Source organism: Papio anubis, chromosome 12, assembly GCF_008728515.1.
Source record: "Papio anubis isolate 15944 chromosome 12, Panubis1.0, whole genome shotgun sequence".
NCBI classification, from domain to species: Eukaryota; Metazoa; Chordata; class Mammalia; order Primates; family Cercopithecidae; genus Papio; species Papio anubis.
Window position 1 is genome coordinate 110,529,791 of NC_044987.1, and position 140,136 is coordinate 110,669,926.

Genomic DNA, 140,136 nt, shown 5'->3' on the forward strand with positions numbered 1-140,136 from the left:
CTCAGCAGTAAAAAGGAACAAGCTATTGATGCTGTGGGGGAAGCAAAACTTTACCTCTACCTGTCTTCATTTTCTTTTTGTTGTTATTGATGTCTTTTTTTTTTCATTCATAATAATTTTCCTTTGGCTCTCGATATCTTTTAACCTGGCAAAGGGCAGGGTGCATTTTTGTTCCGTGCTTCCTGATGTGTGCTCACTGTTGAAAAACCAGTTCTAAACCAGTTCTAAATCAAGCTAAAATGGGTTTTCAGCTGCGACTGTTTAACAACAAGACAGGTTAACAAGAGAAACAAGTTTAATTAGCCCATGCAGCACACATCACCTGCGAAAAACCTCAAGGAAAAGTAACTCGGAGCGGTGACTTAGAATCTGCTTACATAGCATCTTCTCCAAAGAACAATGGATTTGTAGAGAAACGACAGGAAAAAGGAAAGCAGTTTTGGGCTTCCAAAGGCAGGAAATGGTGGGAAGTTAAATATATGGAAAGAAACTAAGGGAGTAAGGTTTGCTTACAGTCTCCTCTGGAGCCATTTCTGGGCTAATAAGAGTCTAGAGTCTTCTCCAGCAAAGGAGAATTTATATCCTGCCTTTAGGCAGAAAAGGAAGAGGATAGAGGGAACTTCTCCTGCATTTGCTTCTTCTTAATTGCCTTCAGCTTGAAATACTTTTTATGTCAAAGAGGCATATTTGGGGGTGACATAATCTGGTTTCCTTCAATACACACAACAATTTGGATTTCAAGGACATGACTGAAAACCCCAATCTCAAAGTATTGCATACTGCATGACTCCATGTATATAATATTCTCATAATGACAAAATTATAGCTTAAAAAGGAATGAATTAGAACATCAAGAATAATAGCAGTGGCCGGGCTCAGTGGTTCACGCTTGTAATCCCAGCACCTTGGGAGGCCAAGGGGGGTGGATCACCCGAGGTCAGGAGTTTGAAACCAGCCTGGCCAACGTGGTGAAACCTCGTCTCTACTAATAATACAAAAATTAGCTGGGTGTGGTGGCGTACGCCTGTAATCCCAGCTACTCGGAGGCTAAGGCAGAAAAATTGCTTGAACCCAGGAGGCGGCGGTTGCAGTGAACTGAGATAGCGCCATTGCACTCCAGCATGGGTGACAAGAGTAAAACTCTGTCTCAAAAAAAAAGAAGACGAAAAAGAATAGCAATCACAATAATATAGCAACAACATCTGCAATGGATTGAAACACATGGCTCATCAGTTAGAAAGAAAAAATCTGTGATCATCTTTGGAGATTACTAGGGTATTGTTCTAAAAACTTGTAAATAACAAGAAAGAATCGAGCATTCCAAAAAGCAAAAGCAAGGAAAGAATCACTCAGCCTATAGCAGCCAATCACCGGGGAAGATAAATAGGTTATCAGCTGGGATAGCACAGCAATGGACAAGAAGAGGGTAGGGCTTAGTGCTGGGCTTAGAGTCTGGACATTTCCATTTTATCCTGCTGCTCCTGTTCTTAAATTTCAGCATGCCTTGCTTCGTCTGGGCCTACAAGGGTTGCTGATGTGAGCAATGATCAAGCCACCATAAAGAAATGGACTGTTGCACTTAGCTATTGCCACAAAAGTTCTGTAAAACCTCAGTGGCATCCCACAAGAAGCATTTATTTTTGCTCACGAGTCTATTGGTTGACTGGGCAGCCTTCCTGATCTGATCTGGGCTTGGCAGGACTCATCCATGTGCTTGTGTTCAGCTGAGGGTCAGCTAGGTGGCCCTGCTGACCTTGACTGCATATGTGGGGCCTCAGCGGGGACAACTGGGCCAGCCTGGCTGCACTCCATGTGTCTCGTCCTGTAGCAGGCTGGTCCAGGAGTGGTCCATGGTGGTTGCAGAGCTCCAAGGGAGAACAGAAGCAGCTCAGACCTGACACATGGCCACTTCTGCCTCGTTCTATTGGCAAAGGAAGCCACAAGGCAGCTCAGTTTCAAGATTTAGCAAAAAAGACTCCACATCAGCTGCAAGAGGTGTGGTGCTGGTTCAGCTGAGAACTGGTCCAGTCATGGGCATCCAGACCATTCCCTGTGCCGTCCTGAGCCCTCAGGTCCCGTGTCATCTCCCTGACTGTATTGAGGCATGAGGGGCAATTTTGGTGAGAACTTGAACCCAGAAACTGATGAACAAATTGCTCCACCTGCATGTGCCACTCCAATATCACTCCATGTGTACACTCACACTAACGTGTGCACAAACACACATGCACACATTCACACACACGTATGCACACACTCATGTGTACCACAGGCACATGGGTGCATACAGACATACACGTGTGTGCACACTCACCCATACGTGTTCTCACACACGTGTGTGCACAATCACACTCACATGTGTGCACACACCTTACTCTCACATGCATGCACACACACCCACATGCTCATGTGCACACACACATGTGCACACACACTCACACCTACATGTGCACACACATTCACACTCACATCCTCACATGCATTTACACACACGTGTATGTGCACATCCATTCACGCCCACCCTCACACATTCACACACTGCCACACACATCCACACACTCACACACTCACATCCACACACATTCACACACATCCACACTCACATGCACACACTCACATGTGTTCACACACACATGTGTGCACATGCTCACACCCTCACACACACCGCTATGCTCCTGCCCTTGGGAAATTGTGGGCTCCCTGGCCTCCAATCTAACACTGGACAAGTCCAACTGAAGAAAGCCAGGTGGCCTCTGATTACTCAGTTTCCACCTCTCAGCGGCAGGAGGATGAAGGCCAGTGTGGATCCCCGTCCCAGCTCTGACGCTAACTGGGGGACCCCAGCAGGCAACTTGCCTCTCTTGGCCTCCGCTTCCCCTTCTGTAGATTGTAGGAAGGGATCCAGATGCTCTCCCTGGACCCTTGTGGCCTGGCGGCCGATGATTCCACAAGCGGCTTCCTCCGCTCCCTCAGTTGGGCCACAGGACAGAGGTCTCTGAGCCAGGAGGGACCTGAGAACTTCCCAGAGGTGGCAGCTCGCAAGCAGAGTGGATTTCCAAGCCCCATACACATAAAAGGATTTCACATGAATATGTGTGAACTCAGGAGAGTTGACTGCAGGAGAGCAGAGGCAGCCGGGAGCAAGCGGCGGCACAGCAGCGGTGGCAGCACGGTGAGTACCCTCCGCCCTTCTAGAGGGGCAGTCCAGGCTGCCCAGCCCCGAGGCGTAGCAGGGGAACTGGTGCAGGGGCACCTGGGATCCCCGGGAAAGGAAAGAAGTAGAGCTGCTCATCAGAGGAGGGTGCGGCCCTCCCCGTGCGTCTTATCCCCCACCTGGCACTAAGGGGCTGGAGGGCTTCCGGGGCCCTCTGAACTCCTGGCCTCCCACCGACAGGGAACCACCAGCCCAGAGCCCATGGGCCCCATTGCACAGGTGAGTGGGGTAGAGGAGGGGCCTCTGTCTTCTCTCCTCAAAGCCAGCGGCTGAGATGACTCAGGCATCCCCTAGAGACCCTCGGGCCCTAACCATTCTCCCAGGGAAATGGAGTGCACGGCCTGGGCAGAAAGGTGATGCCTGCTCAGATGCAGGCACCTTGCAAGAAAAAGAGAGGGACCCGGCAGAGCTTCTTAGCTGGAAAGGCGCCGAGGGGCAAATTGTTTCACCTCTCATTTATAGATGAGGAAATGGAAGGCTGTCCCTGCACCTGGCCCTTAGTGAGGATGGAGAGCATAGTGGCGTAGAGGAGAACCCGGCCAAGGGGCCAAGCTTGGGGAATGGGAAGGGAGGGGAGGCGTGCGTCCACCATCGTGTGTTTGCATCTGTTGGCATCCTTTCTAGGCCTGTGGGGCAGGTCTAGGCTGTCCTGGAAGGGCTGAGATGGGAGGAACTCGGGCCCAGCCTCCTGGCTCTGGCATCCAGATAGATGCCATGGGGTCAGACTTAGACAGAAGGGGTGAATTCCTGCCTGATCCACAAAGTGGTGGGGCCACAGCAACCAATGGGCAAAGTAGATGGAGCATCTTCAGGAGCCTGGAGCACTCACCACCCTCACAGCCACCCATCTGGCAGAGGGGGAAACTGAGGCCCAGAGAGGCTAGGCAATTTGCCCAAAGTCATGCAGCTGGTTAAGCTCATTGAATAGTAGGGTGGATTCTTACCAAGCCGATCCCAAGGCCTATAGCTTAACCACTAAGCAAAACTGCCTCTTCTCAGACGTGCAGATGTGCAGGTCCTCCGCACCCAGATGTGCTCCTGTGAATTTTGTACAAGACACCTTCTCTTCCAGCTGGTAATGCCCCATTCCAGGCAGCAGCTGCAGTCCAAGAGCAAAGCTGCTTCTGGCTCCTCGTGAATAAAGGTGATAAACAGAGATGCTTACAAGACAAGTCCTGGCTGCTCAGGGCGGCTCAGCCTAGGACTCTGGGGCAGCCTGTCGCTGAATATCCTGAGCTCAATTTCCTCATCCACCAAATGGGAATACTAATAGTACCAACCTCATAAGGTTGTTAACAATAATAGCAGCTAAAAGGCATGGCATGCCTCCTGTGTACCAGGCACTGCGCTAGGCGCAAGTTTGGGTGTTAACTCTTTTAAAACTCACAGCAACCATAGAAGGCTGAAATTGGGGCAGTCCAGTGGCTTTTCTGACTGCACTCAGACGAGACAAAGAGCTGTGATCTAGTAATTAAAGTGTTCAATCTTGTGTTATGTCACGACCTGATTTGGGGCCCCTCGGTTCTTAGCTCGGGCACATGGCAGGTGAGAAAGGGTGTCTGGTGGGCTTCCTCTCCCTTTTCCCACCGGATTTCCCTCCTCCTCCCCAGGAGCTAACTGTGGTTTCTGCCCTCTCCAAGGCTGAATAATGGGGAAAGGGGGGAACGGGGTAGGAATGCGTACTTGCCTGATACTGTTGGAAGCTAGCGTCACCTCCCTGAGGCTGGCAGAGGAAATGCTGACTTCTCTGCAGGAGTTTTCATGGGTTCTATGGAGATGCCCCTCACACATGGGATCCCTCTCCTGTGTACCCCCAAAAAAATTCCTCCCTCAACTCAGGAATCTGGCAGGTCCACAATATAGGCTGTACATTGAAATCTCTCCCAGGAGTCTCCTTAAAGCCAGACTCTCTGCCTTGTCTTAAGATGAAGAAGGACGCATTCCCCTCCCCAATATACAGTGCTCAAATGATTCTGTAAGTACTTTCCTAAAAGCCCCTCTCAATCCCCATTCCCAGCCCCATGGGGGAGGTGCAAAAGGCATCTAGCACGTTCTTAGCCACCTGCTTTCCGCACGTCCCACTGGTCCGTCTGCAGCACAGCTCACTTCATTACCTGGTCTCAGCTGAAACCTCCCTTTAATATCTCTGACAAATACATCAGCCTTCAAGGTCCACAGCCTGTCTCATCCTCCCACACTGCTATTTCTAGCCCTTGGTTTACTGGTCTGCAAAATGGGCTGAATAACACTTACCTTATAGGGCTACTGGATGGTTCTGTGGTCTCATACAGGTGACGGCTCTTTATAAACTGTGAGAGGACTGTGCATAGGAGGGGCTGTTACTACCACTGCTCCTTCATTCGGTGATGACATGCGTTTTGGTGATGTCTGCGTATTTTCTGTGTCTCTGCTACAGGCAGCTGGTCCTCTGGTGGGTACCTTGCAGATTCCTAGAGGCAGGGGACGGTGGCTTTCCCTCCTCCACCTGTCCGTCCCTGACACACATGCATTTGTGTTTTGGGGCATGCTGACTGATGGGTTAGTAAGAAAAAGAGAGTCCTCCTGGGTAGCACAGAGCCGGGGCATGGGCCAGGTAGCCTCTGGAATGTGGCGGATGGGTTAGTCCCTGGCCCCAGGGTGCAGAGGTGCTGGTGGTGGCTGCAGAGGGCTAGGAAGAGAGAGAAATTTGCAATCTCAGGAACTATGTGACACTTTCATGCTCATGATTTCACTTAACCTACCTGTTGACAGGGAGCCTATTTTTGTAGGTGTTTTCTCCTAAGGATCACAAGGTCTCCATTTTCTCAAATTTCTCACCACTTGCCCAGGAGAGATGTTGTTAATTACACGTGTGCTCCCTTCTGTGGCTGTGTAGGCCCCGTCTGATCTGAAAGCCCAGGAAGAGCCCAGCTGAACCACATGGGGCTGGTCCTTCCCCACCCCAGAAGGTCCACAAACCTGCCCACACACCACTGTGGGTCTCAGACGCAGTGTTCACCTGTCCCTAGTAAAATGACAGCTATACGGGCAGAGTGGTGAGGGGCTCACCAAGTTAAAATTGTTTCATTTAGATGTTAAGGTTTTGTGTTTGTATCTTTTTCTTTTTTTTCTTTTTTTTCTTTTTTTTTTTTTTGAGATGGAGTCTCGCTCTATCGCCCAGGCTGGAGTGCAGTGGCACGATCTTGGCTCACCTCTGCCTCCTGGGTTCAAGCGATTCTCCTGTCTCAGCCTCCTGAGTAGCTGGGATTACAGGCATGTGCCACCACGCCCAGCTAATTTTTGTATTTTTAGTGGATATGGGGTTTTACCATGTTGGCCAGGATGGTCTCAATCTCTTGACCTCATGATCCACCCACCTCGGCCTCCCGAAGTCCTGGGATTACAGGCATGAGCCACCGCACTCAGCCTGTATCTTAAAATTATGTCCTTTCTACTTCTTTGGTGTTAAATATCTTTTCTAGATGATGGTGAAAACATGGATGACTTTTTGCATGAACTTACTTGGGGAAGTGGAAAACTGGCAGACTCGTTTGGTCCCAATTTGTTTATCATTTGCTGATCTGTGAACAACAAGCTTTTCAGAACGATTACTCCAGGAGTGAAGTTCAAACATTTGTTCCCTCATCTGACAAAGCCAGGACTCAAACCCAAAAGTATAGGAATTCCATAACGTCAGCACTCTTCCTACTGAGAGATGGGAGTCTGGGTCCATTCCAGTTCTGCCACTGAGGTGCTGTGCAACTGGAAGGAAAATACTCGTCCTCCCTGAACTTCTGTTTTCTTATCTCTAAATCACACTTAATAATCCATGCCTGCCTCTCCCTTAGAGCGAGAAGTGGGCTGTAAATATTCATTATTACATCTGAGGAAGGGAAAGACCTGTGGGCGGGGTGGGCCCCCCTCACCCCAAATTCTTCATCGTTCTGCCGTCTGTCTCTCTTGTCCAGTGTTCATGGACTCCCAGCCAAGGCGGTCTTTAGCAATGTCCTCAGAAACTGTAGCGTCTCCTCAGATATGTCCATTCTGTGCTGCTATCACAGAATACCCGAGACTGGGTAATTTATAAAGATCAGAAATGTATGCCTCACAGTTCCGGAGGCTGAGACGTCCAAGATCAAGGTGCCAGCAGGTTTTGTGTCTGGTGAGAGCCCCATTGCTCACTTACTTCCTAGGTGGCGCCTTGTTGCGGCATCTTCCGTGGGGGACAAATGCTGTGTCTTCACATGGTGGAAGGTATAAGGGCAAAAAGACCTAAGCTAGTTCCCTCTCTCCCTTTTATAAAGCATGAATCTATTCATAAGGCAGAGCCCTCATGACTTAACCATTTTCCAGAAGGCCCCACCTCCTAATGCCATCATGATGGAGATTAAGTTTCAACATGAATTTTGGAGAGGACACATTCAAACCACAGAAGGTGGAGAAGGAGGAAGAGATTGAAGAAGAGAGAAAAAGGAAACAGAAGGAGTGTGGGGCAAGGGAGATGGGGACAGCAGGGGAGCAGGCTGAGGACCCTTGTTTCGGGTCCACGTTCTCCCTGATGACATCCCTGAGTTCCACAATCAGGAGCGCTTCTCCCTCCCCGCACCCAGACTCCTTTCCCTTGCTAGTCTCTGAGAGCAGGACATCTAGCCTTAATTCATCCTTGCATTCCCAGCCCCGGAACTTGGTGCTCATAGTAAACACTCAACAATTGTTTGTCGGACTGAATTGCAAACTTCTCTTGCTCCGCCTACTAAACTCTAAGTCCTTTGAGGGCATGAACTTTGTGTTTTACTCCTGTATGTGTTCATTCCGGGAAAATGTAACAATCAGGAGAAACAAAGCTATGCTGCTATAACAAACAGCTCAGTGGCTTAACACAACAAAGGTTTATTTCTTCCTTCTGTTCTATGTCTCCTGGGGGCTCTGCTCACGCAGGGACCCAGATGGATAAGGCAGCCTCTGCCTGGAACACTGATAGTCACTGTGACAAAGGGAAAAAGAGCCCTGCAGAGTCACACGCTGACACCTAAATGCTCCACCCAGAAGCTATGCGTTTACTTCCACTCCCATTGGTTTAACCAAAACAAGTCACGTGACCATGCCAAACTTGAAGGCACCTAGAATGTAATGGCTGGAACAATGGGGAGATAATAGTTGTGTCTGGCACTGGAGGTGGCAATAGGCAGCACAGGTGCAGACTTTGGGGATGGCCAAACTTGGACTTGAATCCCAGCCCAGCCATTTCATGGCCATGTCACCTTGAACAAGTCCTTTCACTGCCCTGAACTGAGGTGATCACATCTGTAAAACAAACTTACAGGAATTATCAAAGGACCATTGTGAGTATAAGAAATAACTTATTTGAAGTGCCTAGAAAAGAGTAAGTCCTCAAAAAATGTTTATGATAAGCTCTTATTAACCTGGCACCAGTACAGAAACAGTGTGGGGCTCTATCACTGTGAATTGGTTTAGAAAGTTACAGAGAGGGCCGGGCGTGGTGGCTTATACCTGTAATCCCAGCACTTTGGGAGGCCAAGGTGGGTAGATCACCTGAGGTCAGGAGTTCAAGACCAGCCTGGCCAACATGGCCAAATCCTGTCTCTACTAAAAATACAAAAATTAGCTAGGTGTGTTGGTGACGCCTATAGTCCCAGCTACTTGGGAAACTAAGGCAGGAGAATTGCTTGAACCTGGGAGGTGGTAGTTACAGTGAACCAAGATTGCGCCATTGTACTCCAGCCTGGGTGACAGAGCAAGACTCCGTCTCAAAAAAAAAAAAAAAAAAAGAACATTCCAGAGAGGTGAATGATGAGAAAGGATCATCAGCAACATCATCTTGAAACCCTCGCCCAAAAGTGAACCCCGACACATCCACAGCACCTCGTCAATTTCCAAGGACTTACTTATCCATTTTCAACCCTCGCAATAAACTGAGGCATAGTGAACAGCCTTCAGTATCTTTATTTTATGGAAATGTAGAGTACCTCAGTGCCATTTCACATTTTGCCCAAATTCACAGCAAATAATCAAAATAAACAACTAGGCTAGGCAATCTTTAGCAATGTCCTTAGAAGCTATATAGTCTTTCCAAATATGTCCATTTTGTGCTGCTATAAAAGAACACCTGAGACTGGGTAATTTATAAAGAAGAGAAATTTATGCCTCACAGTTCTGGAGGCTGAGACACACAGTTGAAGCAATAGCTAAAATTTACTGAGAGTTTACTATGTGCCAGGCAGTGTTCTAAGAATGGGGTTGGCAAACTACAGTCCGCAGTTCAGATCTGGCTCACCATCTGTTTCTTAAATAAGTTTTTGTTTTGTTTTGTTTGAGACAAGGTCTTGCTCTGTCACTCAAGCTGGAGTTCAGGGGCGCAGTCTCAGCTCACTGCAACCTTGATCTCTGGGGCTCAAGAGATCCTCCCACCTCAGCCTCACAAGTAGCTGGGACATGCATGCGCCACCACACTTGACTATTTTTTTTTTTTTTTTTGTAGGGATGAGGTTTCACCATGTTGCCCAAGCTGGTCTCAAACTCCTGAGCTCAAGCAATCTGCCCACCTCAGCCTGCCAAAGTGCTAGGATTACAGGCATGAGCCGCTGCACCCAGGCATAAATAAAGTTTTATTGGAACACAGTCACACCCGTTTGGGTATGTATTGCCTATGTCTGCTTTGCACTACAGTGGAAGAGTCACGTGGCTGCAACCAAAGTTATATGGTTCCCCAAAGCCCTAAATATTTACTATCTGATTCTTGACAGAAAAAGTTTGCCAACTTTGTTCTGAGTAGTTTTCGTGTCTACTAATAATCAGGTTAGTGTCAGATCCTGGAAATGCGAGACCCAATGGAGACGGTGCTATTTGGGAAGTCACAGCATAATCCCTCTGGAAATCTACTCTGACCTTCACGTGTTGGTCACACCTCCTAGGCTGAAGAGAGCCATGCTAGTAATCCCTGAAAAATGTCAAATGGCTTCCCCCACCCCTTAATGCCAGCAGATTTTTATCCTGTGTTTTCTCAACCACCTCCTTGGAGGTGCCTCCAGTCACTGAAAACCTTGCTCAAGAGCCTATGTGTCCTTTTCCCTCTGTTTCTCTGCGTTGGGACCAACGCTGTCCCTTGCCCACTTTGTCAACCAATATAGGTCAGACCTATCACAAAATAAATGGCACAGAGGCTTCCCGAAAGACACATATATTTTGAACACAGAACAGTGAGGCTGAGCCCTTATCAGCCAAGAGTGCTTGCAGAACCACAGAGAATCTGCTGCACAATCTGCAAGCTGGCGCTCTCCCGAACGTGCACAGTAGCTCTCAGAGCACTGGGAAGCAATGCACATCCACGGTCCATTGTAAGTCACTGGCTTAGATATGTTATATTTAACAAAACATCTCAGCCGCATCGTGTTAGAACAAGTCACGTTGTAAGGGATGGATTTTATCAAGTTGGTGTGTGTTCTTTCAGTCTAGTTCACACCAAATCTTGTGAGATTGGTGCCAGTGGTATTATCCCCATTTCACAGGTAAGGAAACTGAGGCAGAGGGGTGACCCTCTTGCTCCCGTGCCTCACAGTAACCAGAGGAGCCAAAATTCAAACCCTAGCTTCTATCTCAGACCCTTACACTGAATTGCTAAACTCCTCACCCACCCATGCCAACAAGAAGGATGACTGTTTTTGATTTCATTGTAAAGTCTGGCAGATTCACCACTCTGTTGTTTCCTGGTAAGCTCGTCTCCTGACACCTGGGTAATGGGTGTTTTTTCCCAAAGTGTTTGCCCAGGCCAGCCACACCTAAAGTGTTGGGGTGCATGGCAACACAGTCAAGCTTATGTACATGGCATTTGAGGTCGGGACATGAAAAAATACGAGGCGACTGTGTGCATGTTATTTGTGCATGAGAATGTAACTCCTTGGCCTTAAAAACAGGACAAGGAGTGAAGTGTGTAATAAGGAACGCTGAAAACGGCCTCCTAAGAATGCAGTTTGAGTGCTCTTACAAGGCCACAGGTGTCTCATGACTCCACCTCAAAAAGCCGTCTAGTGGATGTTTGTGTTTTAACAAGCCCTTTCAATAAACACTTGGCGGAGGGATCCTGGGGCGGACTCTCTCAGAAGAGCTGCCCCCACCCCGCCCCCAGCCCCGTTCAGCTGAAATTGTCTAAGAACCCATTCTTGGCGTTCACTGCAAGCTATAAGCTCTGAAAGTGCTGACCCCGACGTGGTCGCCTTGAAGTTACGCGTGAAGGAGGAAAACTCATCTATTTTCGGGGAATCCCGGTAAGGGACAGTCCCGACTCCCATCAGGAGGATGGGACCCAGGCGTGAAATATCAGGGGTTGGGTTATCATGGGTCAAGAAATGACCAAAGAACAGAAAGTATTTTTTAAAAACAGTGCAACAGCTACTTAAGGCTAACCAGTGCACTGTAGAGCCTGGAGCTCTACACACGCTTGTGATTTTAATTCGGCAGGAATGCCCTTGGTTTCCTGATCAAGGAACCTTAGAGAGTTATGGGAGCAGGTAGGTCACTGCCTGAAAAGAGGATAGGAGCAAGGTCATTTTACTAAGGTTACTCTTTTGACCACCTGGACCACCTGGTACACTGGATGTTGTATCCTCTTTATCTGCCAGATTGCGGTGGGTCAGACTGCCCATCTTCTCTGCCTGAAGGGAATTCAGGAGGTTTAAAGGAGAAGGAAGAACAGGAATCAGAACAGCGGGAGGCGGCCGAGGGCAGGGGGGATCCTCTCTCTACTTCATTCCCTTCCGTAGGGCACAAGGAGGATATTTTTTTCTAGTGATGAGCACGGACGGGAGCCTTTTCCTCCACCTATAGAAAAGCCATTGCCCTCCTTTCCTCCACCCTTAAAGGGACCTGCATTCATTGGCCCCGTTCAGGCAATGGTGCCTCCCATCCCCCTTGAGGAGACTGGAGGCCGCCCAAGAGATGGTTCTTGGATAAGACCTCCAGTCAGTGAATACCTATATGGTCGGGTGGCTGTGTCCTCAACGCCGACTCCTCCTCAAACTTCCTCAGTAGAGGGGTGCCTCCAAGAGGGACTTAGGACGGCAGACTCAGGCGCTTTTTGGCGCGTTCCCTGTTATTGTTCAAAACAAAAGGAGACGGCATGACAGTTTGCCTTTTACTATCTTTAAAGAGTTAAAGGAAAGTATCCATGAAAACAGTGTACTTGGCCGGGCACTGTGGCTCATGCCTGTAATCCCAGCACTTTGGGAGGCCGAGACGGGCGGATCACGAGGTCAGGAGATCGAGACCATCCTGGCTAACACGGTGAAACCCCGTCTCTACTAAAAAATACAAAAAACTAGCCGGGCGAGGTGGCGGGCGCCTGTAGTCCCAGCTACTCGGGAGGCTGAGGCAGGAGAATGGCGTGAACCCGGGAGGCGGAGCTTGCAGTGAGCTGAGATCCGGCCACTGCACTCCAGCCTGGGCGACAGAGCGAGACTCCGTCTCAAAAAATAAAAAAAAAAGAGTTAAAGGAAAGTATCCGTGAAAACAGTGTACATTCATCCTTTACACAGGGGATGATCGAGGCTCTGGGAAATGGCTATAAGATGACTCCACATGACTGGAAAACTTGGGTAAAAGTTTTGGTTTCAGCTGCAGAATATACCGCGTGGGGGAGCGAGGACAGTGATTTAGCCATGCAGCAGTCCTTGCAAAATCTGGATAATAATATCCCAATACAACTTGAGGTACTATTGGGGACAGGGCCTTTTGCTTCAGCCCAGGCTCAGGCTCAAGCAGATGGCCATCTATTTCCTCAATGCTCACAGCTAGCAATACAAACATTAAAAAAAAAAAAAAAAAAAAAAACCATAAGACAATCCCAGGGTTCCTTTTTAACAGTTAAACGGGGTGCCACAGAAACATACATTAAATTTATCAACCGATTGCAAGCAGCCATTGAAAACCAGGCACCCCATCCTAAAGCTACCAAAACTTCTTATGTTACAATTGGCTTTTGAAAATGCACATAAGGATTGTCAGACAGCAATAACTCCAGTCTAAGCCACTGCCACTGAAATCAGTGTGTTTATTAAAGTATACCAAAATATAGGTACTACAACTCATCTGACTCAAACTTTTGCTGCAGTGATGACCGGAGCCACATATTATAATTGTGGCCTAACCAGGCATATGGCAAAAATAACCCTGCTACTGTTTTCCTACCTCTAAGCAAAAAACAATTTCATACTCTTCTAGCTTGTGATCTTGACTGGCAAGTCGCCGTAGCTGGCTTTATTGGTAATATCAGCTTCCATTGACCAGCCTCTAAGCTCCTGAACTTCTTACAAACTGTGCCTGTTAAATTTGTATCTATTGTTGTTTCTGAGCCCTTGCTTCATGCCACTACTGTCTTAACAGATGGTTTAGGAAAAACTGGAAGAGCAGCTATAGTGTGGCAAGATGCCACACAGAAATGGCAGCACAAAATCCAGGAACATTTTAAAACTACGCAACAGGCAGAGTTAGGTGCCCTGATATTGGCCTTACAAACTTTTCCTTCCCAAGACATAAATATAGTTAGTGATTCCACTTATGCAGTCTGTAGTATTACTCATTTAGATCTTGCACATGTGAAGGGCATTACTAATGAACCCCTACTACCTTCATTTCTTGCAGCGTAAGAGCTCCTCTGTGCCCATCATTGTGGGAAAAAGAAAGATAGATCAGACTGTTACTGTGTCTACGTAGAAAAGGAAGACAAAAGAAACTCCATTTTGAGCTGTACAAAGAAAAACTGTTATGCTTTGAGATGCCATTAACCTGTAACTTTAGCCCCAACCCTGTGCTCACAGAAACGTGTGCTGTATTGAATCAAGGTTTAAGGGATTCAGGGCTGTGTAGGATGTGCCTTGTTAACAATGTGTTTGCAGACCGTATGCTGGGTAAAAGTCATCGCCATTCTCCATTCTCTATTAACCAGGGACACGATGCGCTGTGGAAAGCCTCAGGGACCTCTGCCCAAGAAAGCCTGGGTATTGCCCAAGGCTTCCCCCCACTGAGACAGCCTGAGATATGGCCTCATGGGAATGGAAAGACCTTACCGTCCCTTAGCTCGACACCCCTAAAGGGTCTGTGCTGAGGAGGATTAGTAAAAGAGGAAGGCCTCTTTGCGGTTGAGATTAAGAGGAAGGCCTCTGTTTCCCGCATGTCCCTGGGAATGGAATGTCTCGGTGTAAAGCCGACTATTCGTTCTATTCTGAGATAGGAGAAAACCGCCCTGTGGCTGGAGACGAGACACGCTGGCAGCAATACTGCTCTGTTACTCTTTACTAACTGAGATGTTTGGGTAAGGAGAAACGTAAATCTAGCCTACGTGCACATCCAGCCACGGTACCTTCCCTTGAACTTATTTATGATGCAGATTCCTTTACTCACATGTTTTCCTGTTGACCTTCTCCCCACCATCACCCTGTTCACCCTGTTCTCCCGCCACACTCCCCGTGCCGAGACAGTGAAAATAGTAATCAATAAATACTGAGGGAACTCAGAGACTGGTGCCGGTGCAGGTCCTTGCATGCTGAGTGTGCCGGTCCCCTGGGCCCACTGTTCTTTTTCTATACTTTGTGTCTTATTTCTTTTCTCAGTCTCTTGTCTCCACCTGACAAGAAATACCCACAGGAGTGGAGGGGCAGGCCCCCTTCAATCATCACCTTCTTTACATCACATATATTCACTCTCATCCTGGCCTACCTGGTCCCTTATCAGCTAATGCTCGAGCTAATGCTCTGGTACAAACACAGATGTGGTTTGCAAACTCTCTGCTTTTTTGCGAGTTCAGGCTGATCATGCTGGTTTTTTTCATCAGAATGCATGCAGTCTTAAACAACAGTTTCACTTAACACTTGCGCAAGCTCACATGATTATTAAAACTTATCCTGATTGCCAACGGCATTCTCTGTCCCCTTTTTCCTTAGGGCTTGGTGGCAACCCACGAGGTCTGGTGCCTAATGCTACCTGGCAAACTGATGTTACTCAGTATACACCCTTTGGACGTTTTAAACCTCTCCACGTTACTGTGGACACTTATATAGGCCTAACACGTGCTACCCCCTAGGCCGGAGGAAAAAACTAAAGATGCAATTGCTCATTTGTTTGAATCTATTATGACTCTAGGCCTTCCACAAACTCTAAAACTGATTATGGCCCCTGCTATCTTAGTGCTCACTTTGGCTATGCATTACAACTTTGGCAATAACATCAACATACAGTGCAAGACTGGGATTCTCTATAACTCAACTGGTCATCAAACTCTTAAAGTATGTCTTAATAAACAAAAAAGGGGGACTATGGGGCCCTCTTCTTGAGAACAGGACCTGTCGTTGGAGAATCAACCAACAATGATGATGATGACTCAGAAGGCACCTGACATTACCTGGGGACAGCTAAAGAATATGGATCAACAGGCAACTATCAGGCTTGCAGCCATAGAAGCCTCTGTAACTGCAGGGAATCAGTTTCTTATGTATCTGGCAGTAATTGGGAAAACTTCTGAGAAAGTAAGACAGACGTAGATGTTGGGGTGGCTGGTAATTCTTGTCCTTTGCCAAGTGGGATCAGCCCAAGAGCATGTTTACTGGAGTCATGTTCTAAGTCTCCCTATTTTTAATGTTATTTCATGGTGGGATGCTGACCCGCCTTTGTCATCTAATGATACTTCTTGGACAAGAGGTCAATGGATGCCCCTGTCTTACCCTTTAATGGAAAATTTGGGATGGATTAAACTTAATGACTCCTTGATTTTATTGTCTAGTAATCCCCCTCTTTGTTTTTCCACAATAGCACATGATAAGTGTGTTACTCTTATTCTTCAGGAGTATCTTTACTATCAGCCTAAAAGGGATGCTAAGCTTGCAAACTTGACCTTTATTTCTGCTATTACCACTGATTTTACTGAGGTCTCTAATGAAGCTACACAAGTGCCTGATCTTCCTATATGCCATCTGAGTAGGGACTGGTGATATAAGTTTGAGGCCATTCAGTGGCCTCTGTCCAGACAGCCTGCACTGTGTCAAGGGCCTCTGTTTGATAATGGCACCTTACTTGATTGGAGTCCCCATGGTTATCTTATGTCTGCAAATCAGACTCTTGGATCTGGGAGTCCCTCCAATAAGTCTATCACCTGATCAGAGGATGGGCTTTCAGGACCAATAGTACAACTAAAAGAAACAAGCTTTAAGCCCTGCTCATACCCACATTTGGAGATTAGGACTTCCTTTTTTTGAACGGGTTCTCTCACATGGTGAGTATATTACTAGCGGTGGCAACTATCCCCTCTCTTTCCATAATAATGTTACTGACACAGTTGTGACTTGTACTACGCACCCTTATACACTTTTGTTTGGGCGAGGTATTCCTAACATAGAGCAGAATCCATCCTTTTATAGTACCAAAGTCTCTTCCAGTAGTTGGTATGCTGCATGCCTGTCTCATCGAAATGTTACATCGTTAAATATAACCTATGTCATGATCTTAAAAGGCATGCAGAATTTTGGCTGCCCATAAATTTAACCTGGAGCTGGGAAGGAGATTTGACCCTGTAGCTATTTAGAAAAGCACTGTCTCATACTCAGAAAAAAAACACTTCTGGCCACTTTAATTGCTTTTTTTAGTCTCAGCTATTATTATATTAGCAACTGCTGCTACTGCAGCTGTTTTTCTAACAAAATCTATTCACACAGCTTCAGTGGTGAACCACATTTCAGAAACAGGTAAATATTCATAAAACTACTCGCCCGGAGGCTCTTAGAGCCGCTGTTGAATGGCTGGGAGATCAGCAGCAGGCATTCATTACCCATCAAAATTTATATTGTAACTGGCAATATAATTCTATCTATGTCATATCTCTGCCATATAATAGCTCCCAATATGCTTGGGAGAGAGTGAAAACACCCACAAGAGGCTTATCACAACCATTCGTCTTCTCAAATCTCCACTCTTAAGTGTAAATTTAAAAAGCAACTTAAAAAATGGCCGCAGCAATTATAAACAAATACCCTTCAACAATTACAAAAAGGCTTTCAATAGTTAAACCCAAACACTTAGTTATCTGGGTTAAACATACGCATTTGGGTAATGGCCACTATACTTATTCTTTCTTATATTTGTTTGCTAGGTATGTACAAATGGCTCTGTGCTGCCACTCAGCGCATCTGTAACCAAGAAAAAGCAGTAAAAGCTTACCTCTCGTTAAATAACCAACACACTCTAAAAATTAAAGACGGGGGAGATGTTGAGGGTGCACAGCAACATATCCAAGCTTATGTACATGGCATTTGAGGTCGGGGCACGGAAAAATATTGAGGTACTGTGTGTATGTTATTTGTGCATGAGAATGTAACTCCTTGACCCTAAAAACAGGACAAGGATTGAGGTGTGTAATAAGGAACGCTGAAAACAGCCTCCTAAGAAGGCAGTTTGAGTGCTTTTACAAGTCCACAGGTGTCTCATGACCCTCAAAAAGCCATCGAGTGGATGTTTGTGGTTTGACAAGCTCTTTCAGTAAATACTTGGCGGACAGATGCTGGGGTGGACTCTCTCAGACGAGCTGCGTCCCCACCAAGCCCCGCTCAGCTGGAACTGTCTAAGAACTCATTCTTGGCGTTCACTGCAAGCTATAAGCTCTGCATAAAGTTCTATTATCTACACATATCTTGGCTACATCAATGGTAATTGCTTGGGTGGCCAAATAGAAACCTTCCCACAGCAGGTGGGAAGTTCCCACACCCGGGGAAATTGTTGATACTAGCTCAATAGCCATGAGCTGAGAGGCAGGAAGTGGCGGTGAGTCCTGGTCTAGGGGTGAAGAAACCAGTGCTCTAGCTAAGCTCTACCTAGCACTAGCTGTGTGTCCTTAGGTAAGTCACTTGCCCTTTCTGGGAAAAGAAGGGCTTTTAAATATACACTCCTCCAAGAGGAGCTTTCCACATAACATAGCTCGGAGATTAAGAGCAGGGCCTGTGAAACCAGAGAGACTGGAATTCAAGTCTCAGTCTTACCCCACCTAGAGGCCGTTGACCTCAGACATCCTTCGCTTCTCTGAGTCTCAGCTTCCCCAGCTTTGATAAGAACATTTGGGGCCATCCTCACAGGGCTGCAGTAAGCAAGGGCAGGTGGGCATGCTGCTTATCAACTGAAAAGCTTTATGCACATGTGGAACAATCATTACTACCATTGTTATCTCCCCAGCCTCTGTTTTCCAGGCTCTCTGAGCACGATGTCTACAGCACCCACCAGCAATGGGGTGTTTGTCGTCATCCCGCCAAGCAATGCCAGTGGCCTCCGCCCACCTCCAGCCATTCTGCCCACGTCCATGTGCCAACCTCCAGGGATTATGCAGTTTGAGGAGCCACCGCCGGGGGCACAGACACCAAGGGCCACACAGCCACCTGACTTACAGCCAGAGGAGACATTCCTGACAGGAGAGCCCAAAGTTTTGGGGGTAAGAACAGCCTCTCTGCACAACCTGAGGCAGGTAGTGAGTATCCCAGCACCGGAACATTCATGCATGTTTTGGAGAGGGGAAAAGGCAGTTAGCAAATACTTAGTGACTCCAAGATTCAGCCATGCGCCAGGTAGACAAGCACCCTTCCCACATAAAGCCCGCAGAGAGTAAACCAGTAAAGAAATGACTCAGAAACCTCCAAAGAGAAAAGTAAGGTTGAAAAGGATGACTAGGACTAAGGGGAATACTAGCGAGGGTAGATGGAAACTTCTCTCTGGGAAGATGACATTTAAGCCAAAACTGGCTGTTAGATTGAAGCCAGCCAAGGGAATAGCTGGTGGAGGGGTTGGAGAGGGAGGGTTCACCAGGTAGAGAGAACAGCAGGTGCAAAGGCCTTGGGAATGAGTGTGGCTGTTAAAGGAAGAAGCGGAAGCTTGACATAGCTGGAACGTAATGAGCAAAGGAAAGGGGGAGATGAGATGGAGCGAACGTGGCAGATGAAAGTCAGCCCTGACAAAGCTGACAGTGCATGAAGGATTTCAATCTCAGATGGCCTTGAGCTATTGGTCTCGATAAAATACTGAAGGCATAGAATATCGGATAGAGATAGAAAGATACATACACACATTTGCACGTGTATATGTATACATGTACTGTTAAAAAGAAAAACTTTAGGCCAGGCGTGGTGGCTCACGCCTGTAATCCCAGCATTTTGGGAGGCTGAGGTGGGCAGATCACAAAGTCAGGAGATCAAGACCATCCTGGCCAACATGGTGAAACCCCGTCTCTACTAGAAATACAAAAGTGAGCCAGGCGTGGAGCCGCGTGCCTGTAATCCCAGCTACAGGCACTGTAGGCATAGGAGGCTGAGGCAGGAGAATTGCTTGAACCCGAGAGGCGGAGGTTGCAGTGAGCTGAGATCGTGCTACAACACACCAGCCTGGGTGACAGAGTGAGACTCCATCTCAAAAACAAAAGAAAAAAGAATAAGAAAAGCTTTAAACAAATTAAATTTAACAGAGTTTATGTGAACTAGGAATAATTCAGCAATCTGGCAGCACTCAAAACCAGAAGAGGTTCAGAGAGTTCCATCCAGCTGTGTGAGCAATAAGCTCTTATAGGCCAAACACAGAAGTGAAGTGGAGAAATCTCCCCATCGGCTACAGCTAGGTGTCTGCCTTATTTGGGCATGATGTCATGAGGCGTTTGCCTTATTTGGGCACGGTCTGATCAGTTGGCTGAAGCTGTTTGTCATTAGCTGAAACCCAGCTATTTGTTACAAAAATATACTCCTAAGTTAGGTTTCAGTGCATCTGGTTGGGTTGCAGTTCGTTATGTAGGAACTCAAATTATGGAGACAGGCTAATGGCCTCCTGCTATTTTAATTATACACACACATATGTAGATTCTTCAGTCTGTTCCTTGGCCTCAGTTTCTCCAGGTGGAAGATGAAAGCATAGATTAAGCAATGGTGGTGATAATGAAAGTGAAGATGATAACAGCTCTTGCTTATGAAGCATCTCTCAGAGGTGCACGTACTGTGCTGGGGACTTTGCATGCATCGTCTCGCCAGATTCTCAGCACCACCTTGTAAGAAGGGGATCATTGGTCCTATTGGACAGATTAGGAAACTGAGGTTTCTTAAGACTAAGTCATTTGCCCAAGGCCACATAGCTGATAAATGGCATCCTGCAAACTAAGGATGGCTGACCCTAAAGTTCTACTTTCAACCCCTCTGCTTTGTGGCATCCAGGACCTCTGGCTCAAATATGCTGGAATTCTACCCTAATAGCTGCACCACATCCATTGGTGCGGTGGAGGGGCGGTACTGGACTGGGGGCACAGACACCAAGGACCGCACAGCCCCTGACTTGTGGCCCATGGAGACAGTGGACAAAGAGGGGGTCAACAATTGCTGGAATTTCGAAACCTCAAAGCAGACCCTGGGGACCAGTGCTCTCCCCCTCCAAAAAAAAAAAAAAATTTATGAGACAAACAAACTGCTGAAAAGCACAAAAAAGTGGAAAATAGAAATAAGAGTTATGGAATGCCACCCACTGAGAATACCACTGCAGACTTAGCTGGCCTGCCGCCTCGTAGCTGGGACGCTTCGGGCAAGTTACTGAACATCTCTGAGCCTCAGTTTCCTCATCTCCAAAATTAGGATAATAATAACCTACCTCTGGCCGGGCACGGTGGCTCACGCCTGTAATCCCAGCACTTTGGGAGGCCGAAGTGGGTGAATCACCTGAGGTCAGGAGTTCGAGACCAGCCTGGCCAACATGGCGACATCCCGTTTCTACTAAAAATACAAAAATTAGCCAGGAGCAGTGGCAGGCGCCTGTCATCCCCACTACTCAAGAGGCTGGAGAATCACTTGAACCTGGGAGGCAGAGGTTGCGGTGAGCCGAGATCACTCCATTGCACTCCAGCCTGGGCAACAAGAGCGAAATGCCTCAAAAATAAAAATAATAATAGTAATAACCTACCTCTTCTCATTAGGATTAAGTGAGACCACATCTGTAAAACCCCCAGCACAGTGCTTAGCATAGACAGGCATTCAATAAGCGGCAGCGGGTGTTTCCCAAGGCATAATGGCAGTGACTGTGGTGGGCTACCCGCAGGGGAAAGGTCTACTACGAAGGGGAGCCACGCTGGCGCCTTGGACGCCATGCCATGCTGTGCCCTGTGAGGACACTGAAAAGATGAAAGACAGGTCGCTGAAGAGAAAAAGAAACTGAAGAATCAGGGGCTCGTGCCCATGGATATCCAAATTCTTGGCACTCATGTTAGAAAGAAATAAATATTCCACGTGACGCTGAGATGACAATTCTAGTTCTTCCCAGTCAGAACTGCCCATAAAAGGACCATGCTGGTTTGGGTAGTGGTGAGTACTGGTCACTGGAGTCCCCGTGGAAGCCCTGGAGCCGGATTCCAATGGTCTTCAACATCTCTTTCCACTCAGTTCCAGAAATCAATAGTTACCCAAAGCATTGCAATCTTTCTGCTATGTGGCAGACCTTACTAGAAGCTCACACTTGGGAAGACCATCCCACTTCTGAGCATAGACTAGTAGGATGCTGGTAAACCAACTCTTAGAGGGGAAAAAAAAAAAAAAATCCCAGTGGAGATTTCAGCAGGCTGAGAGGCAGGGTTGGGGCGATCAGTGATGGACACCGAAATAGAAAGATGCTGTTAGGAGAAGGTGCTCGCTGCAGGCTGACGGGGTGCTCGGGAATGAGGATGGGCAAGGTGAGGCATGCGGTGCAGGGAATGTTGGCTCATCGAATGGGGTCCTAAGAAAGCCAGGTATAGCGACAGGGCGATGTTTGAGATCCACGGATCAGAGCAGAAAGCAGGAGGCAGGCCGGCTGAGATCTGGGCTTTGTGGGTCCGGTAGGCTGCGGGGAACTAGCTTTCTCCTTAAAAGTGTCTTTATTGGTTGCTGTAATAATGTGGCCTCTAAAGAACAGGATCTGAGTTTCTTTCCCAGTCGCCAACAAGCTAGAGGAGGGCGGGGCCGGCAGGGGGCGGTGTGGAACAGGGCCCGCAGCACTGAGCCTGGGGCTTCCCGCAGACGGTGCAGATCCTCGTGGGCCTCATCTACCTGGGCTTCGGCAGCGTGCTGCTCATGGTTCGCCGCGGGCACGTGGGCATGTTCTTCATCGAGGGTGGTGTCCCCTTCTGGGGAGGAGCCTGCGTGAGTGCTGGGGCCATGGAGAGGGAGGGTAGGGGGGATGCTGCCTAGGCTCACCTCTCCCCCATGGGCCCACCCACACCATCCTCCTGGGCACAGCCTCTCCTAGGTGGGGGCCTGGAAGCACTTCCTAGAAGAACTAGTCTAAATCTAACTCCTTCCCCCAAACCCTCACCATAAACCTGAGCCTGACCCCACTCCTGCGGATGAAAAGCTGCCAGCAAACAGCCAGAGAAGCTGCCAAAAAGGACCGGAAAGGCCGGGGCACAGTGGCTTATGCCTGTAATCCCAGCACTTTGGGAGGTCCGCCAGGTCACTTGAGGTCAGGAGTTGGAGATCAGCCTGACTAACATGGTGAAACCCCGTCTCTACTAAAAATACAAAAATTAGCCGGGCATGGTGGTGCACGCCTGCAATCCCAGCTACTTGGGAGGCTGAGGCAGGAGAATCACTTTAACCCGGGAGGGGGAGGTTGCAGTGAACTGAGATCTTGCCACTGCACTCCAGCCTGGGCAACAGAGCAAGACTCCATCTCAAAAAGAAAAGAAAAAAAGGATGGAGGTCATCAGGGCTGGGTCCAAACCACCCGTTCTACCCAGATCCTAAGCCTCACCCCACATCCAAACCTCTCCTGCAGAAACCCTCTAGCTCCCTGAGCTGGGTCCCAGCCCTCCATGAGCCCCGCCATCCCCTGGGAGTCCAACCAGCACTGAAACCCCTGAGTCCATTCCTTTGACCTCCGTCTGGCCAAACTGGCCACTCACCCCTGCCGGACAGCAGGCAGTTGAGTCCTTGTCACTGCCAACATTAAAGGGCACTTGAGTGTTTGCAGTGAACCCTGGTGTTTGCACCCCCATCAACACATCACCAGAGCCTCCAGCCACCCCAAGGAAGGACAGGCCTCAGGGTCAGGCCAGCGGGGTCTGAGTCTCAGCTCCACCGCACGTTAAGGTGGAGTCCCTTGGGCATGTCGCTGAATCTCAAGATTCAACTTCCTCATCTAAAACTTGGGCTCATAGATCTGGCCCTGCCTACCCCATAGATTTGCAGAGGACATCAAGAGATAATGTGCATGGTGAGTGGATTACTAACCCTAAACTTCTGTACCAAATGGAGACTGTTGAGTGATCCCCTTTTTGGAGAGAAAGCCAGAGATTTGCATAAAGGGGGTCTCCATTGCATGAGTGTTGGTTCCAGAACCAAGGCACAGCGACTTTCTTCCCCTGCCCAGGCTGCCTCCAGCAAGAGCACAGAATCCACCAGAATGGGGTTCAGGGAGGACAAAGTGGCTGACACATCACAACCAGATCAGGATGGTCACCTGGCCATGCTTGGGGACAAGCTCTGGCCCTTTGAAAGGTCCATAGTGACCTGAAGGTGGAGGAAAATTTTGCAATCACGAGAGTCCACGGGGAGACATCACAACAGGAAGAAACAAATGGGTCACTTTCCCCTCTGAGCCCCATTCCACCGAACTTTATCACAAATATGCCCAGTAAAGCTTCAAAAATGGGGGAAGGAACAAAAGCAAAAACTTTATTACTATTACTCCTATCATCTCCTCATCTCAGCAAATGGCACCTCCAGCCATCCAACTGCCAAAGCAAATCCTAAGAGTCATCCTAGAGTCTTTTCTTTCCCTGCTGCACACCCACCCCGGCGGCAGGTCCCGCTGGCCCGCCCCCCAGAGCATAGCCTGAGTATGTCCCCTTCTTCCCACCCCCATAGCCAGCATGCGGGTCTACACCTACTGGAGACCTGTAGTGACTCCCTTCTGGTCCTCTGTCTCCATGTCCCCACAGGGCCTCCTCCACGCCCCACTGACCCTGTGGTCTCCCCAGCATGGCAGCCGAGTGCCACCTGCAAATTGCAGACCTGCTAAGTTGCAGGCCCAGAGTGAGGCGGCAGTGCTGAGCTCCACCCTCTCAGCTCAGCAGATGCAGGGCCAGCCCCATCTCAGTGTGGCAGGCGACTGCCAAGTACATAGGTGCCATGATGCAGGTTCCTGGGCTATCCTTATGGGCAGCTTCGTGCCCGGCTGTTGTCATCCCAGTTCACAGAGACAACCCTGATCCAACCTCAAGTAGCCCCAGTGACTGCTATGACTTCATCACAGCTCTTAACACCACTGTCTGTACTTTCTTCACTGTTTGCTAAGTGTCAGTCTTCCCCAGTTAGAATGTAAGCTCCGTAAGGGCAGAGATCTGGTCTGCCTTATTCAACTCTGTTATGTTCCTGGCACATAACTGCCACTCAGAAAATGTTTGGTTTTTTGTTTTTTGTTTTGAGACAGAGTCTCACTCTGCCCCCCAGGCGGGAGTGCAGTGGCACGATCTCAGCTCACTGCAACCTCTGCCTCCCAGGTTCAAGTGATTCTTGCTCCTCAGTCTCCTGAGTAGCTGGGATTACAGGTGCGCACCACCACACCCAGCTCATTTTTGTATTTTTAGTAGAGACTGGAGTTTCATCATGTTGGCCAGGCTGTTCTCAAACTCCTGACTTCAAGTGATCCTCCTACCTCGGCCTCCCAAACTGCTGGGATTACAGGCATGAGCCACCACATTCAACCTCACTCAGTAAATGTTTGATGAGTGAGTGTTTGAAGGAACAATGCCTTCTCCACAAGGCCCTGATGATATGGCGTCAATGAAAACACTCACCTTGTAAGCCACAGCCCCAGTTCCCTGGACAGGGGCCACCCCTACCGAGAGACCCCAAGGTGCCTGCCTGGCAGAGAAAGTGGCATCAGGAGGCTGCTCTCTCTCCCTGGCACCTCCCGACAGATCCCAAGCAGGGTGTGCCCTGCCCGGGGTCCTGGATGAGGCCTCACTGGGTCCCGTCTCCCCACACAGTTCATCATCTCCGGATCCCTCTCAGTGGCAGCCGAGAAGAACCACGCCAGCTGCCTGGTGAGTCTGAACAGGGGGACCCAGGGGCGGGGATGAGGCCACGGCTAAATCTCACTCTACCCTGCCCCTCCCATCCACTCACTCCTTCAGCTCATTCCCCAGCACTTCCGGGGAACCCGCTAAAGGCCAAGGGAGGAGCACCACCCAGGCAGACCAGACGCAGACCAGTCATGTACAGGAGAAGAAGACAGGGATACTCTCTCAATACACAAGCCGGAGTGGAAAGGGAGGTCCACGGATCACATGCTCATGGTCATTCCGAGAAAGGAAAGATGCTAGAAGATCTCCTGTAAGAGTCTTGCTGGGCCTTGGTGAGCAGAGAGGACTTAGAAATGCCACAGGGAAAGCTGGAGAATGCACGGAGGGGCGTGGGCAGCGTCGCCGCTGAAAACACGCATGGCTCCGTCCAATGAAAGCAAAGGTAGGGGAAGGAAAGTGGAAAGAAATTAGACGGAGAGATTTAATCCCATGGTGGGGCTGGATGGTAGAAGGCTTGGTGCCTCCTGCAGGCGCTGGGAGCTGACGGAGGCTTTGAACAGGAGGGCGTGAGCTTTATGTCAGGCTCAGAGAACACAGCAGTGAAGATCATGAACACCGCAGCGAAGGTCGTGGCACTTACCTTTTGGTGCCTGGTAAGACGCCCATAAAGCACACTAACAAAGAAGGCAGTTGCCAAGCATGGAAAGTGCTGAAAGGAAGCAGGCAGGATAATTCTAAGCTCAGCTGGGACAGTCTGGGGTCCCTGAGCAGAGGTCACGGAACAGTTCAGAGAAGGACAACCAGCTGGGAAATGCCATGGGCTCTGGACGGGGGACCGGAGTGCCAGACCATCACAGGCAAGGGGTGGGCTGAGAGGGAGAGGCTGGGGAGGTGACTCAGAGCCTAAATGCGAAGTCAGGATTTATTTGAAGGACACTGAGAGACCACGGAGGCTTCAGGAGGTGATTCCTTGCCCTGTTTCCTTACTTGAGGTATCCCAGGTGCAGGGCAGAGAATGGGTTGTGGAGGGGCGGGACTAGAAGGGAGGACTCTCCGGACCAAACTCAGGGTCCCCCAGGCCATAGAGCTTCAGGAGGACAAGACCTGACTTACTCTCTCCTGGACTCACAGCACTTTGCATAGTGCCTGGCATGCAGTAGGTGCTCAATAAAAGCGTTTGGCTTAATCAATGAATGGATTCCATGTGAGGCTGTTCTGATCTCAATGATCTCCTGATTGCCATTTGATAAGAAGAATCAGGAGTCTTTAAACCTGAAGAGGTCCTGGAGTCCCCAGTTCACCCACGAGTGTTTCCCCCTTTAATCCTGGGGCAGTTTAACCAGAACGCTTCAGCTCTGGGTCACGAGACCGTCGGGTTCTGGCTGCATGGGGATGCCTGGGTGACTGCCTGGACCACCCCGGGGGTCACTTTTCCTGCAAGCTCTTCAGACCCTGGAGTCCCAGGCCTCTCAGCCCACCCAGACTTCAGACCTTCAGCTCCTGCCTCTCCTGTCTCCCCTGCCTGGTGCCCCACCAGTGTCTGCAGTGCGTGCCTCACTCCGCCAGCCACTTCCTGGGACCTCATGGAAATGAACTCAGCCTCTCTCCCAACCAGGCCTCAGTGTCCACAGCAAAGGGCCTCACCCAACCCATGCCCCTGAACAGGCCTCAGCTGCAGCTGCTCCTGCAAGGCGCTGGGCCTGGGGGAGAGGGAGCCACAGTACAGGATAGGCCGAAGGCTGCAAACTCCACCCAGAGAGGTTGTAAAGGAGGTGGTGCCCTTCTCCCTAGCAGCTTCCAAGAAGACGAGAGAAGGAAAGAGAGACAAGACCTCCTTCCGAGGTCCCAGGGGAGGAGAATAGAAAAAGAGGGCCGTCAATGAGAACACAGCTGCGTGCAGGGAGGTGTGGCCAGTGCCTCCTTGGCTGTGGGAGGCGGCGTGCTGGGGGCTGGGCAGCGGAGCCAAGGCCCCTGCCTTTTCTCCTTCTCTTTGCCTCTTCCCTCTGCTCCTGTCTCTCTGCTCTCTGCAGGTGAGGAGCAGCCTGGGTGCCAACATCCTCAGCGCTATGGCGGCCTTTGCTGGGACAGCCATTCTGCTCATGGATTTTGGTGTTACTAACTGGGTGCGTTGTCAGATGGTCCCCGGGATAGGAAAACTTGGAAAATGATGCAGCCATGTCCAGGAGGGCAGGGGGGTGAGAATTTGCAGTGCCAGGACATTGGCAGGGCCTGCCAGTCCCTATAGACCCCACGAATCCATGGATCCTCTCAGCCTTCCCCAAGATGGGCATCAGAAGGAGCAAGGAGGCAGCCTGCAGGGTGGAGGGGAGGGTGCAGGACTGGCAGCAGGGGTACTGGCTCTAGGCACAGCTCTGCCCCCAACTAACTGTGTGACCTTGGGCAAGTGGTTCTCACTTGGGGGACCCCCTTACTCTAGAACTCTGGACTCACTTTTTTGTGGGTTTTGGTCCCCAGGATGTGGACAGGGGTTATCTGGCCGTGCTTGCTATCTTCACCATCCTGGAGTTCTTCATCGCAGTCATTGCCACTCACTTCGGGTGCCAAGCCACCTGCGCCCAGGCCAACGCGGTGAGTACCCCCACCCCCACGTCCACTAAACCTGAGCCTCCGTGGAACGCAGTTGGCTGGGAGCGCACTCTGCCTCCAGCCCCCTCCCTCTGCACTCTGGGAAGCAATATGAAGAGACAGCGCTAGCAGGGGTGTCCTATCCATGTCAGGCGGCCCAAAGAAGTATTTGGGCTGGGCATGGTGACGCATGCCCGTAACCCCAGCACTTTGAAAAATGAGATGTGAGGATCCCTTGAGCCCTGGAGTTTGAGACAAGCCTGGGCAACATAAAAAGATCCTATTGCTACAAAAAAAAAAAAAGTATTTTTAATTAGCCAGATGTGGTGGTATGCACCTGTACTCCTAGCTAGTTGGGAGGCTGAGACAGAAGGATCGCTTGAGCCCAGGAGGTTGAGGCTGCAGTGAGCTATGATCACACCACTGCCCTTCAGCCTGGGTGAGAGAGTGAGGCTGTCTCTAAAACCAAAACCAAACTAAAGATGTCTTCACAGGTCAGTGAAGACAAGACTGTTCTCCCAGTGGAACTGGGTGGCACCAGCACCCACAGGGCCACTGCTCTGTGCAGCCCTGCAGGGAGCCTTGCAGAACGGAAATCCTGGGCTGGTGGCATGGGGGCCGTGCTGCACCCAGAGGAGTGGGACTTTTTGGGGTTCCCAGGCCACATGGGAGACAGGGGCATCAGGGAGGGCAGCATGATGGAGATGGAAATTAAGCTTTGATTTCCAAAAAGAACGGAGGACAGTGATGACAGAAAGGGGCTGGAGTAAGTGTTCAAGGCAGGGAAACCAGTTGGAGCAAAGGCTGCCTCGGGCAGCCGAATGCAGGCCACAGGGTGGGGTGCTCTTTGCAGGTGCACAGTGGGGTGCACTGAGGGTGAGGGGATCGAAGGTCTGAGCAGGGGAGTGAGCTGGTTCAGGGGAATCAATCAAGAGGCTTTGTCCAGTGCCGGGAGGTGGAGAGGGTGGACAAGCAGGGGCTGGAGGCCAGGAAGCTGCAAGGAGGCTGGTGCCTTGGTGCAGGCAAGAGAGAGCGAAGTCCTGAACCAGGCCAGGGCAGTAGGGAGAGAAAGAACAGCAGAGCCGGGCGCGGTGGCTCACATCTGTAATCCCAGCACTTTGGGAGGCTGAGGTGAGTGGATCATCTGAGGTCAGGGGTTCAAGACCAGCCTGGCCAACATGGTGAAACCCCGTCTCTACTAAAAATACAAAAAATTACCTGGGCGTGGTGATGGGCGCCTGTAATCCCAACTACTCGGGAGGCCGAGGCAGGAGAATAGCTTTAACCCAGGAGGCGGAGGTTGCGGTGAGCCGCTATCGCGCCATTGCACTCCAGCCTGGGCAACCAGAGCGAAACTCTGTCTCAAAAGAAAGAAAAAAAAGAACAGCAGAACGTTAGCGCCTGGAGAAATGGGACTTTTGTCTGTTTTGTTCACTGCTGTACTCCCAATGCCTGGATCATAGTTGGCTCCAGTAAATGTTGGAAATATTTGTGGAATTCAGTACCAGGGCGCTGTTCTCAGATTACCCACAAGGGGGCACTATTGCGACACTACCCTGAAGCTCCAGCGTCCTCCGGGATGCTCAGTGCTGTTTTCTTTGCAGCCTGTGATCTTCCTGCCAAACGCCTTCAGCGCAGACTTCAACATCCCCAGCCCGGCAGCCTCTCCACCCCCTGCCTATGACAATGTGGCATATATGCCCAAGGAGTCGTCTGAGTAGCAGATGTGGCACCTGTGGGTGGAGTCCAGCCTTTTCCCTCTGGGCCCAGCCTCTCCCCACCCCCACGTTGTTCATCAGGGGCCAGCCCCATCCCAGCTGCCCTCCGTCACCACGTCCACACACACTCCGGCGTCTGAGTGAAGCATGCCTAGGGACGTCTCTCCCACACTTTCCCCAGTGGTTTCTTTCTAAAAGACACCAAGCTGACATCAGGGGTGTGCGTCCTTCAGCTCCCCGAGCCCCATCACCCTTCCAGGGACACCCGCCTTGTGCATCTAAGAATTTCTCTGCTCACTGGGGAAATCCTGGCCTCATTGGAGACTCAGGTTCAAGGCCTGCCTTGACCCTCAGGCCTCGGGGAGGTCATTAAATTCAGAGAGCCGGGAAACCTCCAGAATGGAAGAGTGTGACTCTGGCATTCCACAGAGGTGCAGATACCAGACCAAGGCCTCACAGCAGGGCAGTGGCCTGACCGCAGCTCTCCCGGCCCCAAAATCAGCTCTGTCCTTTGTCATCTGTTGCCACATCCGTGGACCTCAGGTTTCCCATTTGGAAACTAGAATGTTGAACCAGATAAGGTTCACCAGGCCCTTCCAGCTCCCCAGGCTCCCTGAGGTCTTGGGTCTAGGCCAGGCATTGTCCCCCCGCTTCCCGGAAACCCTCATCTTCCTTGTCTGTAATATGACGTCAGCATTGGCCCCGCCCCCACCACCATCTCCCAAGGTAGGGGAGGTTGCAGGGGAGAGCTGGCGCCAGCCCACTCCTGAGGCGCCACGACAGTCAGCATTGACAGGGGCACAGCAGTGGCAGTTCGGGACTTCCCTGTGCCTCTCAACACTCCCTTCCCCACCCCCACAGCCCAAGGACAAGGCTACCAGAGAAAGTTACCACGGGACCTGGGCTTCGTCTCCAAGGGACAAGGAGACACGTCAGCCTGGTGTTCACCAGCCCTGGTAGATGAGATGGCTTGTCTCATCCACACCACAGAAGGAAATAAACCACGTGGCTTAAATTTTGAGCTGGTCTTGTTGCAATGACTTTTTCTTTTTAACCTCAGGGGCTTCCAAGGGTCATCCACGTTTATCAGAGGAACTGGGTAACTGTCCCACTGTCACAAAAGGGCACCTCTGGGTGCCTCGCTCTGTGTAGTATAATCCTTACACTTACTCTGTCCCCATCTTAGTTCAGACAAACATGCATCCATATCCCTACTCCACAACTAAGGACACTGAAGCTTAAAGATGTTAATTTATATGCCCAAGGCCACGGAGCTAGTTAGGAGCAAAACTGGGATCCAAACCTAGTTCCATGTGACGTCACAGTCCGTGTTCTCACCACTTGGTCTCCCCTTAGTACAAACCTAAGTGCTTCCCACCAATCCCTTTTCCTCCTTCCTTCTGTTTCTTCATCCCAAAAACTAAGGCAGGGCTGCATTCCTCAACACACTCACTTCGTCTTCACCCAACAAACTCCCACTTCTCATTTAAGACCCTATTTAAATGTTGCCCCTTCTGTGAAGTCTTCCCAAAGGAAGGGTGATCCACGAGGTGGCTCAGTGCTATGACCACAACACTGGAGCGAGGGTGGGGCAAGGGCGGTGCCATTCAAGGGGGCATTCACTCAGGATCATGCCAGTGCAGAGTGGGGATAAGGGGTACAACAAGCTTTGGCTTTTACAATCAAGAAAGGAGAATCAAGGATTTAGAGCTTCGATTTGAAGATCATTAAGTACAGAGTTGGAGGAAATGTACTTGAAGATTTAGGACCAGTTTTCTTGCCATATACAGGAGACTAGAGACATTTCAGAACCGAGGGGAGGAGTTGTGGGAGAGACAGGGAGAAAAAGAGAGAGGTTAGCCCCAAGCTGGGGTTGCTGCCCTCCCTCCTCTGCTGACCAAATCCCTCAGGAAGTGTGTAGGCCAAAAACCACAGGTCCATTAAGAGGAATTAAAGACTACAAGGTCCCTAGAGATGTCCCATGTCCAGACAGCATGGAGCCGCACATAAAGATGGCCGGGGACTGTGCCTGATGACACAATAGTCCTGCATTCCCACGTAGTATATGAGTCCAAGCATGAGAAAGCTCCATGTGTTTCCTGAGCTGGCCAGTGGCCAGATGTGCAATGTGGATTATGTGAAACTATAGCTTTATAACAAATATGAGCAGCAGATAAGAGCGGGGACAGTGGCCACCACTGAGAGACCAGCAAGGACAAAATACACCTCAGCAGAGGCCAGCAAGGACAGATGAGGACTGAGGGCTTATGAACTGGAAGTCATTGGAAGTGACTGAGTTATCCTGAATTGGCAAAATTAAGTTTTCTACCACTACTGGGAGTAAATGGGAGGTAGAGATATAATTTCTGTGAAAAAGAACGCGGAGAACTACAAAACGTTACTAAGAGAAATTAGCAAAGATCTAAGTCAATGAAACTATATCCCATGTTCATGAACTGAGACGCTCAAGTTTGTTAAAATGGCATTGATCTCCAAAATTTATCTATAAATTCAATATGATTCTTCAAAATTTTAGCAGTTTCTTTTGGGGAAACTGACAATTTAATTATAAAATTCATATGGAAATTCAGAGGATCTTAAAAAATACAAGAAACCTTAAAGACAAAGTTGAAGGATTTAAACAATCTGATTTCAAGATTTACCACATAAGAATAATTAGGCAGCATAGTTTTAGCACAAAAATAGACAAAAGACCAGTGAAATAAAATAGAGAGCTCAGAAACAGACCCTCACATACAGTCCTTTTATCTATGACAAAGGCACTCATAATTAAGTGGATAAATGACATTCTTTTTAATCAGTAGTGCTGAAGCAATTAGAAATTGGCATAGAAAAAAATGGACCTTAATTCCTACCTCACATAAAAATTAATTCAGGCTGAGTCACAGACCTAAATTTTATAACAAAGCAAGCTTCTAAGAGAAAACATAGGAAAATATGATTTGGGGATAAGCAAAGATTTACTAAACCAGAAATGCAAAAAACACTAATCATAAAAGACATAAAAACCATAAAAGAAATTGGAGTTTATTAAAAATTAAGAGTCTGTTTATCAAAAATCACATTATAAGTGTGAAAATGCAAAACATATACTGGGAGAAAATTTTGAAATACATCATATCTGACATAGGTCTCATGTGCAGAACATATAAATAACTCCTAAAAATAATAAGTAGGCCAGACACAGTGGCTCATGCCTGTAATCCCAGCACTTTGGGAGGCCAAGGTGGCTGGATCACCTGAGGTCAGGAGTTCAAGACCAGCCTAGCCAACATGGTGAAACCTCGTCTCTATTAAAAATACAAAAATTAACTGAGTGTGGTGGCGTGCACCTGTAATCCCAGCTACTTGGGAGGCTGAGGCAAGAGAATCACTTGAACCTAGGGGGACAGAGGCTGTAGGGAGTTGAGATTGTGCAACTGTGCTCCAGCCTGGGCAACAGATTGAGCCTCTGTCTCAAAAAAAATAAATAAATAAAATTAAATAAATACATAAAAGATGGAGAGCTCAATTTAAAACGGGCAAAGAACTTGAGCAGACATTTCACAAAACAGGATATAGAAATGGCCAATAAATGGCTGGGCGCAGTGGCTCACACCTGTAATCCCAGCACTTTGGGAGGCCAAGATGGGCGGATCACAAGGTCAGGAGATTGAGACCATCCTGGCTAACGCAGTGAAACGCCGTCTCTACTAAAAATACAAAAAATTAGCCAGGCGTGGTGGTGGGCGCCTGTAGTCCCAGCTACCCGGGAGGCTGAGACAGGAGAATGGCGTGAACCCGGGAGGCAGAGCTTGCAATGAGCTGAGATCGAGCCACTGCACTCCAGCCTGGGTGACAGAGCAAGACAACGTCTCAAAAATAAATAAATTAAATTAAATAAGAAATGGCCAATAAATGTGCTCAACATCATTAGTCCTTAGAGAAATACAAATTAAAAATACAATGAGATATCACAATACACCAGAATGGCTAAAATTTAAAAGACTGACTATAGAAGTGTTGAGTAGCTTGGGAAGCTAATCTTCTTATACATTGCTGGTGGGAGTAAAAATTGACACAACCACTTTGGAAAAAAATGTTTGGCAATATCTACTAAAGCCAAACGTACACATTCAGTATAACCCAACAATTTTATTCCTGGATATAGACCCAACAGAAATGAGACATTTTTCATTATAAGACATGTACAGGAGATTTTGATGACAGCTTTATTCATCATAGGCAAAAACTTGAAACAGCTCAAATGTCCATCAACCATAGAGGTAAATAAACTGTTCTATATTCATTAAAAAGAAATAAATAAAAAGAACAAACTACCAATACATCTAACCCATGGATAAATGTTGATGTGAAAGAAGACAGATACAAAAGGGCACATCCTGCATTATTCCCCTGATAGGAATTTCAAGAACGTTTAGATAAACTAATGGTAGTAGAAGTCAGCACAGTTGTTGACCCTTGGGAGCAGCAGGGGAGGGGAGTGTGAGGTCATCTCCTGGGGCAGTACAGATCTCCATATCTTGATCTGAGTTATGGCTGCATGAATGTATACATAGATAAAAATTAACCAAATTGGACACACCTATGCACTTTACTGTATGTTATTGCCTCCATTTTTTTTAAGTGGAAAAAAATAAATTGAAAAGTTACTATATTAGCTATCTATTTCTGCACAATAAATGACCACACACTTAATGACTTAAAGCCACACACATATATATTACCTCACAGTGTCTGTGGTCAGATCCAGGTGCATCTTGGCCAGGTCCTCTGGTTAGGGCTTCACAAAGCTGCACTCAAGATGATGGCTGGGGCTGGGCGCGGTGGCTCAAGCCTGTAATCCCAGCACTTTGGGAGGCCGAGATGGGTGGATCACGAGGTCAGGAGATCGAGACCATCCTGGCCAACAGGTTGAAACCCTGTCTCTACTAAAAAAAATACAAAAAACTAGCCAGGCGACGTGGTGGGCGCCTGTAGTCCCAGCTACTCGGGAGGCTGAGGCAGGAGAATGGCGTAAACCCGGGAGGCGGAGCTTGCAGTGAGCTGAGATCCGGCCACTGCACTCCAGCCTGGGCGACAGAGCCGACTCCGTCTCAGAAAAAAAAAAAAAAAAAAGATGGTGGCTGGGCTGCACTCTTATCTGGAGACTCAACTGGTGAAGAATCCACTTCCAAGCTCACTTAGGTTGATGGCAGAATTCATTTCCTTGAAACTCTGGGACTGAGGGCCATAACTTCTTTCTGAGCGTCATTACCCTCAGCCCCTAGAGGCTGTGCTAAGCTCCTTGCCAAGGGAGCCTCATAACATGGACGTTTACTTCTTTGAAACCAGCTGGGGAGCAATCCCTATAGCAAGTTGGCTAGCAGGATGAAGACTTATATAACAACATAATTATGGAAGTGCCATCCCATCACCTTTGCAATAGGCTACTGGTTAGAAGCAAATCACAAGTGCTACCCACACTCAAAGGGAAGGGTTACTGGGACCGCCTTAGAATTTGTCTGCCTCAGTTACAGTTCTGCTTATTTAAATTTGTAATTTTGAAAATGCAAATTCAATGTATTTAATTCTCTTCCAGATTAAAAAGCCCTATCTATACCCCCTAAAACCCTTCAGCTGCAGGTTAATTCTTCTCCTCTCCTTTATTTTCCTCACTGCCATTCAACCCATTGAAATCACTCTCTCTAAGGTTATTGCATTGACCTCATCACCAAAATCAATGGACTTTTAAAAATCCTTGTTTTAATAATAGCTCTCTCCATTTCTTAAATATTGCCTACCCATAGACTTTCCTCCATGTACACTATGTACTATTTACATGATCTCATCCACCACTTCGGGTTCATTTAATCTTTTATTCAGCAAGTGCTGATTGGGTGTGTGCTGTGTAAGCTCTAGAGACACCAGACATTAACCAAGAGCCCCGTTTTCACAGAGCTCACATTTGCCATCTACCACCATCCTGACAGTTTTCAAATCACTATCTTCCACCCAGATCTCTTTTACTGAGACAGCCTTAGCATCTACTTCCTTGTCTCACCAAAAAGGAATTTACATCTTCTCTTCCAACTCAAGCCATTTCCCCTCCTGTGTTCCTGATGTCAATTGATGCCCGTATAGACTTTGGGCCACCCAAGACTGAACCCAAGCATCATTCTTGGTTTCCACCCTCTCTAAGTCACACAGAATCATCCTCCACTGATTCTCCTTGCTCTGGTTTCTCAACTGAGTCCACTGTCCTCATCCTCCTCCTTTGAACCACGCCACCCCTCACCTGCATCCGGCGTCAGCCTCCTGCCACGTCCCCAGCTCTGAGCCTGCCCCATGCATCTCTTGACTAGATGACAGCCAGAGGGATTTTCCTAAAGTACAAAGTCATCATGTTACTGTTCTGCCTAAACTTATTCAGGCTCTCCTTTACCCTTGGGCTAAAGTCCAAATGCTTTAGCAACGCTTACAAAGCCCTGGAGATGAGCAGCTCACCTCTCCCGCCCCATCCCTCCTCACCCTGCTCTTACACTTGATCCAGAGACATCCGGAGCCTCTGTGAGCTCCATCTGCCTGGAAGGCTGCTCTCTGCCTGCTTCCCACCCTCCTATTTGTCCTGTTTAGCTCCCAACCCCACTTCAGACCTTCATTTAGATACCACTTCCTCCAAGAAGCCTTATCTGGCCTCATCTCCCCAACCCCTTCTAGATTAGGGGACCTCCTCCAGGCTCTCACCACACCCACATCTCAGTATCACATCACTCACCCATCCACAGCACAGTTACGTGTCTCCCTGTTCATCTTATTCAATGGACTTCATATTCATTCCCTAGTGCTGTTGTAACAAATTACCATGAACTTAGTGGCTTAACGTAACACTGACTTATGATTAGACAGTTCTGAGGTCAGAGGTCCTAAAATCCAGGTGTCAGCAGGGCTGAGTTCCTTCTGGAGGCTCCAGGGAGATCCTATTTCCTTGCCTTTTCCAGCTTCTAGAGGCCACCTGCCTTGCTTGGCTTGGGACCTTGGCCTCCACCTGCCAAGCTCTCCCACTAACTCTGACCCTCTTGCTTCCCACTTGGGAATACATTGGGTGCACTGAGTAATCTCTCCCTACCAACAACTTTGACTTAATCACATCTGCAAGGTAACATATTCACAGATTCTAGGGATGTGGACATTGTTGAGGTGCCGTTGTTCTGACTACCACAAATCCAAGCTCCTCGAGGCCAGGGGCAGCCTTTTGCCCACTCCTGAATCCCCAGCATGTCGCACAGTGCCTGGCCCGAGTAAGTGCTCATTAGCTGTTCTATCAATTAATGGGTCAGTTAACGAACAAGGGTATCGGGGCTGTCTTCTTAAACTCAGCAAAAAAGCACTGGTCCTGGGAAAACACTCACCCCATGTCTGAGAAGCTAAAGTCGTGAGTGATGAATGGGTGCAAGGCAACCAATGACAGTGATTATTGGCCTCACGTGTCTCAACATTACAGTGGGCAGGTGAGTGCCTTCAGAAGAAACGGGTCTTTCTCAAAGCTACCAGCTGCTGCTCAGCCTGGCCCCTCACCCTCAGGGGATGTCTGCATAGTCCAGCAGGTCCGAGAGGGGCGAGTGGCCTCTCGCCTGATTGTGTGTGTGACATTGAAGTCTATACCACGTGGAACATGCATGACAGCTGAGCACGAGCGACCCTGAAAGCACACAGCAACTAAAATAATTAGGCACGGCCACTGACACATGTGAAGCACTGCTTTTAAGCATTTAACATATTCTAACTCATTTAACCCTCCAGTAAGTTTATGAGTATTATTATGCCCATTTCACAGAGGGGAAAAACTGAGCTCCACTGAGGTCAAATAACTTGCCCAAGGTCACACAACTATTAAGTGGCAGAATCAAGATTGGAACTCAGGCATCCCAGATGCAGAGTCAGCTCTGAAGTGCTATGCTGTGCTCAGCAAGTCCAAGTCAGTAAGTCCCAGCATCAGGGACGATCTGCATAGCCACTTGGCTCTGCCTCCCACTTTCCTGTCCACCCTCAGCATAGCAATGTGGAGAGAGAAGCCAGATGGAAAAGGAAGAGCCCAAGGATCTGGGGGTCACTGAATCTGGGGGTTGTTGGATCTGGGGGTCACTGGATCGGGGAGTTGTGGGATCTAGGGGTTGCTGGATCTGAGGGTCACTGGATCTGGGGGTCATGGGATCTGGGGGTCACTGGATATGGGTGTCACAGGATATGCTGGTCACTGGATCTGGGGGTCACTGGATCTGGGGGTCACTGGATCTGGGAGTAACTGGATCTGGGGGTCATGGGATCTGGGGGTCACTGGATCTGGGGGTCACTGGATCTGGGAGTAACTGGATCTGGGGGTTGTGGGATCTGGGGTCACGAGATCTGGGGGTCTCTGGATCTGGGGCTCACTGGAGCCCACTCCACACCTCCTCCACCAGAACAGGCTCATGGGAGACCTGCACACTTCCCAGAGCGGCACTGTGCTCACGGAAAGATCAGGGCACAAGATGTGGCAACTGGTTCTGCCCGATGCGATTTGTGGACCATGCCTGGATCCTGGATCCTGATTGGAACAAATCAAAAGTAACAAGACATTTGTGAGATGATCAGAAATTGGAGCTCTGACTAGTGATTTGATACTCAGTAAGTACAAAAACTAGATAAGAACAGGTTTTTCTGACTCCTACGGTTAAACTTGTGCCCCACAACAGAGGTCCCCAACCCCCAGGCCATGGACCTATACCAGTCTGTGGCCTGTTAGGAACCGGGCCTGACAGCAGAAGGTGAGGGGCAGCAGGTGAGCATTACCTGCCGCCTGAGCTCCGCCTCCTGTCAGATCAGCCGCAGCAGTGGATTCGCATAGCGGAGCGGACCCTATTGTGAATTGCACATGTGAGGGATCTAGGCGGTGCACTCATGAGAATTGAATGCCTGAGATCTGAGGTGAACTAATTTCATCCCAAAACCATCCCCCACCCCCATCCCGGCCCATGGACAAATTGTCTTGCACGAAACGGGTCCTTGGTGCCAGAAAGGTTGGGGGTCACTGCTCTACAAAAGTAGTTTCTTTTTTTCCTTTTTGAGACAGGGTCACACAGCATCACCCAGACTGAGGCGCAGTGGTGTGACCACAGCTCACTGGACTCAAGAGATGCTCCCACCTCAGCCTCCCAAGCAGCTGGGACTATAGACATGGACCGAGACACCTGGCTCATTTTCGAATTTTTTGATTTTTGTAGAGATGAGGTCTCGCTATGTTGCCCAGGCTGGTCTTGAGCTCCTGGGCTCAAGTGATCCTCCCACTTTGGTCTCCCAAAGAGCTGGGATTGCAGGCATGAGCCACAGCCCAGCCCTTTAAAAGACTAGTTTTCAAATGTTCAGCAGAGCTCTGTGGGGCTGCAGGGTTAAACTCTGAGCGTAAATAGGCCTCGGTGAGTACCAGGACTCAGTTTTAATTTTTTTGTTCTGATCATGTGGTCACAGTTTTTTTTTAAGGAGTCCGTATCTTTTAGAGATAAATATGAAAATGCTTATAAATAAAATGGGAAGATGTCTGAGTTTTGCTTACTTTTGGGGGAGAATAAGATTGGCCAAGAGCTGCTGATGGTGGCTCTAGATTGGGGATGGGCACCGGGGGTCACGGGACCATTCTCTCTACTTTTGTGAGTGCTTGAAATTTTCCAAAATTAAAAGAATTCTTTCAAAAGGTTCAACTTCTTACTCTACCCTCAGGATCTAAGGAGATTACAACCACCTTCACTCCGTCTGTCCTGCTCTGAAAACAGATGAAATCATCAACATTTCCCTTGCCAAAGGATATTTGCAACTGTCGAGGTGAGACACAAAGAACGGCACTAAGATTTTCACCCGCCGGGGCTTGGGGGAGGAGGAAAGACTTTGACAGCTGCCGTGCAACTGGGGCATGAAGCAGGGGGTGGGTCCAGGATGGAGAAGATCCAAAGTCTAATGTTGTAAAGATGTGCTGATTTCCCAGCGTTGTCTCTGGGGAGCTCCGGCAGCGCCAGAGGGCAAAGCACAGCTGAAAGCTCAGAGCTGCGGTCCCAGGCCCTGGGGTGAGTGGTCCCCCCCATGGCAGGAACAGAGGGGAGTGATTTTGTGTCTCCATGTGGAGTTGGGGGGTTGCTCAGGTGTACGGACCTGGTCCCACTTTAAAGCCAGGGGACCGGCCTCTTATACCCTTAGCCAGTCAGTTGTTGGCTGTCAGGTTGGGGCGGTGTAATTTAAACTCCCAGAAGAGAGCGGATGTGAGCCTTTAGCAACAAACAATTATAGCAGCTGGAGAATGGGTGGTCCTCCCAGCAGAGTGGATCTAGGAAGTAGCGGACACCATCGGCCTCTCCCCCGGGGAGCCCCATCCTGCTGCCAGTCACTGACCCTTAGAGCTAGAAGAGCCCCAGACACTTCTCTTGCAGTCTGGAAATGCATACACACAGAGGGACTAGTTCAAGAAAACAGAGGCCCAGAGAGGAGAAGGGACTTATCGAGGGCCACAAAGGGCCAGGACTAGAATCCAGATTCTTGACCCCCTCCTTGGACGGAGGCCTCTGTTTCCTGCAGGTCTTCCAGCTGCTTGGGGGTGAACTCTGTTTACACCAGGCACACTGTCTGGAAGCACCCGGAGGAGGCTGGTTCAGTACGGTCATAGGTGGTTTTCTAACTGGCATTCACTGAGGAGGCTGGTTCAGTACGGTCATAGGAGGTTTTCTAACTGGCATTCACTGAAATACTGATCCTCGAAGGGACCCCACTCCCCAACACCAGCCTGCCTGTCACTCAGCACCTCTCAGTTTCTGCCTTTCTGTCCTTAACATGCATGCACACACATGCACACACATGCACGCGCACACGCACGCACGCGCACACACACACACATATACACACCCTGAGAAGCTCTCTCTGTCCTCTAGGGCTCCACTGCACAGTCTGATGAGGGTCACATTATTCGTGCCACGTTTCCTCTGCCTGCTCACCTCCCATGGACACATCTAACTCCTGCCTCGGTCCCTGCGGCGTCCGGTGTAGAAACTCCATGAACAAATCCATGAATGACAGTGCTTGATCTCGGATCACCAGCTCAACACACTCAGCGCCTTTCTTCCCTCATGACCCCCTGCCCCCACCCCAGGGCCCCAGAGCTCTCATGGCTCTCTCCCTCTGTAAGCAGGATGGGGATGGAGGCAATAAACTCACCACCCCAGATGACAGGGACGGGGTGTATCGTGTCTTAACCGAGAACCCGACGAGGACAAGGTGGAGGCTTGCTGGTGGGATTCTAGACACACAACAGGCCAGTGGCGACCGTGGCTGACATTGATTGCTATATGCCAGGCCCTGTCTGTTGCAAGCACTGTTTCAGCTACTCCCTACCACCTACCCCACAGGGACTGGCAGTGGCCCTCCCCATGAGAAGGTGAGGTAAGACTCAGATGCTGAGATGTAAACAACCTGCCCATGGTCAAAGCTCCGGGGAGCAGAGCCAGGACTTTGCACAGGGCACCCGTTCTGGCCGACAATGTCCAGGGCTCATGGCCGGGCCCACTCTGCTGCTCTGCTGGGGGCTTCTGGAGGGCCCTACCCAGCTCTGTCCCTGTCCTACCTCCCCTCCCAGAACTGAAGGAACAACGAGAATACGTACGGGACCAAGGCATCGCGTGGCCCCGTGCAGAGCATGGTCCTGAGCTGGCTGAGGGCGCTGGAGGGGCAGGGCAAGGTTAAAAAAGTCCCTCCATGCCCCCAAGCAGCCTGCTGCCTGCCCCCATCTGTCAGCACACTGTCACCTCCTAGCAGCCCTGCACAGGTCCTGGAGGTGGGCCAGGACAGCAGGGAATAAGCGTTCTAAGGAATCAGAGTTCATGCTTTGTCTTGAAAAAGCGGACAAGAGAGTCAGAACAAACTTTTCCCCATGATGACTAAGGTCTGCCCTCTGCAACTCCTTCCTCTCCTGGTTGTATAAAATTCCTTGTAGCAGCTCCCTATTCCGTGAGACAAGCATTACATTAAAGTTGGAAGGGACCTTAGAGACCATCACTTAATTTCCATTCCCACTGTGATATGCACACGAGCAAATCACAAGCGGAGAAAAGGCCAAAAACCAGAGCCCAGGACCAGAAATTCAAACCTTCAAGGCCCCTTTGCCCAAAAGCAGACCCCATAGATACCAATTGCATAGAACCACCAGACTATGAGAAAAAAGATTCTATGGCCAGCCGAGTGCAGTGGCTCACGCCTGTAATCCCAGCACTTTGGGAGGCCGAGACAGGCAGATCACCTGCAGTCGGGAGTTTGAGACCAGCCTGACCAACGTGGAGAAACCCCATCTCTATTAAAAATACAAAATTAGCTGGATGTGGTGGCACACGCCTGTAATCCCAGTTACTCGGGAGGCTGAGGCAGGAGAATCACTTGAACCCAGGAGGCGGAGATTGCGGTGAGCCAAGATTACACCACTGCCCTCCAGCCTGGGTGAAACTCCATCTCAAAAATAAAAATAACAAATAACAAATAAATAAATAAATAGATAGATAATAAAGATTCTATGGCCAATTAAGTTTGGGAAATGCCCTTAATACTAAGACAGGGTGTGCCACTTGTAGAAAAGCTCAGCGCCTTTCATATGAGAAAAAGGGAGAAGAGGATATCCATGGTTTCCCAAACTTATTTGACCATGGAACCCTTGGACTGCAGATCCATCAGGACCAATGTTCCATGGAATATACTTTGAGAAAGCTTATTCTGGATTCTTGAATCCAACACCCTAGTGGATATTTGACCCATTCCTGCTGCCACAGGTCTCATAAGTGAATGTCTAGGTGGGGGTGCAGCTCCAGTGCCCAGGCACTCACTCTCCCCGTGGACAACCAGTTCCATCTGAGGCAGCCCTACTAAGGAGCCTCTCTTCTCCTGTTCTTTGCAGTGGAGTCCAGGCCTGGGTCCAGGGATTGTCCTCCCAGGTGTGCAGAGTCTAAGTGAAGCCGGTGGCTAATCTGGTTCAGGCCTCTGCCACCAGATACATCCCTTAGTCCAGCCAGCTGTGTCAGAAGGACTCCTGAAGGCTTGGGAGCTGAGAGAGGGACAGTTCCCAAGCATAGCCGGGCAGAGTCATGAAGAGAGTCATGCAGCACTGTGTCTATGAGCTCAGCTTCTGAAGCCCAGGAAAGAGGGAGACCCTCTGCCCACTCGCCCCACTAAATTAGGGGTTATCACTGCAGGCCCATGGAGATACTGATCGGGGGGTCCCACCCAGCAGCCCAGGCCCAGAGCACTGGTGATGGAGTAAGGCCACGCGTGGTTCCAATTCCAGGCACTTCCTCACTGGGTGACCATGGCCAAGGCAGGCAACCTCTCTGAACCTTGGTTTCCTCTTCTATGCAGTGGTGCTGACTTCCTGAGTATTAAGGGAGGTTGCCCGGCAAAACTGCCGCCTGGCACAGCGCCCGGCAAACAGTGCTCACCCAACTGTGAGGCCCCATCTGGCTCTTTGGCTCTTGGTGATGTCCTTTCCTTTCCCCTCTACCCAATCCAGGATATAGTCACCTGGGCTATTTGTCCCTCCAAACTTCCCGAGGTTCTTTCCCTGCACCCCTGTGGAAAATGTGGATACTCAACGGAACTTCCTGGATCCACAAGTCAGACTTAAAAGTGAGAGGAATGTCCCTCCCTTTTCATTCATCCAGGAGAGAGTCTGAGACCAGCCCACTCTCTCTCAAGGATTTGTTCACTAGCCCCATCCCCATGGAGAAACCATCTCTGACCTCAGTCCCCACAAGCCAGCTCCCTTTCTTCCCTGCCCAGCTCTCCACTTTCTGGGACAGAAAGGCTACACTGGATTTTCTCACCAAGTCCCCAGGCAGCCCCCAAGCCCTCGTGCATCCCACGGCATCAGTATACACAATACCAGGCTCTGTCTGCAGGTGGTGTGTCCAGCACCCTTCTAAGTTTTTTCCCAACTCCTTTCATGCCCATGAGAACATCCAGAACCTTCATTTTCAATTGTTGAGCCAACAGTGCACGAAGGACTTAAGCCCCAGGCTCTGGAGCCAGCCTGCCATGCTTCAAGTCCAAGTCACTTATTGGCTGTGTGACCATGGGCAAGTGGCTTAACCTTTCTGAGCCTCACCTGCAAAATGAGAGTGAGGACAGTATTTACCTCATAGGGTTGGAATGAGGACAAAATCAGGTAATGCATGTAGAAGGTTTATCTCAGTGCCTGGAGCAGGGAAAGTATTTGTAAATGCTAGCTTCGCTAATTATGGACTTCCTGGCTCAGTGTTGGCTCATAAAAAGTCCTCGGTGGAAGACATTTTCTTCCCTTCTCTCCAGGAGACATGGGTACTACCACAGGAGGTAGGACAATTATTTCCCACCTGCCTTCAGTCACTCATCTTGGACCAGTGGATGGAGACTGTTTACAAAGCCCCTCCACCGACCCGCACCTCCCGCACCTCCCAACTCTTCCAAACTGCAGTCTGGCCACTTTGGGTGAGCTGTGTCTTCCACTGGTTGTGAAGTTTGCCTGGTCCTTGTTTTTCTGCCCCAAAAGGAACTGTGTCTCTGCAACCCCAGAAAGGCTGTAAGCAGCAATTACTCCCATCCTCAGGGGCCAGATTATTCCAGGTCAAATCAAGACCAGGGATTGCTGGACAGGGCAATCACAGTTCTGGAAAGATCCAATCCTGTAAGCAGAGGTGATTGGCAGAGGCTCACCCAGCCACAAGCCTCAGAAATGAGACGGGTTCTGATGGCCTTTCTCCCTGTCCTGCAGCCAGGACCCCCAACCAGCGTCAATGAAAGCAGAAGCCACAGTTATTCCCAGCCGTTGTGCTAGGGGGCTCCCGTCACGGCAAGTCCTCAGCCCAGTCCAGCCCTGGCAGACAAGTCCACCCCAGAGCACGACCCAGCCCAAGCTCCTGGCTCGTCGGCACGAGAAGTCCCAGAAGAGGAGCAGCCTTCTCAAGGAGCTGGGGGTGAGCATCCACTTCCCAGGGTCCCAGCAGTGGGAGGAAGAGGAGAGGGGGATATGAGGAGGATGCTGGGGGACACCAAGAGGAGACATGGAAAAGAGAAAGGCTCCAGCTTTCCTGCTGAACATTCATCTGAGCTGGAAAAGGCCTTGAGGATTGGAGAGAATCTGCCCACACCTATACTGCCTTGTGAGGTTCGGACAGGGCCCCGTCCTGGGGAGAATGGCAGGAGAAGGCTGCCAGCTCCAGGATACACAGCTCCCACCCATGGGGCCCTTGGCAGCTTCAGCTCTTTCTGCAGGAAGTCCTGGGGAGTGGTCCTTCTTAGAGAGCCTGGGCTCTGGGATCCCTAAGAGGACGGAAGGGACTCAGCACAGCCAGTAGGTCCAGGGCACCAGTGGCCTCAATTAGAGCCAGCCACCGATGCCCTCACCCCAGCCATTCTTTCTTCCCTACCCAGGCCTTCCACATCACCATCGCTCTGCTGCACCTGGTCTTTGGGGGCTACCTGGCCTCTACAGTCAAGAGCCTTCACCTGGTGGTGCTGAAGTCTTGGTATCCATTCTGGGGGGCTGCCTCTGTGAGTAGAAGGCAAAACACAGACCGGGTATGGGAGTCTGCAAGGCAGGCCTGCAGGAGGCCCTGGCATTGGGGACAGGATGCAAGATGGGACAGAGACAGCTAACAGGAGTGCGGCAGAAGCCAGGCCCTTTCTCCAGTGTTCCTACCTCTGCTTCTCTTATCTCAGTCACCATGGAAATAGCTCCTTCCAGGAAGCCCCTGTCAATTCTGAGTCCCAAGAGAGCATTCGGAGGCTATCCACTCTCCCATAATTGAATATGTGCATTTGGCAAAGAGGAGGGTGAGCAGGACCCAGGGACAGCTTCATTCTTCCCCGGCGTTCTGAGCAGCCAGGCTGCCCCTGGATCCAGCTACAGGTGCCCTGTTGGGGTTGGGCTACAAAAACACACAGGGTGTAAGGTGTGGCTCCCGTCCTCCCAAGGCCATCAGCCAGAATGGGAGATGACACTGGACCAGTGCATGTACCATTTCCCAGAAGCTCTACATTCCTTCAGGTCTCCAGAGAGCCCACCCCATTCCTGACTCCCAGGTGGAGTCCTGCCTATGCACTAAGTCCAAGCTCCACGGCACTGTCTTGGGCAAGTATCCCAATCCACCTTTCACATCAGTCCCCTGTGCCCACTGCCCACAGGATGGGGCTTTCACTGCACAGGGATAGAACTTTCTACACATGCAGTGTTTATTCACCCTGTGCTCCCAGGGACTAGCCCATAGTAGGTGCTCAGTGAACATTGGAAAGAAAGATTGCAGAGGTGCTCCCAGAGACCTTGGAAGCAAGAACTGATATCCTCCAAACTGCAAGATTCAGGAAAAGAGAAAGGGTCGGGGTAGAGGGGATAGTGCCACTGATCCCAGAGGGATGGTTTGGGTTTGTAAAATGAGGGAAGCAGGAAGGGCTAAGAGGGAGTTCTAAGTGCAGGGCACAGCTTTGTCCAAGGTGTAGAGACAGGAGCAGGTATGGTGGTTTATGCACATGGGAAGACGTGAGGTGGGGCAGCGCCTGGGATGGGCCACATGGCAGGCAAGAGGAGCTCACTTTGCGGGAGGAATAGTATTCTCCACCCCACTGGCTGCCAAGGGTTGATTTTCTTGGAGAATAGGGGTAGGGTGGGAATGTGTGGGTTTTGAGGAACCCCGGCTTCTCTCCTTTGACTTTCAAATCTGTCCGGCAGTTTCTCATTTCAGGGATCTTGGCGATAACAATGAAGAACTTTTCTAAAACTTACCTGGTGAGTGGGTGCACTGAGATCATTCTCTTCCATCCGAGCATGGGGGAACTTTGTTAAGGGCATCTGTGTGTAGGGGTGATTGTGACGGTACTTTTCCAGGACTTGCTAAGAGCAGGCTCTTGCCTTCAGGACAACAGAGGATGTCCAAGCAGAAGGGTCCAGATGCAGACAGGCCAACAGATTTGGCTGTGGGAGGAAAGGAAGCACGATCTGAAGCTTCTCTCTTTCCAGTGCAGTGAGGCAGAGAAGGAAATGGCTCCCAGGCACCCTGACCCGTCCGTCTAGGACATAACTTTGCTTCCTCTCAAATCTCCTGAGTTTTAACATTAATCACCACATAGCCTGCAAGCCCTAGCCTCCAGCTGGATTTGCATCTACTTCTCCTCTCTAAGAGCCAGGCAGATGGAACTGTGGTTCTCCCTGTTCTGCCTGTGCTGGCCACTGCCCAAACACCTTGCCCTCTCCCCTGCACACATGACTCCCATGTTTGACTTACTCCGGACCACTCAAGACAACCTGTATGTCTTGTCCTGCCAGAGGTCTTCTCTGACCTCCATGGCTGCCTTCCGTGCTCCCACACTCTGTGGACTTACCTGTCTCTGCCATACACTAAGTTCTGTGTGGGGAGAATATGTCTGAGCATCTTGGTAGCCCAAGGTGGCCCAAGTAGGCACAGAGTAGACACCTAGCACAAGACTGGATGGGTGGAGGTGGATGGATGATGGAAGGAACATCCCTGCAAATCACAGCCCACACCCAGGTCTTCCCACCACCCCTCCTTCTGCCCCCGAAGCCCGAGCCAGGTCTTTCCCTATTTGTGTCCCTCGGCCTGGCTAGGCTGTGGTTGCTCCCTGCTTTCTCAGAGGGCACAGAGAATAGAACGATGGTTGTTCAGTTTACCCAGCAGAGGCAGGAGACGCTTGACAAAGACGTGCCCATTCCCCAGACCTCACCCTCCTGGGCTGAGCCCCTTTTAGAACCACAGGCCTCCTGCTTTGTATACCTGTGCATAAGGACACTCTTACTGTAAAGAAACCCATTCCAGTATGAAAGGCTACAGATTCCACACGTGCATAGTCTTTCCTCACTAGGAAGGTTTGCACTTGGCAAGAGGCTCTTGGAATGATGCTTAACTGGAGAGGACGATGAATACAGGCATTTCAGGGACCATGGCGGGTGGGCAGAGAAAAGGGGCTGGCACTGGGATATGTGAGGATAGAGCACTTTCAGAGGTCCTCCTGCCCTTTCTGGTGGGGAAGGGGCTGGATGAGGGGTCACTTGTTTGTCGAATCCCTGACACTTGGCACAGCTGATGTAGGATGGTTGGGGCTGGCTTTGAGCGGGAGAAGGCAATGGGGCATCCTTTATTGCAAAGCTCTTGGATCTGAAGGCAGCTTTCAGGTTCTCCCAATTTGTCCCACAGAAGACGAGGGCCAGCTGGGCCCTCCTCAGTGGTCAGTGGCTCAGCTCCTGTGTGAGGGGCTGAGGGGCCAGTGACAGGCAGAGTCTCTCCTGAGGCTACAGAGGAAGCTACTGGCAAGCATCAGGGGAGGACCTAGCCCCAGGTCTCCACCCTTTGGACAGCTGTTACCTTTATTTTTCACCTATAGAAGATGTTGTGCCTCATGGCAAACCTCGTCAGCCTCTTTTGTGTACTGTCTGGCCTCTTCGTCATCACCAAGGATCTCTTTCTGGAGAGCCCATTTGAGTCCCCGATCTGGAGAATGTACCCCAACTCCACGGTGAGTACCCAGGTCTAGAGCATCCTCTGACTTCAGTGAAGGTGCTGCCTTGGGTTTGGCCAACAGGAGGTTTCTAGCTCACAGAAAGCCTCTCCTGGAGCCCAGGTGCCCTTGGCCAACCCATCTCTGTCCCTCCCAAGGTGTGGTGGAAAGGGGGGTGCTGGGCTGCCCACTGATCAGCATCACTGAATCCAAGTCCACTTTTATAGATGGGGAAATGGGGCCAGAGACGGGGAGGAGCCTGCCTGAGGTCAAGCAGCAACTTGGCCGCAAATCCAGGACCACAGCCTGAAACTGCTGATTTCCCAGCCAGGGCTCTAAGCATGGTGTCCCTGGTGGCCCCTGTGATCCGGGAGCCTCCCAGCAGCCTTGCAAAGCTGGCCAAGACCACTTTGTTACCCTCAACTTCTGGGAGTGAACACTGAGGTCCAGAAAGGCTAGGTTAGTGGGTCTTGGACTCCAAGCCTGGTGCTCTTTTCACCATGCCACTGCCGCCTCTGAAGCAGAAGGCAGACCGCTGGGTGCCTCTGGGTCAGGAGCCAAGAATTCTTTAATTATTTATTTATTTATTTATTTATACAGAGTCTCACTCTTATCATACAGGGTGGAGAGCAGTGGTGCGATCTCAGCTCACTATAACCTCCATCTCCCTGATTCAAGCGATTCTTCTGCCTCAGCCTCCCGAGTAGCTGGGATTACAGGCGTCCACCACCACACCCAGCTAATTTTTGTATTTTTAGTAGAGATGGGGTTTCACTATGTTGGCCAGGCTGGTCTCGAACTCCTGACCTCAAGTGATCCTCCCACCTCAGCTTCCCAAAGTGCTGGGATTACAGGCGTGAGCCACCATCCACAAGTGTTCTGACCATAGTGGTTTGCTATTCCTTATCTCCTCCCAGCACATACACACACGTGCATACACATGCACATCCCACACAAGTGTGAGCATGCACGGACACACATGTGCATGCACACACACACACATACATATGCTTCCCCGTCAAATGCATGTGATACTAGGAGATGTCTCTCAGCTGCACAGCTCTTCCCCTCCCCTGCTGTAAAATATGCTCCCTCACTCTGGGACTAGGTATCCCCATCTGTCAAGTAGGCTTGGATCAGACGACCCTAAGGCTACTTTCAGTCTTACCAGGGACCCATGAGATTCTCTAGCCCTCAAACATTAGGGCAATGCTCACCAAAGACCTATAAGTGCCAGGCATTGAGTGTAGGGCAGTGACCAAGATAGACCCACTCCCCATCCCACAGAGACCCACCCCGCCCTCCCCACACACACCTGGGAGCTGAAGCCCCAACTGCCTTCTGCTGTGGATCTGACCCCTGCCTGGCTAAGCCCATGTAATGGGTGCAGACACCCAGAAAGGTCTCGCCCTGCCTTCCATCCCTCTCCCCTCTCAGGTCCACATCCAGAGGCTGGAGCTGGCCTTGCTCTGCTTCACGGTCCTGGAGCTCTTCCTGCCAGTGCCCGTAGCTGTCACAGCCTGGAGAGGGGACCATCCATCTGCAAAGGTAAGACAAGGGTTTGTCTTCCCAGGAAGACAAAAAAAAATGGGGGCATGAGGCAGCAGAGGGCTCAGAAAGGAAAGAAATGTGGGGGTTACAAGAGGAGCATGTTTCATTCATTCCTCACTTTGCTGAGCATTCATTAAGTGACAGCCCATCGTCCGGTAGGGGAGCCAAGGCATGGGGGTGAGAGAAGAGGCCAATCCAAGGAGAAGAAGGTGAGGCTGCCTGAGAGGAAACTCCATGGGTGCCCAGAACAACAGGATACTGTGCTACCAGCTCTGAAGGCCCTGGGGTAATTGCATCACAGAGGCCTGTGGTGACTGGGCAGGGTTCGGACCCACAGGCATAAATGGAAAAGGGACTTTCAGCAAAGCAACGACAGCACGAGCACTGGCTTGGAGACAGGACAGAGAAGGCCTGGGGAAGCTACAGTGTGTGTGCAGTTTGGCTGTGGTGGAAACAAGTGAGAAACAGAGTCATCAAAGATTGAGCATTTAAAGAATTCCAGGGACTCTGTTAAGCACTATATTGATGGATCAATCAATGCATCCATCGATGGATGGATGGATGGATGGATGGATGGATGATGGATGGATGGATGATGTATGGATGGATATAGACGTGCAGATATACAGATAAATATAGCTGTATTTAACTTTATCTTCTCAACAACCCTTTTTCTTTCGAGACTGAGTCTCACTCTGTCACCCAGGCTGGAGTACAGTGGCACAATCTCAGTCCACTGCAACCTCCCCCTCCCAGGTTCAAGCAATTCTCCCACCACAGCCTCCCAAGTAGCTGGGACTACAGGCACGTGCCACCACATCTGGCTAATTTTTGTAATTTTTTAAAGTATAGATGAGGTTTTGCCATGTTGGCCAGGCTGGTCTCAAACTCCTGACCTCAAGTGATCTGCCAGCCTTGGCCTCCCAAAGTTCTGGGATTACGGGCATGAGCCATCGTGCCCAGCCCTCAACAACCCTTTGAGGTACTTAAATTCCCATACTACAGACTAGCAAGCTGAGGTTCAGAGAGGTCACATCACTTCCCAAGGCGAAGCAGCCAATCAGGAAATCCAGGACTCAGCCTGAGCTATGTCTAACCCACAGTCTCGCCCTCGTCTACCCACGGGGCAGGCAGAATGGCTGACTGGGGCTAGATACATTTTCAAATAGAAGGCAAGTCTCTCCTCACCCCAAAGATCCTCAGCAGTTCAGGGTAAGGATATTTTATAAAAGAAATCAATAAATAAAAAATAAAGACCCTGACCAGAAGTGATCTCCAAGGCTTATTTCTTTAAAGAAAAAAAATCATATTACAATCTCAACTGTAGAACACTATTTTTGAAAGTGCCAAATCCCCCATAATTCTGCAAATTGGATGCTGATTTTCGTGTTAGTGACCTCATCACACACCGAGTGTTCACGTAACGCATATGTAAGTTGATGGCCTCTGAGTTTCATTTAACATCAAGCAGAGAAGTTGTCTTTGTGAATTCCTGGCTGCCTGACAGGAAGTCTTCTCATTAAGACATCAGAAAGCCGGATGGCGGCCTTGAGTCACTGAGGCCAACCCCACTTTTAAGGATAGGGAAAACTGAGGCCCCACACCTAGCTGTAGCTATGAGCAGTAATTGTTCCTATTTATTGAACTTTGCTGTGTTCCAGGCACCATGCTAGTGCTGCAGGTGGCTGTATTCATTTTCTATTGATGTTGTAGTAAATTGTCACAAATTTGGTGGCTTAAAATGACACCTATATTATCCTACAGTTCTGGAGGTCAGCAGTTTGAAATGAGTCTCAAGGGCTCAAATCAAGGTGTGTCGCCAGGACTGCATCCCTTCCGGGGCATCGAAAAGAATCTCTTTCCTTGACTTTTCCAGCTTCTAGAGGCTGCCTGCATTCCTTGGCTTGGGCCCCTTCTTCCACCTTCAAAGCCAGCATCCCAACATCCTCCAATAACCCTGTCTCCCTCTTCTACCTTTAAAGACCCTTGTCATCATACTGGGCCCAGACAGATAATCCAAGAGAATCTCCCCATCTCAAGGCCGACTGGAAACCTTAATTCCATCTGCAACCTTAATTCCTCTCCGCCATGTGACCAGAGGTTAGGACACGGACATCTTTTGCGGGCTGTGCTGCTGGCTGAGACCTCCTTGACTCTCACAGCCATTCTGGGAGGCAGGTTCTGCTTTTCCATTTTAAAGAGGAGAAGATGAAGCTTAAAGAGTTCAGTGACTTCCCATGGTCTCAAGCCAGTACGCAGCCATGCTAGTCTCCCAGTGGTCCCTGCGCCCTCCCCATCAGTAAGGACGGTGCGAGGGACAGGCTCTCCAACACTGAATTGGTGCCACCCTCATCACGAATCGGGGATGGAGGCGTGGCAGCAATCACTGGTGGACACTGTTGGCATCAGACCTGCCCCTAGAGTGTATCCTGGCTAGAAGGGACTTGGGTCATTACCTGGCCCCGCCCCCCTCAGGAAGCCCAACAGGGTGAGTGACTTGCCCCTTGTCACCAGGACACTGGTAGCGGGACAGGAACCAGGGCCCCATCCACTGACTCCCATGTGGGCCTCCCCTTCTCCCTTTTCAAGAACAAGGAGGGTGGAGGGAGTCACACGCTGGTCTCTGGAAGTCGCTTCCTCTCTCAAGCCTCAGTTTCCCCATGTTCATGGAGAACTTGAGTCTTCAGATGTGAACTAGCAGAGAAGTGTTTCGGAAGCAGCCAGTCGCTCCACAGCTGTGAGCAGCAGGGACGGTGACTTTTCTTTTGCAGAATGACGACGCATGCCTTGTTCCGAACACACCATTGCGTCTCACAGGCCTGCCGGTGGAGCCCCCGCCATCCTACCAGAGTGTGATTCAACAGGACACACAACACAAGCAGCATCAGAGGTGAAGAGGTTTGGCCCCGGCTCCCCAGACCTTCAGAACCCACGCATGGCCCCTTCTCCCTGGCATGGAGAGAAACCAGTTCCCAAGGGAGCTGTGATGGGCAAGGGGCTAACAGTGCTGCAGCTAGAACTGCCTGGCCTGGGAGTGGTAGCCGAGGCAGCAATGGTCCTATATACTCAGGCACTAGAGGAACTCCCAGGGGCCCCAGGAACATCTCAGCACCTGACTTGGTTGACCAGAGCTACCTCAGCTGAACCTGGGCACAACCAGGACCCATCACCCTCCCTGCCAGCCTCCAGAGCAAACTCCTGGGCCTGCAGACCCCAGGTGCCCCCCATGCCCTCTGACCTCCCTTGTCTGCCTTCTCTGATCAATGGTGGATGCACAGGAGGATATAAGGGGAGCCAGGAAGGAAGGTATCCAGAGCGGCACAGGCAGGGACTTCCCTTGCCTCAACCTACTAAGAGGTCTCTGGGGGAGCCTGTGTATCTGAATCCCTGGATTTAGGATGAGGGCAGCTGGGAGCTGAATCCCATAGAAACTGTATACAGTTCTTCCCTCTGAACAAGACCCTCTGCATGAATCTTTTTGCCTCCCTGGGCCTCAGTGTCTCCATCTGTAAAGTGGGGGTGGGAGGATGACATGATCCAGGAGTCTCCCGGCTTGAAAGCTCTGAGGTCAGGAGAATTCAAGATCCCAGTTGTGACATCGAGGTTGCCAGTAAAACTTCAGCCTCGGAATTTCAAACCTCCTTGTGCTAAGTAAATAATGTGAGAGGGAGGGACCTGCCTTCCTCATCTTCCAAATTTCGGTCATCTGAGGATAGTCTTCAGGAGTTTTGCTGATTTGTGAGCTGCAATGTATTCTGGGTTTTTTCCACACTGGTTCTTTTTTCTATATTATTTTAAAGGGGCACTTTGTAGCAGCAAAATACGGGAAATCAGTATCTTTCCATAAATAGAGGCGAACCCCAGAAATCACAAACACGTGAAATAAAACACAGTTTTCCCCTCCAACCCCATAGTCTCACCCACTGCTTCCCTTCCTCTTGCTAGCTCTGCCCCAGCCACCATGGCTTCCTTGAGGTTCCACAGGCACCCCAGGGACACCCCTCCCTCTGAGCCATCACCCTTGCCCTTCCTCCACCCGGACTCTCTTTCCCCACGTATTTGCAGAGCTCACTCTTTGAATCTTTACTGGGCCACCGACTCTGAGCCAAGTAAATGTTATTTAATCTCAATGTCATTTAATCCTCCCATCAATCTGTGACCTAGCTGCTGTTACTATTAACATCTCCATTTCATGCAGGATCAGAGAAGTTCAGCAAGTTTCCCCGGACATATGGGTAGTCACCGACGGAGCTGGGATCTGGACCCAGACTGCAAACTGAAGACCACTGCCTGACAATGCCCAAACTTGGTTGGAGCATAGCCTCTGCTCTCCTGAAGTTGCACTTTCACTGGGAAGATGAGATTTGTACATACAAAAGACTAGTGCGATGGTCTATACAGCAAAGTCAGCCCTCATAGCTCCTGGGAACCCTGTCCTCTCAGATAAGCAATTTCTTACCCAGTTGACAGCTCGATACATGTGGTAGCCCAGATTGTTTGGTTTTGTTTTGTTTTGTTGAGATGGAGTCTTGCTCTGTTATCCGGACTGGAGTGCAGTGGCACGATCTCAGCTCACTATACCCTCCGCCTCCCTGGTTCAAGTGATTCTCCTGTCTCAGCCTCCCAAGTAGCTGGGACTACAGGCACACCCCACCACGCCCAGCTAATTTTTATATTTTTAGTAGAGACAGGGTTGCACCATATTGGTCAGGCTGGTCCCAAACTCCTGACCTCAGGTGATCCACCTGCCTCGGCCTCTCAAAGTGCTGGGATTACAGGCGTGAGCCACCACGCCCGGCCTGGGACAGCTGTATCTTTAACACCTAATACTTGTTCTTCCTTCCTTTTACCAAGACAGCAAGCCCAGCGTGCAGCAGGCAATCATATAGAGCCAGAATTCCACAACACTGTTTTGTTCCCATTGGGTTTACTTTTATGTGTACCTTCCATTTATGGCAAGTGATACTGAATTTCTGTTTATGGTAGTGGTATCAAGTGCTCTAATATACATATGTAAGCTAAAACGGTGATAGTGGATATGGGGTTTTCTGAAGGAGTGACGAAAATGTTCTAATATTAATTGTAATGATGCTTGCATAAGTCTACCTATACTAAAAATCATTGATTTAAAAAAGAGGCCTTTTAAGGAAACATATTAAACAAATAATGACACAAAACACGAATGTTTTAGAGTCATGAACTTAGGTCAGGCGTGGTGGCTCACACCTGTAATCCCAGCACTTTGGGAGGCAGAGGTGCATGGATCACCTGAGGTCAGGAGTTCCAGACCAGCCTGGCCAACATGGTGAAACCCCGTCTCTACTAAAAATACAAAATAATTAGCCGGGCGTGGTGGCACATGCCTGTAATCCCAGCTACTCGGGAGGCCAAGACAGGAGAATCACTTGAACCCAGGAGACAGAGGTTGCAATGAGCCAAGATCTCGCCATTGTACTCCAGCCTGGGCAATAAGAGTGAAACTCTGTCTCTATAAAAATAAATAAATAAATAAAAATTTAAAAATTAAAAAATAAAGTCATAAAGTTAGATCTTGAAGGACTGAAGTCTAGAAAACAAAGAAAGTCGATCTCTTCACTGCACTCTACAGAAGGGAAGTGGAAGGGTTTGCATTCTGCAGTTGAGATTAAAAGTTTACCGTGGCCCTTGAATCTAGAATTCTACTTCCTAATCTCGTTGAACTCTGGTGTTGGAAGAATCTTTGAGGATCATCTCACCTAACCCATCATGGAACAGATGGAGAAACTTGGCCCAGAAGAAGCTTACTGAAGACACCGGCAGACCTTTCATGGACATGAGGCTAGAACCCAGTCTTGAGCTATCGCTGCACTGCCCATGACATCCTTCCCCAGCCTGCCCCACCTGCTTTCCTAGGAGCCTCAGAGCAGGAACAAGGGCAACTCCTATCTCATCTAGCACCCTGAGTTCCTGGCTCCCAAATTTATCATCTCCCCTAGCCTATGAGATCATTCTGCAAACTCTAATCCCAACCCCACCCCAGGAGCCTTAAAGAAACCCCAAAGTCACACCCTCTTCCTTCTCCATCTCCATGACCTTAAGGCAGGTCATGGAGGCAGGACGGCATTGCACTCATTTATTCCTTCATTCATTCCACAGGTAAAGACTGAGTCCCTACAATGCTACGTCCAGGGGCAAACCACCATGAGCAAACCCCAGCCTCTCAGAGCTCAGACTGTGGTGGCGGAGGAAGGCACTAATCCAACGATCGCATCTGAGAACGTATAACTACCATAAAGGGAAATTGAGGGGCATTATGAGAGAATGTGATGGGGGACCTAATCTGGAATACAGGGCATGGCCAAAAGGAGAAGCTGTGTGAGAGGAGGCCTGCGGGTGTCTGAGCTGCCCTGCCCCTGACATTTCTTCTGCACAGAGACTTAGCTCTTCCCAGGCCAAAACCCTTAGCCTGCCCCTCACCACCCGATGGCTGTGATCACTTCCTCCCCACCTCCTTACTTCCTTCCACACAGTCTGATGGCCTTGCATCCGTTCGGGAGCAGATTGCCCCCGCCGTGGGTCAGGCCCCTGCCAGGTGCTGGACGCTCTTATCAGTTAGTGTCCCCCAGAGAAACAGAATCAGTGGGACATATAGACTAAGACTCATTGCAAGGAATTGGCTTCTACGATTGGGGGGGCTGCAGGAGCAAGTGTACGATTGGCAGAGCAGGTGCTCGGGAAGGCAGAGAAGGAGGGACATCAGGAGAGGTGAAGACGTGTCCCGGCTGCTGGACAGAGAGCCCCCTGACCAGGTGAAGGCCGAGAGCTTCAGGCCTTAGGATCCCAGGGTCCTCCCAGCTCTCTATTCCTGAGTTCACTTGGAATTTGAGGCATGTTTTTGGTTTTTTGGTTTTGTGTTACTTTTTATTTTCCTTTTAATGTCTCTTACTTTTGCTTAGGGGAGGCAGCATGAGGCAGCGGGATGAACACTGGACAAGAGTCAGAAGCCATAGGTTCCAATACAATACAGGCCCAACTATTAATAGCCTCTCTGACCTGAGCCAACTGGAGGGTTGCTCTCGGGCCTCGTCACACAGGAGGCTTAGTAATTAAGCACAGGACCATGTGTGAAGACTCTAGGTAAGTGGTAACAAGCCAGACAGACAGGTGTAGGCTGTGGAGTTGGTGGTGTTATTAACTAGCCTGGCAGACTGGAAGGGAATGGCCTGGGAGACAAGGGGGAGATGCATCATAAAGCAGGAAAAACCCAGGTTTTCTAGTCAGCTGTCTTGGATTCAGATCCCAGCTCCACTATTTATTAACTGTGTGATCCAAGCAAGATACTTAACCTCTCTGGTCCTCAGTTTGCACAAGAGTGAAACGGAGATTGGGCATACCAAATTATAAATGCGTGCTGGTAAGCATGAGGTTGTAGTGGTTGTCACCAGGTCCAAACTTCTTCCCTTACCTCTGTCTCATTAACTCCCTTTTACTTCCATTCCCCACAGCCTTCCAGCCCCAGGTAAGAACTTCAGCGTGTTTTAATGCATGTCATGTTACAGGATGTTAGTGTGCACATATTTAACTTGTGTATATGGTATTGTTTTGTCTCATTTGGGTTCTGTTTTTCCCCCTCTCAGCCCTGTGTCTAAGATCCATCATGTTGCTCTCTGTGGACATCCTGACCTTTGCTTTTAGCTGCTAAGAATTACACACAATCCATGTTTTACCAGTCACTCCTCCTGGTGACGTAGCTTCACTTTTCAGATGGGAAAACTGAGACCCAGGAAATGGGGATCTGCCTGCGAATGTTCCTCCTCATCCTGGGATCCCGGTTGTGTGTGCTGCAGGTGTCTGAAATGTCAAAAGCAAGACTCAGGCTCCAGCTCCCTCCAGGAGACTTGAGGCAGCCCAGCCCACAGTTCACCTGCCTTCTGAAGCCAGCTCTGACAGGGCAGCAGCAATCAGTGAGGGTGCCTCCTTCCGAAACCCCAGGGGTGCCACGGCAGAGCCCAGAGGAGACACCCTGGCAGGCTGAGACCCTGAGCAATGCCCATCCAGCAGAGAGGGGCTCTTTTTCCGGGGACAGCCAACCATCTTGGGAGTAAGTGGACCACCCAGTCTCCACAGACCCACGCCTTTCCCAGGGCAGATCCCAAACAGCCACTCCCAATCCCAACAGTGATGCAGTCAGTAGAATTTACGGGGCCAAGGGTACATACCAGGGGAGGGATCGTGGAGCAGCAGGGAGGCCAGACAGTTCTGCTGGGGTTTTCCTCCCTGGCCTCCAACTCTGAAAATTAGCAGCAAAGGGCTGGAGCTGCCACTGCCCAGGAAAGCACTGCTTGAATCCAGGATACGGAAGCAAACCTACGTCCCCCTTGCTAGTGTCCAGGAGCTGGGTTCCATCCCTCTAAGGCCACTTGGGTGAACAGGGAGCTTTCCTTTTCTGATGCCCCACCCCTGCACCAAGGCTTTTCTCACCGTAGTTGAGCGGGTCTTGGTCAATGGTGAGACCAGCACGTGCGGGCAGAAGTCTGTGCCTGTCTCCCGCTGATGCCAATGTGGGCAGCTGAGCGGAGAGCGTGGGCCAAGCCAGGCACTGGAATCCTAGATCCTCTGCATGTGTGGCTCTGGGCCCCAGTTTCCAAAATGAGGTCTCATTTACCTTGCCATTGAGCACAAAGCAATGGGAGGAGCAGAGCCTGCTGGAAGACGCTACTCCCCTAGGGTGACAGTCAGAGAGGTGGAGTGTTGAGGGCGAGGTCAAAGTGCTGCTCTCAGGATCACAGAAGCCTTTTTGAAACAAATGACCGCAAACTTCTGGGCTTCAGCCTAGGCTGAGTCAACCCTGTGCCCTGGAGGGAGAGGCTTGCATGTGCAGTATGGAGGCGTAGGGAACGTGGGCAGAGGCAGCCTCCGATCCCACTCTGAGACCCCAGCTTCCTCCCTGGAATGCCACGAGCAGGGCGCCACTCCAGGCGTGGGTGTGGTGAGAGCTAAATGACTCAGTGCACACACTCGGGTGCACAGAGCAAGCTCAGTGCCCTCGGGGCCAGCACCTTGGAGATAACCAATGTGTTGGGCTGGATGCCTGAGATGGCCCTCACCCAAGCTTTCTAGCGTTCTGCAATCCTGCCATGCCCGGGGATGGGGAGACCTGGTTCCGCCCCTCCCTGGCTAGGGAAGTTGGCAAGGTTATCATTCTCTCCAGGCCTCTGTTTTCTTGGCTGCCAAGGAAGGAGGTGGATGGGGAGTTTGTCTAGCCCAGTCACTCAAGTCCCTGGGAGACACAGCCCCGCCCCAGAAGGCGCAAGGCTTTAGCTCTGCCTCCTCCCACCTCCACCCCCAGGCCCTGCAGATCATTATCAGCTGTGAGTGGAATGCGGGGGGATGGGGGACGTGCATCCTGGCTGCCTCCTCGAGCTCCACCAAGTTCCCCACCACTTACTTGTACCTGCTGGTAGGAGTGCTCCTGAGGACCCTGGAGATCCCACTTGGTGGTGGCCCAGAGACAGGGAGGGCTACAAAGACCGGGACTGCAGATCCTCCCTGCACCCTTGGGAGGGCGTTTGAGTCTGTGAAGCGGGAGTGAAGTGGCAGGGTGTGGAACTGTTCTGAGCTTGAGGGGGAAGCTCCAGGCCCACGCCGTGCAGGTGCCCACCCAGAATTGGATGGCCCAGGGGAGGCACGGGGCTGCTGAGGCGGCCAGCTAAAGAGCTGAAGCTGGTTCACAGCATGTGGTGGGGGGAGTCGTGGCAAAGGGCCTCTGCCCCATAGATGCAGCCACGGAAGGAGAAAGGTGGTGTCCCTGGGGGCTTCTCCTGAGGGTAACACTCAAGTCAAGGGCTCAGCCACTACAGTGAAACAAAAGCCCCCAGGACTTGATTTCTAGTTCCAGATCTATCACTTAGCAGCCCTGTGACTTAGGCAGGTTGCCTCCTTCTCTCAGCCTTAGTTTCTCCATCTTCAAAATAAGAGGCTGGCCCCTCCCACCTCCAAGCATGGGCCAGGGACCATCTTTGGCATCCACTGGGAGCTTATTAGAAATGCAGAGTCTCAGGCCAGGTCCAGTGGCTCAGGCCTGCAATCTCAGAGCTTTGGGAGGCTGACGTGAGGCTGTCTTGAGGCCAGGAGTTTGAGACCACCTGAGCAATATAGCACAACCTTGTCTCTACTAAAAATAAAAAATATTGATATGCAACAAGATATAAAAAAGGAAAAGAAATTAAAAATGAAAAACTAGATGGGTATGGTGGTGCATACCTGTAGTCCCAGCTACTCAGGAGGCTGAGGCAGAAGGTTCACTTGAGCCCAGGAGTTGGAGGCTGCAGTGAGCTATGATGGTGCCACTGCATTCCAGCCTGGGCCAGAGAACAAGATCCAGTCTCTTAAAAAAAAAAAAAAAATGCAGGCCAGGCACGGTGGCTCACGCCTGTAATCCCAGCACTTTGGGAGGCCGAGGTGGGTGGCATCACAAGGTCAAGAGATCAGGACCATCCCGGCCAACAATGGTGAAACCCCATCTCTACTAAAAATATAAACATTAGCTGGGTGTGGTGACACACGCCTGTAGTCCCAGCTACTCGGGAGGCTGAGGCAGGAGAATCGCTTGAACCTGGGGGGCAGAGGTTGCAGTGAGATGAGATTGCGCCACTGCACCCCAGCCTGGAGACAGAGCAAGAGCAAGACTCCATCTCAAAAAAAAAGAAATTAATTAATTGAAAATAAATAATTAAATAAATGTGGAATTGGAGCCCCGTGGCACACGGGCTGAGTCAGTCTGCAGCTGAACAAGATCCCTAGGCTGCCCATGTCCTCTGTCAAGTTTGAAAAGTACTGGACCGGGTACATAGGCATCTTTCGGGCATGCCCGGCTAATTTTTGTATTTTTAGTAGAGACAGGGTTTTGCCACGTTGGCCAGGCTGGTCTTAAACTCCTGACCTCAGGTGATCCGCCTGCCTTGGCCTCCCAGCGTGCTGGGATTGCAGGCATGAGCCACCACGCCCGACAGGTACCTAGGAATCTTTAGTGGTCCCCTTCCAAAATCCTATCTCACCAACCTATGCAGAGCCCAGTCGGGAGAGCTAGATGCCTTTCTCTGTTCCCATAAGCCCGTTACTCCCTGGTGCATGGCCCACTGTGCCAAGCCATAAATGCCCATAGCAAACCTCCCCTGTGTGAGGGTTTCCAGGAGGCAGGTGCCCCTGGGCTCCCTGAGACCATCATTCCTGCCTCTCTGTGCAGTTCTTCGTTGCAGGAGCAACCACCCTGGTCATCTCAGCAAACTGCACAGTTCCCCAGGTGAGTTTCACAGACATTGCTTCTACCTTTGGGCACAGCTTATCCTGGAAGACCTGATATGAAAGTGGATGCTTGTGGAGCCTCTCCATAGGATGGTGGGTGAGTGGGGAGTGGGACTTTGTCTGCAATCCTACCCACTGGTGGGTCTGAGCTCCTGACCATCCTCCTGTCCTCTAGGAGCCTCCTGTATCTAACTTGAGTCTGGTTCTAGTCTCCTCTCCTTTACCACAGCTCCTCCATGCCTCTAATACAGCCTGGACCTCAGCAAGTTGCCCCTAATCTGACAGGTTGGATGCAGACCCAAAATGGCATTAAATTTGCCGAACCTCCTGGTTAGGCCTTCAGAAATGGGACTCCGTCCCCACCAGAGCCATCTGTTTCGAGGAAACTAGAAACCTACGGCTGCTGTAACCAATTACCACACACTGGGTAGCTTAAAACAACAGAAACGTGGCTGGGCCTGGTGGCTCATGCCTGTAATCCCAGCACTTTGGGAGGCCAAGGCAGGTGGATCACTTGAGGTCAGGAGATAGAGACCAGCCTGGCCAACGTGGTGAAACCCCACCTCTACTAAAAATACAAAAATTAGCCAGGCGTGGTGGCAGGTGCCTGTAATCCCAGTTACTTGGGAGACTGAGGCAGGAGAATTGCTTAAGCCTGGGAGGTGGAGGTTGCAGTGAGCTTAGATTGTGCCACTGCACTCCAGCCTGGGCAACAGTGAGACTCCGTCTGAAGAAAAAAGAAAAAAGAGGAAACAGAAACATAGTCTATGATTCTGGAGGCTGGAAGCCCAAGGTCAAGGTGCTGGCAGGATCGAGTTCTCTCCGAAGGCTCTCGGGCAGAATCCTTTCTGGCCTCGTCCCAGCTTCCAGTGGTTGCTGGCAACTCTTGGTGTCCCTTGGCTCACAGACACATCCTGCCAGTCTCTGCCTCTGATATCAGCGGCTGTTCTCCCTGTGTCTCTTCCCTTATTCTAAGGACACCCAGTCATAATCCATGATGACCTCATCTTAACTCGATTACATCTGCAAAGACCCTATTTCCAAATAGATCCCATTCACAGATACCAGGGTTAAGACTTCAACATATCTTTTGGGGGGATACGGTTCAACCCACAAAAGATGGCAAATAGCTTTTCTATCGATGTGACCCTGGTGGGTTCTGAGGATTGATGGATGTTGTCTGCCATGGGCTCGGCAGGAAGAAGTGGCCACACATATTGCTGTCTGTGCACCTGCAACAAATCCATCTCCTGTCTATTAAGGCTGACGTAGCCTCTGTGGCCCATGGGCTCCAGCAGGTGGAGCAGAGATGCTCTCACCTTGGTCACTGGTTCCTGGCTCCTAGGGCAGGTCAGTGGTTCCTCCAGGATCAAAAGCCTGCGAAGGAAGCCCACGATACAGAGGGCATGTGAACCAGCACCCTCCCCTTCCAGCTGGGTAGTAACGCGGGCTCCGGTCTCCTTAGTAGATGAAAGTTGGCACAGTGCTGAACCTGGTCAGCTTATGTGTGCCGGCCTCTGTGCAGTGTGTGCCTTTGTGGTTGAGCTGGCTGCTGGCAGCAACTATACCCAGATGAGTGTCTCAGGCCCAGAGAACCAGCATCCACTCTTTGGGTACCATTTAATGCTAGAAACCACCACCAAGAGATGTCTTCTTATCTCTATTGTCAAAGTGAAAATGGGGAGTGGGATTTATTTATTTATTTTTTAATACAGACAGAGCCTTGCTAAGTTGTTCATGCTGTTCTCAAACTCCTGGGCTCCAGCGATCCTCCTGCCTCAGCCTCCTGAGTGGCTGGGACTCCAGGCAGGTACCATGACATCCAGTTTTTGGGAGTAGGGTTTAAGTGCTTTAGCAATTAGCTCCAGAGCCCCTGAGGCAGAACGCCACCAGGATCTGACAGTCCCAGGTGCTTCCCTCTGGACTAGTGTTTCCTATGTGAATGCTGATGTGGTGGCTCTTTAGGAGGCCAAGGCAGGAGGACCACTTGAACCCAGGAGTTTGAGACTAGCCTGGGCAACATGGTGAGGCTCAATCTCAACAAAAAATATATTTTTTAAAAAATTAGCTGGGCATGGTGGAGCACGCCTGTAGTCCCAGCTACTTGGGAGGCTGAAGGGGGAGGATTGCTTGAGCCCATGAGTTCGAGGCTGCAGTGAGCTATAATCATGCCACTGCACTCCAGGCTGGGCAACAGAGTGAGCCCCTGTTTTTAAAAAAATAACAATAGTTTGCATGGAGTAAGATATTCCAGCTCCTTGCCTCCTACCAAGGACGTTCCCCTCTAAGAGCATAGAGGTCAAGGGGACATTAGGAAGACTGCCAACATGATGGTACCTAAGATTTATCAGTGAGTCCTGCCTTCTGGCTGGGGCCATTGAGGTCAGATCTTTTCAAAGACATTTGATTATGTCATGAGGTTGCTACCAGGGACCTGGATTTGGCAAAAATGGGCTGGGAATACTTGGGGAGGAGTTTCCTCTGCTCATATCCTAGGGAAAGAGAGGAAAGGAGGAACACTCTCTTCAATTGGGTCTGACACACCATGCAGGGGCAAGGGACACACTCCCCACTGCTGCCCACACTCTGACCACTTCAGTGACCCAGCTGCCCCAGAATCCCTCACCCTCCCCTGTAGCCTGGGGTCCCTGAACGGCCCCAAGACTCAACTTCCTGTCCGTGACCTCACATGTAACTGACCTTCACCCAGCCCCTCTCCGCGCTTTCCTTATCGGTAGAGGATAAATCACTCCTCCTAGGCCCCCATGACCCTAGTCCACTGTGTTCACCTTCCCCGGCTGTTCTCTCCTCCATCCATGCCTCTCCCTCTCCTCTGGCTCCAGAAACTGAAGTCCTGGAAACCCTGTGTCCCTCTCTGACTGGGGTCTCCCCTCTCTGCCCTTTCACAGCAACGATCTCCTATGGACTCCATCTCCTGCTCTCCCATCTCCACAGACCTTAAGCCCTCCTGAGGCAGCCGCCAGTAGCTTACTGCCAAATACATGCTTTTCCATGTATTTTCTTACTTGACCTTTCTGTACTTTTTTGTCAGTCTGAATGGTTGACCGCATGGGTCTTGGAATTGGACGGGTCTGAATCCCAGCTCTCACTTACCAGCTGTGTGGCTTTGGACAAGTACCTCAATTTTTCTGAACCTCTGTTTCATCCTCTGTGAAATGAGGCTAATCAGAGTACCTATCTAATTAGGCAACTAAGATTAAAATAAGCACATAACAGGTGCTTACTAGATGACAGGACACTCCCCTTCTAGCAAGTTTCCCTTCTTTTATCCGTCTCCTTGGTCAGAGTCTGCAGACCGAGTCCAGGACTGGCTGGCCTATAAAACTGCCCAGTTTTTGCAGGTTTTGCACCCTGGTTTCGCAGGTACCCTGGAAGAGTCTCTCAGCGCTGCTGCTATTCTTCACCGTCCTGGAGCTAGGCATCACCTTCTTGTCTACCTTCCTGGGCTTCCATGCCACCTTCTGCTACACCGGCTGGTGAGTGGGTTGGCAAGGTCTCTGCAGGACGGGCAGGCCCCCACTCAACCCCCAGAGCCTGGACAGGGGAGCCGAGGGAGGAGGGACAACAAGAGGGCTGTGTGGGGAGTGGAAGACAGATCCCCTCCTGCCCTCCTAAACCGTCTGTACCGTGGCCGTGCTGAGTGAGCCTCACTTGGTCTACACTGGGGAGATGCTGTGCTGAGGGGCGTGTGAATACAGGGAGGTGGCTAGGGAAGAAGATGTTTACAAAAGCTTCTAGCTCAGAGCCAAGGTGCCACTGGCTGGGGACAAGTGCGGCATGGTGCCGCCCGATTCTGGTGGTGGCAGCCAATGCTGCAGGAAGGAAGGGCAGCAGTGAGGCTTCTAGATCCTGGCTGACAACTATAGCCTTACATGCGCTGGGACACGGTGGTTACAGCAGCTCCCTCCATCAAGGGGCTTCCACAAGCTCCTTCCCCTGACCCTCATGACAGGCCTGAGGGGGCAGGGAAGAGACTGACCCCATGTCACGGATGAGGAAACTAAGGCCCAGAGAACTAAGGTGACCTGGCTGAGATCACATTCATCCCCAGAATCCAGGTACGACTCCTGGGCAACCTTCTCCCCAGGGAAGACCACAGCTACGAGAAGGACTCAGCCCAAAGCACAAGGTCTGGGGGCTCAGGTCACCGCCGCCTGGTCTGTGGAGGACTGTGGGCAGAGAGGAAAGCCTGGATCACCAGAGAAAGCAGGGAAGGAAAAACCCAAAGGGATCGCGGGGTCACACGGGCTTCTTCTGGGTTGACTAAAGGCGAGTGGCCTTGGCCCTTCCTTCTCCTCCCGACTCCAGTACCTGAACCCAGCTCAGGAAGTTCCCACGGCCACAGCAGCCACTCCCAGGATCCACCCACGCAGGCACCACAGCCCCCAGCCACGGCCTGCCCTCGAGGCATCTGCTGCTCCTGGGAGCTGAGCTCCTCCCAGCATCTGACCTCTGGGGCTCTGCGATCTTCCCCTTCTGCTGGCTGCAGGGTTGGCCCTCCCTTTGTAACACCCAGCCCCAGAGATCACTATCCCCACCCCTCATACATGCCCCCGCATGGCCGCATGGAGAAGGGTCTGCTCTTTCTAAGAAACATTCCTCAATGTCGCTGTTTTGTTATCAATAAAAAGTTGACATGTGGCTCAGGTCACATCCACCTGGATTTAATGACTAAAGTTGCATAGCTTGTCCGTATGTGTGCACAGCAGGGACCCTAGGTGTCTCACATCCATATGTGTGGATGGACAAGTGGGCAGGAGTATCCCCCTGTTCCCAAACTTAACGGATTTGTTACTGGAAACCCTGCTGCTAAATGAGAAGCTATTAAATAAAAATATTTTCATGAATATGGCCGGGCACAGTGGCTCACCCTTATAATTCCAGCACTTTGGGAGACCGAGGCAGGCAGATCACTTAAAGTCAGGAGTTTGAGACCAACCTGGCCAACATGGTGAAACCTCGTCTCCACTAAAAATACACAAGTTAGTCAGGCATGGTGGCATGCGCCTGTGATTCTGGCTATTCAGAAGGCTGAGGCACATGAATTGCTTGAACCCAGGAGGCAGAGGTTGCAGTGAGCCAAGATCGCACCACTGCACTCCAGCCTGGGTGATAAAGTGAGACTCTGTCTAAAAAAGAAATATATTTTCATGACTGCAAATGGGAAACGTTATGTATTCCATCCCAACCCAAGGTACCCAAGCAATTCTCAGAAAAATGTTCAATGCAGACAAGTGTATAGATAGTAAGCAATCTGAATGTATTCAGAAGTCCCCTCTGACATGAGGTTCCACTTTCTGTGATTTCTGTTATCCGTGGTCCACCACAGCCCAAAAACAGCTGGCCGGGCGCAGTGACTCACTCCTGTAATCCCAGCACTTTGGGAGGCCAAAGCAGGTGGATGACCTGGGGTCAGGAATTCAAGACCAGCCTGGCTAACATGGCGAAACACCATCTTTACTAAAAATGTGAAAATTAGCCAGGCCTGGTGGCACGTGCCTGTAATCCCAGCTACTTGGGAGACTGAGGCATGAGAATCTCTTGAACCTGGGAGGCAGAGGCTGCAGTGAGCCAAGATCGTGCCACTTCACTCCAGCCTGGGCAACAGAGCGAGACTCTGTCTCAAAAAAAAAAAAAAAAGTTGAGTACGGTATATTTGGAAAGACCACATTCATATAACTTTTTTTTTTTTGAGATGGAGTGTCGCTCTGTCACCCAGGCTGGAGTGCAGTGGTGTGATCTCGGCTCACTGCAACCTCCACTTCCCAGAGTCAGGTGCTTCTCCTGACTCAGACTCCCAAGGAGCTGGGATTACAGGCTTGTGCCACCACGCCTGGCTATTTTTTTTATTTTTAGTAGAGACGGGGTTTTGCTATGTTGACCAGGTTGATCGCAAACTCCTGAACTCAAGTGATCCGCCCACCTCAGCCTCCCAAAGTGATATAACTTTTATTACAGTATATTTTAATTCTATTATTTCTCATCTCTTACTGAACCTAACTTATAAATTAAACTTTATCATAGGTATGTACACGTACATGTATAGATGAGAAAACTGAGTCCCAGAAGATATGATGGCTAAGAGTGCCAACTCGGGGCCAGACCGTCTGGGTTTGACTCTTGAGTCTTTCCTTCCCTAGCTGTGTGATCTTAGGCAAATTTCTTAACCTTTCTGGACCTCCACTTCCTCAAATGTAAAATGGGGCTAATGCTAATTCCCACCTCACAGGATTGTGGTGAAGACTCTCTGAGTTAATATATGTAAAGCTCTACCTTAGAATAGAGACTGCGTCTAGAAGACACTCTGAAAGCGCTGCCTTATTGAACACCTTGCCCACGGCCTCACATTAGCAAATTGTATATCACTGATTCAGAAAGAAATGACATAACCCAGACACCTCGTCCTGGAGGAGCAAGAGGATTATCCAGCCACTGACAAACATTCAGAGAGCAGCGCTTCCTGGTTCCCACCTCTGTCACATGACAGCCTATTGCAGAATGCATATCCCAGGAACTGGGAGACTCCAAAACAGTGACCATATGTCCCCGTGGCATAGACCTAGTTTGCACCTAGTTTTCACCCAGTTTCCCATCTAGACAGATGTTCCTGTTTGGAGGATAAACCCTGGGAGAGTGGCTCTCTACACACAGGCAGCTCCAGAGACTTGCAACATAAGGCCACCAGGTGGCAGTGAAGCATCGAGCATTGAACTTGAGCACCTGCTCTGGGCAAAGAATTCATGAATGCCCTGGCCAGGCAGATACCAGTCTCAGATATTTGCGGGCACCTGCTGAGGCTACTGGTACCAGCGGGGTCAGCGCCACTCAAGGCTGCATTCGGAAAGATATTTATCTGCAGAATGGAACAGAATTGGTCAAGGAGGGAACAGCCAGGAATGTCATGGTTCAGAGACACTAAGCTGGTACCTTTGGGCTTCCATTGACACCTGCTCCTCCAGTTGTGGTTACCCTGAGCTCTCCTCACTCCAGGTGCTAATCATGGCCTTTGGGGCATTTCGAGATTATTCCACATGAATTCTTAGTCTTATGTTACCAACAGGATTGTGTGGCCTGCCACAGGTCCTGCTTGGAGGACAGATCAGAAACACTCGGGCGCCTGGGGGCAGACTAAAAATTTGGCACCCTTCCAAACTGATAATCAAATATGTTTCATTTCAACTGAGTGAGGATAGCAAGAAGTCATTTTCACATTAATAAAAATCATAACCCCCTTTCTTCGTGTTCAAAGTGGAGATGTATTACACACACCAACAGGAATTGTCAACAGGAATTGATTTTGGAATTGTCTTTCCCAATTCTTCCCTGACTCACAACTGGAAAGCATTGCTCACCCACTCTCCCGCATTTGTAAATAGCAGAAATCACTGCAGAAGCAATAACAAGTCTTATTCTAGATACATTTATTGCTTGTTTTCAGGCGTTTGTGGTTACAGTGACGGTGTCTCACTTGGTTGCCCAGGCTGGTGTGCAGTGATGCAATCATAGCTCACCACAGCCTCAAACTTGTAGGCTCAAGCAATCCTCCAATCTCAGCCTCCCCAGTAGCTGGGACTACAGGTGGACAACTTTTTAGGAGATATTTTTTAAGGCTTGCAGATATCTTCTTGGTAAACAGTTATTTGCAGTGCATTAATTGGTTTCAGAATTCAGGCTGCCCAGCCATGTCCACTGCCGGGGCTGCCGGCTGGCTGATCTCACAGCCAGGCTGGCCAGTGGATGCAGCAACTTGGAATGCACATTGCAGAAATACCCCCACAGAGGTAGGCTGGTGCTGGGGAGGAGTAACTTTTCTTTCTACTTAGGGGCATCGTCTATTTTGGCAAAACGGACATCAGTTTCATTTCCACCAGCTACGTGAGAATTTGCAGGTGGAAACCTGAGTTAACAGGCAGCAGATTTCTGATGGATCCCTGTGGTTTCAGTGTTCCTCTGATTAGTGTATCAGGAAGCTGCCCACCTGCCCAACCCATTAATTCCCTTTAACTTGCCTCCTCCAGGAAGTCTTCTTTGACATTCTCTCACCCTTGGGGGCCTCAGCTGGTGAAACCCTATCAGTTTCACCACTGGACCTAGCTTGCCTTATTGGACTATCTGTATATAGATTCCAATCTTATCTCTCCCCAGCTGGACTCAACACAGTTTGAGGACAGCATCTACATCTTCCACTTTTTTGTGGTCCCTATGATAGCCAGCATATGCCAGGCAACAAAGGAAGGTTGACTCGAATCACTCCTTGAACAAACTCCTAAGTACGGACCTGACGTGCCCCTAATACTCATCATACCTTTGCTAATGATTATTTTGTGTTCTCTATTTTAAGAAAAAGTGGGAACGTTTAACTATTATTCTCCAGAAATTCCCACCACAATGTGAACTTGTCCTTATCCAGAAAGTAATTTCACATTATCATAACGACTAGAACATGGTAATGTTAGCAACATTCTCTCCAGGAATCATTCTCAAAACGTTTGCCCACTTGATGTTTGTTTTGTAACCATTCATCTGACAATTATTTATTGAGCGATTACCAAGCACAAATGGTCCTCAACTTAAGATGGTTCAACTTAGGATTTTTCAACTTTATGGTGGGTTTATTGGGAGGTAACCGCATCATAAGTTGAGGAGCACCTGTACTAGTTTGGGTTTTGGGGATATAGGAACAAACAAAATGGGGGAAAACCTATCACAGGGAACTGATATTCTAGTCGGTAGGAAATGGACTAGTAAAATATATTAACATATTGTGACTAAAGAACACGGAAGGGCTCACTGATCCAAACGGCCTCTGATGAAGCAATGGTGCTATGATGGGCATCGTCCCTACCAATCATATTTGCCCCAGTAAAGGGCGCAAAAATGACCATAAGACTTTCCCCCTTGAGAGAGATGCCTGCTTGTTAGCAAATAATTTCTGTACCAGTTGCTATGTCACAAACCACCCCCAAAACTTTCTGGCGTAAAACAATCATGTTATCATGCTCATAGATTTTACAGCCCATAACTTGGACAAAGCAGAGCAGGAAGAGGTGATCTCTGCTCTATGATTTCTGGAGCCTCTGCTGGGAAGAATCCAAGTTGAGAGTGATCTGATGAGCGGGAGCTAGAATCATCTGGAAGCATCTTCACTCATGCCTGGCAGCTGATGCAGGCTGTCAGCCAGGACCTCAGCTGGGCTGTGAGCTGGAGCACCTTCACACGCCTCTCCATGTGGGATGACTTGGACTTCCTCACAACATGGTGGCTGAGTTCCAAGAGTTAGCATCCTGTCCATGAAAGCCCGGTGGAAGCTCACAACATTCTTATAATCTAGCCTCAGATGTCACATGGCATGCTGGGTATGCAGTGGCTCATGCCTGTAATCTTGGCACTTTGGGAGGCTGAGGCAGGAGGATGGCTTGAGGCCAGGGGTTCAAGACCAGCTTAGGTAACATAGCAGGATCATAGCAGGACCTCTGCAAACAACAAACAACAAACAAACAAAAAACAAACAAAAACACAATAATAATAATTATCCAAGTGTGGCAGTGTCCACCTGTAGTCCCAGTTACTCAGGAGGCTAAGGCAGGAGGATCGCTTGAGCCCAGGATTTTGAGGCTACAGTGAGCTATGATCTAAGTAGGCTGGGCAACAGAGTAAGACTCTGTCTCTGCAAATAACATGAAGAAGTCACATGGCAACAGTCCTGCCATACTTGTCCAGGGCAATTACAAAGATCCGTGCAGGTTTGAAGTGTAGACCCCACTACTGGAGGGAAGGGGGTATCTAGGTCACACGGTAAGAGCACATGGATAGGAGATACTTTTGAGGCCAACTTGGGAAAACGCAATGTTCTACACGACCTGTGTCTAATTTCCGAACAAGTGGGATATCTTCATCTACCCAGAGTCATCTTGAAAGCAGAGAGCAAAAACCACTCAAGCAGAAGATAATATCTGAGTGTTGCATAATCCTTGGTTTGGAGCAGAGAATAAAACAGCAGCAGAACAACACTTCAGTTGATCAGCCCCTGCCCTGTAGAGCAGGTAGTCGTAATGATCTGAAATTTCTGCCTTATTTTCAAAGAATAGAAAAATTAGGCCTGGGCTAGAGAGGAGACTCATTCTTGATTTAGGTCAAGTGCCTAAAACACAGAGGCAAAGCAGTGTGGGTGAAACTGTACACACTTTGGAAGCACAGTGCTAGATTTAAACCCTCACTGTGCCACTTACCAGCTGCCCGTCCCTGGGCAATTTCTCCACCTCTGAGAAACAGTGCGGCAATATTAACTTCCTCGTGAGGTTGCTGTGAGGATTAAATGGGGTCATATCTGCCAAAGCCTTTGTAGCTACCCTGGAAAGAATCTCAGAGAATTACATGGGGTCATATCTGCCAAAGCCTTCGTAGCTACTCTGGAAAGAATCTCAATCATTTAAACTGCCAATGGAACTGATCCATTTTTATGGTGTTTAATTCACTGCAATAAAATGTGTTCTCATCAAGACTGCGGAGCATTCCTATGTCCGGAAAGCTTACCCTAAGTGACGTACTTTTCCATCGGTAAACGTGGAAAGAATGCGCCATGGCATCTGAGATCCAGAAGAACGAGCCTTGTTGATCCAGTGGGGTCCAGGAGTTGCTCCGTTCTTGGGGGGCTCACGTTCTGTTTGCTTCATGAGAACAGAGCAAGGAGACTGTTGACTCAGGGGAGGGCTTATCTCACCAACCTGGCATTGTATGAGCCCACTGAATCAGATTTGGGGCTGGTTTTGGTCACCACTAGAGTGTCAGAGAAACTCAGTGGTAGAGAAAGCAGAGATTTTCCCTATCACATGGTCAACAGGAACCAAGGAATCAAGAAAGCAGGAACCAAGCTGATCCATGCTTCTGGGAAGGTCTCATAATTTGCTCCCGGTATGCTCCTCGTTGGTCACCAAGGCAGGGTCTCCAGGGGTTACCACTGAGATGAAGCCATCATATTGATTGGAAGGGATGACCATTACTTAGGCAGATCTCCCACTGTGCAAGGTCACAGCTTTAGAGGAAATGAGAGAATAGGGAGGAGTGAACAGAGAGGAAGCCAAATATTAGAGGAAATGAGAGAATAGGGAGAAGTGAACAGAGAGGAAGGGAGGGGAAGTGACTCACTATGAAACTGTGATTTTTCAGGTCTTAGGAACTGAGAGTCCATATGTATGGGATGTAAACATGTGTGCCTACCCATCTGTCTGCCTAAGCTCTTCTTCCACACACGGGAAGGAAGCCCACAGCTTTCACCCACTGGCAACATAATCACAAGGTCTATAGCTCTCCCATCTAAATGCAGCCCCATGAAGCTGAGATGGCTCATAGCCAGGGAATAGGGGCCAGATTCTGAGTTGAGAAGTCCTGAGTTCAAGTCCTGTGACTTAACATTTGGGTAACTTTCAACAAGTCAGGTAACTTCTCTGAGATACCATCTCCTCACCTGTAAAATAGGGGAATTAATCCTTGCTCAGCCTTCCTCAAAGGATAATTTTCAGATTCCGGTGTTTGTTATCTGTGCCTCCAAGATCCCGTAAGATCCACTAAGGCAGGGACCATGATTGCCCTCTTCCCTGTTGTACCTCTTCGTGACACCTGTCATGAAGTAAACATTCAAAAAAGACTGGTGAATAAATGAACGATGGTATGATGAACTCAGCCCCTGCCCTAGACAGAAGGCAAAGAAAGCTCTTCTTGCATTGCTCATTCCTTCCCACCAGATACTGCTCCTTAAAGTGTGGTCTGTGGACCAGCAGCAGCAGCAGCAGCACCTGAGAGCTTGTTAGAAATGCAAATTCAGTCCGGGCATGGTGGCTCACACCTGTAATCCCAGCACTTTGGGAGGCCAAGGCGGGCGGATCACCTGAGGTCAGGAATTTGAACCCAGCTTGGCCAACATGGTAAAACCCCGTCCCTACCAAAATTACAAAAATTAGAATTAGCTGGCGTGGTGGTGCATGCCTGTAGTGCCAGCTACTTGGGAGGCTGAGGCAGAAGAATCGCTTAAACCCGGGAGGCAGAGGTTGCCGTGAGCCAAGATCACACCACTGCACTCCAGCCTGGGCGAGAGAGTGAGACTCCATCTCAAAAAAAAAAAAAAAGAAAGAAAGAAAGAAAGAAGAAATGCAAAATCATGAATCTTAATTTGGGGGTGTTGGAGCCCAGGAATCTGTGTTTTAACACACCCCCTCCATGATGCCAACATTCACTGAAGTTTGAAAAGCATTGCTGTTGGACACGCTGGGGTGAGGTTAGAATGGGGTATGAGATGCCACGCCCCCTTCTTGAGTTAACTACTTTCCCTCTGGTTCAGGTGTTCATTACCCAACCCACCCCACCTCTTCTTGGCCTGCCTTGGAAAGGCTGTGGAAGCTAGCAGGTGCCTGAGGAGGGAGAGGAGGTCTTGTCTCCTCTTCCCCCTCCCCATGGTGACCTGGGAGTAGCAGGTCTGGCCCCTTCCTGTTTCAGCAGAACCTGCATATACTGTGAGAGGATCAGGAGATAAGCTCTGCTCTCCTCAGCCCTGAGCAGCGGCAGATACATGAGAGCTTTGCAAAGTGGGCCTCTCCCAGGCCAGGCAGCTTCTCTGCACCCTGGCAATGCCCTGTAGGGGCAGCTGGGAGGTCTCAAGCTGGGGTCCCAAGTACCATTTCATCCTCCCCCATCTTTTGGCCCCTCTACTGAGGTCTCTTCTCACCTCCTCTCAAGGACCTGAAACTGATAGTGAGCTGTTGGAAGCGTGCAGCACAGATGAGCCTCTGAGATAAGCACACACGATAAGAACTCACACAATCACCCTGGTCCTGTTCCATGTTCTCAGTGGCACCTGATTCAAGGTACCTAGAAGCAGCTCTTCACACGTGCAAAAGAGAAAGTGGGGGTAACTACTGAAGGCGGCGAGCTGGACTCCCAGAGAGGTAAAAACAAAATGCAACAGGGACAGATGAAGAATCCTGCACTATCCAAGAAAGCCAACAGTTCATGTCCAAGATCAGAGCAAGGAGGTGCTGGGAGCAAGGGAGCCGGACAGCCATGGGAACCAGACTGAGGGTTTCAATCAGATGTTCATGGAGTGGCTTGAAAGCAATCTTGGCCACACTGATACAGATCATGGAGTAGGGAGGTGACAAATCCACTCAGCTGTCCATGGGGCAGTTAACCTTAGTGCCAGAAGGAGCTCTGGGCCCCACATTCTGGAAGCATTGTAGAGAACTGGTGTCTTTCCCAAAGACTTATGTTATGGGAGGAACAGGAGATGCTTAACCTGGATAAAAGACAATTCTAGAAAAGCTACAAGAAAACTGACTTCAAATATTTGAGAGCGCTCTGAGCGAAAGACAGAGCAGCTTGGATCCTTGCGGCACAATGAAGATTAGCTGAGGCCCAATTGCACCTCCGTGCATCTGGGTCCTGCCTTCACTCCTGCCATGCTCAGCAACATCCTGGTTGCCAATGACACCCCAGACTGAGTCAGCCCCATGTCCCAGTCCTGGGCCTGGTGGAGGTGGAGGTTTAGGGCCTAGAGTCAAGAAGCCCTGAGCTCCGGACTTCACCCTGAGCCCTCTCCTCGTGTCACCCTGGCCCTGAAGCGCAGCCTCTCTGGGAGTGGGATTTCCTGGTCAGTAAAATGAGGATGATCACCCCAGCCCTGTAAGGTCATAATGAGGATAGATTCATTCAACAAACACATATCGAGCACCGTGCTCCTGCTGAACATCACCCTCCCGAACCGGAGGCTGGTCAGTAAAATTAAAAAAACAAAATGTGTTTGTTGAATTGGCCAGGCTGGTCTTGAACTCCCGGCATCCAGTGATCCACCTGCCTCGACCTCCCAAAGTACTAGGATTACAGATGTGGGCCACCGCACCCAGCCTCTCAGTTTATCTGTAAAATGGGAGTAATACCAACTGCACCTGCCTCACAGGATTATTGGGAGAAGCATTAAGACATGGATTTGTACTTGCAGAGTGCTTGAAACAATGCATGGTAAGTGCTCAGTTAACGCTGCCGGTGACCGCCAGGGGCCCTTTCCCTGTCCTTCTCTCAGAGTTGGCTTCTGGAGAAACCCAGCCTGAAACACTGGGGCAAGCAGTGATTGGTCCAGGCATTGTTTCAAGCGCTCTGCAAGTACACCACCACAGCAGACTCTTCTGAAAATTTCAGGAGTCACCTCTGGGCCTCTGCATACCACGTATAATGCCGATGACAAACTGAGCTCAGGTGGGAGTAGGCGGTTCTGGGCCAGAGCCCACCTGATGCTGAGGCTGACAAAGTGCCTCCAAGAGTTTGGGGACCCACCCAAAGGCCTCCTCTAAAACACATCTCCCTCTGGCGAAAACGTGAGATCACCCTCTGAAGTGTCTCAGGCAAGGCTAGGTGTTGAACAGAGAGCCTCGGGGACCCAGGTCCCTGACATCTGGGAACTGTCGGACCCTCTCAACCGCAGCACCCCTTAGCTGAGGGGAGGTCAATGACTCAGAGGAGAACACCTGATCCCTATCTTCCGTCCATCTGCCAGCGCTTGGTTTCCGTCAGTCGGCAGATCTCAGGTTACATAAAAAAGCTGGTATTGCTGATTCGGCACATTCTGCACGATGGTGTGTGCCAGGTGGTACCCAGCACCTCCCAGCACACAGACCAGGATCAGGGTGAGGAATAGGTGAGCAGGGCCCACGTGGGGGCAGCTGCAAGGCAGCTAAGCATGCCACCTCTGGAACCACAATCCTGGCTCCTGAATGTGTCGCTGTCTGATTTGGGGCAAGCACCTTAGCCTTCCCATGCCTGTTTCCTTGCCTGGGTAATAGGCAGATTTACTGTTAAGAGTTGTGGCTCTGGAATCAGACAGTCTAGTATGGATTTTGCTTCCACCATTTATTTGTTGTGTGAACTTTACAAGTGTCTCAGCCTCTCTGTGCCTCAGTCTTTTCGTTTCTTTCTCTTTTTTTTTTTTTTTTTTTGAGACAGAGTCTTGCTCTGTCGCCCAGGTTGGAGTGCAGTGGCATGATCTCAGTTCACTGCAACCTCTACCTCCCAGGTTCAAGCAATTCTCCTGCCTCAGCCTCCTGAGTAGCTGGGACTAGAGGTGCCTGCCACCACGCCCAGCTAATTTTTGTACTTTCAGTAGAAATGGGGTTTTGGGATGTTGGCCAGGCTGGTCTTGAACTCCTGGCCGCCAGTGATCTGCCTGCCTCGGCCTCCCAAAGTACTGGGATTACAGATGTGAGCCACCACACTCAGCCTCTCAGTTTCTTTATCTGTGAAATGGGAGTAATAACAACTGTACCTGCCTCACAGGATTGTTGGGAGAAGCATTAAGAAATGGATTTGTACTTGCAGAGTGCTTGAAACAACGCCTGGACCAATCATGGCCGGCACCAGTGTTTCGGGCTAGCTTTCTCCAGAAGCCAACTCTGAGAAGAGGATTAAGTACAATATTTGACTCCTCTGAAAATGACCCCAGCAAGCATCTATAAGAAAATGGGGAAATGAGACAGGGATGAAGCCAAAAGAGGGTGCATGAGCAGGTTACCTTTGTGGGCAATACGAGTTCAATCCTGCTGGGGGACTCTGGGGGCTGCAGAGAAGCCCCTCAGTATCCTACCACCCAAAGGCAAGAAAGCTGGGATGTAGAAAGCTGCAATAAAAGCAAAGGAGCGGCCAGGCACAGTGGCTCATGCCTGTAATCCCAACACTTTGGGAGGCCGAGGCAGGAGGATCACTTGAGCCCAGGAGTTCAAGACCAGCCTGAGCAACACAGGGAGACCCCGTCTCTGCAAAATATAAAAATAGCCCGGCATGGTGGCATGAGCCTGTGGTGCCAGCTACTCAGGAGGCTCAGGAGGATTCCCTGGGGCCTCGGAGGTCAAGGCTGCAGTGAGCTGTGATTGTGCCACTGCACTCCAGCCTGGACAACAGAGCAAGACTCTGTCTCAAAAATAATAATTTTTAAAAGAAAGCAAAGGAATGTAAGGGGACAGGGTCCCAACAGCAACCACCACACCAGGCTCTTCTGAAAATTTCAGGAGTCTACTCAAGGCCTCTGCACACCAGGTATAATGACAATGACAAACTGAGCTCAGGTGGGAGTAGGGGGTTCTGGGCCAGAGCCCACCTGATGCTGAGGTTGACAAAGTGCCTCCAAATGTCAGGGGGACACCCAAAGGCCTCCTCTGAAAAACAGCTCCCTCTCTCTGGTGAAAACCTGAGATCACTCTCTGAAGTATTTCAGGTTAGACTAGGATATGATCCAGTCGGCACTGGAGAGTGATCCCTCCAGCTGGGGACAAGAGCTTAGGAGGCAGGGCAAGCCTAGGGGGACTGGAGCAGGGCAGAGGGGCATACAGTCTCCTCCAGCACCCTGGCAATGCCTGCCAGGCTTGGTTTTGAGTGTCGGATCATTGGGATCTCTAGGCAGGGGCAGGGCATTTAAGGAACTGAATGGAACTCACTCCTCTGACAGTTGGGGGGTGGAAGAGCTGGGCGAGGTCTCCCAGCTGCTTCTCCTGTGGACAGCTGCATGGCAGGGGAGGAGTAGCAAGGCAGGCGAAGTCCCCCTGCAGGGGTCTCCTTAGCTGGGGAACATGAGGAAGTTGAGGACACTCTGACTCCTGATATTCTTGGACAATTTCCCAGGCCCTCTCGCAAGCCCCCAGCTGGAGAAACAATGGAATGGTTTCAAAAGAAACCACTGGAATGTTGGACAGGGGCCCTGGGACCTCTAATAGCCAACCCCAGGCAGTCCCAATAATCACGCAACTGGGCCGCTTCCAAGATGTTCTTCCTAAGAAGCATGCTGTAAGAAAATCAAAGCCTCACTCCTAGGCCTCACAGGAAGGTCTACACAGCCCGACATTTCCCAATCCCATCTTCTCTAGGCCCTGGGAGGTCCAGAAGGCAACACCTGCTCACTGGTGAGGTCCCAAAGTGCTCAGTAAGCAAAGTACATTTACAGTTGAATAGCAAGGGAAGGGAGGGGAGGCGAGGCAGGTTGACACCCGGGCAAAAACCACTGTCTGGGCTGAAAGGAAGATCAGAGATGATCCAACCTGTTTCTAGAACTGGGGCAGAAGAAGAGGGACGTGGGAGCGTACGCAGCTGGTCGAGGGCCCAGGTGAGCCACAGGACAAAGGTGCTGCATCTTATTGGTACCTCAGCTTCACTCATAGACGTTGAAAAGGCTGAAAAGGGAGAGCCATGGATTATATACTGAAGCACAGGACGGAAGAAGCAAGAGTGTGAACAATTAACACAGAAAAGACCGATCTTCCACCTCCACGACCCCCAGGTAGCATTCCCTCAGGCTGCTGGGAGAAGGACTCCGACAGGGTCATTTGGGATGCACGAAGCTAGTGCAAAATGACCCATATTACAAATGAGAAAACAGGCCCAAGGAGGGCAGGACCCTGCCCAACTGCACCGGAGTTGGCCGCAAAACTTCCATCGGGCCTTGCCTAAGGCTCCTCGGACCTTTTTTCAACTCTGTTCTCTCCCTGAAATGGGTCCTCCCACTTTCCCTTTCCTACTTGCTCGCTCTTCTTTCCCCAGGAAACTTTGCAAGAAAGGCAAAAGCGAATCCTAGAAAAAAGACTGGCTCATCAATCACTTAGCGAAGCCCGCGCGAATTGCGCATGCGCATGCTGAGCCCCACCCCATCCCACTCCCAGTCCCGCCTCTGCATCCCTCACCAACACGGCCGCCTCAGCAACAGTCCCTCCTGCGCGTCACGGACGTGGCGACTCATGACGTCATAGGAAGGCGCCGGTTGTCGGCGGGGTCTGCACGTGTGCAGGGGTGTGGAAACTTACCCGCTGAGGCATGGATACACCGCTAAGGCGCAGCCGACGGCTGGGAGGCCTAAGGCCCGAATCCCCCGAGAGCCTCACCTCAGTTTCGCGGGTGAGACGGGCCCTTGTGGAGTTGCAGTCGAACCCAGAAGAAACGAGGGAGCCTGGGTCTCCTCCTAGTGTGCAGCAAGCTGGCCTGGGGTCCCCGGAAAGACCGCCGGAGACAAGCCCAGGATCACCCCGTCTGCAACAGGGTGCAGGCTTGGAGTCCCCCCAAGTGCAGCCAGAGCCAGGCCCAGGGTCCCCCCAGCGTCAGCAAGACCTACACCTGGAGTCGCCTCAAAGACAGCCGGAGTCCCGTCCTGAATCCCCACGATGTCAGCCGAAGTCAAGTGAGGAGGCATCAAAGTGTTCTCAGGACCAGGGAGTACTGGCCTCGGAGTTGGCCCAGAGTAAGGAGGAGCTGACCCCGGGGGCCCCCCAGCATCAGCTACCGCCGGGCCCAGGATCACCAGAGCCTTACCCCGGTCAGCAAGCTCCCGGTCCGGAGCCCTCTCAGCCACTACTGGAGCTGACACCCAAGGCACCTGGCTCCCCGCGGGGTCAGCATGAGCCGAGCAAGCCACCTCCAGCTGGGGAGACAGTGACAGGCGGCCTCGGGGCAAAGAAGCGAAAAGGTTCTTCATCCCAGGCCCCAGCGTCCAAGAAGTTGAACAAAGAGGAGCTTCCTGTAATCCCGAAGGGGAAGCCCAAATCGGGGCGAGTTTGGAAGGACCGCTCCAAGAAAAGGTGAAGTAGGGGACAGCTTGGACAGGGGTGGCGTTCTCTATGGTGTTGGGACCCCGCCTTTGCCCTGCTGCAGCCTGGAGAATAGCCCCAGGGTTAGAGAGAGCTCACGTTAGTGAGGGTGTCAGCAAACAGGTAATTACAATCAGGATGTGGTAAAATGACCTGGGATCCCGGAGGGGTGGGGCCAGGCCCTCAAAGATCAATTTCTCTGATGCCTTTCCTCTTCGGGGTCCCTATGGGCCTCTCCTGTAGCACCTCAGTTGTGTATTCGTTCAACAGACATTTACCGTTGTCTGCCCTCTCTAGTGAGTGAGGCAGAAGTAAGTAAACCAGCCATTTCTTGATCAAAGCAGTGAAGTCTTCATCCAATATAGTCTGTTACAGTTATTTGCCTTTAAGATGAAAAGTATTACTGAGCACTGATTATATACAGCCTTTCAAACATGGAACAGCACGTATCATCACACTTAATCTGCACATCAGCTCTGTGAAGCAGGTGGTGGTATTCCTGTTTTTTGTGTGAGGAAACCGAGGCTAAATGAGTGGCAGGCACAGGATCTGAGCACAGATCTGATTCCGAAGGCTGTGTGCAAAACTCCTTTACCCAATCCCTGTAGATCCACCTTGAATTGGATTGCAACCTTCTTAAGGGGCAGGCACGAGATCTTTCTTGTCTTTCTGGGCCAAGAGCATAGTAAATGCTCAATGAATGCTTATTTAAGGAAGGCACGAAGTGGCTCGTCTGAAGAAGGAAGAGTTTAGGCCGCCGTGAAGGAGAGGTGTGGGGTTCAGTTCCAATTCAAGCTAGTGGGAGCCAGGGGAGAGTCCGGGATGCATGCCTGTGAGGGGCCATGAGGAAGGGGGGTGTTTTTAGGGAAGAAGCTGACTCTGTGCCAGGCTTCGTGCTAGGCCCTTTTCTTGTACCCTTAAAACCCTAGGCTGTGGGTATTATCCCCCCACCCCTGATTCAACAGAAGAAACTGAGGCTTACAGAGTCATTTATTGCAAGTCTCCCAGGAGAGAGACTTTGAAGCTAGAGTGACTGTAGCTGTTGGAGAAGTGGATGATGGCACTACCCCTCTGCCCTGTCCCAGCGGGTCACAGGAGAACGGCCGGGCCATTGATGGCCATGTGGAACTGGAGGAGGCTGGTCCAGGTGGGAAGAGGGTGATGAGCAAGTTGAGCGAGTGAAGCTTGGGTCCTGGTACTCATGCTGCAGGTGAGATGGGCTTGCTGAGCTCAAGGGGGCCCATGCACAGGTGAGGAGAAGGGAGGGGCCCGCACAAGACACAGAATCAGCAGCTGGAGCAGAGTAGGAGGCCACAGATCACTTGACCAAGAAGTCTGGAGAGAGGGTTTGTGGTCTCAGCTCCCTGCCCAACTGCAGACCCTTCCTGACTCGCTGTTGCTCACTCAGAGCACGCACTCCAGCCTCCTTAATGAGGCCGGCAGGCCCACCCTCCTCTCCCCTCCATCACTAGAGCTTCCACACCGACGTCCCCTCCATGTTTCCCCCGTGTGTGACGCTGCCTCCTTCCTCAGCACCTTCACACGTGCTGTTCCCACTGTTTGAAAGGCTCTTCCCTTGGCCATTCCCCCACTCATGTTTCAGGGCTCAGCTCAAATGTCACCTTCTCTGAAAAGCCTCTCTGGCTTAGCCAGCGAGGGTTAAGTCCCCGTGCTTTATGTTCTCATCGTGTGCTGTCCTTCTCTTTTGTAACACCTCTGTTTGCACAAATGCTTATTTATTTCCGTGATTCTTATTGACTGCCTGTTATCCTTTAAACCAGAGGCTCCATGAGAGTGTGAGAGTGGGGACTTACCTCTCATGACTAGATCCCCCAGAGCCCAACGCCGGGCAGGCACTAAGCTGAACAAGTGGATGAATGAGGACAGAAGGTAGTTCGTTCATTCATCAACCAGTTGCTCAGATCTGGGGTAAACATGGCTGTGAACAAAAAGCCTCTGCTCTCCTGAAGCAAACGTTGTAATTGTGGGAAACAGATCAAGAATAAGTACACACATGATATGTCTGGAATAAAGACTTTCAAGAAAAATAAACCAGGATACGGACCAGAGAATAACAGGGAGGGCTGGGTATTGTCACAGTGGTCAGAGATGGCCTCGCAGATGAAGAGGCCTGAGCAGAGGAAGCCAGGCAGAGATCTGGGGAAACAGTATCCAGGCAAGAGGAAAGGGAAGTTCAGAGGCATTGGGGCGGGAGCAAGCTCCCCGTTTGAGAAGTATTCAGAGGTCTTGCTGCTGGAATGAGGGGGAGAAGGGGAAACAGTAGGAGATGAGGTCAGAGAGACAGCAGGGCCTGGTGACCCCTGCAGGGACTCCAGATTTCCTGAGTGAGCTTGGGAGCCATGGAAGGGTGTCAAGCAAAGGAATGAAATGACCTGACTTGTGAGATCAGCCTGGCTACTGGACACAGACATAGGCCGGCAGGGGTGAAGGCAGGGAAACCCACAAGGAGACTGTTGCAAGAGAACTAAAACAGCTTCAGAAGCTGCAGGCAGGTCTGTGGAGAGGGGCCCCGCAGGGCCACTAAATGGATGTTTAGGATCTTTGAGGGAGCAGCTTCAGTGGGTGGTGAGTGAACCGGGAGATGGATGGGAAGCAGCTCCTGCTGCAGGGAGGAAGACAGCCACAGCTGGGAAAGCGTGTGTGCTGAGGGAGACCTGGCTGCAGCCCTGCCTTCGTGCTCATGCCAAACGCCATCTTCTCCGTAGTGCCCCTCGGGCAAGCTGTCTGACTTCTCTGAGGAGTAGCGTTTATGGAGCACCTATTATGTGTGTGTGTGTGGATTAAACCTCCTACCACCCTTTGGGTTAGGAATGATTCTCATCTCCACTGGAGAGGATGCTGAGACTCAGACTACCTTGCTCAAGGTCACCCAGGTGGTAAGTGGTTGGACTTGGAACCCAGGCCTGAGTTCCTTCAATACACAGGTAGAACCGATGGTCTGGAACTGCCCTGCCTCAGTACCTTAGCTGCCAGCCACATGTGGCTATGTAAATTTAAATTAATTAAAATTAAATAAAATGTAAGATTCAGTTTCTCTATCAACACCAACCACATTTCTAGCGCTCAGCAGCCACCCATGACTAGTGGCTACCTTATTAGACGGTGTCAATGTGGAATGTTTGCACCATCACAGAAAGTTGTTTGACAGCCCTGCTGTACAGAGATGCAGCGCTGTGTCCTGTGGTTCTGTGTGTCTCTAGGCTCCCACCACCTTGTCCCTTCAGGGTTCTTGTACCCCAGCTTGGGAAGCCCAGCTTTACAGTTATGGGGGAGGTCCATGTGGCACCCCATTCTTAGTGCTTAGGAGGCCAGGCCTTCAGTGGCAGGGCCCTGGGAAGGGGAGAAGGAAATCAGGGAGCTGGTGGCAGGACTTTGAGAAGGGGAGAAGGAAATCAGGGAGCTGGGGCCAGAAGTCGGCAGGGCCGAGGGACACCAAAATGGGCCTTGAATCTAAAAGAGAAAGGCCTAACTTCAGTATGCGGAGGCCACCAGACACTTCTTTGCATTTTGTTTTTACTTTTTTTGAATGGAAATTTTCAAGCATACAAAGAGACAGCAAAGCTCTCAAGTCCCCATTATCAGCATCAACACAGTTCAGCATTTTACTAGTCTAGTTTCATCTTTGATCCTTGGGTTTTTTTTTTTTTTTTTTTTGAGACAGCGTTTCACTCTTGTTGCCCAGGCTGGAGTGCAATGGTGGATCTTGGCTCACCGCAACCTCCGCCTCCCGGGTTCAAGCGATTCTCCTACCTCAGCCTCCTGAGTAGCTGGGATTACAGGCACCTGCCACTGTGCCCAGCTAATTTTGTACTTTTAGTAGAGACAAGGTTTCTCCATGTTAGTCAAACTGGTCTCGAACTCCCGACCTTAGGTGATCCTCCCGCCTCAGCCTCCCAAAGTGCTGGTATTACAGGCGTGAGCCATCGCGCCCGGCCAATCCTTGGCATTTTTTTTTCCCTGAAATATTTTAAAGTACATCCTAGATATATCATCCCATTCATAAATCCTTATAGTATGCATTCTTATGGAGATGAGCTCAGTTCTCCTGTAACTCTAAAATCATCGTCGTTCTTTTCAGATTTCCCTGAGAGCCCTGATGCACACTCCGTCTCCAACTGGGGGAAGAGATTCTTGTTTTCCTTTTTCTTTTTTCTTTTTTTATTTTTGAGACAGAGTCTTGCTCTGTCACCCAGGCTGGAGTGCAGTGGCGCGCGCTCTGCTCACTGCAAGCTCCACCTCCCAGGCTCAAGCAATTGTTGTGCCTCAGCCTCCCAAGTAGCTGGGATTATAGGTGTACACCATCACATCCAGCTAATTTTTGTATCTTTAGTAGAAACTTTAGTAGGTTTTAGTAGGCTTGGTAGGTTTTGCCATGTTGGCCAGGCTGGTCTCCAACTCCTGGACTCATGTGATCTGCCCACCTTGGCCTCCCAAAGTGCTGGGATTACAAGCATGAGCCACCGCATCCAGTCTTGGCGGGGAAGATTCTGAATCATTACCCAGAACTCTAACCACTCACACTGCTCTGAAATGGAATGGGCCGCCTCCATAGGGGGTGAGCGCCCCACCTCCAGAGGCATTCACATCCGGGCCAAATGCGCTTGGCGGAAGCAGCAGAACTTTACAGCAGGGGGTGCGTAGCCTGGACTCTGCAGTCGCTGACAGGGTTCGAGTCCTGACTGCCACTTAGGAACAAGGTATCTTTAGTCAGCTATTTAACCTTTCCGCACCTTGGCCTGCTCTTCCGTAAGTGGAGAAGATAGGAGTACCCACGTCAGAGGCATGTAGCCAAGGCTTGAGAAATGGCAGCCAGCACAATCCGGGTTCCCTCCCACCCCGAGTTTCTGCAGACCTGGAGGGCCGCCTGTCGGGCCATCAAGGAGGTGGTTCTGCCTGGCCTCTGGGGAAGAAGGTCCAGAGCCTACGGCTGAGATGAGACAGGGCATGGGTGGCGCTCGCCCCACAGACCCTGTACGCACCCACTCTCCCCCTTTCAGATTCTCCCAGATGCTTCAGGACAAGCCCCTGCGCACATCGTGGCAGCGGAAGATGAAGGAACGGCAGGAGAGGAAGCTGGCCAAGGACTTTGCCCGTCACCTGGAGGAGGAGAAGGAGAGGCGCCGCCAGGTGAGGGGCCAGCCAGGCTGAGCTGGTGTCTGCTGGTACAACCTGAGGCGGGAGCTTCCACGGGTGCCTGGGGGAGGCCGGCTTGGTTAAGAAACGTTCTTGAATCTGAAGGCCCCAGGGAGGAAGGGCACCTGGCCCGAAGCAGAAGTGCAGTCTGGGACCACAGGGCAGGGAGGCCCAGGGCACCATCCAGTTTAGCCTGGGCTGCTGCAAGAGCCTCAGGGACAGGGATGGAGCGGGAGGACCAGCAGCAGGCCATGGGGAGAGGCCCAGGAGGAAGCCCTGGGGGGTAGGGCCATCAGTGAGATGGGGTCGAGGGCCCTTTGCTGGAACCTACTCAGTTGGGAAGGGCTTGCAGATTGGAAATCCATGTCCCCGGTATGGCTGCTGTCATTCTCCAAGCAGCAGCCCCCACACCTTTCCTCCACTTCTGTCCCCTGTCACCCATCCCGGAGCCAGGAAGCCCCTGTAAAGGGTCACAGCCTCACCCACATCTCCCAGGAACTTTTCAGCGGGGGGCGGGGGTGGGGGATGGGGGGCGGGGGTGGGGATGGGGGGAAGAGGCCATGCTTAGCAGGCAGCATGCAGAGAAAGCGGGGTGGCATTGGTCAGCACCTGCCCCCCAGGGCAGAGACATCAGTGGGAGGTTCTTCCTCCACTCCTCTAATGACCCCAGGGGTGTAGGAGGAGTGCTGAACGGGATTCAGACAACTCATCCCTAGCCCGTGGTCCCAGCCTGGCCATTGAGGAAAGCGGTGGGCCAGTCACTCAGTCTCTGTCCCCTGCTTTAAGTCACCCCAGCTCAGCTTACAGCTGACATCCGAGGAACGGTGTGTCTGCCACTGTATGCTGAGGCCTTATCTCTTTTCCTGTGTGGCCCTGGCTCCCTCTTGGGCAAGACAGAGCTGCCGTCTCACTTCTTACGGTCCTCTGCAAAGGTACTCCTGCCCAGCCCAGGCCTGCCTTGACCACAAGAGGCCACGGCTCACTTCTCCTTCCTCCCCCAGGGCCTAGGCCACCCCTGCTACCCCAAGTCACCAAAGCCAGCAGAGACCCCTAACCATGCAGCAGCCTTGGAGCCGACGTCCCCACCCTGGCCTTGCCGAGGGACACAGTCAGCATGGCCAGAGAGCACTGGGCTTCCCTTCCCAAGACAGACTCCATCAAGAGTCTCAGTGTGCCCAAGGAGCTAGGGGCTGCTCCAAGCCCTGCACGTGCATTCCCTCAATGATTTCTCAAAACTATCTTACAAGGTAGATACTGTGGTCACTGTCACTTTAAAGATGGAGAAGCTGAGGCACAGACTTTGCTAAGGTCATCTGTTTGGGAAATAACAGGATCAAGATTCAAACCCAGCCCAGATAGCTCCAGAGCCTTTTCTGTGCAGTGCAGCCCCTCCCCAGCCCCACACCTGCGAAAATCTCAGGGACCCAGCCCTCACCCCTAACCTGGCATTCTGCAGCAGCGGGACTGCAGGGGAAGAGGGGGAGACCGTCTAAGAGGGTGGGAATGGGGGAAGGGCCAGCACCCCTTTCTCCCTTGGCAGTTGATGAGAGTGGCCCAAGGGACCACTGTCTGCATGTGCGTGAATCTCTAGGTGGGCACCCCCCATGTCTCAGCTGCTGTTCTTAGTTGCCTGTCCCGTACCCACCTCCCAACGTGCTGTCAGGAGCTTCCACCACAGTGGGCCCCTGGCACTGGCCCCTGGCACTAGACCGTGGCACAGGATTGCTCCCGCTGGCCCTCCACCCACACATCACCAACCTGGAGCCTGGTTTAGAGGGCCTTTCCCCTTGTGGGAATTCTGCCGGCTCGCACTCTTCTGGGGTCTGGGAGACCAGGGCCGCCTCCGCTCCCCAACTCAAATCCCCTTCTCCTGCATGTTCCAGGAGAAGAAACAGCGCCGGGCTGAGAACCTGAAACGCCGCCTGGAGAATGAGCGGAAGGCAGAAGTCGTCCAAGTGGTGAGTGTCTCGTTTTCCCCCCTTGCCTTTCTGCCCCGCTTGGGGGTGCAAACCAGGGCCTCGACCCCTGCCTCATGTGCCCCCACTGTCATGCTGTGATCTCAGGCCCCTGTGGGGCAGCTTCCTCTCCCTTGGGAATTTGGACCAAGGCTGCAGCCACACTAATGCCCTCCCCTCATACCATCCCCAGATCCGAAACCCCGCCAAGCTCAAGCGGGCAAAGAAGAAGCAGCTGCGCTCCATTGAGAAGCGGGACACCCTGGCCCTGCTGCAGAAGCAGCCGCCCCAGCGGCCAGCAGCCAAGATCTGAGCTCAGGACAGCCCAAGGCCTTCCATGGCCAACAATCATGTCAGACACAGCACCTCAGGCCGCTGCTCAGAGGCCTCTGCTGGAGCCAGCACTCCAACCCCGTGGCTGCAGAACAGGGACCCCACCTCGACCGGGGCTCCTCGGCCTTTGAAGGCTTCCAGGCAGGTCTGTGTGGGACAGAAGCCCAGAGGGGACCTGGGACCTGGCAGAGATGGGGGGCAGGAAGAGATTCAGCCCCCATCCCTCCTTCCTCTCCTCCAAGTGCCTTCAAACCAAGAACAGCAATTCCTCTGGTTCCTCAGTGAGTTGGTGGCTGGCAGGTGACTCCCCCAGCGGTGTATGCCCTTTCTCAGCATGCTAGGTCCATCCCAGGCCTGGAGGCTGGCAGTTGGGAACCCAGCTTCCCCCCACACCTTCCCAAAAACTGCTCTGAGCACCTCCACACCCCACTGGCTCTGTCCCCAGCAAACTGAATCCGGCTCCTCTCCACTTTTCAACACTGAAAGATTAAAATGGGGAGGTTGCGGGGAGCAGAGTTTTTCCCCAGTACCTTCTTTTCCAAACCAGACTCTGCAGAAGCCCCAGAGAATCTGACTAACTCATGCCTGTCCAGTCTACAGCAAAAATGTTTATTGAGTGCCTATTGCATACAGGCACAATCCTAGGCACCAGCAAATACAGACAATAGACCAAAGTCCCTGCCCTCGAGGAGCTTTCATTCTAATGGAGAGGAAACATAATAAACAAACAAAATGCACCACGTGTCCAATGGGGGAAGTGCTATGAGTAAAGGGGGAAGGGATAGGAGGGAGCAGGGGTGAGGTGTCAATACAGGGTGTCAATACAGCTAGCTGGGCACCTCACTGTTCCCTTTGCTCAACGCCTGCTGTGGGCCAGGCCTTCAGTGACCCTGGCTTTGGTGGCAGAAAAAAATACAGGACCAAGATCTCAAGAGTTTATCTGCTTCTTCCACTGACGTTTCATCCACCAAGCAGAATTCACTGGCACCAGTTTTTCAGTCCCTGGGCCGCAGAGCTCAAACCCAGCAGTCTCTGACCCCAAGTCCATGGCAGATGGAGGAATGAGACGCGGTGCAGTGGAAGTGGTAGGTCAGAAATGCAAGTTACCCCTCCTACCCACAAATGGGAAATGGTAGCTGCCCAGCCCCATGCAGCCTGGAGGCGGGGGCTGCACAGATCTTGGGATTACCAGTGCCCAGAGGATACCCAGTGGTATCCCACAGAATACCAGGCCTGCAGGGAGGCTGATCAGCTCAGCTAAGAAATGACACGTGCTGTAGTCTCAGAGTTGCTGTGCCCATTCAAATTCTAAAGACCGAAGACTTAGTCATTTCCCCTGTTGGATTTGATTAGCCCCAGGTTTCCCGAGTGCTTGACCACGCCATCCCCTGCTGCTTCTGCCTTGGAAGCACTTTGGGCAGTGCTGGGTCACAGGGTAGCATCTTAAGTCCCTCCAGTAAGTCAGAGAATGTCCTCGCTCACCAGAGTCATTGAGCATGTGATGCCTAGGGTTACAGTGCAGACCCCTGTTGTCCTTAGTCCTGAAACTGGGCACGTCACTTAACCTCCCTGAGCCAGAATGTGCTCAGCTGTAAAGACTGGCTAATAGAAGCTGCTCCTTAAGATTGTGGGATAAAGCGTCTAGGGCAGTAAGCATTGGCTAAATAAAGAGGGCCGACTGGAACAGTGCTTCTCAAACCTTGCCTCTCTCTTCTCCAAAAATGCATAGCTGGTTTAACATAAGACTCCCTCTCCCATCATCTGGTAAAACTGAGCTCCAGGGAGACGCCTGTGTGCCCTTCCGACTCCACAGCCCTAGTGTGGGAAGTCTATTATGAGTTTCACTTTGTGTTACTCCAGGCCTCCTCTGTGAACCTGCCGCACTGGCTTCGCGGCCTGGGAGCTTGTTAAATGCAGACTCTCAGCACCGGGCCCGGCCTCCTGAATCAGCCTGCACTTAACAAGACCCCCGAGGTTTTTCACAGGCACATCAAAGTTTGAGAAGCACTGCTTTAACTCACTGTTTCTGAAAAAGATTCAGAGTCTCCCGGGGCGCTTTAAAATGCAGATGCCTGGGTCCCGCCCCCTCCAACTTTGATCACTGTGGCTGGAGTCCGGATATCAAGTTGAACCGCAGTGCCCTGGTGATGCTTTCACGTGTGAGCGCTGCCCTACCCGGGCCGGGTTCTAACTCGAGGTGCTGCTCAGCGCCGGGTTCAGAGGGCCCCTCTGCGGGGACGCTGCGCAGCCGCCCAGCAGCCAGCCGAGGAGGCGCGCGGGGCCCCGCCGTTCCTCGGGGCGGCTGCTGAGAGCTAAGGAGGAGGCCGAGCGGGCCGTGGAGGGGGTGCGGCGGCGGCGGCGGCTGCTTCCCGCGCCACCCAGCTCGCTGTCGTCCACCAGCACGCTCTCCAGCACCGTGCGCAGCGAGCGTCGCAGCTTGCGCAGCATGTCGGGGCAGGTGAGCACGTAGAGCACCGGGTTGGCCACGCTGTTGAAGAAGGCCAGGCTGGTGACGAAGGGCAGCCCGCGCCACACAAGCGGCCGCAACCCGCGGTTGGCGTGTGCCCGCGCCTCCAGCAGGCTGAACACGTGGTAGGGCCCCCAGCAGAGTGCGAAGGCCGCCACCACGGCCGCCACCAGGCGCACAAAGCGGCCGGGCCGCCGGCGTCCACGGTGCTGCAGTCGCAAGCTCACGGCCGCATGGCTCGAGGCGATGATCGCCAGCGGCACCAGGAAGGCCAGCAGGAACTTGCTGACTGCCAGGGCCGCCTGGCGGGAGTTGCACGTGGCGTCGCGGTCAGGCCCCGGGTTCAGGAGCAGCACGTTGTAGTAGCACATGATGCGCCCGTCCAGCCGTGAGATGGTGTCCCGGAACACGAAATAGGGCACCGTGTTGAGCACCGCTAGCACCCAGAGCACCAGGCAGACTTTGTGCGCTGCGGCCACGGTGCGGTGGTTCTGCGCCCACACCGGCCACACCACCTGCAGGCAGCGGTCCAGGCTGATGGCGCTGAGCAGGAAGCCGCTGGCAAACATGTTGAGAAAGAAGATGGAGGAATGCAGTTTGCAGAAGGTGGTGCCCAGCTCCCACGAGTGGCCCACGGCCAAGAAGTAGGTGAAGAAGGGCAGGGAAGCAGAGGCCAACAGGTCAGACAGTGCCAGGTGCAGCACCCAGGTGGTGACCACGGTCTGGCGCATGCGGCAGCCCACCACGAAGAGGATGACTCCGTTCTCTACCAGGCCCAGCAGCGAGGCCAGCCCGTGCAGCAGCACGGCCGCGTGGTCGATGTAGCGGATGCTGGTGTTGCTGTGGCTCGGGAGATGGCTCATCTCCTCTAGGATGGGGCAGAGCGGCTTCAGCGTGGCGTTGGCGGACATTGTGGGGTTCTGCAGTGGAGGGAAGGAGGTGCCTAGGTTGGCAGTGCAGAGGCCACGGGGGAACCAAGAGAGAGGCCTGGGGTGGGACCGTCCCCAGGAGATGCCAATGTGACCCATGAATATATTGGGCGGTGGGGGCGGGGGGAGTAACATCCCAGCATTGCTGTGCCTGGGCAAGTCATTTAACCTTCCTGAGCCTTTTTCTGAATCTGAAACTTGGATGTCAGTCATAACAGCACCTAGCTCATAGAGTTATTGGGAGCATTAAATGAGTTACTACATAAAAGCATTTAGAACATGGCCTGGCACACAGCAAGCGGTGTATCAGTGTCGTTGTGATGACTATGAAGCAAACGGTCTAGGATCACACAGAGAAATAGGAACAAGGTCAGGCCCACAGGACTTCTTTTTCCAATCCCCAGAGCACTGGCGGGTGAAGGAGTCCCCACAACTAGGGCAAGAGGGTCCTGCTGGCCTGGGGGATGGAGATGCTGCCCCTTCCCACCCACAGCACCCCTAGACCTTGCCTCTCTACAGATTCTCCGTGCAGCTCCCCGCACTCAGTGGTGGCTGGTTAGATGTGTTGACTGTGAACAGTGGAACCAGCCCCTCCTCTGATAGTTGGAGAGGAAATAAGATAAGAGCCAGGAGAGCTGGGTAGGAGGAACTCCCACATGGGGCTCTGCAGGCCCAATGGGGCCAAAAGATCTCTCCCCGCTCAGGAGTAGCCACAGCAGCTCTCTGTGCCCTGTTCATTCACTTACTCCCCCATGCACTCATCCAGAAATAGATGTGCATGCTCACATCCTCATTGAAAGCCTGAAGACCATCTGATGTGAGGCTGGTCAGGATCAGTGAGGGCTGAAGAAATTGCATGAGGCTCCATGCAGGAGGCAGGGGGCAAGTAGCCAGGGACAGGGACTCGGGTTGTCCTGGGCACCAGTGACACTCCAGGTACTATGGTAGGTCCTTCAATAGGTGCTGTCTTTCTGGCTCTAGAAGAATGGTGCTAGTACTCCATCCCATTTTACAGATGAGAAAACTGAGCCTCAAGTGGTTAAATAACTGGCCCAGAGCCACCCAGACAGCACAAACATGTGGAGGAGCAAGTTTCATGCTCAGCCTGTGCTCTCTCCTCTTCCCCTATTCCAAGGAAGAGAGGATGGAGGAGGAAGAAGGAAAGTGGGAGAGGGGAGCAATGGTCTTTAGTACTCATCTTTCTAGGGAAAACACTGTTGGCCAGGATGAGAAAACCCACTCCCTTCTAGAGACCACAGTCCTCTATAGGGTGGGGTCCTGGGTTATCAAACTAGAATTTTGCTGGCAGATGAGCCCCTTGGAGCTGGGAATCTGCAGGTAGATGGAAAAGGAGCCTGTGCTTCCTGAGAATGGGCACTTCCTAGGCTTTAGAATATGCAGAGCAGTTACTCTTGCAATGGACCTATGAGACCCCATTTTTCAGAAGAAGAAACTGATGAAGGTCAGAAAAGCACAGCAACTTGCCCCGCATTCCTCAGCTGCAGCGGTGGGGCTGGGACTTCACTCCCAGCAGACAGCCAAGTGCTACCCACTGCCCTGAAACATTCCCTGCAGACCAGCTGCTGCTTATCCAAATCCCATGGGGATGATCAGAGAGCACAGTCCTGCCATCCTTGGGAACCACCAGATCAGTCCTTCTGACTCAATAGAGACAGCCCCCGGCCTCCCAAGATTCTCAGGAGCCCAGCAGCTAAGGTCCAGCTTTGGCAGGTTAAAAAAAAAAAAAAAAAAAAGAGGCGGCCAGAGAGTGCAAGCTGTGGGAGTCCAAGACCTGGGTTTGAATCCCAGCTCCTCGGCTTCCTGGCTACGTGACCTTAGGCCAGTTACTTTAAACCTGCTGGTGTCATCTTCCCACCCAGACTGCTTGTGAATATTGACAGACAGTTGAGTGGTTTCCCCTGGTACCTGACATCTAGTTAATGCCTCAAAGAAGCTAGTCCTTCCCTCCTCTGAGCACCAAGTCCCCCTCCAATCTTTGGTAAACTCAGCCTTCTGCCAATCTGGCTGGTAACAGCCCTCTCACCTGGTAAAACTTTGCCTTCTCCTGTGGGTCCAGAGAGGGCGCTAGGCCGCTCAGGCCCTGGGCCACTGCCTCCTTACCTGGGCACAGAGGGAGCACAGGATTCCAGCCCCGGAGGCAGTCAGCTCCTGACAGCAGCTAGACAAGAGGCAGCAGGCAGACAGAGGTGGGAGACGGAGGCTGAGAGAGGAAATAGCTGTCAGCCCCAGTGCATGTGTGTTTAGGGGTGGGGTGTGGGGAGGCGGGGACAGCTAGAGAGTGAGTTGTCATGGGAGTTCAAGTAGCATCAGTCTCCATCAGTGCCGGCAGCCCCTGCTCCACCCACCCCTGCTTCATGAAAGAGACTGCAGAAGCCCAGAGGGCAATGCAAGTACACGTGAAAAAATCAATGTGTGCAAGAGAGTGTGAGCCCCAGTGTGCCTAGGGCTGTGCTTTTGAGAGTGACCAGCGTGTAGGATAAGTGCGTGAGAAGGAGAATGTCTCATCCATCTGTCCACCGTTCCTGGGCTGCCATCTCATGACACCAGAATCCTCAGAGAAGAAACCCATCCAGCTCTGCTACGTTTCCCGGGCAGTGTGGGGGCCTGTCCATTAGGGACCCGAGGGCCCTAAGGCCAGGAAAGCACAGTGGGGTAGTGGAGGCAGTGGGAAGAACGCAGGCCAAGAGGTCAGTCATTTCTGTTTGCTGAGCCTGGGGTTGTCATCTGTGAGCGGGAGCAGTGACATCTGCCTTACAGTCTATGGTAAGGGTTGAATGAGGTGGATTCCGCAAAGCTCACGGCACACGGTAAGTGCTTATAAAAATCAGCTTCCTTCCCCTCTGAGGGAAAAAATGAATGTAGGCTCTAAGGCAAAGGTCATACAGCTTTTATTTAAAACAGGCTCAATTCTGAGAGGCCGAGGCGGGTGGATCACTTGAGGTCAGGAGTTCAAGACCAGCCTGGCCAACATGGCAAATCCCCCATCTGTACTAAAAATACAAAACTCAGCCGGGCGTGGTGACATAAACCTGTAACCCCAGCTACCTGGGAGGCTGAGGCATGAGAATCACTTAAACCCGGGAGGTGGAGGTTGCAGTGAGCCGAGATCACGCCACTGCACTCCAGCCCGGGCAACAGAGTAAAACTCCATCTCAAAAAAAATGGAAATTTAAACAAAACAAAACAAAAAAAAAAAAAAAAGGAAAAAAAAAAAAAAAAAAAAACAGGCTCAAAACCCTAAGATAAGAGAAGTTTACATTTCATTGTTCCCTAACTGCTTACTCTCATTTGCTGACCAAGCTTCCTGGGGTCAGGACCATCCCTTCAACCTCAGCATCTCAGCACCTAATGGATACTCATTAAAACATGTTAAGAACTCAATATCCCTGTATCAAGGCAAGGGCACCTCCCATGGGATGGACCGCACAAGCATCTTCCATTGAGGCCTAGGCTTAACGCAGAACCTGATGCGTAATACACTCTCGCTGAGAGGCTACCATCATGAGTGGAAAATGAGTCAAATTCTATGCCCTTGTGATAGGGATAATACATCTCATTGGAGCCCAGTATGGCAGATCAGTAAGAGCCTTGGTGATCCAAATCATTAGCAATATGAAAACGTTTCCTCTCCCCCAGGTCCAGGAGGGCTTGATTTCCAAAGACAAATGCCTGCGGCCCTTCAGAGAAAATAGGTGAGTGATTCCATTCTGCTTGGGGAAAGGGCCCTCTTTTCCACCCACCCCCGATGCCCAACCCACTGAAACACAGACAAGGCCATGTGTGCCGTGTCTGTGCACGAAGAGTGTCAGGCTGTGGTTAAGCCCAGGGACTCTGGGGCCACTGCCAGTGTCTGGATCTGGCACACTCACTCCCCAGCTATGTGATCTTGGGCAAGTAACTTCACCAGTAAAATATGAACTTTAAATGGTGTTCCTTCTGCACAGTCCCACCCTCAAAGGACGGGAGTTGGAGCCCAGATTTCTCTTTGGACTAAGAAAAAGAATCACCCCTTCCCCACCACCCGACCCCACAGACACATCTCAGCACCACGGCATCAGGCTTGAGATAAGGCACAGCCCTTCCTCTGGATCTCAGTCCACCCGTGCCCCCTCCACTGGTACCCTTGTGCAGTGAACATTCTGCACAACCTCTCCTGGCAGCCCTGCTGAGGTTCTTCTTTTCTGGCTAAAAAAACCCTTACTCCTCTGCCCCTTCTCAGTCCTTGTTTCCAGTCCTGTAATCACTGTAGTGGCTCATGTCCAGACCTCTCTAAAGAAAACTGATTACTAAGTAAACAAAAAAAGCTACTAAGCTTAACAGAGTTACCAAAACAAACCAAAAAAGGTATTCCAGATAAACAGGGCCCAGAGGAATTTTCTGAAGAAGAGCCGTGTCCTGCCTTATCCCATGCGCTGTGTCCCCCAGGACTGGGAGAAAGATGCAAGCTACGCTCAGGCTCAGGCCTTAGTCCCTAAAGCACAGCCTCCTCCAAGGCCTGGAACTTAACGTCAGAGTCAGTAAGAGTGGAAGTCGGGTCCCTCGCTGCCTCAGCACCACCTTCTGCTGTGGAGGAGACGAATCTGAGCCTGTCGCTTCCCGCCACACGGACCTCTGCTGCGTCTCTGCTGCCCATGGGAGCTGTCCAGATTCCCAACCTAGCAGGATCCAGTGCACCAACCACCAGTCCCTGCACCCCCTTCCTCATGTCCACAGCTACCCCATCCTTTCTTTCCCCACCTCCATGCCTTGGCACATGCTGTTGGGAGTGCTGCTTCCCCTCCATGATTCATCCTGCAGGGCCTCTTTCTGAGACCATCAATGTCACTAGATACTCAGAGGATACTTACAGCATCAGTGTTTAACAAATACAGTCAAGAGAGCAAAGGAACGGAGAAGGGGCCAATGGAGCCCTCAGGCATAGGCCCAGCCCAGATGGGCTCTCTTCTCCCTCTAGCCCTGCCTTAGGAGGAGGGTTTTTAATGTTCCCTTCTGGCCACTTTAAAGAAGTCAGTCAAACAGGAAGTGAGATGCAGGGCAGGAAGCAGGGTGAGGCCTGCCCTGGGATCCTCCGGCCGGCCGCTTGCTCGGAGGCCCTCAAGCCACCGACACCCAGTAGAGGAGCAGCATGGCAGGGCCCCACATGATACCTTGAGGAGGCCCAGGTTGAGTTCCCTGGTGCCACCATCACCTACAGGACTCCTCGAATGGCCAACAAGCTCCTCGGTGATCCGGTCCCATCCAAGCCTCCCCCCGTATTGCTGCCACTCCCTAGTGGCATCCTGTCATCAGCCAGCACCCATCACTGTCCCCTCCTGTCCTGTGCACACCAGGCTGTTTCTGTGCCCTGGCTTATGCTGTTTGTGCTCTGCTCTGGAATGGCTTTTCTTCCCTTGGACTCTCAGTGAACTCCTATTCATCCTTCAAAACCCTGGTTAGAGGTTGCCTCCTCTGGGAAGACTTTGCTGATTCTCTCAGACAGACCCACATGCTGTCCCTCCCTCCCACATCTCCACTTCACTTGACCCATAGCCTCCTTGTCCTCCCTGGTAACTCTTGTTCACACAACTGTTCACCACCCTTATGAGCCACCTGAAGACAGAGACTTACTCCGATTTTATCTCCTCACCTCCAAAGGCAAGCAGAGGGCCTGACACATGAGAGGGGTCCCAAAAAATATTTGCTAAACAGAATGAATCTCTAAAATTGGCTTCCATGTGCAGACCCCAAAGGACCCCAGTCCCTCATGGTGACCCATTCTGGGACCTTTACTTTTTTTTTTTTTTTTTTTTTTGAGACTGAGTCTCGCTCTGTTGCACAGGCTGGAGTGCAGTGGTGCTATCATGGCTCACTGCGACCTCCACCTCCCAGGTTGAAGCGACTCTCTTGCCTCAGCCTCCCAAGTAGCTGAGACTACAGGTATGCACCACCACACCCGGCTAATTTTTGTATTTTTAGTAGAGAAGGGGTTTCACCATGTTAGCCTGGCTTGTCTCAAACTCCTGACCTCAGGTGATCCGCCTGTCTCAGCCTCCCAAAGTGCTAGAATTATAGGCCTGAGCCACTGCGCCTGGACCCATGCTGGCACCTTTCTTACCCACGGTCTGGTGCAATTCTCCATGGCTCTGTCTTCACCTGCAGTGGGTACAACCGCGGGGACTGATAGCTTTATAGTAGGAAGGAAGACAAGAAGGCAGAGCAGGCAGAGGCAGCCCTGGCCTGGGCTCAGGCCCACACATGTGCCAGGCAACCTTCGCAGAAACAACAGTGGTGTATTTGTTTCCTAGGGCTGTCAGAACAAACTACCACAAACATGGCGGTTTTAAACAACAGAGACTTATTCTCTTACAGTCTGGAAGCCAGAGTCCGTAATCACATGTCAGCACTTCCTCCAAAAGCTCTAGAAAAGGAGCCTTTCTTGGCCCTTCCAGCTTCTGGTGTCCCCAGGCGTCCCTTGGCTTGCGGCTGCATCACTGCAGTCTCTACCTCCTCTTCACCTGGCCTTCCCCCTCCATCTTTTCGTGTGTCTCTCACAGAGTACTGGTCACTGGACTTAGGGCTCATCTGGATCATCCAGGGTGCTCTCATCTTGAGATTCTTAAATCAATCACATCTGCAAAGTCCTCTTATCCAAATAAGGCCTCATTCACAGGTTCCAGGGGTTAGGTTGTGGACATGTCTTTTGGGGGCCACCATTCAACACACTGAAAGCAACAATAGCTGCTGGGTACGGTGGCTCATGCCTGCAATCCCAGCACTTTGGGAGGACGAGGCAGACAGATCACTTGAGGTCAGGAGTTCAAAACCAGCATGGCCAACAGGCAAAACCCCGTCTCTACTAAAAATACAAAAATTAGCCATGTTTAATGGTGCATGCCTGTAATACCAGCTACTCGGGAGGCCGAGGCAGGAGAATCGCTTGAACCAGGGAGGTGGAGGTTGCGGTGAGCCGAGATCCCACCACTGCACTCCAGTCTGGGTGACGGAGCAAGACGCCATCTCAAAAAAAAAAAAAAAAAAGAAAAGAAAACAGTAATAGCTTACACTTATGGGGCACTTACTATGTGCCAGCGTAAGACTGAGCCTTTCTCATGGATGAGCTCATCAAATATTCATGCCAACCCTCTGAGTTAGGTACCACTGTCATTGTCACTCACCAAGGGGAAAACTGAGGCTCAGAGAGCTTAAGCAGCTCTACCAAGGCGCTAAGCTGGGCAGCAGAGGAGCTGGAGTTCAGAGCCATGTGGTCCAGCAGCAGAGCCCAGCTCTTCCCAGCTGACAAGATTCTCTGAGGTCCTTTGTTCCTCAGGGGAAGCAGGGCTGCCTGTCTTCGGTTAAATGCACTACCACTGGCCTTCTGGGAACATCTCTGCGGTGAGCATAATCCATACACACACACAGCTGGCGCTGCCCTTGGGTTACTCTGCAGGCCCCAGAGTGAGGCAGCCTGCTCCCTGCTGATTTCCTGGCATGTGTGGATCCCCTGAAAGGAGATCTTGTCTCTCCAGCCAAGAGAGGCTCCATCCTCCTCCAGTGCCCTCCCTGGGCTCTATTTGCAGAGGAGACAGGGCAAGCAACTGATGCTTACATCTCATGGCGCCCCACTTAGGTAGACTGTATTCTTAGTTCCATTTTACAGATTAAGAAACTGGGCCGGGCGCGGTGGCTCACGCCTGTAATCCCAGCACTTTGGGAGGCCGAGGCGGGCGGATCACGAGGTCAGGAGATTGAGACCATCCTGGCTAACATGGTGAAACCCTATACTTACTAAAAAATACAAAAAATTAGCCGGGCGAGGTAGCAGGCGCCTGTAGTCCCAGCTTCTCGGGAGGCTGAGGCAGGAGAATGGCGTAAACCCGGGAGGCGGAGCTTGCAGTGAGCTGAGATCCGGCCATTGCACCCCAGCCTGGGCGACGGAGTGAGACTCTGCCTCAAAAAAAAAAAAGAAAAGAAACTGAAGTTCCATTTAAAAAAAAAATTCACAGGTCAAAAAGAGAAAGAAATGAACAAACAGGTTTACGAAGAGGCCAAGTGGCCAGGTGTGGTGGCTCATGCCTGTAATCCCAGCACTTTGGGAGGCAGAGGCGGGCAGATTGCTTAAGTCCAGGAGTTTGAGACCAGCCTGGCCAATATAGCAAGACCCCATCTCTAAAAAAACAAAAAAAAAACAAAAAAACAGAAGCCAAGTGGATAAAGCCAAGATTCCAAGTCAAGTCCCCTCCATCTGACCCTCTCTCCTCATCAATAAAAATACTCATGGTTGTAATGGCTATCGTGTTCAAACAATGACCATGTGCCGACCCTGTTCTGCCTGCTTCACATGGATTCTGTCATTTAATCCTCAAAGCAACCCTACAATTTAGGTCCTGTTATAACCCCATTTTATAGATGAAGAAAGCAAGTCACAGAGCAGGGAAGGGACTTTTCCAGGGTCTCCAGTGGGTGAGCAGAGGAGCTTGGATCCTCCCAGGCCGATGAGCCTTGGTGGCCATGAGTCTTTGCAAGAACGTACAGTCATAACCGAGGACTCAGAGTGCGCTCTCTCTCTCTCGCTCTCTCTCTGTCTCTCTGTCTCTCTCGGATAGTCTGGCACCCTTTCCCCAAAGGTGTTCTGCCCTTGGCCCTGAGGAAGCCCGACTTCTCTTTCCCTGCCCATTTCCAGCACCTTGGGAGACGCACTCTCCCCATGGGTCCATGACCAGTAGGGAAACGCCTCTCTATGTCTTATCTAATTGCATTCCCACCGTAATAATTCTCATCCTTACTCTCCAGATAGAGGAAAAAAGCCGGTAAGTGACGTCCCAGGGCCCTTGTGCTCATAAACACTGAGCACCAGGCAAAATCTAGGCCTCTCAAAGACTCCAGCTGATGCTCTCTCTGGCCCCTAAAAGCCCCCGTTAGAAAAAGTTCTCTCTTATGATAGAAAGCAAATAAATGCAGAAGGAAGGGTGGAGTTAGAGAACCACCACCCACTTGGCAACCACCACACTAGCCGGTGAACATTTGAAAAGGAACAGGATTAATTACATAGTCTCAAAGTATCTCCCTGTAAGATACTCATGAATTACAAAGAGAAGCATCATTACTTTATGGTAGACAAACCTGGCAGACACCACCTTATCCAAGTTATCAAAGTGACATCAGCAATAACAGGACAAGCCAGTGGGGTGTGCCTCTGGATAGGATGCACTGAGAAGGAAATGACATCACTTCTGGGGTTCTCCTGCTTGTTCGAGCTGAATTGTATCCCCCCAAAATTTATATGCTAAATCCCTAATCCCCCACCCCCATTCCCCAGAATGTGACTATATTTGGAGATAAAGATTTTAAAGATGTGATTTAAGATTGAGGCCCTTAAGGTGGCCCTAATCCAATCTGACTGGTGTCCTTAGAAGAAGAAGAAGTTGGTTTTTGTTTTTTGGGATGGAGTTTCACTCTGTCTTCCAGGCTGGAGGGCAGTGGTACCATCTAGCACTGCAACCTTCACCTCCCAGATTCAAGCGATTCTCCCATCTCAGCCTCCTGAGGAGCTGGGATTACAGGTGTGCGCCACCACACCAGGCTAATTATTTTGTATTTTCGTTGAGATGGGGTTTCACTATGTTGGCCGGACTCGTCTCAAACTCCTGACCTCAGGTAATCGGCCTGCCTCAGTCTCCCAAAGTGCTAGGATAACAGGTATGAGCCACCGGGCCAGGCAGAAGAAGAGGAAATTTGACCATTCAAAGAGACACCAAGGATGCAGCAGCACAGGGGAAAGACCACGTGAGGACTCAGTGAGAAGACAGTCGTCTGCAGGCCAAGGAGAGAGGCCTCAGGAGCAACCAGACCTGCCGCCACTTTGACCTAGAATATCCAGGCTCCAGAGCTGTGAGAAACTGACTGTTATTTAAGCCACTCAGTCTGTATTTTGTTAGAGCAGCCAAACTGACTAATACAAGGCCAAGATGCATCAACTAAATCTAATGTAATCAGGAGAAAACACCAGACAAACCCAAACCAAGGGCCATTCTGCAAAGTTATCGGGCTGTACTCAGAAATGTCAAGGGTATGAAAGACAAAAGAAGATAGAAGGGCGGTCCCAGGTGGGAGCAGGCCGAGAGGCACGCCAGCAAGACTCTGAGCCTGGATTGGATCCTGCAGACTTGCAAAACCATTGCACTCCTTTGCCATGAAAGTCACGGTTAGGACAGTCGGCAGATGTTGAATAACTGCTAGAGCAGGAGCACCGTCATCTCGGACAAATACTGCCACTTCAAGCTCCTGCTCCCTTTCTAGCCTCATACATTTCAAGGCAATCACTTCTCTTCTAACTACAACAGCCAGAAAGAGCAGACAGTAAAATACAGATAAGACAGCTCCGGCACAGAGAGGGGTGGAGGGAAAATCTCTTTGATAACTGCCAAACTTCATCCTCACACAGTGAGCCCCAGTCAAACAGTGAGCCTTAGTAAGCACCTTCCTTTCCCTTCAGGTGCACTAAGATAGGGAAGCAAGAAGCAGACTCGGGGGATATGCCTGCAGCTGCAGAAAGATGTATGGGAACAGACACACGACTCTCCCTCCCAGATACGCACAGCAAAGAGACACAGAAGCAGTCCCAGCCTCTGATAAACTCTCCCACCCTAAATCCTTAAAAACTCTGAGTCTGTAACAGAGTGGGGCTCTGACCTACCTCGGCCAGCCGCCCCTCTCAGGTTTATTCAAAATAAACCTGTCCCTGTTGCCTGTGGAATCGCCCTTTCATGTTTCTTTCCTCTTTAATTCTTACAATAATGTCTGCAGATTAGATCGTTGTGTTTATACCAATGTTGGTTTCCTGATTTTGATCATTTGACTATGGGGGTGATTTGGTTTTTTTAGGAAATGTATACTGAAGTAATTAGAGGTAAAGGGGAATCTGTCATTTCTGCAACCGACTCTTGAATGGTATGGAAGAAAGTGCGTGTATATGCGTGTGTGTGTGTGTCTGCACACACGCACAGAGAGAAAGCGGGAGCTACGGCAAATGTAAAAAGTGAACAGTGAACATCTGAGGAATCTGGAGGAGGCTATATGGACGAAATTCTGCAAATCTGAAATAATTTCAAAATTAAAAGTTTAAAACTTCCACATTGTCCCTCAGGAAAAATCCATCCCTCTCCCCGCTCCTGCCTGGCTCCTCTCCCTCCCCTCCTAGTCCTTCCCTCGACAGCACCCCCAGCCTGCCTGGAGTCCCTGTCCCGGACCTGTATGTGACCTGCTTCCTCCCTCCTCCAGCCCTGCTCTCCCCAGATCCCCATCGCACCATCCCTGTCCTCCCCGCCTCCTCCCACCTCTGCTTAGGACCCCTTTCCTCCAAAAACGCTTCCATGTCGCCCACCCTCAATGCTGTGTTGAGTGTCTCTTCCCACTGTGCTCCCAGGGAGACCCCCAACCCGCCCCACCAAGCTTTCCCAGCTGAGCTCTAATCACATTAGAAGTGAATTATTGCCAAGCATTAAATCATTACTACATCTGGTGCCCATGACTTGTCTCTGTGTGTCTTCCTGTCCACCATGCAGGCAAGGAAAGCATTATCACCCCCGTTTACAAACAGGAAACCTGAGGCTCAGAATAGATAACGCGTCTGAGTCACAGCTAAGAAAGTGGTTGGGGCACCATTAGAACCGACTTTTTTTGTTTAAACTTTTATTTTAGGTTCAGGGTTACTTATGCAGGTTTGTTATACAGGTAAACGCATGTCAAGAGGGATTGTTGTACAGATTATTTCATTATGCAGATACTAAGCCTAGCACCCAATAGTTATTATTTCCGCCCTTCTCCCTCCTCTTACCCTCCACCCTTCAAAAGGCCCCAGTGTGCACCGTTCCCCTCTATGTGTCCATGTGTTCTCATCATTTAGCCTTCAGTTATATGTGAGTACATGTGTAAGTGGGAACATGTGGTATTTGTTTCTGTACCTGCATTTGTTTGCTAAGGATAATGGCCTCCAGCTCCATCCATGTTCTTGCAAGGGACATGATCTCATTCTTTTTTATGGCTGCATAGTATTCCATGGTGTATGTGTACCACATTTTCTTCTTCTTCTTTTTTCTTTTTTGAGACAGAGTCTTGCTCTGTTGCCCAGGCTGGAGTGCAATGGCGCAATCTTGGCTCACTGCAACCTCCGCCTCCTGAGTTCAAGTGATTCTCCTGCCTCAGCCTCCGAGTAACTGGTGAGTGCCACCACACCCGGCAAATTTTTGTATTTTTAGTAGATATGGGGTTTCACCGTGTTAGCCAGGATGATCTCGATCTCCTGACCTCGTGATCCGCCCGCCTCAGCCTCACAAAGTGCTGGGATTACAGGCGTGAGCCACCGTATCTGGCATGTACCCCATTTTCTTTATTGAGTCCACCATTGATGGGCATTTGATTCCATGTCTTGGCTATTGTGAATCGTGCTGCGCTGAACATATGCACACATGTTCAGTGTCTTTATGATAGAACAATTTATATTCCTTTGGATATATATCCAGTAATGCGATTGCTGCGTCAAATGGTAGTTCTGTTTTCAGCTCTTTGAGGAATCACCACACTGCCTCCCACAATGGTTGAACCAATTTACACTCCCACCAAGAGCGTATAAGCATTCCTTTCTCTCTGCAACCTCACCAGGTCTGGCCTCTTAGCTATCAAGGCTCTCCCCTTCCAGCAGCTGCTAATTATAATAGCCACGTTTTCTAATGTTTGCTGAGCTCAGTTTCCTAATGTTTGCTGAGCTCAAACGCTGCTAGACCCTAGGCTAATCACTTGCAGGAATTAGTGCCGGGACGTGGGGCTGGTGACAGTCCCTCCCTCAGAGGATGGTCAGGTGGTATAAGGAGCGAACACAAGCAAGGCCTGGCACTGTAATCATGGCAGACCGCAGGCCATTCTTGTTGTTTCCAGCCACTTTTATGTCATAAAACTGTTCTAGATATACAGAACTGACAAGATAGTACAGAGAGTTCCCATACACCACAGGCCCAGTTTACCTCATGAATGATCTTACATGAGTATGATCCATTTATTGCAATTAATGAACAAACCAATGTGGGCACATTATTATTAACTAAAATCCACTTTCTTCGCTTTTACTTCCTTTTTCTGCTCCATGATCCCATCCAGATGACACATTACATTTAGTTGTCCTTGTTATTTTTTTATTAGTCATAGTCATTGTCATACTGACCGGCTGGATCCTCAGGAGAGCCCTTGGAGGTGCTACTGGTCTGTTTACTCACCTGCAGCCCGCATTCCGCTGCCAGCTCTGAGGGCCGTGTCTTCCTGGTCTTGCTCTACCGGCCCGTAAAGCCCTGCCTGAGGAGCTGTGACTGCGCTAACCAGGCCTGCAGCTCCCAGTGGTCCTGAGGCCTCAAGGCAGGAAGGAGGCCCTGGAGAGCCTGTTGGGGCAGGGAGGGAATGTGGAAAGGCTGGGGTGGGAGGGAGACAGCGGATGGCCTGAGGTCTGCAGGGCCACCTCCCAGCCCTGGATCCCTTCCCACAGCCCATCTGCAGCCTCAGTTTCCTGGGAAGCTCCCTCCTCCCTTCCAAAGCCACAGCTGTGGGACAGAAAGCCAGGGTCAGGGGCCACGTGCAGCTTTCTGCCTCCCCCAGCCTTTGGGGCAGGAGTTTCACCACAGTCCCTGGTGGCCAGGTGGGTGCTCCTCCAGGTGGGCCCCCTTTGCCCTTAGAGGCTCCCCTTGCCACCTCCTCCATAAAAGGCCTGGGCCCCGCTCTGGTGGTGAGGGAGTAAGGGGTGTGTCTGTGGCGTCTCATGGCAGGAGGCTCAGCCACTACCTGGGGTTACCGTGTGGCCCTACTGCTGCTGGTCGCCACCCTGGGGCTGGGTAGGCAGCTCCAGCCTGACCCTGGCCTCCCAGGCCTCCGGCACAGCTACGACTGTGGGATCAAGGGAATGCAGCTGCTGGTGTTCCCCAGGCCAGGCCAGACTCTCCGCTTCAAGGTGGTGGGTGAGTGCTGGCAGAGTCCTGGCCCCTGCCTCCCTGGCCACGGGCTGCTACCAGAAGGGAGCTGGGGCCCTTCCCCTGGAGAAGGAGCAAGAACAGAGGACTCCCTCCAGCCTGGGGGTGTCCAGCCCCCCACCTCCTCACCACAGAAAAGGGCAAGGAGGAGAATCATCACCCAGGGCAGCTTCTCCCACGTTAGTGTGCGTGGGAAACACCTGGCCACCTTGTCGAGGTGCGGGTTCTGATTCAGTGCGCCTGGGGCAGGGCCAAGCCTCTGCATTTCTTCTCTCTCTTTTTTTTTTTTTTTGAGATAGATTCTCACTACTTTCACTCTGTCCCCCAGGCTAGAGTGCAGTGGCACGATCTCAACTCACTGCAATCTCCACCACCCGGGTTTAAGCAATTCTCCTGCCTCAGCCTTTTAGTAGCTGGGACCACAGGTGTGTGCCACCATGCCCAGCTAATTTTTGTATTTTCAGTAGAGATGGGGTTTCACGATATTGGTCAGGCTGGTCTCGAACTCCTGACCTCAGGTGATCTGCCTGCCTCGGCCTCCCAAACTGCTGGGGTTATAGACGTGAGCCACTGCACCCGGCCTAGGCTCTGCATCTCTAACCACACTTGGTCAATACTGAGGCTGAGGGTCCATAAACCACTTTCAGCAGCAGGACCTAGTGAGCGTGGCCTGGTGTGGGTTTGGAATTGGGGTTTAGATCTGCAGCTTCTAAACAGTGTGATCTTGGACAACTGACCTGACCCATAAGCCTCTGTTTCCTCATCTGCAAAGTGGGGAAGATGAACCTGGCCGTACTCATGGAACAAGCGCATGGGGACATGCCCACACAGAGAGTGCCCAGGCTGTTCTGGGCCAACAAGCAGGGTGGACACCTAGGGAGTGTCTCCGAGCGACTGCAGCAGCCACAGTTAACCTGGGAAATGGGTTCAGATCTTTCTACAAAGCCCAGGATTCAAATCCTCATTCTGCCCCTCATTGTGTGCACCTGAGAAAGCTCAGGCACCCTCCCTTCCTCAGCTGCCTCAGCCACAGGATGCGGATAACTAAGCTTAAAAGAAGTGATATGAAATAGCCTGGTGCCTGAGACCCTGTGTATCCCTTCTCCACCTCACCTTCGTGCCTGCCTGCTGCCGTGTGCTATGAGCAGGGAACCCTAGCTAGAAAGATCCTAAGACGCCCCCATCCCCTTACAGCTGTGGAAGCTGAGAGCAGAGAGGGGAGGGGGCTTGCCTGAAACCACACAACAAACCAACAGTAAAGCTAAGGCGAGTACCCAGGTCGTCTGGCTGCTGAGTAGGAGCTCCTTCCGAGACCCCAGCAGTCTCTCCCTGCACCCTTCAACATCCCTGGCCCCTCCCCTTCCCCCACTGCAGATGAATTTGGGAACCGATTTGATGTCAACAACTGCTCCATCTGCTACCACTGGGTCACCTCCAGGCCGCAGGAGCCTGCAGTCTTCTCGGCTGATTACAGAGGCTGCCACGTGCTGGAGAAGGTAGGGGTCCGTGCTCTGGTGCAGAAGCAAGCTTGTCCTAGTGTCACTTCAGGCTGAAGAGGCCCTTCATGGAACCAGAGCCCAAGATCTGTTGAGCTGGTGGGTGGGGGAAACTAAGTCCTGGAAGGTAGTTTCTGGGATCCACCATGAATCCAGCTCCCTGCCTAACGGCCAGCTCAGCTCTCATGGGCCCGTCCCCTGCCTGGGTATGGTAGGTGGCCTCACCTTGCTGCTCCCTGCTGGCCTCTCACCTGCAGGATGGGCGTTTCCACCTGAGAGTGTTCATGGAGGCTGTGCTGCCCGATGGTCGTGTGGATGTGGCACAAGACACTACCCTGATCTGTCCCAAACCTGACCACTCCTGGACTCCGGACTCCCAGCTGGCACCACCCACCATGTTCTCTGTCTCGACTCCACAAACCCTTCCCTCCCTCCCCACCTCTGGCCACACCTCACCAGGCTCTGGCCATGCCTTTCCCAGCCCACTGGACCCAGGGCACAGCTCTGTCCACCCAACCCCTGCTTTACCATCCCCTGGACCTGGACCTGTCCTCGCCACCCTGGCTCAACCCCACTGGGGTCCCTTGGAACACTGGGATGTGAACAAACCAGATTACATAGGTACGCAGGACATCTGAGTGTCCTTACTCTCTGCCTGGGGCCTTCTGGGGTACAGGGTGGCCTAACAGCCTTTTACTGGGCTCTAAGAAGCCATTTCTTTTTTTGTTTTTTTCTTTTTTAAGAAAAAGATGATTCTTTTATTCCTTTCTAGTATTTGGAAAACAGCTTTAAACATGTACAGGTATACTAAAGCTGGAAGAAGTCTTGTAAAATTGTTTCCTAACTTTAGGTAGAAACTCACTGAAACCATTGCCAGCAACACGTGGTTCTCAGAAAACGTTCTCTAGAAATGTCAGTAATATGCAGTTTTGAGGGAGGACATTTAGTGTGCTGGCTAAGAGCATAAGCTCTGGAGCAGGTGCCCAAGATTCAATTCCAGGGCCACGATTTGCAAACTGTGTGCCTTCAGCCTCATTGCTCTGTCCCAACCCTAGGTACCCACCCGAGCCAGGAGCAGTGCCAGGTGGCCTCGGGGCACCTCCCCTGCATCGTGAGAAGAACTTCAAAGGAAGCCTGTCAGCGGGCTGGCTGCTGCTATGATAACACCAGAGAGGTTCCCTGTTACTATGGCAACACAGGTACAACCTCCTACCCCAGCACGATCCTGGTCCCCTGGATTCCGAAGCGGAAGGAGAGCTGTCTCCTCCAGCTGGTGGAAACTGCTTCCCATCCTCCTCCTGGAGAGCCCAACTCCCACAGCAGATGGCAGAGGAGACCTTTAGATGGGGCGGTCACAGGTCCCAGCTGGCCTTATAACAACTATCCCAGAAGTATTAATAGATCTACCTTTACACACATCTGTACTTTCAGATCTAAAGCACCCTGGTTTGGATAACAGATTATATGGTGAGCCTACTTTTAGAGTGTAGTTCAACTCATTTGTCTCATGGATGAGAAAAATCAGTCCATAAAGGGTTTGCTGGGGTCAACACCAGCCTAAGTAGAGAGTAAGCGTCCAGACTTCTGGGCCCGCACTTAAAGCCTGGCTGTCACCCAGACATCCCCTGTCTGTGCTGGATGGACACCAAACCCCAAGGCCCTCATCTGCTTTTGTCCCAGCTACTCTCCAGTGCTTCAGAGATGGCTACTTCATCCTTGTGGTGTCCCAAGAAGTGGCCTTGACACACAGGATCACACTGGCCAACGTCCACCTGGCCTACGCCCCCACCAGCTGCTCCCCAACACAGCACACGGAAGCTTTCGTGGTCTTCTACTTCCCTCTCACCCACTGTGGAACCACAGTGCAGGTAGGAGCCGGGACCACAGGCTGGGGCCTGGTCCCCGCAAGAAAGCCTCACCCAGCTGTCTCTTCCCACAGGTGGCTGGCGACCAGCTCATCTATGAGAACTGGCTGGTGTCTGGCATCCACGTCCGAAAGGGGCCACAGGGTTCCATCACACGGGACAGCACCTTCCAGTGAGAGCAGCCCTCCTCCTACAGGCGTGGCTCTGTGCTAGGGTGTCAGGGGGCACAGGAGAGCTCAGGACACGCTTCGAGCCATCTGGGCTCAAACCCCGGCTCCGCTGTTACCTGGCTATGTGATCTTAGCAAGGGGCCCACCTCTTCCCAGCCTCCCCTGATAGGCAGGGGAAATATCCCTCTGTCAGGGCAGACATGAGTGTTAAGTGGGGGCCTTCTGTGCCCGGCCTGCAGGGTTTGGCTAGAAGCCCATGACCAGTCCTGAGAGGGCTGGAGTCCTGAGAGAGCCCTGTCTTGGTCTCTCTCAGAACCAAGCTCAGAGCAACTGAAAGCATCCCCTTCCAGGTCCCAGGAGGAGGCTGAGGCTACGGCTGTTGCCCCTCCTAATGTCAGGTTAAGAAGCCACAGATGAAGTTGAAGATACCTCTCTGAGGATGTGGTGGGAGAGGAACTGGGTGGGGGAGGAACCCCTCATTGTTAGGGGCCTCCTGGACCTGCTGACTCAAGAGGCAAAACCAACCCAGGTGCCCAGGATGCCAGTGGGGGTGAGCCGAGGGAATCTGCCTGTGACACCTGGCTCTGCACCTGTGTGACCAAGGGCAAAGCACCTCACCTCAGCCCGTTCAGCCTGTGGGACAGAGCCAGTGCACTAGCCAGTGGGTTGTAGAAATCCTGTGCGTGACACTGCGTGGATGCCCGTTCCCGCCCTGCCGTGAGGGTTGGGGAGCAGGGGACTGTGTCACAGTTCAAACGAATTTGGCTTTAAAGCTCTAAGTACCACAGAGGCAGTAGCTCACGCCTATGATCCCAGTGCTTTGGGAGGCCTAGATGGAAGAACTGCCAGAAGTTCAAGACTAGCCTGGGCAACACAGTGAGACCCCATTTCTATTATTTTTTTTTTAATTTTAATTTAAAAAACCCTGAAGTTCTTATGGCCAAATGGTGGGGGACAAGTCTGTGTCATGCCTTCGACTCTCTGATGTAAGAGCTATGAGAGTCAGCCAGAGGTCAACACAGAGTGACTGGGGATTCCTGAAGGGAGGCAGAAGTCAGGGGAACAGCTGCAGCCGGCAGGACTAGGCCAGAGGGCTCAGACACAAGTCCTTCTGAACAGGGGTGAGCCACTTCTACCTACTTAGCATCTCCTTGGTGCCAGGCCTCTGGGGTGCTAGGAGGATGTGGGCCCCGCCAGAGTGTGAAGGAACGGCCACATGGCCCTTAGGCTAGACACTGTGGCCCTTAGGCTGTGGCAGACCAGCTGCAACTACAAGGACAATGAAGACACAGGTGCATCATCTTGTGATCTCAGTCAGCCTCAGCGCCCTCAAAGGGAGGCAGTCACAGGCATTTTACAAATGAGGACACTGAGGCTTAGGTTAAAAGACTTGCTTGTGGTCCCAATGCTAAGAAGACTCAAACCCAGGTCTGTTGGGAAGCAGAGCGCCTAGGCTCGTCTGCCAGCCTCAACTGTCAGGCTCCAGGGGCCTCGAATGGCACAGCAGGCAGTTGTGGGTATCCAGGCCAGACTCAACAAGGTGCCAGCCCCCCAAGGGCCCATCTCTATCCTGATGTATTCTCCCACCAGGTTCAGGGCCTGGCATAACAGGCTTGAGCCATCCCAGGGAGACCAGATGGACAGAGGATGGGGCTGGGTGAGCTACCTGAGCCGGCCTTGGAAAAGTGTTGCTTAAGTAGCATCCATCTGCCCTGCTGGACAGTACCCTGTTTGTTGCACCCACGGAGTTGGTGCCTAGTTTATCACGTAAACAGGATGCCCTGATTCTGTGTCTTCTCCCCCACCCTCTTGCACATGGACTTCAGGCTTCATGTGCGCTGCGTCTTCAATGCCAGTGACTTCCTGCCCATTCGGGCGTCCATTTTCCCACCCCCGTCGCCTGCCCCTGTGACCCAGCCTGGCCCCCTGCGACTTGAACTGCGGATCGCCAAGGGTATGCTATGCTATCCCTGCTCTCTTGTGGCCCCCACTCCCCCGACGCACAGTCCACCCTGGCTCATGAGTCACCCTCCCTGCAGACGAGACCTTCAGCTCCTACTATGGGGAGGATGACTATCCCATCGTGAGGCTGCTCCGAGAACCAGTCCATGTGGAGGTCCGGCTTCTGCAGAGGACAGACCCCAACCTGGTCCTGCTGCTGCACCAGTGCTGGGGCGCTCCCAGTGCCAACCCCTTCCAGCAGCCCCAGTGGCCCATTCTGTCAGACGGGTAAGTGTCCCCGTGCTCCCCCCACCTGCTCTGCCTCCTGTAAACAGCCTCTGACTTCTCTTCTCAGATGCCCTTTCGAGGGCGATAGCTACAGAACCCAAATGGTAGCCTTGGATGGGGCCACACCTTTCCAGTCTCACTACCAGAGATTCACTGTTGCCACCTTCGCCCTCCTGGACTCGGGCTCCCAGAGAGCCCTCAGAGGACCGGTAAGAAGCCCCGACTGCTGCAGGCCTGGCCCCACGTGTTAATTGGGGAGGAGCTGGTTGCCAAATCCCTCTGGCACCCTGTGAACTTATGTGGACAAAGTTCTGGGATGGGGCTTGGCTTCTACCAGGTGTCGTGGAAGGCAGCGGGCTTTGGGTCAGCAAGAGGTAACCCATAACCACCACCAGGAGGAAGGAAAGCGCTGCCTGTGCTGCAATCAGCCCTAAATCTGAACTCTGGTCATGATGTTCTAGGGTAGCCTCGCCTCACTTCTGATTCCAGAAATGATAATGTGTTCCATGTAATTCTGCTTTGAATTTTCTTTAACTTAGCAACTTCTCCAGAAGGTAAACGTAGATAAACTTAGGGTATATTTAGGTTTTCTGTGTAAATATACAGATGGCCCCAGAGGTGACAGACGCACTGTAACTCTTGTCCTGTTGAATAACGTATCTTTCACATCACATACCCAAATCTCTAGATTTTTAAATCACTGCCTGTTATTATGTCAGATGTAGACTGATTTCACTGGTAAGCACTGGTTAGGGTGGCTTCGTTCTCATCTCTGCTGTGTGCTGCCTCCTGATCCAAGAGACGCTGACCTACCTGGATGAGGGGTGCCCGTGGGTGAGGCCTGCTGGGTCAGCTCAGCTCCTCCTGCTTCTGCTCCCATAGGGCACTGCCCCTGCCCTTGTGTATCTGGAAGCAGTGGTAATCTGCCCTCCCTTCTTCCCCCGGTCACTGGTCTTGGGGGTCACAAACGGAGGGCAAATATCCATTCTCCTGCTGCCTGGCCAAGCCCCACCTCCTTGGAATTTGCTGTCTCCCTCAGTAAGGCAGGTGGAAGGGAGAGATCCAGCCCTCCTGGGGGCTGTGCAGCCAGAGGTAGCATTGGTAGAGCAGGCCTGCCAAGGACTGGGGCTCTTTGAAGTGCGGTGGTCCCTCCCTGCAGGGCACTCCACTACAGACTTGGACCTTGGGGATGGGGGAAGGTGTGGATTTCAAATCAGGAGGGAACACATTCAGTTCTGCATTCCCTCAGCATGGGCAGCAGTCGTCTTCTTGGTCAAGAAGTTCAGATTTCAGCCGGGCGCAGTGGCTCACACCTGTAATCCCAGCACTTTGGGAGGCCGAGGCGGGAGGATCATGAGGTCAGGAGATCGAGACCATCCTGGCTAACACGGTGAAACCCCATCCCTACTAAAAATACAAAAAATTAGCCAGGTGTGGTGGCAGGCGCCTGTAGTCCCAGCTACTTGGGAGGCTGAGGCAGGAGAATGGCGTGAACCCGGGAGGCGGAGCTTGCAGCGAGCTGAGATCGGGCCACTACACTCCAGCCCGGGCAACAGAGCGAGACTCTGTCTCAAAAAAAAAAAAAAATGTTCAGATTTCTCCCTGCCTGAACAGCAGCAGCCTAGACTTGGCCCAGCTTGGGGATCCCATGTCCCTGTCTCTGCTTCCTGCCCGGTGGCACCAAGCCAGCCACTTTGATGTTCTCTTCCCACCAGGTTTACTTGTTCTGCAGTGCCTCTGCTTGCCACAGCTCAGGGATGGAGACTTGCTCCACTGTGTGCAGCGCTGGGACTGCAAGTGAGTCTGGGGTGCGAGTGGCATTTGTTCCTTCATATACCTTCAGGCCTGTGCCTGGCTTTTGGGCCACAGGGGCAGGAGACCAGGCCAAGATTTCATTCTTCCCTTGGGCAGGACAGCGACGATCCTCAGGTCACCGTAATGACACTGCCAGGCCCCAGGACATCGTGAGCTCTCCGGGGCCAGTGGGCTTTGAGGATTCTTATGGGCAGGAGCCCACACTTGGGCCCACAGGTATGAGGGCTTCTGGATGGGCCCCTCAGGCCTTACCCACTCCCAGCCCTCAAGACTGTGCTGACAAAACGGGGATGCTCCGGCCATAGCTGAGGGCAAGAGATGGTGTCACTGCAGTCAGTGGGGAACTAAGTGAAGACAGACATAGTCCACCTCATCTGCAGAAAGGCAGCTTCAGCTCTGCCCAGTGTGATACAAAGTTCTGGGCTGGAGGGGAGGGTTGGAGGGGCCTCAGCCAGTCCTGCCAATCCCTTCTCTCTGACAGACTCCAATGGGAACTCCAGCCTGAGGCCTCTCCTTTGGATGGTCCTTTTGCTGCCAGCTGTTGCCCTGGTCCTTGGGTTTGGTGTCTTTGTGGGCCTGAGCCAGACCTGGGTCCAGAAGCTCTGGGAAAACAGTGAATGGGCTCAATAAACAATCATTTCAAACCTACTGAAACCAGGTGTGGAGAAGTTTTTTGTGACCACTAGAACAGAACTCTTTCTTATGTGAGAAACGTCCTCCAAGTCAGCTCCGTCCTTCCAGAACTGTGATGTCGATTACAAATACTTCATATGTGCCACACCCTGCACAGAGGCCAATGTCCCCCAAGGCTTAACTCGGGAGCCTCTCCCTCTTCACAAGGAATGGTGGCATTTCAGGCAGAGCAAACAGGAAAAAGATACTGGAGGTTAAGATGTTGGCAAAGAACAGCAACAGCTGGGCAAATGGCTTGTGAAGGCTTGTCACCTCCTCACAGACACAGGGGTTCTGGCCAGGGCATCCTCAAAGCACCCAGAGCAGCTGCTGTCGTGGAGAAGGGGAACTCTAAGGCTGAGTTGAAGGGGCACTTCACAGACCCCCTGAGCCTGCCAGCCTACTGTAAAAGCTGCATTTCTGGCCACAGCCTCCCATCCCCTCCCCTGGCCTCCCAAGACTAGTCCATGTGGGAAGGGCTGGCACAGGAGGAATGGCAGCCTGCTGGCCCTGACACTGCCTGCCACGGTGGGCATGGCCACCAGACAGGTCCGTACCGGTGCTGGCTATGCCGCTGAGCCCGGTGTGCCCATACACGGCATGGGCCTTCATCTCTGACTTGGCAGCAAAGCCTTTTCCAGACATGTGGATCCTCTAGGTAGAGAAGGGGGCAGGACGCTAGGGTTTGGCCTCAAGGGGACAGGGAGAAGAATCTGGTAGGGAAGGCTGAATTTGGATTCAGACACCTCTCTGGACCAGGTAGAGCACGAGCTTAGAGAGCTGTTACAAGGGGAGCTAACGTGCTCAAGTCATGCCTGTGGTCTTGATACTACATGAACCCTCTATCGGCTCTGGCCTACTCAGCCTTTCCTGTCTTCAGAATACTAGTCAAGCATGTGGACCCCAGAGCTGGCTTCTTACTAGCTGTGTGATAATCAGTAAGTTACTCAACTTCCCTGGGCCTCAGATTTCTCATCTGTAAAATGAGGTTAATGTCTATTCCAATAAAAGTATTGGATAAAATGAGTTAATAAATAAGAATGTTTAGAATAGTACCTAACAGCCAACAGTAACTGGGTGCTATTAACTACTGACTAGAATTTCATTTCCTCTTGCCCCAAGCCTAATGCTTACCTAGTTTTTGTTGTAATGTTTTGGTTTGGTTTTGAATGTACAAGTTTACAGGCCAGTACGAAGAGGGGCTGGGGAAACTGTTGTCTTTTGACTCTTCTAGCTAGAGGGAGAACATGAGAGGCAGGAAGGCCCAAACATTTGCCATGGAAGCTAAGTGACTTCCCTTCTCTGGGCCTGTCTTCCCATCTATGGCTAGCAATGGCCAGTCTTGCCCTGCCCAGCTTCCTGGCGTGTACAGGGGGACATAGGATATATCCTGCAGGGTCAGTATGGCATAGGTGAGGATTCTTAGCTTGGCTGGTTGGAGGAGCCAGGCTGACTTGGTCTTAGGGGCCTGGGTTCTGGTTCCTTCCAGCATTAACTCTTCCTTCTTCCCCTCCCTCCATCATACAAGCTCATGTGAGGATTTCAAACTTCCAGAGGTACCAATTGGAATAACGCTGTGTAACTGAATTTGCTTTGTTTAACACAAGAGTAGACATCTTGTATCATTTCCTATCATTTCAAATAGATGTATTTTCTAAACTGTGGTTGAGCTATGGCATTTGATCTGTTGATAGAGACCAAGTGGGTTAAGGACGACAAGTGTTGAACACAATTACTTAAGCATATAGTTCTTTGTATACTATTTTCTTGAAAGACACTCTTAGAACTGCTGGGTCAAGACCACACCTCTTATGACCATGGGGCTCGGGACTGTCTCTGTCTCCCCGCCCAACGCCACTGTGCAGGCTTGCCACCACAGGCCAGTAACACTCTAAACCTTTGCCTATCTGAGCATCATAAGGCAAATGGCATTGGCTGTTTTGAAGGGGCTCTCTTTGATTAGAAGTCAAGCATCTTTCTAGCCACTCGTGTCACATAAGTTACCCTTCATGTCTTTTATCTACTCTCCACTATTTCTCTCCTCGTCTGTAAAGAACTTTCCCAAATCAAGGGGCCGGCATCCTCATTTTATAAATTTTCCATCTAATTGGCCATTGGCTTTTCTCTGCCAGGTTATCTTAGAAAGGATTATGTAACAATGAATTTTTCCCTCTCATATTTGTAGTTTTGAGTATGGCAAAGACTTTCCCCTATCCCATATAATCATCGAGGTATCCATTTGCTTTATTGTGATACTCCAGTAACAATGCAATTGTTATCTCCTACTTCCAAGTGTATATAGGTACATGATTTTGGCAACTGATAAATTGTTCGTAGATTTTGTCAACAATTCCATGTCAAAGGAGTCTGTTTACTGAAACAAAGGTACAAACTATATGAACGATGAAGTTCATTGCAGCACTAGCTTTCTCTCGGGGAAAGCAATCTAAACTTTGGCTTTCCTAGGTACCAAAATCTAGTCTAAATGTTGCCCAGTTTCTCTCTTCCTCCCTTCTTACCGCCTTCTGATGTGAGCAGGCCCCTGCTGGGCCTTGAGAACAATTCAGCAGACCCGCTGGGAACAATAACCACTGTCTCTGACCTGTGGCAGGAAGCAGAGCTGCTCAGGGCCCGTCAGGTTTTGTCTCTTCCTGCCCTTTTGGGGAGGTGGGGACGGGGACAGAGGCTGTGGCTGTATCTATATAAGACCTAAGGGTATCCCCTGCCTTTCCATTCCCCACGCCCCCACCAGCTCCCATAGATTTACATTACACATTGAGAGCAAATTAACTTCATGCTGCTTTGTTTTGTTTTTTTTTTTTTTTGAGACGGAGTCTGGCTCTGTCGCCCGGGCTGGAGTGCAGTGGCCGGATCTCAGCTCACTGCAAGCTCCGCCTCCCGGGTTTACGCCATTCTCCTGCCTCAGCCTCCCGAGTAGCTGGGACTACAGGCGCCCGCCACCTTGCCCGGCTAGTTTTTTGTATTTTTTTTTAGTAGAGACGGGGTTTCACCGTGTTAGCCAGGATGGTCTCGATCTTCTGACCTCGTGATCCACCCGTCTCGGCCTCCCAAAGTGCTAGGATTACAGGCTTGAGCCACCGCGCCCGGCCGCTGCTTTGTTTTTACCAAAGGGAACAGAAGACTTCACTGCCTGTTAGTTCAGCTGAATTCAGCTCCCTGTCTGGACACTTACGCGAGAGCATTTCATGGAAAAGCGCCACTTCTGTTCCAGCAGTAGGAACACTAGATACTCGGATCAACCTGAAGTAAACAACTAAAATACCAGATGATAAATATTTTAAAATATCCTTAGACTACTGCTGAATTAACATGGGGAATGAGGCATGCAGATAGGCCAAAAATAAAAAGCAAAAACTCTGGGAAGTAAAATCAGCTTCTATTCTGGGAAGTACTGCAGGACCCTGGAGACCTTGGCCTTCTGCTTTGATGAATAAAGAGGACTGCAGATCAAGCCTGGAGACTGCAAAGGCAACAACTTCAGATGCAAGGCCTCCTCCAAAGCTGGAACTTCATAGGGCCCTGTCCTCAGTGTAAGTGAAGGAGAAACAAGCCTCTGACATGAGTGGGCAGCAAGGAATCCTGCCTATTTTTATCTTGGGGCTGGATGTATTGAAAAAAAAAAAACACCCTGAGAATGAAAAGTGTAATACCCTCTTCTCTGGTATGTGCAGTCAAATCCTCAGACTGAAGGAGAGAAGAGAAAGGAGAACCCCTCAGGTTCAATCTAGGAACAAACCTCAAGGGCTGAATTTAATTTAAAGTGATCCCAGGTGGGGCGATAAAGAAAGTGATTCCCAGGCTTCAGGAAGAAGCAAATGCAGGTCCTGTCTGAAAGGTGATTTCAGCCAAAGCCTCAGAGAATTCTGACAGATCAAGTTACAAACAACATGAACACCTCACAAGAAGAAGTCACAAGACACAATAAATAGTGAAAAGTCAGCACACAAAGTGAGAAGACAGTTGCAATACATTCTTGACAAAGGATTACTATCCAAAAAAACACGTTTAAAACTGCTACGAATCAAGAAAAGGATAACACAAATAGAAAATTAGGCAAAGGACACTAACAGGCATTTCACAAGAGGAAAAACTCAAATGGTCTGTAAGTGGCTGAAAAGATGTTCAACTTCAACAGTAATCACTGGCCGGGCGCGGTAGCTCAAGCCTGTAATCCCAGCACTTTCGGAGGCTGAGACGGGCGGATCACGAGGTCAGGAGATCGAGACCATCCTGGCTAACATGGTGAAACCCCGTCTCTACTAAAAATACAAAAAAACTAGCTGGGTGAGGTGGCGGGTGCCTGTAGTCCCAGCTACTCGGGAGACTGAGGCAGGAGAATGGCGTAAACCCGGGAGGCTGAGCTTGCAGTGAGCTGAGATCTGGCCACTGCACTCCAGCCTGGGCGACAGAGCGAGACTCTGTCTCACAAAAAAAACAAAAAACAAAAAACAAAACACCAGTAATCATTAATGTGAAAAATTAAACTTCAAGATAATATTATATACCCACCAGAGTGGCAAAAATTAAAAAGCCAGAAAATACTAAGCATTGGTGAGGGTATGAAGACAGGAACATTCTACCAATGTTAATTAGAATATAAACTGGTATACCTATGTTGAAAAATTGTCATTCCCTAATATATAAGTCCTCTCCTAACCTAGAAAAACCCTTGCACCAGAATGTTCACAGAAACACTGTAATAGCAGAAGAAAAATAAAAAACTAGAAACAACCCATATGTCCATCATGAACACTTGAACATATAAATACATTCTGCAATATTCCTACAGTCATATTCTACAATGAATGAGAGGTAAGAGTTAACCTGTTTGTCCCTTGCAGGCTGGCCTCCCGGGAAAGGAGTTGGCCCCTTACAAGGTTCCATGGAATCTAGCCATTGCTAAGTGCCTAAGACACTGATCAGTTACAAGGTTTGGACCCCAGCCCTTTAATCATGTCAGAGGAAGGGCTGATGCTTCTCCAGCCACGAACACACTGCAGTAAATCCTGCTGCTGGCTGACCACATCAAATAACTGCAACAGCAAAACTCAGACCCCAGAGCCCTGGTCACAGCAGGAGGAGGAGCTGAGCTTCCTGATCATGCAGCTTAACAGCCCCATAGCCCAGTGGCCAGGATCCCTCTCCCGGCGTGCAGTCCTAGAATGAATGCGCCACGCAGGACCGGCGTGTCTGCAGCTGCTCCTACCTTCAGTAAATGCTGTCACAGTGCCCTGGGGTGAGTTCTGCTTGGCCATTTTCCTTCGTTTTCCCAGTAGTGAATGAACTAGGGCTACGTGTGTAAACACAGGTAATTCTCAAGGACGATGCTGAGAAGATGAAATCAAATAAACTAGATTGAATGACTTCATTTATCTCAAGTTCAAAAATCAGTTCCCAAAACCCCAATGTAGTAGTCAAATTGTACAGAAAAACAAAGGAATGATCAGCACCAATTTCAGGGTAGTGGTTTTCTCTGCAGGGGCAGGGAGGGATGCATTCATTGAGGAACACACCGATGGCCCCTTATGTTTTCTTCAGCTGGCGGGTGGATACAAAGATGTTTACTATTCTTTAAACTGTACAGGTACACTTTTAGACACTTTGGGGTGAATATTTCAGAAAACTTTTAACCTCCTGGCCTGCCTTACTACCATCTGCTGGGCCTGTCTCCAAACCACGGTGCTGCTCCTCCTTCCCCAGCTGCCTGTTCCCTCAAACCTGCTTTCTCACCAAGGCAGCAGTCAGTAGTCCCAGGTGTCCGAAGGGAAATTGTTTGGTGGTGTAATCAGTGCTTACTGCATCCTTTGTGCACTTGACCCTCTGAGGATCAAACCCTGCCTAGGCATGGGGGTGGGGTTGCCAGCGCCTTTGCTCACACCAGACACCCCTACTCTGTTCCTCTGTCCTGTATCCACCTAGGGAACTTCCACTTCAAAATGTGGCTGTGTCACCTCCCCCAGGTCCACCTGACGTCCTAAACTGTTGCACATCCTGTCCTCTGTGCTGGCACCTCTATCAGAACTCTAGCGTCATGTCTGTATTGCTCTGTTGACTCCTGTCTCCGTGCCTGGATTATGTTCCAGCCACTTTGTGTCAACAGAGCCTTAGTTTATTAATGCAGCAGAGAAGGCAGTCAGACCATGCCTTTATACGATAGGTGTCAAGTGTCAAGGACCACCATGACCTTGGCTATGTGTGTCAATACAGTTAAATCTCAAGGGTAATGGCAGTGCAGGCAGAGCAGGGAAAATGTACAGTAGTCAACATTTACTGAGTGCCTCATCTCTACATGAATCAGTTCACTTAATTCTCAAGAGCCCTATGAAGTCCGTCTCTTTCTTGGGTAAGTAAACACAGGGCTTGACAGAATGTTAGTTATATCAGCCCCAATGAATGAGCCCTTCGTAGGGCTCTTAATTCTCAAGAGCCCTATGAAGAACTTATTTTTCAGATGAAGAGCCTGAGACATAAAGATGCACATCACAGAAATGTGCACAGCTGGGATTCAAACCTGGGCTGCTGGCTCCAGAGCCTGCATTTACCCATGACAGACACTACCTCCTGGAAAGCTGTGCAGTGGGTCATCAGCTGCCCGTACCTGTCTTCATCAGCTTGGTCTCGAAAGTCACATGGCTTAAAAACCCTAGCTGCATTATTTACTGGGTGGCCTAAACAAGGCACTTCTCTGAGCTTGTCTTCTCACCTGTAGAACGGGGACACCACCACCTGTCTGGCAGGGTCATTCTGTGGTACTCACTGTGAGGAGCTCCATCACAGCATCAGTGTTACTGGGGAGACGGGTGTGACTACACTGCCCCCAGGTGACCTCCTTGATTAGTGCTCCAAGCTCAGGAACAATACAAATGCTTCCTCACCTTCAACAGTGGAGGCGAGGCAGGGTTTGATCCCCAAAGGCTCAAGCGCACAAAGGATGCAGTAAGCGCTGATTACACCACCAAACAATTTCCCTTCGGACACCTGGGACTACTGACTGCTGCTGGGTCCTAAACACAAAACTCACTAGCTAGACAATGTGGGTGAGTCCTTTAGAATCCACCACCCCCCAACCAAGATCTGCTTCCAAAAGGTTCACCTACAAGGCAGCTGGGCCAACATCTGGTGAGCTGTGGCAGGAGGTGATAGCTCTTCATTTTGGTTGATAAAACTAACATTCTGTCAAGCCCTCTGTGTTTACTTATCAAAGAAAGAGACAGACGTTGTCTGGGCTTTGGACTGAGCCCCAAGGTTGAACCTCTCAATCTGCTACTTAGCAGCAGTGTGACATGAGCTGAAGAGATAAATGACAGCAACGGATACATGGTCCTGCCCTTAAGATTAAAATCTAGTTAAGAAAGACAAATGCGCAAACACCTTCCAGGTAACAGCACTATGCTAAAGGCATGAACCATGGGCTCCAAGAAAGCTTACTCACCTGGCAGGGCAGCAATGGGCTCCAGAGGCTTCCTGAAGGACTTGGCCTGTCTCTGGGGAGGGCAGACTCCAGGGACAGGGAACAGTAGGGTGGTAACAGTAATAGTAGCAGCAGCAAGTTTAAAAACATATATTATTTATGATGTGCAGTCCCTATTCTAAGCACTTGTCACATTCACTTCATCCTTACTCTATCTCTAGTAAGTACACTACCCCCATCTGCTGGATGAAGAAACTCAAACAGAAAAAAAGTTAAATAATCTGTCCAAGGTCTTGCAGCTACTAAGTGCCAGAACTGGGTTTCAAAGCCAGACAGTCCAGTGCCAGGACTATGCTCCCACCTTCTGCTCCGTTCTGCAAAGGAAGAGCGGTATGAAGTCCACATGGTATGCAGGGACCAAGAGTCTGCTGAATTGCTGGACAGCAAAGGGCAAGGTTGTTTTGGTTTTTTTGAGATGGAATCTCATTCTGTTGCTAGGCTGGAGCATAATGGCGCAATCTCGGCTCACCGCAACCTCCGCCTCCCGGGTTCGATTCTCCTGCCTCAGCCTCCTGAGTAGCTGGGACTACAGGCATGCACCACCACACCCAGCTAATTTTTTGTATTTTTAGTAGAGACACGGTTTCACCATGTTGGCCAGGATGGTCTTGATCTCCTGACCTCAGGCAACCCACCCACCTCGGCCTCCCAAAGTGCTGGGATTACAGGCGTGAGCCACCACACCCGGCCAAGGGCAAGGTTGTTTTAAGAATTAAATGAGTGGCTGGGTGTGGTGGCTCACACCTGTAATCTCAGGACTTTGGGAGGCTGAGGCTGGCAGATCACCTGAGGTTGGGAGTTCGAGACCAGCCTGTAATCCCTGGTGGTGGTGGTACATGCCTGTAATCTGTGCTACTCAGGAGGCTGAGGCAAGATAATTGCTTGAACCTGGGAGGCAGAGGTTGCAGTGAGCCGAGATTGCGCCACTGCACTCCAGCCTGGGCAACAAGAGCAAAACTCAGTCTCAAGAAAAAAAAAGAGAATTAAATGAGCAAACGTAGGTAGCAGGCATGGAGCTCTTCTGCTGATGCAACTGCACAGATGGAAGGCCAGATGAGATGCACTGCGGAGCCTTAGGACCCAGACATTAGGCTCCCGGACACCAGGACAGCACCAGATGTCAGTTCTAGGGCAATGGTTCGGAACTGGTGAGGGATAGATTAGTCTCTCCGAGATACATACTAGGGCTCCCCTTCTCTAGAAAAATGTACGTATGCATAGACATGCACCATGCTTCACAAAATATTAGTGTAATTATAGCGTCCCCCCAACCCACGGATCCCCCAAGAACCTTTGTCCTTCAGTCTCTCCTGCTTAGTTTTCCTGGAAAGGAAGGCAGGTCTGAAATACGCACATTATAGTTCCCTTGGCTCAGCCGCTCCTAACCAGAAACTGTTGGCTTTAGTGCTGTACCAGCCCTGAGGTCCAACTTAGCCCAGCACGTCCCCCAGTCGTGCCCTCAATCCTCTCCCACTCAAGTAACCCACCCTACCACCTGCAAACCATAGCTGTTGTTAGCCCACCTTGTACTAGGCAGTTGTCCTAACCTTTTTTTAAGTATGTCCTGCCTTGGAAGAACCGTATGATTGGTCTTTTTTTCCTCCTACCCTAAGATGGCGTCTTGCTCTGTCACCCAGGCAGTACAGTACCAGAATCTCGGCTCACTGCAACCTCCACTTCCCAGGTTCAAGCGATTCTCCTGCCTTAGCAGGAGTACCTGGGATTACAGGCACCTGCCACCACACTCGGCTAATTTTTGTATTCTTAGTAGAGAAGGGGATTTCACCATGTTGGCCAGGCTGGTCTCAAACTCTTGACCTCGTGATCTGCCCACCTTGACCTCCCGAAGTGCTGGGATTACAGGTTTGAGCCACCAGACCTGGCCCAGGTCTTTTCTTAATAATAAACACTTGTGTAAGTTAAATGGTTTATATTCAACTTGTATAAGTTAAGTGGTTTCTTTACTGGGGGGTTTTTCCAAGTTTCCCTAGCTGGTAGGCATCCTGACCCTCCCAGCAGATACGGCACGCCCAAGCTTCCCTGACAACAGAACACTGCCCCCGCAAAACATGCCCGGAGGTCTCCTGTTATGTCCACAATATGGCCCACCATACTTTGCCCCTAAAGCTCCCCACCTGGTAACACCCCATTTCTCAGCTCCCCTTCTCAGCACTATCTTTTGTCTATAATCACTGACTCCCACACTTCCTCACCTCATATCCTCTTACCCCACTCCAGGCAGGCAGCCAGCCCCGACCTTCCATTGGGATGGCCCTTGTCAGGGAACTGTCAATCACCCCAGCCTGCACACCATGGTCTCCCCCTCTTAGCCACCATGACCTCCTTCCTGTTCCTCCATACATCTGGTTCAGTCCAGCCCTAAACCTGCTCTCTGCCTGCCAACACTCCTCCCCTCTTAGGTCCCTGTCATTCCAGCTTCAGCTTCATCATCACCACTTCAGAGGCCTTTCCTGACCTGCAATCTAAAGCAGTCACATGACCCTACAGGAATTCCCTATAAGGCACATTCATTATTGGATCTTTGTCCCGAAACCAGTCCTACCTCAGCTTTCAATCGCCACAGTCAATAAAAAAATCTCCTTTTTGACTTATGCCAGCTGAGGACAGGCTTTCTAGCACCCACAAGCACCCACAACTAAAGAACCCTGACGGAGATGCTCAGACCTCTCCACCAGCAAGATCCAGCTCATCCTCCCTGCAGGTCTCCCTCCCTTCCAGGCTTGTGTGGGAAACCAAGTCCACAAGGCAAGTGGCAGGACTAGTGACTTGAGGCCTTGAAACTCAACGTCAAGAACTGCAGGGACATGGCAGATTTCAACTGCAGATTTGTTTTTATCTCTGCTGTGCAATTAAAAAGAAAAAAAAAAAAGGGTAAGAGCTGTGAAAGGAAAGGAAGACGGGCTTCCCGGAAGCCAGTGCCCCAGTGTGTGCTCCCTCCCCTTGACCTTCCCAGCCCTGGGTGCTCCTGGTGCACACAGACACAGGGAGGTGGTTATGTTTATTGTTTTCTTTTTTTAATGAAACTAGATCGCTGCTTACAAAACCCTGCACAGCCCTCCTGCCCATCCCCTTCACAGTTCCCTTGGCTCAGCCTCTCCTGTCTCACAGAACTGCAACAAAATGGGTGTGGAACAGCCACCACCGCGTCCACTGGACGACAGGAAGGGAGAGGCCCTGGGCCTTTAGAGGGTGACAGTTCTTCCTTCCACATCCGTTCCCATAGGGCCTGGAGGTGCATGGATGAGGGTGGTCCATGCCACCATGGTTCTCAGGCCACCACTCAGACCAGAGTGAAATGATGTGAATGTCCCACCCCACAGAGCCCCCTCCCCCCCCAGATTCCCCCCACCCCGCCAAACCCTATTTCTACCCCTCTACTGAGATGAGGCCCAGCTTCCATCAGAAGGGCCAGGGCCTACAGGCTGTAGAACTTGAGGCTTCTGTCCATGCCTGTTGAAGCGATGAACTTGGCGTGATGCCCGAAGGCCACCCCTGTGGTCAGGCCGCTATGCTCTGAGGAGAAAGATAAGAGGCAACTGTGAGAAGGCTTTTCCTCCTTTATCCTCCTTTAGTCTGAACACTGATCCCTAATAACATGTTCCCAAACAATCAGGCCTTCCCTAATTAGTATTTATCACACCACAGGCTCCTGTATTTTCCCTAGGCTGACCTGCACACTACCCCCAGTGCCTCCCTCAGTGCCTGTCATTTTTCACCGGTAGGATGAATGAATAAAGCAATGCCAGCCCCCTTCTCACCAGAGCTTTCTGGGCAACTGCAATTCGGCTAGGTTTAGCTGAAAACCTCAGAGCTCAGCTTGTTTATGCTTAGGGCTCACTCCTTGCTCGTAAGTGGAACAGTCCATCGGCATGTTCTAGCTCATGGGGTTCTAACCCCAGAGCGCTCAGGCCCCTAACACAGAGCAGGACCAGATAAGGGGCAGATGGGGCTGGGCAACATTCCTCATGGGACTCAGGAAATTCATGAACATCTGGCCAAATTCCTTCTAGATTTAGGATCACACCTGGAGTCAACGAACTCCCCATTAAAAAGTTCACGCTGTATTTTCAGCTACCTAACTCAGCTCCGAATCAAAACACCAGGTACAGTACGGGGTGAAAACTGGTGAGTTATACTGTTAGGATGGACACCTTTGTTACACAAACACACTGAGCAGGGCTCGGGAGAATACAGGGCAAGAAGAAGTATCTTGTATCCTGCTCACAACCTGCTACTGAGGACGAGAATTTCATCAACAAACACAGCAGTAGCTCCCATTCACGCAGCATCTTAAGTGAGCATCAGGCACCCTGTTAACCAGCATATTAGCATGCCACCTCCACAACACCAGCTGTCACACTCTGCAAAGCTATGCCAATATTCCCATTTTCTAGATGAAGGAGCTAAAGCTCTGAAAGGGAAAGTCACGTACCCAGGGCCACATAACTGCTAGGTTAGAAACCCTGTTATCCATTCTCTCACCATCTCATACTTTTCTTCTGTAGCACTTATAATTGCAATTAAATGTGTATGTGTGAAATTAATCTACATTTGCCTTTCTAACCTGACTATAAATTACATCAGTGCCCAAATCGGATCTGTCTTATTCACTGCTCTGTCCCACAACAGACTAAGACCCAATGCTGAGTAAGTACAACTGCAAATCCTGACTATGTGCCAGACACTGATCTGACCTATGTATTCACAGACAGTCCCCGATCTACCATGGTTCGACTTGCAGTATTTTCAGCTTATGATGGATTTATCAGGATGTGGCTCCCTCGTATGTCAAGGAGCACTTGTATGTATTTTCATCTAAACCTCAACAACCCCACTGAGTCTGTACTGTTACCACTCCCACTTTTCTGAGGCTCCAGAGAGGTTAAGTAATGTTGGATCTCAGAAAACAATACCCCAAAGTATGGTGGTTTGACATGCTGAGGGCTCTGAACCAAGGTCTCTCTGACCATGTCCTGCCCTCCTGTTTCTTGCCCCTCTTTCTTTATCTAAGGGCAGATCATCTGAAAAGAACATCATGAATCTCCTCCCTGGGAATCTCAACCAGGGAAAATGAACTGGTCTCACAAGAGAGAAGACTAGATGCCAGTCTTTGTCACATACTATCATGCATTATTTATCTAAGGTCTGCTCTGAGACAACTTTTATTACCTGAGAGACTCTGTAGTGCACTTCCTCCCCATCCCCCTACACAACTTGTGTCACCACCACCCCCTAGAAGCCTTAGGCCCCTACTCCCCTCTGCAGCTCAGGATGCCATAGAGTCATGTGTCACATAATGACATGTCGGCGATGGACCACACAAACAATGGTCCCATAAGATTACAGTGGAGCTGAAAAATTCCTATCACCAAGTGATGTCATAAACATCTTCATGTCACCGTGCAATGCATTACTCACGTTTGTGGGGATACAGGTATAAACAAAACTATTACACTTGCAGTTGTATAAAAGTACAACAGCTGGGCGTGGTGGCTCACGCCTGTAATCCCGGCACTTTGGGAGGCCAAGGCAGGCAGATCATGAGGTCAGGAGTTTGAGACCAGCCTGGCCAACATAGAGAAACGTCGTCTCTACTACAAAAAAAAAAAAAAAAAAAAATTAGCCAGATGTGGTGGCACATGCCTGTAGTCCCAGCTACTAGGGAGGCTGAGGCAGGAGAATCACTTGAACCCGGGAGGCGGAGGTTGCAGTGAGCCAAGACCGAGCCATTGCACTCCAGCCTGGGTGACAGAGCAAGACTCCATATCAAAAAAAAAAAAAATGTATAACACAATTAGGTACAGTACAAATAACTACGTTACTGGTTTATGTATAAGCATATCTCAGGGATATTGCTGGTTCAGCTCCAGGCCACCAATAAAGCAAATACGCAATAAGGCAAGGCACACAAATTTTTTTGGTTTCTCAGTACATATAAAAGTTATGTTGGCCAGGCATGGTGGCTCATGCCTATAATCCCAGCACTTTGGGAGGCCAAGGCAGGTGAATCACTTGAGGTCAGGGGTTCAAAACCAGCCTGGCCAACACGGGGAAACCCCGTCTCTACTAAATATACAAAAATTAGCTGGGTGTGATGGTGCACACCTGTGCTAGAACCCAGGAGGTGGAGGTTGCAGTGAGCTGAGATCGTGCCACTGCACTCCAGCCTGGGCGATAGAGACTCCATCTCAAAAAAAATGTTATGTTTACACTATACTGTAGTCTATTAAGTATGTAATAACATTATGTCTAGTAAACAATGTACATACCTTAATCAAAAATACTTTATTGCTAAAACATGCTAACAACCATCAGACACTTCAGAGAGTTGTAATCTTTTTCCAAGACCCACCAGCGGGGTCTTGCCTTGATGCTCATGGCTGCTAACTGACAAGGGTGATGTCTGCTGAAGGCTGAAGTGGCTGTGGCAATTTCTCAAAATAAGACAACAATGAAGTTTGCCACATCGTTTCATTCTTCCTTTGACAAAAGATTTCTCTGTGATGGATGCTGTTTGATAGCATTTTACCCACAGCAGAACTTTCAGACTGGAACCAATCCTCTCAAATTCTGCATCTGCTTTATCAATTAAGTTTATGTAATATTCTAAATCCTTCATTACCATTTCACCAATGTTCACGGCATCTTCACCAGGAGTAGATTCCATCAAGAAACCACTTTCTTTGGTCATCCCTAACATCTCCTCATCCATTAAAGTTTTAACATGAGACTGCAGCAATTCAGTCACAGCTGTAGACCCCATTCGGATTCTAGTTGTTACTATTTCCTCCACATCTGTAGTTACTCCCTCCACTGAAGTCTTCAATCCCTCAAAGTCATCCATGAGGGTTGACGGGTTGGAATCAATTTCTTCCAAACTCCTCTTTATGTTAATAGTTTAACCTCCTCCCATGAATCACAAATGCTTTTAAGGGCATGTAGAATGGTGAATCCTTTCCAGATTTTCAATTTACTTTGTCCAGATCCATCAAAGGAATCACTATCCATGGCAGCTATAATTTTATAAAACATATTTCTTAGGCCGGGCGCGGTGGCTCAAGCCTGTAATCCCAGCACTTTGGGAGGCCGAGACGGGCGGATCACGAGGTCAGGAGATCGAGACCATCCTGGCTAACACGGTGAAACCCCGTCTCTACTAAAAAATACAAAAAAAAACTAGCCGGGCGAGGTGGCGGGCGCCTGTAGTCCCGGCTACTCGGGAGGCTGAGGCAGGAGAATGGCGGGAACCCGGGAGGCGGAGCTTGCAGTGAGCTGAGATCGGGCCACAGCACTCCAGCCTGGGTGACAGAGCGAGACTCCGTCTCAAAAAAAAAAAACATATTTCTTAAGTAATAAGACTTGAAAGTCAGAATTACTCCTTGATCCATAAGCTGAAGATTGGATGTTAGCAGGCATGAAACATCTGCATCTGAGCTTTAGGGTAATGAGGTGCACTGTGATATTTTGAAAGGACTCTATTTTTCTGAACAGTACCTTTTAATGGTGGGCTTAAAAAACATTCAGTAAACCATGCTGTAAACAGACGTGTTGTCATCCAGACTTTGTTGTTCTATTTACAGAGCACGGGCAGAGTAGATTTAGCCCTGCATTCTTAAGGGCGCTACAATTTTCAGAATGCTAAATGAGTTTTGGCTTCAATGTAACATCACCAGCTGCATGAGTCCCTAACAAGGGAATCACTCTGATCTTTGCAGCTTGGACACCAGGCATCGACTTCTCTCTAGCTGTGGAAGTTCTAGATATCACCTTCTTCCAATAGAAGGCTATTCCATCTACACTGAAAATCTTTTGAGTGTAGCCCCCGTCAATGATCTCAGCTAGGTCTTCCGAATAACTTACTGCAGCTTCTACATCAGCATCTGCTGCTTCACCGTGCACTTTTCTGTTACGGAGATGGCTTCTTTCCTTAAACCTCATGAACCAACCTCTCTGTTAGCTTCAGACTTTTCTTTCAGCCTTCATAGAATTCAAGAGGTAGGATCTTGGTCTGGATTACGGTTTGGCTTAAGAGAATGTTGTGGCTGGTTTGATCTATCCAGACCACTGAAACTTTCTCCGTATCAGCAATAAGGTTGTTCTGCTTTCTTATCATTCGTGTGTTTACTGGAGTAGCACTCTTAATTTCCTTCAAGAATTTTCCTTTGCTTTCATAACTTGACTAACATTTGGCGTTAAGAGGCCTAGCTTTTAGCCTATTTGGCTTTTTGCATGCCTTCCTCACTAAGCTCAATCATTTCTAGCTTTGAGTTTTAAGTAAGAAACATGGGACACTTTCTTTCACTTGAACACAGAGAGACCATAATATGGTTATTAACTGGCCTAGTTTCAATATTGTTGTGTCTAAGAGAACAGGGAGGTCTGAGAGGGAGAGAGATGGGGAACGGCTGGTGGGTGGAGTGGTCAGAACACACACACCATTTCATTTATCGATTAAATTTAGTATCTTATATGGGCACATTTCACGGTGCCCCCCCAACAATTACAATAGCGACATCAAAGATCATTAATCAGAGATCACCATAACAGACACAATAAATCATGAAGTTTGAAATACTGTGAGAATTACCAAAATTTGACACACAGACACAAAGTGAACACATGTTGTTGGAAAAACGGCACTGACAGACTTGCTCGGGGCAAGGTTGCCAAAAACCTTCAATTTATAAAAAGCAAAGTATCCACAAAGTACAATAAAGCTAAATGCAATAAGACAAGGTATGCCTATCCTATACTTTTTTGGGTATTATTTTAAGTATACTCTTTCCACTTATAAAAAAAAGTTAATTGTAAAATAGCATCAAGCAGGCCCTTTCAGGAGGTATCCGAGAAGAAGGCATTATCATCCATAGGAGATGACAGGTTTACGTGTGTTAGTGCCCCAGAAGACCTTCCGGTGGGACAAGATGTGGAGGTAGAAGACAGTGATGTTGATGCTATGGTTAGGCTTCGTGCCCCGACCCAAATCTCATCTTGAATTGTAGTGCCCGTAATCCCCACGTGTTGTGGGAGGGAGCCAGTGGGAAGTAATTGAATCATGGGGGTGGTTACCCCCATGCTGTTCTCATGATAGTGAGTTCTCACGAGATCTGATGGTTTTATGAGGGGCTTTACCCCCTTTCTCAGCATTTGTCTCTCCTGTCACCATGTGAAGAAAGATGTGTTTGCTTTCCCTTCTGCTATGACTGTAAGTTTCCTGAGGCCTCCCCAGTCACTGGGAGTCAATTAAACCTCTTTCCCTTATAAATTACCCAGGCAGTTCTTCACAGCAGTATGAGAACGGACTAACACAGTTGGTGATCCTGATCCTGTGTAGGTCTAGGGTAATGTGTACTTGTGTCTTAGTTTTTAACAAGAAAAGTTTAAAAAGTAAAAAATAAAAATTAAAAAAATTAGAAAACAGAAAAAAGCTTATAGAATAAGGATGTAGAGAGACAATATTTTTGTACAGCTGTACAATGTGTTTTTGTTTTAAGCTAAATGTTATTACAAAATAATCCATTTTTTTAAGTTTATAAAGTAAAAGTCAGTTAAGGCTTATTACTGAAGAAAAAGCTGTTTATGAATTTAGTAAAACCTAAATGCACTGTGTTTATGAAGTCTACAGCAGCATACAGTAATGTCCTAGGCCTTCACATTCACTCACAACTCACTCACTGAACGCAACTTCCAGTCCTGCAAGCTCCATTCATGGCAAGCAATATACCAGTGTACCATTTTTTAAAAATCTCTTCTACCTTATTTTTACTGAACCTTTTCTATGTTTAGATTGGTTTAGATACACATATACTCACCACTGTGTTATAACTGTACTCACTACATGTAATATGCTGTACCGGTTTGCAGCCCAGGAGCAGTAATAGACTACACTAAGGTTATAGCAACAGCCTTGGTGTGTACCAGGCTACACCATTCAGATACGTGTGAGTTCACCCTACAATGGTCACACATGACGAAATCACCTAACAAGACATTTCTCAGAACATATCCCCATTATTAAGGGATATATAGACTGTATAAGCTTCAATCATCTGACCTTTCTGCAGGTCTAATATAATGTGGGCCTCCCATGCATATGCACGTCATTAAAATGGCTTTCCTCCTGTCACTCTGCCTAATGTTCATTGATTTTAGATTCAGTTATCAAACCTTCAGAGGGAGGAGTTTTCTCTCCCTTCAGTAACCTGCCCAATGCCACAGGGCATGAAGTGGTAGAGCGACTACTAGCATCCACTGCCACGCAGTCTGACTCAGTCTGCTTCCTTAGCCATAAAGCTCTGCCTCAGGTGGTAACCGAAAGCTGCTTAGGTAAATTCATGCAAGTCCTAGAAATTCCTAACCCAGTGAGGCTTCCCTCCGAGCCTGGGCACCTAGAGACCCCAGGAGCCCAGGACCAGCCTCTACCTGTAAAGTGAAGAATCTCCGTCCATTGTTTGCAGATGTAGATCTGGACATCCGTGCCCCCAAGGGCTAGGTAGGTACCACTCTGGTCGAAGATCAGTGACTTTACCTGCCAGAAACAGAAAGAGAGAAGGTCACACAAGGAGAACAGAAACTATGGGGCAATTGCGGATAAGCAGAAGCAATTAGATTAATTCAATAAATAATCGACAAACAAGGAGACACAATGGAAAGCTGGGTGGGGCGGGGGAAGGGCATACCTCGAAGTTGTTATCCAGCTGCAATGTCTTAAAGTTCTTAAGCTTGCGCAGATCCCATAGCTTGACAGAGGAGTCATCAGCCGCTGTAGCCAGGTAGTAACCATTCTCAGAGAAGGCGATGCTAGTGATGGGGCCCGAGTGGCCAGGGAAGTTGGCCACATTAGTACGTTCCTACAGTGGTGGTGGGTAGTAAAACACGTCACCCACAGATCATGAGAGGAAGAAAATGGAGCTCACCAAACCCCTACCTGAGATGTCCCTCACTGTCCTTCCAGGAAGGCCAGCCAGCGGGACCCCCCCAGACCACACCATCGTATCACACAGGCATAGCCAGCGATGGCCCCTTCAGTGCCAGGTGCCACAAGCACCTCATCAGCACCACGTTGTCACAAACACCCGCTCCGGCCCTGGGCCTCAGATGGAGGCCCACCGTGTCCTACCTTCAAGTCCCAGATCTTGATCTGAGAGTCCATGGTTCCTGTGCCAAAGATGAGTCCATCAGGGTGGAACTGTGCACAGGTGAGAGCTGTGGAGGAGGAAGACGGACCTGTGGTCAGAGCCCACCAGGGAGAGACTAAGAGCAGCAAAATGAGGTTCCTTGTTCTTCACGGTCCTCAGTGCACCCAGCACAAAGCCTGCACTAGGCAGGTGCTGATGGTAAATGTATCTTTAGAACAAATAAGCAAACGACTAAATAAAATGTAAAAGTAAATAATAAACAGCAAACAAAAAGGCTGAGCGCCTACGAGGCAACTTACAGCAGCCAGAGGTCTCATCTGTCACCTTGGTGAGCACACGCCCTGTCTGGATGTCAGAGAAAGCCCAGTACTGGAGGGAAAAAAAAGAGAGAGAGAGAGAGACAATGGAGTCAGTGAGAAAGTGGGTCCCAGGCTTTGGTGGCCTTTCAGGTAGACAGAGCCCCTGGTCTGGTAAACCCTGGCAAACCTAGCACCTCCCAGCAGAGAGGAAACATTCTCCTTTGAGGTTCTGGGGAACCAGCTGGGGTGGGAAGATGTTCCCGCCACCCAGGATGTTCAAGCTTGGGGACCAGCAGGCCTCTCCAGGGCACTGGCTGGGACCGCACCTGATCATCGGAGGAGCTCAGGAGATAGTCACCAGTGGCATGGAGGCTGAGGCCTGTCACAGCACTCTCATGGGCCCGAACCACCTGTACACAAGAGGCATTGGGGACCGACCAAATCCTGATAGTGGCATCGGGGGAAGCAGAAAACACCAGGTCCTACAAGGAAAACAAAGACAGAGTATCAGAGTCAGAGAAGAGACACAGATCAAAACAATGTTATAAAAGGGGGCAGGGGATGCCCAAAACTACCAACAATTGCTTCACCTTTCAGCCCTGCCCTCCCTGGAACCACCTACCCACCCAATGGTGCCCACGACCGCCAATGGTAAACGCTATTAAAAGTCGTAACTCATACAGCATCAGGGCTTGTGGAGGCGTCCTCGCCATCTAGTGGTAAAAAGGCTAACTGCAACAGAGAGCAATTTTCCCATTTCCAGGACCAAAGGAAGAATGTAGCTAGTACAATTGAGGGACTGAATTTTTTATTCTATTTCATTGAAATTTAAGTAGCCACATGTAGCTAATTGCTACTGTACTGTATGGCACAGGTCTGGGCAGTACTGGGACTCGAAGGGGCTGCATGGCTACATTTCAGGGCATCCCACATTTATGGATTTCCAGGGTAAGTTAGTTTTCCAAAAGATTTGGGGCAGGGAGAGAATTTCGTGTCACTCACCAATTTTTTGTTTAGTTAGGATATTAAAAGCCACAAGGCAAAAATAACTACCATCTTATCAATACAATTTCATGAGACCTAACTATTAATATCCCATAAGCAAGAAAACAGTGCTCTCGATTTGAGTAATTTAGTCATGAAAAATTCACCATGTCATTCTTATATTTCTCATTTCCCTAAGGTCCAAGGGAAAGCTCGACTGGGAAGCGCTAAACCAACCACTGTCCTGCAGCCCCAAACCCAAACTGTCTTAGGCTTGAAATTCGAATCCCATAATATCATTAATCCAGTCCCATGAGTTACCTTTACCCTGTAAACCAGAGGTTCTATTTACAACCCACACCACTTTCAATAGTCAACATGACTTTTACCCATCTCGGAGGGTCATGAGAAAGCAAATACACCTGTCTTCCTCATACCTGTGAGTTGAGATTGAGTTGAGCTTTGTTTTCTGTAGTTTATATGACGAACACTATAAGATTTTTTCTTTCCCTAATATAAAACTTTTCAATGAATATGCTTGTCAAACTACACATTTCCCTTCTCTCCCTGGCTGGAAGACCACTGCTTTAGAAGGTCTCACGCAGAGTGAAGGGCAATCTCCACAACTCCAAAGTGAAGCCCTTCCAAGTGCCCACTAAGGAGTCAGCGCTCTTTCTCAGCCCCACTTCACAGAGACAGCAGGGGGGTGAGGGACAAACAACAGCTAAGGAAAGAAGAACCAAAGGTGGCAAGAACCCCTTACCTGGGAAGGGTGAAACACCACGCTGGTGACCTTCTTGGTATGGCCTTTGAGGGTAGCCAGGATTTGTTCCGAACTTTTGTCAAACACAACGACATTTTTATCTGCCCCACCTGGAGAAGACCCAAAGAGGCCATACAATGAGTCAGGCCCTTTTGCTGAAGGAAATGCTTTTGTCCCCATGCCCATGAAGAGGACAAGGCGCATGCAAATTCCCCGCTGCCCCTCCCCACCTTGGCCTGCTGGGCTAGGCCCAGACTCTCACCAGTGAGGATCTTGTTAGTGTCAGACGGGCAGAGGTCCAGGGCCAGGATCCCAGGAATGCTGGCACTATGCAACCCCTTTGCAGAGAGACACACCAAACCCTGTCACAGCCAAATCACAGCAGGCCACAAAGCCACAGGTCTCCCCTACTGCCATCCCCAGTCACCCATGTTCTCAGGGGAGCAAGAGTTACTTCTACTCCTTATCCATATCTCTTGGCTATCTGCCTGGTGCGGTAACTCCTTCACTGCATCACTGGGAAACCCACAACTGGGCAGGAAGAGGAGCCCTGACAGCTCAGCAGCCCAGGCAAGAAACAGCGCCAGGAACAGTGCCAGGAGCCCGGGACAGCTCTGTACTCAGCACTCCCCATGCTGGCCCGCCCACCCCAGACACAAAAACTTGTCTTCACTTCCAAGACAGTGAAGACCCAGACACTCACCACGTGGGACGCCACCTGCCGATATTTGCTGAGCTCTTCTGGCTTCACCAGCTCCTCAGGCACAGTCTTCCCTCTCTGAGAAAATGAAAAAGCCCCCAAAGTAGAGCAGCAATGAATCCAAGATCAGCCAGCCCCCTTTCTCCTAAGGGTCAACTGCCTCCCACCAGGCCAGCTCTTTCTCCTGGCTTCAAAAGAGAACTCACCTTCTTGCGCTCCGTGGTTAGCACAGTGGCTTTGTCTTGAAGCTGGGGAAGAACAGGCTCAATGTGAGACAAATTATCTTGCAAGGAGAAAAGCACATTGGATGCTGGTCACATCTGTGCTTTCACAAGCAACACCCAGAACTTGCTATCTGCCAATTTCTACATTACAGGCTTAAAGGCATTCTCTCTTCTTACTTCCATCCCAGCTTTATAAGGGGGGTGTTGATGACCTTGTTTTACAGCTGAAGACACTGAGCCTCAGAGAAGTGAAGTCAATTGCCCAAGGTTGCAGAGGTGATAAATAGCAGAGCAGGAATAGAGGCCAGGACTGTAGAGCTCCCATAGGTCTACATGCCACTCAGCCAAGGGCTCAGACACATGCTGACAATTTGAACTGCTCAGAAAGACACTAAAAAGCCCTGCAAATGAGAATCCCACTGGACTTGCAATCAGGAGCCCAGCTCTGCCTCTGATGTGTCTTTCATCTGTAAAATAAGGATTATAATTCCTGTCCTATTGCCCTCATAGAAAAAAAGCAAGAAAATATATAAAAGTAGTTTACTATCTGCAAATAATACCCAAAACAATAAGGGCTAAAAGGTGCACTTATCAGTAATTAAATCGTTTAGATTCCCACATCAAGCCTATAAAGTGGATATTATTATATTCTCAGTTTAGAAGCTACAGAAATGAGACTTGGAAATCGGCTAAGGAAGCCAAGGTCATGTAGCTTACAAGTAGTGGCATCAAAATACAAACCCAGGCAATCTGGGCCCAGAATCCACACTCTGCACCACTCAACTCCCAAAAGCATAGCGATTTTAGTCACGATGGACTCCAGACAGATGGGGAAAAGTAAGGGCCCATCAGCACTCCCACCAGGTGAGAGCAGGACTTACCTTCTGAATAATCTCTGGGGTCATTCCCACCAGCTCACCCAAATCCATTGGCTCACCCGCACCCTGAAGAGAAGAAAGGTGAGGGTGAGGGGCACAGAGCACCAAAGACACCTACATAAGGACAGCTCTGTGGGCCACTGCACACAAATGGGCTGTGGTAAGGGAAGGGGGACACTTACTACAACACTTGGTTGGGAACTTGGCACAGCCTGGGGCACAATGAGACCAGCCTGTGGTTTCAGGGTAGCCAGAGCTGAGAGAAAAGATGATGTTAGAAATGGGATATTACAAAGCAGAACCAGCCCAGGGTGGGGGATGGCAGGGGGCAGGCTGCACCTTCTCGGGCAGCAGTGACTTCCTTGGTGAGACGGGCAATGACACGGCAGGCGGCATCGTGCTGGTACAGAGCGTGCGACAACTCTTGGCGGGTTGTCTGCAGCTGCTGGCGCAGAGTGAAGCTGTGCAGCATGACTGCATCCTGGGAGAGGCAAATATTACTGTGAGCTGAGGCGGGGGGCGCAGGGAGCACCCAGTGGAGCCAGCTCTTGGGGAGGGGATGCTGCTTCCTATCCCACAGCCTAGACCAGTATCAGTGACCCAAACAATATCCGAGCACCATGAATGTGCCAGCAGACACTCTTGAGCTCCTACCCCAAGCCAAACACTGGGCACACAGACAGGAGTGGGAGTCAGCTCTTTCCCATCCCCATCTTCCCTAATTTACTGGCAAATTCCAGCTGTCATGCCGTCACCTCTCTAAAAGAGGATAACAATACTGCTGCTGCTGCTATTTATTGATTGCCCTCTTTGTGTCAGGCACTGTGCCAGACAGTCCTGCAGGATGTATTCAATCATTCAGTTCGTAATTCTAGAGCACCTACTACGTACCAGGCGCTGCTCTCAGTGCTGGGGATACAACAAAGAATAAAACAAAACCCTGATGTCACAAAACCCTGATGATGATTATCCAAATAATGCTCCATCCTTCCCACCCCAAAGTCCTAACTCAGCGATGCATTCTCTTCAAGTGGGGAAGATGCTGATTCTCTTGCAGGAACTCACCCACTCATCCTGCAAGGCTTTCAGAATGGCCGGGATGCTGGTGGCTGAGGGAGGCTTGGGCCGGATTGGGTGAGCAACTGCCGAAAGGGAAAGTAGGTATGAAGAGCATAACCCAGGGACCTCCCCTGCCATCACATCTTTTCCTTTTAGCCATAAACAGCCCACCATCTCCTCCTCCAGTGCACTGGCACCACCTCCCATCCTCTCAGGCTCTGAGCTAAGATGGCCCTAGACTAAGGCAGCCAATAGGCACCTTTGATGTCGATGAGCTGCTCCTCGGAGAGAGGCTGGTTGTTGATGGGGTCGGTACCATTCTCTGCAATGTACTTCTCAATGAGCCGCCGCTCATAAACATGATTAGAGACAGGGGACACACATGGGTGCTCCGGCACTTCATTAGAGACTGTAGAGAAAAGGCCGGCAGTGAGCTTGGAGTGAAGGCAATCTGGAGCCTAGAGGATTCCTCATCTGCTATCAGCCCCAACAAGACTAGGCATCCTCACAATCAACTAGCAAAAAGCAAGACATCTGACCCTAAGCCAGTTTTGTACTGGCCCCAGAATGCTTTCCAGCTGTGGAACTAGCTTTTCCTTTAGTCTCCTGACAATCTAGATAGTCAACAAATAATTATTAACAACTACTATGTGCCAAGCACCTAGAAAACAGCAGTCCATTATCGCCACCTAATATCTGAACAATGATTGTGTACTTTATGAATACAGTTTACTCCATGACATGGAAACACACATGAAGCCATTCAAATCCCTTCCATCCATCTTAGTCTATAGCTCCAGAGGGATTATCAAAGAAATTATAAAGTCTGAGAATATAGGAATAACAAACTCAGTTTCTCCTATTCTCTCACAAAACAAAATACTTCTGTGACCTCAGATGTGACCATCCGGGTGTCCTCCAATTCAATTCTGACACCAGGTACCTGGAGATAGTGTCAGATCACACGGGTTGAGGTCTCAGTCCCACCAGACTCCCCCACCCCTTCAGATGCCAATCGCAAGCTCCAGGTTGTTTGACCTGTTCTTCTGATCTACCAGCTGTAAATCAGGGTTCCCATGACCCCCTTTTTGGGTTCAATTAATTTACAACAGTGACTCACAGAATTGTGGGAAACACTTATGTTGACCAGTTTATTATAAAGGATATTACAAAGGGTATAGATGAAGAGGTGCATAGGATGAGGTATGGGAGAAGGAGTACAGAGCTTCCCATGCCCTCCCTGGGCACCCCACCCTCCAGGAACGCCCACATGTTCTGCTATACAGAAGCTCTTTGAATCCTGCCCTTTTGTATTTTTATGAAAACTTCATTACAAAGGCATGATTCAATAAATCACTGGTCACTAGTGACAACTTCAGCCCCTCTCGTTGCCCAGGTAAGTGGTGGGTACGACTGAAAATCCCAACTTTCTAATACCCTTTAGTCTTTCTAGGTGACCAGTCCCCATCCTGAAGCTATTGAGGTCTGCCAGCTACCAGTCAACTGATTAGGATACAGGCAGACACTTATCACCTGGAAGATTCCAAGGAGCAAAGTGGCAATCATTACAATAAAAATATTTACATGGCACATGTCTATGTGCCAAGCACAATTCTAGGCATACAGTACAGTAATTCATGTTCACAACAACCCGCAATAGAGGTATCATTTACACTCTTGCCTGCGTAGACTGTGCGCCCCTTGAGGATAAGGATTACAGCTGGTCTCTCACTTCCAGTACAATGCAGATGCCCCCGGGGCACTCGGTAAACATCTAATGAATGAGTGAACCCTGCCAGGAAAGATATTGCTGGGGAACGTAAAAGAGAGCTTTCCCAAGACTGGAAGGAAACAATGAATGTGAAGGTACTTTGCGAGCTGTAATTTCTTCAATGTGAGGGATTCCTTTTCCATCATTTCCCTTCCTTCTTCCCCCTCTCTGGATCAACGTACAAGTTCTGAGAAGAGACGGAGGTGAATAGCAAAAGGGAGGGGAAACGAGTAATCTGATGAAACAACGAAAAGGGAAAGGAAAACGTATGTACGTCATGATAAAATAGCAAAGGGAAAGATAGTGGAAGGTATGGAAAAAGCAAGGATTCAGGCTCCAAACTCCGTGTCACCTAACTACGTCACCCAGCTCTGCCATTGACTAGCTACGCATTCTTAGATAAGCCCCGCTCTTCCTGAGCCTTGCCTCCTCATTTGCAACACCAGGATCTTTTCTCCTTTAGGGAATTCTTGTGAGGATAAAATGAGATCCTAGACTTGGAAACGCGTTGTAAACCAATAAGGGCTTTATAAATGTGCGCTGTTTTTAATTAGTCATACACTGTAAGGCTGGGAGCCATATACCTAGCTGCCAGCCTTGCCTACCTCTAACTCATCATGTGACCTTTACAAATTGCAAAAGCTGCGACTATCCGAGCAAGGCCTCACAAAATATCCAGTGCAATGCTCTCCATTTTGCAGATGGGGAAACCGAGGCACAGAGCCTTAAGCCAATTCACAAAGCCAACAGGAGGCGGACCCTGGACAAGACCTCGGGTTTCCTGACTCTTACATCAAGGCTGTTTCCCCTGCACCAGCTCCCTCTGTCCAGGCCTGTTTCCACTCGGTAGAATGAGGCGACCTGCCTCAGTAATGCCTGCGACAATAAACCTCCGGCACTATGTAAACTGCGGAGCACTGCGCAAATGCACCCCGCTCCGAGGGGAGGGCTCCGGGGCTGACAGGCCGCCGCTCTGCCTCTGGAGCGCCCCATTCCCGCCTCCACCCCGGCCCTGGCCCCGGCCCCGGCGCCGCAGTGGCCCGCACACGCTCCCGCGCCGCTCTCCGGCCTCCTGCGACCCGCGCTCGGCCGCAGGCAACACTCACTGGAGCAGATTAGGGACATGGCGCCGTTGCCGCGCTCCCAGGCGCCACACGCCGGACTCCGGGACTGGCTTCTGAGCCTCCGCGAGCCACTTCCGGTCCCCCGCTGCTGCCGGGACTGCTCAGCTGCGAGCTGGGAGCCGCCAGTCGAGCGATGCTCGCGTAGCGCTTCACGTGGGAATGGGGACAGCCGCGCGCCACTGCCTCCAGCACCTAACGGAAATAGACCTTTCCCAGAATGCAGCCGGGCAGGAAAGGGCCCGCCACGAACACTCGGTTATTTCCGGATTGACTCGGCTCGTTCCGTAAAGCGCCCGGGGATTGGCGGGGGCGTCGGAAGAGAGGAGACTGGAAACTACATTTCCCATGATGCAGTGAGAACTTAAAACCAAAGCAATTGGACAGCACTTGTTTTGACAACTGTGCGGCACTGTGTCACGGGACCCTGGTCTTTGAAACCTTGGTGTGCGCGAGAATTTCACAATTTCCCATTGTTAAAATGCAGATTCCTCGGATCTGCGTAGACAGACTGCGCCCCACGCTATTCTAAGTCAGGTGTTTCTCGGGCCACCCTTTAAGAGACACTGCTGGATGGCCTGGTGTTAAAAATACAGAGGCAGATGGGTACAGGAACTAAGAAAACAGCTAAGACAGCGTTTTGGTCCTGACTACTACCGTTTCGCTCTGTGATTTGGGGCAATTCACATTGGCTTCCCTGCCCTTTCTTCTTTGTCAAAAGACAAAATCACAACAAATTTCGTTTAAAGTTTTTTGTTTGTTTTTGTTTTTTTGTTTTGTTTTGTTTTTGTTTTTGTTTTTAAGAGACGGACTCTGGCAATGTTGCCCAGGCTGGAACGCAGTGGCTATTCACAGGTGCAATCGTAGCAATCATGGCTATCACAGGTGCATCCTGGAACTCCTGGGCTCAAGTGATCCTTCTGCCTCAGCCTCCAGAGTAGCTCTGGGACTTAGGGTGCAATTCTGTAAAATTGGGCAGCGCCTTACACTATAAAATATAATGGTTGTTCCAATGAGCTGAACAGGGGAGCTTGGTTT

General features: G+C 50.5%; 6 protein-coding genes and 1 long non-coding RNA gene across 9 annotated transcripts; 4 read left to right on the top strand and 3 right to left on the bottom strand.

Moving 5' to 3' along the window:
• Positions 1 to 11,392: 11,392 nt before the first annotated feature.
• Positions 11,393 to 30,579, top strand: MS4A15 (membrane spanning 4-domains A15). Its single transcript, XM_009185929.3, is given in 8 exon segments — positions 11,393 to 11,475; positions 18,416 to 18,668; positions 22,249 to 22,371; positions 25,221 to 25,277; positions 27,287 to 27,379; positions 27,732 to 27,845; positions 29,447 to 29,536; positions 29,539 to 30,579. Coding segments are annotated over 7 exon segments (723 nt in total). The 5' UTR covers positions 11,393 to 11,475; positions 18,416 to 18,443; the 3' UTR covers positions 29,560 to 30,579.
• Positions 30,580 to 44,225: 13,646 nt separating this feature from the next.
• On the top strand, positions 44,226 to 54,237 carry MS4A10 (membrane spanning 4-domains A10). The gene is made up of 7 exons (XM_017948336.3): positions 44,226 to 44,568; positions 45,026 to 45,145; positions 46,320 to 46,376; positions 47,987 to 48,118; positions 49,538 to 49,648; positions 52,423 to 52,541; positions 53,850 to 54,237. The coding sequence occupies exons 1-7, from the start codon at positions 44,389 to 44,391 to the stop codon at positions 53,929 to 53,931; spliced, it is 801 nt and encodes a 266-aa protein (XP_017803825.2). The 5' UTR covers positions 44,226 to 44,388; the 3' UTR covers positions 53,932 to 54,237.
• Positions 54,238 to 66,950: 12,713 nt separating this feature from the next.
• On the bottom strand, positions 66,951 to 72,797 carry LOC103877460. The gene is made up of 3 exons (XR_637165.4): positions 72,420 to 72,797; positions 71,489 to 71,622; positions 66,951 to 70,428 (listed from the first exon to the last, which is right to left on the bottom strand). It is a non-coding gene; the product is annotated as an uncharacterized LOC103877460 (long non-coding RNA).
• A 5,836-nt stretch (positions 72,798 to 78,633) lies between these two features.
• Positions 78,634 to 87,736, top strand: CCDC86 (coiled-coil domain containing 86). The gene is made up of 4 exons (XM_003909754.5): positions 78,634 to 79,548; positions 84,576 to 84,705; positions 86,595 to 86,669; positions 86,860 to 87,736. The coding sequence occupies exons 1-4, from the start codon at positions 78,791 to 78,793 to the stop codon at positions 86,977 to 86,979; spliced, it is 1,083 nt and encodes a 360-aa protein (XP_003909803.1). The 5' UTR covers positions 78,634 to 78,790; the 3' UTR covers positions 86,980 to 87,736.
• On the bottom strand, positions 87,588 to 92,613 carry PTGDR2 (prostaglandin D2 receptor 2). 2 transcript variants are annotated; one of them, XM_003909753.5, is made up of 2 exons: positions 92,517 to 92,613; positions 87,588 to 90,386 (listed from the first exon to the last, which is right to left on the bottom strand). In XM_003909753.5, exon 2 carries the CDS (start codon positions 90,375 to 90,377, stop codon positions 89,187 to 89,189), a length of 1,191 nt encoding a protein of 396 aa, XP_003909802.3. In that variant the 5' UTR covers positions 90,378 to 90,386; positions 92,517 to 92,613; the 3' UTR covers positions 87,588 to 89,186. The 2 variants fall into 2 exon arrangements, with proteins under 2 accessions (XP_003909802.3, XP_031509487.1); XM_031653627.1 differs by having other exon boundaries at positions 92,440 to 92,610.
• Positions 92,614 to 103,831: 11,218 nt separating this feature from the next.
• ZP1 (zona pellucida glycoprotein 1) lies at positions 103,832 to 112,630 on the top strand. 2 transcript variants are annotated; one of them, XM_003909752.5, is made up of 12 exons: positions 103,836 to 104,389; positions 105,776 to 105,897; positions 106,155 to 106,518; positions 106,953 to 107,096; positions 107,578 to 107,765; positions 107,837 to 107,934; positions 109,759 to 109,886; positions 109,972 to 110,161; positions 110,229 to 110,370; positions 111,877 to 111,958; positions 112,073 to 112,192; positions 112,458 to 112,630. In XM_003909752.5, the coding sequence occupies exons 1-12, from the start codon at positions 104,194 to 104,196 to the stop codon at positions 112,604 to 112,606; spliced, it is 1,923 nt and encodes a 640-aa protein (XP_003909801.2). In that variant the 5' UTR covers positions 103,836 to 104,193; the 3' UTR covers positions 112,607 to 112,630. The 2 variants fall into 2 exon arrangements, 1 of the variants encoding a protein (XP_003909801.2); XR_002516967.2 differs by lacking the exon at positions 112,458 to 112,630 and having other exon boundaries at positions 103,832 to 104,389; positions 110,229 to 111,519; positions 112,073 to 112,106.
• Positions 112,631 to 123,153: 10,523 nt separating this feature from the next.
• Positions 123,154 to 139,323, bottom strand: PRPF19 (pre-mRNA processing factor 19). Its single transcript, XM_003909751.4, has 16 exons — positions 139,084 to 139,323; positions 136,466 to 136,615; positions 136,213 to 136,289; positions 135,487 to 135,628; positions 135,330 to 135,403; positions 135,151 to 135,213; positions 134,252 to 134,293; positions 134,049 to 134,123; positions 133,608 to 133,683; positions 133,346 to 133,455; positions 131,925 to 132,080; positions 131,599 to 131,668; positions 131,281 to 131,366; positions 130,841 to 131,011; positions 130,584 to 130,689; positions 123,154 to 123,674 (listed from the first exon to the last, which is right to left on the bottom strand). Exons 1-16 carry the CDS (start codon positions 139,100 to 139,102, stop codon positions 123,577 to 123,579), a joined length of 1,515 nt encoding a protein of 504 aa, XP_003909800.1. The 5' UTR covers positions 139,103 to 139,323; the 3' UTR covers positions 123,154 to 123,576.
• Between the last annotated feature and the right edge of the window lie 813 nt (positions 139,324 to 140,136).

What these genes read in the sequence shown, in the direction of transcription:
- MS4A10 (XM_017948336.3), top strand. Translation starts at nt 44,389, where the DNA reads ATGAAAGCAGAAGCCACAGTTATTCCCAGCCGTTGTGCTAGGGGGCTC. An exon ending in ACTTTTCTAAAACTTACCTG is followed by an intron (nt 46,377 to 47,986) that starts GTGAGTGGGTGC and finishes TTTCACCTATAG; the next exon opens with AAGATGTTGTGCCTCATGGC. An exon ending in GGGACCATCCATCTGCAAAG is followed by an intron (nt 49,649 to 52,422) that starts GTAAGACAAGGG and finishes TTTCTTTTGCAG; the next exon opens with AATGACGACGCATGCCTTGT.
- CCDC86 (XM_003909754.5), top strand. Translation starts at nt 78,791, where the DNA reads ATGGATACACCGCTAAGGCGCAGCCGACGGCTGGGAGGCCTAAGGCCC. An exon ending in AAGGACCGCTCCAAGAAAAG is followed by an intron (nt 79,549 to 84,575) that starts GTGAAGTAGGGG and finishes TCCCCCTTTCAG; the next exon opens with ATTCTCCCAGATGCTTCAGG. An exon ending in AGAAGGAGAGGCGCCGCCAG is followed by an intron (nt 84,706 to 86,594) that starts GTGAGGGGCCAG and finishes TGCATGTTCCAG; the next exon opens with GAGAAGAAACAGCGCCGGGC.
- PTGDR2 (XM_003909753.5), bottom strand. Translation starts at nt 90,377, where the DNA reads ATGTCCGCCAACGCCACGCTGAAGCCGCTCTGCCCCATCCTAGAGGAG.
- ZP1 (XM_003909752.5), top strand. Translation starts at nt 104,194, where the DNA reads ATGGCAGGAGGCTCAGCCACTACCTGGGGTTACCGTGTGGCCCTACTG. An exon ending in GCTGCCACGTGCTGGAGAAG is followed by an intron (nt 105,898 to 106,154) that starts GTAGGGGTCCGT and finishes TCTCACCTGCAG; the next exon opens with GATGGGCGTTTCCACCTGAG. An exon ending in ACTGTGGAACCACAGTGCAG is followed by an intron (nt 107,766 to 107,836) that starts GTAGGAGCCGGG and finishes CTCTTCCCACAG; the next exon opens with GTGGCTGGCGACCAGCTCAT.
- PRPF19 (XM_003909751.4), bottom strand. An exon ending in TGGTGTTTCACCCTTCCCAG is followed by an intron (nt 132,081 to 133,345) that starts GTAAGGGGTTCT and finishes TTTTCCTTGTAG; the next exon opens with GACCTGGTGTTTTCTGCTTC. An exon ending in TCAAGATCTGGGACTTGAAG is followed by an intron (nt 131,012 to 131,280) that starts GTAGGACACGGT and finishes CCACCACTGTAG; the next exon opens with GAACGTACTAATGTGGCCAA.